The 144,179-nt window shown below is 40.4% G+C and overlaps 6 protein-coding genes across 9 annotated transcripts; 4 read left to right on the forward strand and 2 right to left on the reverse strand.

The window, feature by feature from the left end:
* On the forward strand, positions 31,905–39,699 carry LOC8060394 (protein phosphatase 2C and cyclic nucleotide-binding/kinase domain-containing protein). Its single transcript, XM_002451911.2, has 15 exons — positions 31,905–32,136; positions 32,737–34,003; positions 34,434–34,565; positions 34,663–34,884; positions 34,982–35,107; positions 35,202–35,264; positions 35,704–35,786; positions 36,410–36,641; positions 36,753–37,063; positions 37,152–37,230; positions 37,329–37,395; positions 37,521–37,798; positions 37,940–38,127; positions 38,683–38,839; positions 38,944–39,699. The coding sequence occupies exons 2-15, from the start codon at positions 32,939–32,941 to the stop codon at positions 39,187–39,189; spliced, it is 3,249 nt and encodes a 1,082-aa protein (XP_002451956.1). The 5' UTR covers positions 31,905–32,136; positions 32,737–32,938; the 3' UTR covers positions 39,190–39,699.
* LOC8080408 (F-box protein At3g58530) lies at positions 49,599–53,688 on the forward strand. 2 transcript variants are annotated; one of them, XM_002451912.2, is made up of 12 exons: positions 49,599–49,838; positions 50,968–51,027; positions 51,170–51,253; positions 51,341–51,471; positions 51,546–51,621; positions 52,293–52,363; positions 52,516–52,602; positions 52,694–52,766; positions 52,839–52,906; positions 52,989–53,057; positions 53,134–53,239; positions 53,399–53,688. In XM_002451912.2, exons 1-12 carry the CDS (start codon positions 49,680–49,682, stop codon positions 53,462–53,464), a joined length of 1,050 nt encoding a protein of 349 aa, XP_002451957.1. In that variant the 5' UTR covers positions 49,599–49,679; the 3' UTR covers positions 53,465–53,688. The 2 variants fall into 2 exon arrangements, with proteins under 2 accessions (XP_002451957.1, XP_021316255.1); XM_021460580.1 differs by having other exon boundaries at positions 49,599–49,742.
* On the reverse strand, positions 59,650–63,351 carry LOC8080409. Its single transcript, XM_002453662.2, has 2 exons — positions 62,807–63,351; positions 59,650–59,960 (listed from the first exon to the last, which is right to left on the reverse strand). The coding sequence occupies exons 1-2, from the start codon at positions 63,200–63,202 to the stop codon at positions 59,928–59,930; spliced, it is 429 nt and encodes a 142-aa protein (XP_002453707.1). The 5' UTR covers positions 63,203–63,351; the 3' UTR covers positions 59,650–59,927.
* On the forward strand, positions 63,201–66,550 carry LOC110434757 (serine/arginine repetitive matrix protein 1-like). Its single transcript, XM_021459479.1, has 3 exons — positions 63,201–63,310; positions 64,156–64,649; positions 64,876–66,550. Exons 1-3 carry the CDS (start codon positions 63,201–63,203, stop codon positions 65,031–65,033), a joined length of 762 nt encoding a protein of 253 aa, XP_021315154.1. The 3' UTR covers positions 65,034–66,550.
* LOC8060395 (ABC transporter E family member 2) lies at positions 66,949–73,297 on the reverse strand. 2 transcript variants are annotated; one of them, XM_021460400.1, is made up of 15 exons: positions 72,894–73,297; positions 71,321–71,406; positions 71,122–71,219; positions 70,856–70,973; positions 70,655–70,744; positions 69,872–70,176; positions 69,584–69,779; positions 69,318–69,500; positions 68,946–69,221; positions 68,413–68,658; positions 68,046–68,166; positions 67,827–67,944; positions 67,655–67,720; positions 67,480–67,538; positions 66,949–67,365 (listed from the first exon to the last, which is right to left on the reverse strand). In XM_021460400.1, the coding sequence occupies exons 1-11, from the start codon at positions 72,994–72,996 to the stop codon at positions 68,047–68,049; spliced, it is 1,821 nt and encodes a 606-aa protein (XP_021316075.1). In that variant the 5' UTR covers positions 72,997–73,297; the 3' UTR covers positions 66,949–67,365; positions 67,480–67,538; positions 67,655–67,720; positions 67,827–67,944; position 68,046. The 2 variants fall into 2 exon arrangements, with proteins under 2 accessions (XP_021316075.1, XP_021316076.1); XM_021460401.1 differs by having other exon boundaries at positions 71,122–71,230; positions 72,894–73,019.
* On the forward strand, positions 83,793–97,872 carry LOC8060396 (probable LRR receptor-like serine/threonine-protein kinase At5g10290). 2 transcript variants are annotated; one of them, XR_002452661.1, is made up of 12 exons: positions 83,793–84,151; positions 85,101–85,233; positions 85,361–85,432; positions 85,984–86,127; positions 86,249–86,320; positions 86,416–86,481; positions 86,576–86,646; positions 87,055–87,195; positions 87,518–87,859; positions 88,353–88,747; positions 88,884–89,324; positions 97,718–97,872. XR_002452661.1 is itself a non-coding variant. In XM_002451913.2 (11 exons), exons 1-11 carry the CDS (start codon positions 84,031–84,033, stop codon positions 89,196–89,198), a joined length of 1,872 nt encoding a protein of 623 aa, XP_002451958.1. In that variant the 5' UTR covers positions 83,793–84,030; the 3' UTR covers positions 89,199–89,374. The 2 variants fall into 2 exon arrangements, 1 of the variants encoding a protein (XP_002451958.1); XM_002451913.2 differs by lacking the exon at positions 97,718–97,872 and having other exon boundaries at positions 88,884–89,374.

Here is a 144,179-nt window from a genome sequence, read left to right on the forward strand (position 1 = left end):
GATTGTTGTGGTAGCCCTAGGGTAGTGACAGCCCTAACGGTCGACGTATTCCACCTCGTTCGGATCGGTGTTTGTAGGACCGTAGTCAGAGCTTCCCAGCCCCCTTCTCATCTCTTTCTATGGTTGGTGTTCTGATGTCCCAAAGTGCTAATATGTGATTGCTATATCAATTCATTCTTTGTTATCATAGAAGTGAAGTAATAGAGAAGTATACAGGAACCCAGGTCTCTCCCGTTGTGCTCCTGCTATGGCTATCTACGCATTTATCATAGAATTCTCACCTTTATATTATTACCTATCATATATCATTTACACCTACTTTAGTCTTGTTGGTTTATTAAATTAGTAGATGCATGATAGTAAGTTATCAGATTCTTTGACCTTAGCTTCCCAGTGGTAAAATATAAATAACGATACCTGGAATACTCCCAGTAAAATGCTACGATGATGTTCTGTGCGCTTGTGGAATTTTTCTTATTCTTATTGCACTTAACGAATGTCAACACTTGCTTGTTTAGAATCTTTTCAAGGTGCTAGAGAACTTAGATAGAGGGGTGTAGTCTTGGCTAGACCGATAGTTTTAAATCCGCATTTGTTTCGGTTAGCCGGCGCAATAGTTTTTAGAAAGGACTATTCACCCCCCTCTAGTCCGCCATCTCGACCCTTCATGATCCCTAACAAAGAATCCAAGTGCATTACGCCACTTAGGTAAGGCCTCTGGAGGAGCTAGGGGTTGTCCTATCGCGCTCACATATGTAATTCTAAACGTTACTTTTGGAAACTGATTCAATCCTCTTTCACCTTGTTTCCTTTTCCTATCGTCAGTCTTCTGGTGGTTGTCTCCGTCGTCGGCTCGGGTGCACCTTCATGTGTGAATTCTTCCTAGGATAGGATCTCTTTCAATTCATTAAACCGAGATAACACCTCCTGTTCATGTTAAAAGTTAAACACATAAATCATTCTTGTACAAATACTGAGGGACATAAAAATTAGAAAGATTTAATTATGGATGAGTAATTCACCTCATCTCCTTCTGGAATGTAATCAGAGTCACGTTCTAATTCACGACGAGCATTCCTCCCTATGCGAGGATCTGGAATGTCGCTAGGGGAGGTCTCGTATGAAGGACTTGATTCACGTTCTTCTACATGCTCCGTGTGGTCCGACCCTTGTGCTTGCTCAGTGTTGTGTAACCCTTGCACCTTCTCTGTGTGGTCCGAACCTTTTTCCAGTGCTTGATCGATGCGGTCGGACCCTGACGCTTGGTTTGGGGTTGGAGAAGTCATCTTGATAATCTATACAAATAATTACTTAGCATATGCATCATGCATTGTAAATAGTTGCATTATAAAGAAAGAAATAATAATTACTTACCATTGTAAATTATTAAATATTAATTGTTTATTATTTTTATACATACATATATATATAATTGCATTGTAAATAATTACATTATAAATAATTGCATTATGAAAAAGAAATAATAACTACTTAGCATATGCATAATGTATATACATAGACACTTAAACTAAAAGCAAATATTAATTATTTATTATTTTTATACATATATCTATAATTGCATGTAAATAGTTGCATTATAAAGAAAGAAATAATAATTACTTAGCATATGCATAATGTATATACATAGACACTTAAACTAAAAGCAAATATTAAATGTTTATTATTTTTATACATACATATATATATAATTGCATTGTAAATAATTACATTATAAATAATTGCACTACAAAAAAAATAATAACTACTTAGCATATGCATAATGTATATACATAGACACTTAAACCAAAAGTAAATATTAATTGTTTATTATTTTTATACATACATATATATATATATATATATTGCATTGTAAATAATTGCAATAAAAAAGAAATAATAACTACTTAGCATATGCATAATGTATATACATAGACACTTAAACTAAAATTAAATATTAATTGTTTATTATTTTTATACATATATATATATAATTGCATTGTAAATAATTGTATTATAAATAATTGTATTATAAAAAAGAAATAATAATTACTTAGCATATGCATAATGTATATACATAGACACTTAAACAATTGCATAATCTATACCTTCATATATATATATATATATATATATATATATATATATATATATATATATATATATATATATATATATATATAATTGCATAATCTATACATTCATATAAAAAAACAAAAAAAATCTCCAAGCCGGCTGGGCCGGCTGTCCAGCCCACCTCCCCCTCTCTCTGGCCACGCGTGGGCCAGCCTAGCTGGCCAGGGGGCCCACTTGCCTGCCAAACCCTGCCACTGCCCCTGACAACAGCCGCCGCCGCCGCTGCCGGTGAGCACCACCCGTGAGGCGGCCCCGACGCTGTTGCCCCGGCCGCCTCGCTCGACTCCCCCCGCCTCCCTGCGCCCTGCCTCGACCCCGCCTCCCTACGCCCGGCGGCACTGGCCGTCGCCACCGGCGAGCTGCAGCCGCCGCGCTCTCTGCCTCCCGCATTAGCCCCCCCACACGCGCAGCCGCACCCGCCCCACGCGCAACAGCAAAGAAGTGACGCCGGCAAGCTTACCTCGACTAGTGGCGGAGGAGAAGGGCGGCGGCAAGAAATTTTGGCAGCCTGTCGACGTCACTTTGAATAGAACTGGCGCCTTCGAGACTTAGAAATTTTCGGGACTGGCCGCGACCTATATAAGGGCGGCATTTCTACAGGCGGTTCGCATTGACCACCGCCTGTAGAAATACCTCTATACAGGCAGTGGTCAATACCACCCGCCTATACAAAGAATTTTGTAATTTTTTTATTATTATTGTTTTCTATATTTTTGGTAACTATTTTTTATTGCATATTGATATTATAATATAATAATATTTTAACATAATTATTTCTATATTCTATATTTGTAACATAATTATATTGTTTATATATTATTTGTATAATAATATTATAATATAATTATATTGTTTCACACCTATATATTATTTTTATATTATTTTAAATTTCAAATGCATATTGCATATTGTATGAAAGGTAGACCTTGATGAGCTCTAACTCCTCTGTATTCAAAATATTTTCATTTGAGGTCATTTAGTGCCTAGTTTGACCAAGTCAAATTTTGAAATTTCATATTTCCACAGCTACACACGTTTTCGAAACCCGAGACGTCTCCAACTCGAAAAGTCATGAATACAAAGTTTGTTCCACTCATCAAGATATACATTTCATACATAAGATATTTTTGCATTTGACAAAGCGTTTCAAAAGTGTAGTTCTAAATCCATAAGTCTCACATATAGTTTCATAAAGTTTGTGTGAGATTCAAGACTTTATGATTAGAGTTTACCAATCCTTTCCCAAAAGCCAAAATATCCTATGTATGGAATGTGTATCTTGAGGAGCTCTAACACCCATGTATTCGAAAGTTTTTCATTTGAGGCCATTTAGTGTCTAATTTGACCTAGTTTGACCAAGTCAAATATTGGATTTTTCTAAAACGTCACTTTGATCGGACCCTTGGTAGTCTCAGATACAAAAGTCATGAATACAAAGTTTGTCTAGCTCATCAAGATACACATTGTGTGTAATGGTCAACTTTTCATCTGAGAGAGTTTGGACCACTCAAATTTTGAAATTTAAAATTTCCACACCTACACACACGTTTTCGAAACCCGAGACGTCCCCAACTTGAAAAGTCATGAATACAAAGTTTGTTCCACTCATCAAGATATACATTTCATACATAGGACATTTTTGCATTTGACAAAGCGTTTTAAAAGTGTAGTTCTAAATCCACAAGTCTCACATATAGTTTCATAAAGTTTTTGTGAGATTTAAGACTTTGTGACTAGAGTTTACCAATCCTTTCCCAAATGCCAAAATATCCTATGTATGGAATGTGTATCTTGAGGAGCTCTACCACCCATGTATTCAAAAGTTTTTCATTTGAGGTCATTTAGTGCCTAGTTTGACCTAGTTTGACCAAGTCAAATCTTGGATTTTTCTAAAAAGTCACTTTGATAAAGCGTTACAAAAGTGTAGTTCTAAATCCACACATCTCACATATAGTTTCATAAAGTTTGTGTGAGATTCACATACATTTCATACATAGGACATTTGACCAGAGTTTACATGATGAATCACAGATACAATCTAGGCCGCTACTATTCTTCCTTGTCCATCAGGGCGCACCCATGGCAAAGAACTCTGTGGGATGCTTCGCTTAATATTTTTTATCTTCAGAGGATGGTCCACAAAGAGGGACATATCACTGAATTGGTTAAAATCCTCTAGATCCGATACACCGTCAACTCCAACTGCTTGTTGCTTTCCTGGAAAAACTACATGCTTCGGTTTGTCGGTACTTTTCTTCTCATTCTTAGAAAGGATCTGTTAAAACCTGTGCAGCACGATTAGCAAGGATCCACGGGTCATCTTTATATCCCACTTTACTTAGATCAAGAACTCTGACCCTATAATTATCCATTGTGACATGTTTTTATCTTCAACCCATTGACATCGAAACACAGGGATCTGAAATGTACCATAGTCTAGTTCCCATATGTCCTCGATGAAGCCAAAGTATGTAATAATATCACCAGTTTTGTCATCTATGGCCTCGCATCGAACACCACTTTTTTGTGTCATGCTCTTTTGGTCCTTGGACTTGGTATGAAATGTGAATCCACTTATGTCATAGGTTTGCCATGTTATGACTTGGCGTGATGGTCCATATGCCAAAGCCTTGATGGTTTGTTTCTCAATTGTTTCCCCATATGGAATGTCCTGCTCCCTTAGCCATCTGTACAATTGTTTCTTGTGTTCCTTCATTACCCAATCCTCTGTTTTCCTAGGATTATGTTCTCGAAGCTCATTCATGTGTTGTTCAATCAAATGCTCCATTATCGAGAGCTGATGTAAGATGTTGTGATGTGCCTCAAGTACTGTATTGTAGTCTTGTGGGATGAATGATTTTCGTCCAATCCTCCCACATCCATGTAGCCTACCGTCATGTCTTGACGGAGGCAAACCTATTGCAACCTGGTCTTTTAGGACATTATTGTAGAATGGTCCTCCGGACTCAATCGCCTCTTCGGTACAATACCCCTCTGTCATGGACGCCTCGGGACGAGCACGAGTTGATACATAGCCATTTAGTATTGACATAAAACGCTCGTACGTCCACATTTCATGCAGGTACATGGGACCCAGTGCCTGTATTTGTGGAACCAAGTGCACCACAAGGTGCACCATGATATCAAAGAATGATGGGGGGAAACACATCTCAAACTGTGACACTGTTTCCACTGCAAATTCCTAAAGGGATTCTAACTCATCACGGTCAATTACCTTTTGTGTGATCTTGTTGAAAAAGTAGCACAATCGTGTGACTGCCAACTTTAAGAATACTAGATTTATAGCCCTTATTGAAATAGGAAGGAAAGTAGTCAGCATGACATGACAATCATGTGAGTTGTAGTTGGTGAGTGCAAGGTCTTTCATTGACACAAAACTCCGTATGCTAGAGCAGAATCCAGATGGGACTTTCAATTTCTTCAACCACTCACACATCACATGTTTCTCATCTATGTTGAGGTTGTAGCTTGCTGCTGGGAGATGGTACTTCCCATTTTCTTGAAGAACAGGATGAAACTCTTTTTTATGCCTAACTGCACTGTTGACGGTCCTTAAGTATCAAATTTAATTATCAAATAAATAAAGAAAAGGATCCAAATGAAATAAAGATCTAGACTTAGGGTTTTATCTGACAGAATTCCACGAGTTTTGGTGTTTGTCTATTTCTGTAGGGGGTTATCAGGAAATATGGAAGAAAGGCCCACATGTTAGGATTACGTAAAGATATTAACGTGCTGCGCAATTATCTTACATCTAGAAGACTCCAGAAGCCACGAGACCGAAGCGGAGGCGAAACGGGGCCAGAGGCAGGGCGCCCGCCCTGTCCTACTGGGCGCCCGCCCCCTGTCCAAGTCCAATCAGGACTCTGCTTTGCGGGAAGTCTCCACCGACCTAAAGGATGAATCTAAACCATACAATCTATGTCGGTTTGATCCAAGGGCCCATATTCACTTGAAGGGACTATAAAACCAGACCCCCTGGCCCCTAGAGGAGAGAGCCTCTCAACCCTAATTCATTGTTCCATCAAGGGAGAAGAAGCCTCTGATCAAGATTAGAGCCACCACATCAATTAGATATCTAGATTAGCATAGCTACATAGGATTAGAACTAGAAGGAGTCAATCTTCGATTGGTTTCCGGATCTGTCAGGAGGATTCTTGGTAATTCTCTAATTGTGCTTCTAATTGCTTTCTAATTATCTTTGTTCTTCAATATTATGAATATGACTTTGTTCTACTTCAATATATTGCTTATGACTTTGCTCTATTTGCTTATATTCAAGATTATATTGTTCTTAGTTTATCATAGTTATGTACTTGGCTTAGTTAGATACGATCTATATACATGCTTAGGATCGTATAGCGTTTATCCATCGGATCCATGGGTAAATGATAGATATTGTGTAGGCGTGGTGCTTATACCGTATTTATCTACGATTGTACCCAATATGCCAGATCGTGGGGTAGTTTGTGATAGTGACAGCTTCATTGATTCTTATATAGTCCCCCTCTCGTGTATTGGGCTGGCAGAGCAACATTATTACAGGGGAGTGATTGCTATGTTTCTCATATTCCTTGCTAATATCACTATGCATGGGCGTAGTCTTGTCTCGCAATGATTGCTAAGTATGCTTGCACTAACTATGATATGCTAGACTATATAGTTAAGAATAACTTAGGGAATATTCTTGTAGTTCGTTCTAATACCATGCTAATGACTTTCTAGAGTATCTAATTGAGGTGCTTATCATATTTATTATGTGGCTAGATCAGATTAGTTATCCTTGTCACTATTATCATTTCATATATCTATTATGTGACACTTATCCCTGTATGAAGAGTTAGATATAATGTTCTCAATTATACATGCAATGATAGATGCTCAATCTCATATTCTATTCTGTAATCAATAGTGATGATTGATTAATCCCTTCCCAGTGGTAAAAATATAAATAACGATACCTGGAATACTTCCCGGTTAAAATGCTACATCGGTATTAATCTGTGCGCTTGCAGATCCCATTCATTATTTATTTAGAAGAGCAATTGCATATTTCAATACCGCGTCTCTCATGTCATGCTAGGGATGACAACTTGGCTTAAGTGGTGTGAGGGATAGGTTTGGCATTTTTGGCACCGTTGCTAGATTTAGAACTTAGTCTACTTTTGGTAATGATGTTAAGAATACCCAACAAGCATTTTTGGCGCCGTTGCCGGGGAAGGTTGATTACCAATCAGGAATGGAATAAAAGATTTTGAGTTATCATTCGCATCACTAATATGATTGAGCTTATCTATTCTCTCATACAGTTTTACCCCGATATTTTTCTATTTTATCTTATGCAGGGGAATGTATGAATAGAAGACATCTTCCAGGAAATTTTGTTGACAATCCTGAAGCATTATTCAAGAAGACGAGGGCCAAGCTAAAGAAATCATCAACACTTCACGAAGAAGCTTCATCCAATCAAGAAGATCACCGGAACTTGTCTTCAGAGTTCGAAGCCATGGCGAACAAATCGATCCGCGAGTTCTCAGCTCCCACTACGGACAACATCCGCACTGGACCTGCTGCAGAGATCGATGGCAACTTTGAGCTCAAGCCTGGACTTATCAACATGGTGCAATCCAACCAGTTCTGTGGGAAGGCACACGAAGATGCTAGTGCTCATTTACAACACTTCCTGGAGATTTGCAACACATTCACCATAGCAGGAGTTTCCAAAGACGCTATACTACTTCGCCTCTTCCCATTCTCACTGTTAGGAAGAGCGAAGCAGTGGTTCTACGCTACAAAGGAGAAGAATACTACGTGGGCACTCTGCTCAACAAACTTCCTAGCAAAGTTCTTTCCCATGGGCAAGACCAATGCTCTCCGCGGGAAGATTACAAGTTTTCAGCAACAAAATGATGAATCTGTTCCAGAAGCATGGGAGCGCTTTCAAGACTACATCCTAGAATGTCCCCATCATGGAATGGAGAGTTGGCTATTGATGCAGACATTCTATCATGGGCTCAGCAACAGTGCCCGAGAGACCATGGATGCTGCAGCTGGAGGAGCATTCTTATCACTTACTATACCACAAGCCACAGCTCTTGTGGAGAAGATGGCGTCCAATCAAAGCTGGAATGAAGAGAGGACCCAGACACGCAAGAGAGGTGGAGGTATGCATCAGCTGAAGGAGGTAGACATGCTGTCTGCAAAGCTAGACCTGCTCATGAAGAAGCTCGATGATAAAGCTGGAGACAAGAAAGAAGTTATGCACATCTACGACTCTCACATGACTTGTGAGGAGTGTGGAGACACTGGACACTCAGGCAACCACTGCCCTGAGATACTTGAGGATGTGAACTACATCAACAACAACTACTACTACAACCGTCCTCAACAAAATCAAGGTTGGAATCAACAGAGGCCTAACTACTCAGGTAATTATCAAGGTAACAATTCTTACAACAATAATAATAATTTTCCACCTTTGAGAGAGTTAGTGTCTAATCAAGGAAAGCTAATGGATAACCTATCTAAGAAATTGGCATCTAATGATAAAATGCTAGAAAATATAAATAATAGAATGGATAATTTCTCTACTGCCATCAAGAATCAAATTAGCTTTAATAAAATGATTGAATCTCAGTTAAATCAGATAGCTGCTGCTGTTCCTACTACTAACCCCGGTATACCATCACAACCGGAAGGATTAGAATCTGCAAATCTTTTAGACGTGTTTGATGCAGGTAATTGGAGTAACCCCGTCAATGAATTTTCTACTGACCGTCTGCCGGTCAAGAGAGGCGATCCAGGACGCCCCGTCATCCGATCTCCATCGGCATGGTGGACTTCCCAGAAGCACTCTGCGACTTTGGCTCCAGTGTCAACATTATACCCAGGGTACTCTATGAGAAATTCTTTACATATCCTTTATTAGAGACAACCATGTGTTTGCAGTTTGCAGATCAGACAATAACTTTTCTAAAAGGAATAGTGAGGAACCTTTGTGTCCGAGTTGGTACCTTGTATGCACCAGCAGACTTCGTAGTGGTAGAGACCGGAAATGATGAGAGAGCACCTATCATCCTAGGGAGGCCATTCTTGAACACCACGGGAGCTATCATCTTCGCCAGTGCTGCTAAGATCAGTTTCTACATCAAAGGGAAGAAGGAGACATTTTTCTTCAAGAACAAGACTACACAAATTCCAAATCAATCCAGACGTGAATCAAGGAAGAGGACCAACAGGAGAAACACGAACAAGCAAGTGTGGACCGAGTCAGCTAAGATGGTCACTGTAGTCCATGATGGAGGCCAAGATCACCAACTTAAGTCACCGTGCTTGACCAAGAAGGACGACCCAGGAATGCCAAGCATTTACTGCTCCATAAATGGATACAACTTCTACAAGACAATTTGTGACACCGGATCGGGCGTCAACATAATGGCCGCAGTCACCTATTGGCTCTTGTTCGGGACCATGCCACTAAGACCAACATACATTCAGCTCCAGATGGCAGATCAGACATTTCGAGAAGTTCAAGGAATAGTATCTGATGTCCCAGTCAAAATAGACGATCATTTTGTCTACACAGACTTTCAAGTTGTTGACATGGGAGAAGACGAGTATGATCCACCCATCATCCTTGGAAGACCGTTCCTCAGCACCATTAAAGCCATTATCTACATTGGAACCGGAGAAGTCCATATGCACTTCCCCTCAGAGAAGGTACGCTGTTATTTTACTGACCCTAACTATATCATTGAAGAATCTAAGCAGGTAAGAAAACGACGCAACCGCAACCAGAGGAGGCAGATCATTAAGGACGGATGGGCAGACTATGAAGGAGAAGTTGTAAGGTCAGAAGACATAGAGTTTAAACAGAATTATCCAGAGGAGATTGAAGCACCGAATCAGGTGTGGAAAATGAAGATAACTATACAAGAAGAGGAGGCGCTGCCGGAAGTACCGACTACGCCACCCAACGAACCTCAGGACGATTAAGAAATTGGAGAGTCCCGTTCGGAGGACTTAAAAACACCGAACGCCTTGCCAAGAGGTAAACTTGGTAGTTACCCTTTCCCTTTCAGTTATTTTAAATAGTTTACTTAGTTAAACATGCTCATAATGTCTTAAAAAGAAAATAAAAATGTGAAAAATAGTAAGCCCCATGTGAATAGACGAGTGGCATAAAACCCATACGTACATTCACTGTGGTGGCATAAAAATAAAATAAATATTTTTTCTGCTTTATAAAATAAAAATATGAAAACAGGAAGTAATAATTATTAAGGAGTCTCAAGATGATAAAGGCTAGATATTTATGCTAACACTTAATCAGTTCCACAAGCTTTGTTGTCTATTTGAGCTCCACAGAATTTAAGAATCAAGAAGACTAGCAGACGGAGGACATTCTAATCGCTGTCAGAATGCTGCTTTCAAATACACCTCTGCCACCTGCTAGCTACATCAAGAGAAATTACGTCAAAATTCAGCTTGGGGGAGAGCACCCCCATTTATCTCGATAAGTATTTCTATCTATCTATCTTTATATTTATATTATTTTAGAATATTAATACACATAAACTATGGGAAAACCAAATAAAGATTTTATGCTTATATATATATATATATTACTTAGTGTGTTTAATTAATAAATAAAGTGGCTATGCTAATCTGTATCTAATAAAACTTAAGCATGGATATGATGAATAGTTCCTCTGCCTAATTTGCACATTTTAAGTTCTCTCTCAAGTTTAGACATAACTGTTATAATTTAAAGCTTGCCCTAGACCTAAACTTGTGGGATGAAAACTTGATCTGAAGTCTAAGTTGTTAACGGATACGATATAGGAAGGTTGAGCTGCTGTTTATCTGTTCCTAGAGATGCTGGAATTCTGGAGAATTTATCTTTGAAAATCTTTAAAATGTTGCATGATGAGTTCCTGTATGATGAGAGCTTAAATTCCTACCACAACCATATATACATGCTTGCTAGACTTTGAGCCACACATTTACTATTTACTGCTTATGAGCATTGAGTATGGTCAAGCTGTGTAGACCCTTAGGAGCTTGTCATGTGGTTAAATCAAGATTTCACTTGCACGTTCACTCATATATGCTACTTCTACTCCGGAAGTACCATCCACATACATCCACTCATTTCCATCTCCAGAACCACCTAAAAATATTCTACTCCTAATCCGGGAGAGAATAACCAAAAATATTTCTGTTTTCCCCTTGTGAAATAAATGCTCAAGTTATCTTGTTACTACCACTTGCTATATTATCTCAAGAGATGAGTGCTCTAAAAAAAAGAGAGAGAGAAGAATAATACGAGGAAATAAAAAGGAGCAAGTGCTCGGAACCTCGAAAGAAAAGAAAAAGTGAGACGAGAGGTAAAAATGGACAAGTGTCCGACAGTAGAATTAGGGGTGCAAGATACCCACCAGAGAGAAAAGAAAAAGAAGAGCATCTCATTCTCCTCATAAAGTTTCAAAAGCAAGGAAGGTATGTATCCCCTCAGAAGAGCAAAGTAGAATTAGACTTTCACCACCATTGTTTTCACCATTGTTTTCACCATTGTTATCACCATCATCACCATATACCATTCATTCGCCACACATGCACATCTTGATTAAACTTATTGACTTGTTACTTTGGATCCATGGTTTGACTATGCAATACATGTCTTGTAAGTATGTATACTTTATCTCCCACCTATGAGCTCCAGATATTAAAGCCTTATTAGAGTAGGATGAGAGAGAAGGCAATGTTACTATGCCTCATACCACAAATACCACATATCTTGAGAGAAGGCATATACCATCAATGCCTTGGTAAGGATCCAAAAATACCACAAAAGAGAGACCTGAGAGAATCATACAAGGAATTCTGAGTTTTATTTGAAAATCTGCAAAAACCCCAGAGCTATAGCTGATCAAGAATAAGAGACATGGCACTTGGCTAGACTGTTCTATCTTTTAACCACTCAAGACAGAAGTGACAGTTACAAGTCCCATAGTGAAGGTAAAGTAAGTAAGTTTTAAGTCTTGACAGTTTACTCTAACTCAGAGATGAGATCTTATTTAAGAGCATGTGTACCGTCAAATTTTTAAAGATATTGCAGCAACTTCTGATCCATAGCTGAGTCTATCCTTGCTCAGGGACGAGCAAGAGGTAAGCTTGGGGGAGTTTGTTGACGGTCCTTAAGTATCAAATTTAATTATCAAATAAATAAAGAAAAGGATCCAAATGAAATAAAGATCTAGACTTAGGGTTTTATCTGACAGAATTCCACGAGTTTTGGTGTTTTTCTATTTCTGCAGGGGGTTATCAGGAAATATGGAAGAAAGGCCCACATGTCAGGATTACGTAAAGATATTAACGTGCTGCGCAATTATCTTACATCTAGAAGACTCCAGAAGCCACGAGACCGAAGCGGAGGCGAAACGGGGCCAGAGGCAGGGCGCCCGCCCTGTCCTACTAGGCGCCCGCCCCCTGTCCAAGTCCAATCAGGACTCTGCTTTGCGGGAAGTCTCCACCGACCTAAAGGATGAATCTAAACCATACAATCTATGTCGGTTTGATCCAAGGGCCCATATTCACTTGAAGGGACTATAAAACCAGACCCCCTGGCCCCTGGAGGAGAGAGCCTCTCAACCCTAATTCATTGTTCCATCAAGGGAGAAGAAGCCTCTGATCAAGATTAGAGCCACCACATCAATTAGATATCTAGATTAGCATAGCTACATAGGATTAGAACTAGAAGGAGTCAATCTTTGATTGGTTTCCGGATCTGTCAGGAGGATTCTTGGTAATTCTCTAATTGTGCTTCTAATTGCTTTCTAATTATCTTTGTTCTTCAATATTATGAATATGACTTTGTTCTACTTCAATATATTGCTTATGACTTTGCTCTATTTGCTTATATTCAAGATTATATTGTTCTTAGTTTATCATAGTTATGTACTTGGCTTAGTTAGATACGATCTATATACATGCTTAGGATCGTATAGCGTTTATCCATCGGATCCATGGGTAAATGATAGATATTGTGTAGGCGTGGTGCTTATACCGTATTTATCTGCGATTGTACCCAATATGCCAGATCGTGGGGTAGTTCGTGATAGTGACAGCTTCATTGATTCTTATATAGTCCCCCTCTCGTGTATTGGGCTGGCAGAGCAACATTATTACAGGGGAGTGATTGCTATGTTTCTCATATTCCTTGCTAATATCACTATGCATGGGCGTAGTCTTGTCTCGCAATGATTGCTAAGTATGCTTGCACTAACTATGATATGCTAGACTATATTGTTAAGAATAACTTAGGGAATATTCTTGTAGTTCGTTCTAATACCATGCTAATGACTTTCTAGAGTATCTAATTGAGGTGCTTATCATATTTATTATGTGGCTAGATCAGATTAGTTATCCTTGTCACTATTATCATTTCATATATCTATTATGTGACACTTATCCCTGTATGAAGAGTTAGATATAATGTTCTCAATTATACATGCAATGATAGATGCTCAATCTCATATTCTATTCTGTAATCAATAGTGATGATTGATTAATCCCTTCCCAGTGGTAAAAATATAAATAACGATACCTGGAATACTTCCCGGTTAAAATGCTACATCGGTATTAATCTGTGCGCTTGCAGATCCCATTCATTATTTATTTAGAAGAGCAATTGCATATTTCAATACCGCGTCTCTCATGTCATGCTGGGGATGACAACTTGGCTTAAGTGGTGTGAGGGATAGGTTTGGCATTTTTGGCTCCGTTGCTAGATTTAGAACTTAGTCTACTTTTGGTAATGATGTTAAGAATACCCAACATGCACCATGTCAAAGCGTGAATTGAGTCCTTCCTTTGTCTTGATCTTGATGTCTAGCAATGTGCCAATTAGACTTTTGAACACATTCTTGTGGACATGCATACCATCGATCGCGTGTCGTACATCCAAGTCTTTCCAGTTTGGCAAATACTCGAAGAAAATGGACTTCTTCTTGAATGTTGCCCCTGGAGTTGATTTGACATCCTTTCTTGTTTTTCCATCCTTTGTCTTCTTTCCAAACACAAATTTAATGTTGCTCACTATTTTGAAAACTCTATAGCCTTTGCTATTACCTAATGGTGCATCTAAGTTCCTTTCATCATTATAGTCGAAGTACTTATCTATCTTTTTCAGGCGGTACTTGTTGTTGACGGACCTTAAGTACCAAATATAATCATCAAATAAATAAATAAAAGGATCCAAATACAACCAACACCCAAACTTAGGGTTTTATGTGACAGAATTCCACGAGTTTTGGTGTTTGTCTATTTCTGCAGGGGGTTATCAGGAAATACGGAAGAAAGGCCCACACGTCGGGTTTACATAGAGATATTAACGTGTCGCATAATTTTCTGTCATCTAGAAGACTCTAGAAGCCACGGGAACGAACGGAAAGGCGAGCGGGCCCGGGGGCAGGGCGCCCGCCCTCCCCCCTAGGACGCCCACCCTGTCCCAGAGTCCAATCAGGACTCTCTTCAGGGATTACGCTCCACCGACCAAAAGGATCAAGGATAACCGTTCAATCAATGTTGGTTTGATCCGATGGCCCATATTCACCTGAGGCGACTATAAAACCAGACCCCCTGGCCCCTGGAGGAGACAAGTTCATCATAGAGTTGAGAGGTGCCCTCGAAGGATAACCTCTCCTCTAAATAAATATTTTTTAGGGCTTAGCATCCAATGTGAGTAGAATTAGATCTTCTAGTTTCTACTAGATTGAGAGAGATAGAGTGGAGGTGTAGATCAGAGGAAGCCCGACCTGTCGGTGTCTACTCCGAGGTTGTACCTGCGGGATCAAGTCTCCTAACTCGAGGCTTGCTCCTAGGATTCTTCAGTAATTCGACTTCTAAATTCTAGTAAGTTCTTGTTTTATTATTATTTGGTTTATGAGTTTACTTTAATCTCTTCCGGTTGAGTTTAGAGTAATCATTGCTAGCGTAAACGTGGTGTTTGGGCTAGGGTACTCATAGATATCCCCTGACTAGCTGGACCGTGGTAGCAGCGAGGAACGTGACATTTCCGAGTTACCTTTGAAGCCCATATCTCGTTAGCAGGAAAGATAGGGTTTATAGGTGCGGGTCGAACATCCTTTGTGGTGTCTAGATTCCGTAAGCTTCCCCAATAGAACAGTAGATCATCCTTACCAAGGTTAGAACGAGACTACGGTTGCAGTCTTCTCTATACATCGCTCACATCAAGAAACATTCTTTGTAGCCTAAAGGGTAGTAGCAATAGATTTGGTTAGTCAGATGCACGCTTTCTCCCAGTGCTAAAAATATAAATACGATACTCTCGATAACCTCCCGGGTGAAGTGCTCACCAATATCCGTGCACTTGCGGATCATTTCCTGATGGCGGTACCAAATATCAACAAGCATTTCTAGCGCCGTTGCCGGGGAGAAAGACGGTTTGCTGAGATAACTTTAAGTCTTACTATTATCTTGTATTATACTTTTATACTTTTATTCTTTTATCTTTTTATTTTTTCCATCTTTATGGATAACTCAAATTCCATACCTATTATTGAATTCTCTGCACATTCAGAGACCAGCCATAGACCATGGGAGTCAACAAGTCCTGCCCCTAATTATGATCTGTGTCTGGAGTTGATTGCAATAGGTCAAAACCAACCCTTTTCTATAGCTAAGGTCCTATCTTTTAATCAAGGAGATAATGAACTTTTAGCTACACCTAGGGAATCTTTTAATTTTCTATAAATTCTGGTTTAAACCTAGCCCTACAAGACCATGTTTTTTCTCGATATTTTCACATTGGTCTTAATCATATAACCTTTGGTAGAGTCTTTCTTTCTTTATCTATTAGTAAAGGAAGGTATGTCTTCATTTGTGGACATCCTTTTTGCACTAGTCTTCATAAAAAATTTCTAGAGATAGAGAAGGAATCATCTCCCAGACAAGGAAAGGAAGTTTCAATAGCCGATTTCCAAACATTCCAATCCCATGATTCGGCTATCCAACCCATCCTTGAGCCTAATAATTTCTCCTATGCTCTTTCTCTTGAACCTCCCGATGATCCTTGAATCTCTCTAGACATCCCATGCATAAGAGTCACCAAGACCACAACGAGGATCGAGAAGAGCAACATCGATGGCTAGAGGGCATTAAAAATCCATGTGCTATCGCCATTGAATGGATGGATAAAACAAACTTGAGAGACAATCCTAGAGGAATTTTAAGCATTCATAAAGAATCATCCTTGGAGTTTAAGAATGAGAGAAACAACAGTGAGCATGGAAGTTATTTCATAAATACCTCACCAAGTCCTTGCTCATATAAAACATCTCCCCAATCAATTGGTCTCCCCAACATCACCACATTTAAGATCTCCAACCCCCTCTTTCTTTCTATTTATAAAAACTTTAAAAGAGCGGTTGTCGATGCATATGCCTATAATAAATATTGCAGATCTCGTTGAGTTGATTGATGGTTCCCCAAGGACAAGCTTAGTGTCCTAAAACAAGCACTTATCAGATCATAACATGAACTTCTAATTATTTGCAACATTGCCTTGTGTATTGAGCATATAAAGATAATTGTAGAAATATTCCTTCGGGTATTCTTGCCACTAACCTTTCCAGGATTAGAGCAAGAAGATCGGATGAATGACAAGCACAAGGTATGTCCAACCAACCATCACACAACATTGAATTAAATTCATCCAAACTTGAATTTTTGCAAAATTCATGCTTGGGGGAGTACTTTACATAAAAACATCCTTTGCCATGTTGCTATGTTGGTTGTCCCTACCTTTGAGACATGCTCAATTTGTTAAATACTAATCACACTACTTCATCTCCACTTGAGTAGATCTCTATAAATGCTCTCATGCTACCTTTGTTTGCTTTAGTATATGTCTAGGTTTGGAGTAGTTTCATTTATCCCTTAATTAAGCATGGTGCTTAGTTTAGGAATAATGATCTTAATTCCAAAGGTTTTTAAATGAAGCATGGTGCTTAGGTTAAAACGCCCTCCTAAATCAAATTAGACATGGTGTCTAGGTTGATTTTTGAGTCGATAATATGCTATAGTAGATATTGGATATTTTGTTGGAAAACTTTCAATATCGACCTGGGAAGTCCTGAGATAAACTCACATTGGAGACAAAGGAGACACATGAAGTTTAATGAGTTGCACAAGACATAGCTCATCCATCATAGAAAGATGATCCATGAAACGAGACAGAATGCCACAAACACGGTGCACAACCGCTAAGATAGGAAAGCTTGCACAAGGTGATACTGTACCATCACTCTTCAAGTAACGTAACATCTTAAGGTACTTGACTATCACTTTTATAAGCTTCTCCTCGGTTCTGGCATATACATGAATAAAAGAGACAAACATGTATGATTTGTAGCTCCAAATTAACCAACCCAATTAATTCAACATGTTTAGTCCTTTAATCTTTGTTCTTAGTACTACCTTCGTGATCCCACACTCCTAATCATATAAGCTAATATGTTGCACATTCAATCTTTAGAAGATATAAACAAAATATAAATATAGATAGATTATTTTTCCATTAGGTTGAGCCATCTGATCTGACAAATGCTACACTCATGATCCATCAACTTTGTCTTGCTTAAGGTTAGAGAAGAACAAATACACTTTTGGTTCTGTTGGTTTTTTCTACCAACAGGGCCCATGCACTTGATCCCTGCCTTGTCTCTATGAACAGGTACACTTCAAGCAAAACATGGAGGAGTTTTACAACTCCCAGACTCCACCAAGTGAAGGACCTGGATCTACGAGCACAAACACACTGAGCAGGATGCTGCCAATGCCGCACCTCGAACTGCTGGACAAACGAAGAACATGGGTGACACCGTATCAAGAGATGCAGATGTCAATGTCCACACCTAATCAAATGATGCACCTAAAGGATGAACATGGTGAGAAGTCTTGTCCAGAAGACTTAAAACATTGGATCCTTGCTGGAAGAGGTCAAGATCGTCGACTCAAGTCGCCTTTCCTGATTAAGAAGGACGACCCTGGTGTTCCAAGCATCGAGTGCACAATCAACGGATACTCTTTTTAGAAGACACTCTACGACACCGGATCTGACGTCAACATAATGGCCGCAGTCACTTATCAGCTCCTGCATGGAACCATGCCCCTACAACCAACATACATTCAACTCCAGATGATTTTCAGGTCATTGATATGGGAGAAGACGAGTACGGTCCACCCATCATCCTTGGAAGACCGTTCCTCAACACTATCAAAGTTATCATCTATATTGAAACCAGAGAAGTCCACATGCACTTTCCCTCTAAGAAGGTACGCCGCTATTTTACTGACCCTAACTATATAGTTGAAGATTCTAAGCAGATCAGGATGAGAAGAAGGCGACGCAACCGAAACCAGAGGAGGCAAATCATCAAGGACGGATGAGCAGACTACGAAGGAGAAGTGGTAAGGTCTGAAGACATACAGCTTGAACAGAACTGTCCTGAGGAGACCGTAGCACCGAGTCAGGAAAAGAAGATAGTTATACACGAAGAGGAGGCGCCGCCGGAACCACCGACTACGCCATCCAGCAAATCCCAGGACGACTAAGAAAACGGAGAGTCCCATTCGGAGGACTTAAAAACATCGAACGCCTTGCCAAGAGGTAAACTTGGTAGTTATCCTTTTTCCTTTCAACCATTTAAAATAGTTTGCTTAGTTAATCAGGTTCATGCTATCTTGAAAAGAAAATAAAAATGTTAAAAAAAGTAAGCCCCATGTGAGTATGCTCATGGCATAAAACCCATAAGTACATTTACCGTGGTGGCATAAAGATAAAATAAATATATTCATGTCCTATAAAAATGAGAATATAAAAATAAATTTATGATCCTACCAAGTAATATTTATTAGGAGGAATCTCAATATGATAAAGGCTAAGAGATTTTATGCTAACACTTAACCAGTTCCACAAAGCTTTGTTGTCTATTTGAGCTCCACAGAATTCAAGGATCAAAGAAGACTAGCAGACGGAGGACATAGTAATCGCTGTCAGGGTGCCGCCAACATTCAAATACACCTCTGTCACCTGCTAGCTATATCAGAAGAAATTACGTCAAAATCCAGCTTGGGGGAGAGCACCCCTATTTATCCAGCTAAGTGTTCTACTCACGTTTATACTTTACTCAAATAATAAAAAGATGCATAATCATAAAAACCCAAATAAAGATTTTGTGTTGTTTGCTTAGTTTGCTAAATAAATAAATAAATTAAGTCTGCTATCAACCCTCATGATAAGCTCTCACATGGAAATGATAAATAGTTGCTTTGCCATGTACCTAGTTTTCAAGTTTGAGCTCTCTCTCAAGTTTAGGCATAACTGTTATAATTTAAAGTTTGCTCTAAACCTAAACTTGTGGGAAGAGTACCTGATCAAAAGTCTAAGTCGTTAACGGATATGATATGGGAAGGTTGAGCTGCTATTTATCTGTTCCTAGAGATGCTAGAATTCTGGAGAATTTTATCTTTGAAAATCTTTAAAATAACACATGATGAGTTCCTGTATGATGAGAGTTTAAATTCCTACCACAGCCATACATACATACTTATTAGACTTTGAGCCACATATTTACTTGTCAAGCTATGTAGACCCTTAGGAGTTAGAAGCTTGTCATGCGGTTAAAATCAAGATTCACTTGCACGTTCACTCATACATACTGCTTCTACTTCGGAAGTACGCATCCACATACATACACTCAATTCCATCTCTAGATTCACCTAAAAGTATTCTACTCCTAATCCGGGAGAGAATAGCCAAAAACATTTCTATTTTTTCCTATAAAATAAATGCTCGAGTTATCTTGGTTACTATCACTTGCTATATTATTTCAGGAGATGAGTGCTCTAAAAAAAAGAGAAAAGAAAAAAATAAATACGAGGAAATAAAAAGAGGCAAGTGCCCGGAACCTCGAAGAAAAGAAAAGTGAAGCGAGAGGTAAAAATAGACAAGTGTCTGACAGTAGAATTAGGGGTACAAGATACCCACCTAAGAGAAAACAAATATAGAGCATCTCATTCTCCTCAAAAAGCTTCAAAGTGCAAAAAAGGTATGTATCCCCTTAAAAAGAGCAAAAGTAGAATTAGACTTTCACCATTGTTATCACCATCATCACCATACACCATTCACTCGCCACACATGCACATCTTGATTTGACTTATTGACTTGTTCTTCTGGATCCATGGTTTGACTATGCAATAAATATCTTGTAAGTATGTATTATCTGTCTCCCACCTATGAGCTCCAGATATCAAAACCTTATTAGAGTAGGGTGAGAGAGAAGGCAATATCACTAACTCAGAGATGAGATCTTACTTTTAAGGCATGAAACCACTACAGAAACTCTTAAGTCCAACCTTGCTCAGGGAGGAGCAAGAGGTAAGCTTGGGGGAGTTGTTAACGGTCCTTAAGTACCAAATATAATCATCAAATAAATAAATAAATAAATAAATAAAAGGATCCAAATACAACCAACACCCAGACTTAGGGTTTTATCTGACAGAATTCCACGAGTTTTGGTGTTTGTCTATTTCTGCAGGGGGTTATCAGGAAATACGGAAAAAAGGCCCACACGTCGGGTTTACATAGAGATATTAACGTGCCGCGCAATTTTCTGTCATCTAGAAGACTCCAGAAGCCACAGGAACGAACGGGAAGGCGAGCGGGCCCGGGGGCAGGGCACCCGCCCTCCCCCCTAGGGCGCCCGCCCTGTCCCAGAGTCCAATCAGGACTCTCTTCGGGGATTATGCTCCACTGACCTAAAGGATCAAGGATAACCATTCAATCAATGTCGGTTTGATCCGACGGCCCATATTCACTTGAGGCGACTATAAAACCAGACCCCGTGGCCCCTGGAGGAGACAAGTTCATCATAGAGTTGAGAGGTGCCCTCGAAGGATAACCTCTCCTCTAAATAAATATTTTTTAGGGCTTAGCATCCAATGTGAGTAGAATTAGATCTTCTAGTTTCTACTAGATTGAGAGAGATAGAGTGGAGGTGTAGATCGGAGGACGCCTGGCCTGTCGGTGTCTACTCCGAGGTTGTACCTGCGGGATCAAGTCTCCTAACCCGAGGCTTGCTCCTAGGATTCTTCAGTAATTCGACTTCTAAATTCTAGTAAGTTCTTGTTTTATTGTTCTTTGGTTTACGAGTTTACTTTAATCTCTTCCGGTTTAGTTTAGAGTAATCATTGCTAGCGTAAACGTGGTGTTTGGGCTAGGGTACTCATAGATATCTCCTGACTAGCTGGACCGTGGTAGTAGCGAGGAACGTGACATTTCCGAGTTACCTTTGAAGCCCATATCTCGTTAGCAGGAAGGATAGGGTTTATAGGTGCGGGTCGAACATCCTTTGTAGTGTCTAGATTCCGTAAGCTTCCCCAATAGGACAGTAGATCATCCTTACCAAGGTTAGAACGAGACTACGGTTGCAGTCTTCTCTATACATCGCTCACATCGAGAAACATTCTTTGTAGCCTAAAGGGTAGTAGCAATAGATTTGGTTAGTCAGATGCACGCTTTCTCCCAATGGTAAAAATATAAATACGATACTCCGGATAACCTCCCGGGTGAAGTGCTCACCGATATCCGTGCGCTTGTGGATCATTTCCTGATGGCGTTACCAAATATAAACACTTGTGTCCTTTCGATAAGAAGCGTTTGTGCCTCATGTACACTATCTTCTTAGATGCACTAATTGACATGTAATGGGTTCCATCTATGCACACCACGCAACCAACCTTTCCCTTGAATTGCCCTGATAAAATAAAGAGAGCGGGGTAATCGTTGATCGTAACAAAAATAATTGCTCTTAGCGTGAATGAATCTTTGCGATACTCGTCTAACATTTGAACACCTTTTTCCCATAACATTTTCATCTCCTCTATCAATGGCTCCAAGAAAACATTCATGTCAACTCTAGGTTGGACTGGTCCAGAGATAAGTATGGTTAGCAAAAGTTATTTTCACTTCTGCATCAACCATAGAGGGAGGTTGTAGATGGTGAGAATCACTGGCCATGTGCTATGCTTGCTGCTCCTCTCAGCAAATGGATTCATTCCATCTGTACACAGTGTGAACCTAACATTCCTTGGTTCGCTGGCAAAGTCTCAGTGATTGTCATTGAAATCTTGCCACTGCTTTCCATCGGCTGGATGGTGAAGCTTGCCATCATTTTTGTGCTCATCAGAAGCATGCCAACTCATAAGTTTTGCATCCTCAGGGTTAGCAAACAAACTCCTCAGTCGATCTACCACTGGAAGGTACCATACCACTAAAGCAGGAATCTTTTTCTGTGCATAATAGTCAACCTCTTCTTTATCTTTGCTCATGGGTTTTGAACTCTGATGGGAGTTCTTTTGGGCCTTCTTTAGCTTCTTCCCTGCTTTACACACGGAGGCAGCACAATCCTCTCGATAGTCTTTGTTTGTCTTATACCGACTTGCACCACAATTTGGACAACTATCCATGTCCTTGTAATCATCACCTCGGTACAGGATACAATGATTTCTACACGCATGGATCTTCTCGACACCCATAGTCAGCGGACTAATCAACTTCTTTGCATAGTACATGTTAGCAGGCACTTTGTTCTCCTTTGGAAGCATATCGCCGATAATACTTAAGAACGCATCGAATCCAGCATTAGACAAACCATACCTGGCTTTTGCCATCAACAGTTTTAGCACAGCTCGCAACGTTGTGTACTCTTTGGTACAACCTTTAGACTCATCATACAAAGGCTCTTCTGCTGCCTTCTTTAAGGCCTCCATCCCTTTTATTAATAACATTGATGGTTCAGTATGACGACGCAACATTGCCTCCAAGAATTCTGCATCTTCCGCAGCCGTATCATTTGGTAAGACATGAGTTCTTGCACCATCATTTCCCCCGGCAAATCCACCAGCGGTAACATTTGGCACAACATGTTCACTCTGGGGTGTGTCGTGGAAAACCTGATCAGGAGGCAGGCCTGGACCATTGGTGTCGATGTGTGCTGGGTCCCCAACTGTATAAGGCGCCGAGCTACCCTCTCCATGCTTTGTCCAAATCAAGTAATCCTTCATAAATCCTCGGCAGACTAGATGAGAAATGATTACTTCAGTATCTTCAAATAGAAGAATATTTCTACAGTCGTAGAATGGACAATATATATGCTTCGTCTTTGTTCTCAAAGCATGGTTCTTAGCGGCATCAACAAACCTATGCACCTCGGGTATATATGATGGATCTAGTCTTGATAAGTTATACATCTATAAGGACCTCTCCATCATGACCTGTTGAAAAATTAGTAAATTAATTGAAATATTATCTAGGAATATTTGTTATTAAAAATAAAAGAACACCTAACAATTAAATCAAATTAAAAAAGTAAAACAAGTATCAAAAATAAAGACAAAACCCTAAGTAATAATTCAAAAAAGAACACCTAACAACAAAATCAAATTGACAAGGTACAAAAACACTGTTGATGGAAACTAAATATATATCTTTATATCACTAAAATAAATTTGAGAAGGAAACATGGAAATGGTGAGAGGAGAGGCAACATCTTAAGCAACCTCATACATGAAAAACGCTTATTGCATAATTAAATCTAATTTACATAAAAATAACATCCTAAACAATATAATTTAAAAAACTAAAAAGAAAACTTATCTTTCTCTCTCTTCCCAAGCATGGAAACACCATTCATGGGAACTACTACATATATATTTCTTGGATTCACTAATTAGAGAAGGAAACATAAAAAAAATTTACAGGAAGATAAAGCACAGACGGTTCACATAACTGAACCGTCTGTGTAAATGAACCATTTACATAGGCGGTTTTCTTACGATAATCGCGTGTACTAAGCCTTTTATACAGGCAGTTTTCAATTCTGGTCGTACAAATTTACAACACAGGCGCATTATAATTAAAACCGTCTGTGCAAATGTTTTACCCCCGCCGGTTTAGAGCATCTGTGTACTAGTGAAACCTTGTCCAAAACGACTTTCTTTATGGGTATGGAGAAAGTATACATGAAATATTAAATACAAATTATTTATAAAACTAACGACACAAATTGAGACTAATTTTTTAGATGATTTTTAAGCCTACTTAGTCTATAATTAATGAGAAATTAATCCCTAATTACTATAGTACAAAATATGCTAATAACAGATTAATTAGATTTAATAAATTCATCTTGCGGTTTACTGACAAAATTTGTAATTTATTTTTTTATTGGTATGAAAAACCCTATGAGCCACCTAACATAACATGCGATGTAACACCTATTAAACAAGTGTCCTTCTATCCAAACAACAAGTATGGTACATATTGATGTTGTTTTTACTTGATATCCCAAGAAATATTTCTTACCGACATTATCGGCACGTGACTTCCGTATTCGACACATGTATTCACTACGGGACATCCATGCTTTGTCGAGTGGCCTAAAAACACTCAACATAGCCTTTACCGAGTGCCACACTCGGTAAAGACCACATGGCAAAATTTCAGCCGGCAAAGCGGTCTTTGCCGAGTGCTATTTTTCGGACACTCGGCAAAGGCTTTGCCGAGTGTCGACACTCGGCAAAGATAAAAACGAAAAAATCCAAAAAAAAATCCAAAAAAAATCCGAAATAAAAGAGAAAAACTTTCCTTCAAACCAAACAACAAGTATGTACATATTGATGTTGTTTTTACTTGATATCCCAAGAAATATTTCTTACCGATATTATCGGCACGTGACTTCCGTATTCGACACATGTATTCACTACGGGACATCCATGCTTTGTCGAGTGTCTATGGCACTCGGCAAAGCCTTTGCCGAGTGCCACACTCGGTAAAGACCACACGGCAAAATTTCAGCCGGCAAAGCGGTCTTTGCCGAGTGCTATTTTTCGGGCACTCGGCAAAGGCTTTGTCGAGTGTCGACACTCGGCAAAGATAAAAACGAAAAAATCCAAAAAAAATCCAAAAAAATCCGAAACAAAAGAGAAAAAAATCTTTTTTTAGAGGCCAACGCCCACCAGCCTCTTCTTGTCTTAGCCCCAACATCGGTTTTTTTTGCGTCTTTGCGGTCTATGGGATTCGAACTCGTGACCTATCGCTCGCGTGTCCCCACTCTTAACCACTGCACCACACTATGACTTGTGCTTATATTGCATTTCCTCAAATATTATACCAAATTATATGTAAAATGATTATTTAAGGTCCTAAATGATTTCAAATCAAAAAGTTGTCAACTACAAAGTTTCATAACTTTTTAGGATATACAATTTTTATTTAGGGAGTTTCTCCATCCGAGGTCGTTTACAAATTTTAAATTTTAAATTTAAGAAATTCAAACGTAGTTTTTGCATGATAAGATGATTCCAAAACAAAAGGTTGTCAACTATAAAGTTTCATAACTTTTTGAGATCTACAAAGTTTATTTAGAGATCTTTTCCATCCGAGGTTGTTTAAAAATTCAAAATTTAAAATTTTCAATTAAAAACGCGGTTTTGCATGACAAGATGAACTCAAATGAAAAAGTTGTCAAATACAAAATTTCATAACTTCTCAAGATCTACAGAGTTTATTTTGATTATTTTGTCATATATTTATCCGACATGGTGATTCTAATATTTTTCTAAAATCTTATATATCTCTCTTGTAATTTCATAAACTATAAGAGAGATGTAAAATTTGTAAATAAATTTATTTTTGCTTTGTCAAATGAAGAAATGATCAAAATAAATGTTGTAGATCTTGAGAAGTTATACAACTTTGTAGTTAAAAACTTTTTGATTTAAATTCGTTTAGAGCTTCAAAATTCGATTTAAAATTTTTTTTGCCGAGTGTTTATTTTTTGACACTCGGCAAAGAAGCTCTTTGCCGAGTATCAAAAGAATACACTCGGCAAAGAGTCTTCTTTGCCGAGTGTAAAAAAAACACTCGGCAAAGAAGGTCTTTGCCGAGTGTTTTTTTTGACACTCGGTAAAGAAGTCTTTGCCGAGTGTTTTTCTTTGACACTCGGCAAAGAGCTTCTTTGCCGAGTGCCCGAAAATAAACACTCGACAAAGTATTTAACACTCGGCAAAGATACGGGTTCCGGTAGTGATTTGTGTTCGCAGTTGAGACAACCTGTGTTCGTATCTGTATTTGACAGGTATCCGTGGCTGACATTAAAATCAAAGGAAAATATGATATCAGTTATATTTGTCTATATCTGATCTAATTATATCCCTACTTTCAACTATTCTCTTCTTACAACAAATCTATGAAAAATGGATCATGGAAGTAATAACTATTTCATCTGTGCAATTTGGGTCCGGCTACTGTAGCATTTTCGTTTATATTTGATAATTATTGTCTAATTGTAGACTAATTATGCATTTAATACTCCATGCATGCTTCTAAAGATTCAATGTAATGGAGAATCTTGAAAAAAATTTGGAACTAAACAAGGCCTGGAAAAAAGGCTTTGTGCCCTGTAGGTAGGGTTTGCTACTGAATTTATCCGGTGGCCCTAGCTACAAAACACCGGAGAATGCAATCCTCAGTTGTACGCATGGTGTGTTCCTGTGTAGCGCATGAAAATTCAAATTGCATAGGGCTCTCTGGTGGGTGGTCACCGGACTTTTCTATGACGTGGAGCTCTCGGGTGGCGACCTGTAAGGTTTCGGTGATCACCGGAATTCAAATCAGCCAAGAAAACCCTAACTTCTGGTGCCACCGGAGAGGTAAAGCACCAGAGGTTAGTTTTAAGAGGTCTTGGCGTGAGGGAAATTCAAAAAGGACACGGGTGAAAAGTCCTAAATAGATAGAAGGAGAGTAAATAGCCTAATTAAAAATTCTATACAACATAGAGCAAATGGTTACACAACTAAAAGGCGATAAGTAATTTTACTCTAACTCTATTAAATAGGCAAGCCACCTACCAAATATGCTAGTTGCTATAATTTCTATATCCTCATGACGAAACACTGACTAGGTGGCTCACATGCTAATAGGTATTGTACGCCTAGCCCTACACACAAGAACGCTATAAGACTATCTCCAACAGAGGACGCAAAGGCCTACCCAAACGCAAAATCCGTCACCTACCAGGTTTTGCGTCCTAAAATCACGCTCCAACAGAGGACGCAGAGACAACACCCATTTTGCGTACGAGACGAAGCAGAACGCAAATATGCGTCACCTCTGTGCACGACGCAAATCTCTGGAGCTAGGTTCTCTTCCCTCTCCTTCCTCTTCTCCCACCTCCACTTCGGCAGCAAGAGTGCGCGGAGCTCTGGCAGGTGCCTCGGCGCTCGGCGGGGAGGAGCGGGCCGGCGTGGAGCTCGGTGCTCGGTGGGGAGGAGCGGGCCGACGTGGAGCTCGGTGCTCGGCGGTGGAGCTCGACAGGGAGGGGGCAGGCCGGCGCTCGCGAGGGGAGGTCCGCGGCGGAGCTTGACGGGGAGGGTGCAGACCGGCGCTCGAGGGGGCGGGAGCTTGGCGTGGAGCTCGACGAGGAGGGAGCGGGCCGACGCTCGGTGGGAAGCTCGCGGCGGAGCTCGGCAGGGAGGGGGCAGGCCGACGCTCCGTGGGGAGCTTGCGACGGAGCTCGGTGGGGAGGGGCAGGGGCCTCTGTTTTTGCCTTCGCTGTTGGAGTTTGTTAGTTTTGCGTCGTTCGATTCTTCACTGTGCGTGCCCCAAATGGTGAAATAGGTTTCATGTTTGGGTTAGCTCTGTTGGAGATAGTCTAAGATCTGCACAAGCCACGAGCAAGCAGAGTTGCTTTTGGTGTTCTGTTAGGAATAAACACAAGACACCCTCACAAATCACACCAGGTATGGCCACGAACAATCGCCAACTCATGCCAACACTCCTCCATTAATATTGCTCCAAGCTGTCTAGACGGCTGCAACCACCAAGAGTAGTAAGAAAATTACTACAATAATGATCTCCATGTGCCACTAGATTCAATCACTCAAGCAAATGAACTTTAGATCATTCCTAACTCACTTGGAATGCACAATCAAGCAAGGAGGTGAGTGGGAGAGGTTTGGTTCAGCTCAAAGGATGCTATCACATGTAAAAATGTCTAAGAGAGAGAGTCAAAGCTGGCCAACAACTATTTATAGAGCCCCAAGACTCTACTAGCCGTTACCTCCACAAACAGCCGCCAGACCAAGCTCCGGACCTGGATGCTCGGGGCCTCCGGACCATGCTCCACGGGTCCAATGCCTCCTCGCTCTGAATGTTATCACAACACATGTCCACTTGACCGTTGGCGCTAACAACGGCTAACTACACACACTCTGGACTAGGGCTCTGGACCCACATTGGGCACTAGCCGGACCAAGCACCTCTAGGGTCCGACACTATCTAGAGAGGTCTAGAAAGCCCTAAATGGTTTCAGACCTAGTCCGGCCATACCCTCCGGACTTCCACTGAGTTTGATGTGTTTTGGCTCCTCTATATCTTGGGCATAATTATTTGCGAACCATTGGACCTAGAGGCCATGGGTCGACGCCCCTCTTGCTTGAGTCTGACGCTCACCTGTTGTATAGTTGTGCCCAACCATGGTCCAGCGTTCACGTCCACTAGGTCCGACGCCTCCACAGCATCTCTACATTATTAGGGTTTGCTACTGGACCCATAAGCCATGGTCCAGTGCTTAGCCAAACTAGGGTTTGCCCTTTCTTCCTCTCTTAAGCGCAAATTTAACACCCTTGCTTCCATATGCTAACATCAGTGTGTTCCACCACTTGTGTATGTGTGTTAGTATTTTCCAAAGCATTTTCAAGGGTTAAGTTAGTCCACACTAGGCCCTAATGTATATGCATGAATGAAATTATGTGATAACCACTTTTACCATGATTTTTCTCTCTTCACAATACGGCTATCTATCCTAAACCCGATCACACTCTCTATAGTGTTTTGACCGGCAAAACAAATTGACCCTATTGAATATGCAGGGAGCAGTCATTTTACATGAGACAATTCATGATTTACACTCCAAAAAAACAAGATGGTATTATTTTCAAGATTGATTTTGAAAAAACATACAATAAAGTAAAATGGGATTTCCTTCAGCAAACACTTAGAATGAAAGGTTCCTCCGAGACTTGGTGTAAATGGATCCAACACTTTACACAAGGGGGTAATGTAGGCATTAAAGTAAATAGCCAACAAGGTGCATACTTCCAAACAAGGAAGGGCTCACGGCAAGATGATCCACTGGCTCCCTTACTGTTTAATTAATATAGTGGTAGACATGCTGGCTTTACTCATTGCCAGGGCTAAAGATGATGGTCCGGTTCAAGGGGTGATTCCACATTTGATAGAAAATGGATTGTCAATACTACAATATGCGGATAATACAGTCATTTTCATGAGTCGTGATATTGCAAAAGCAATAAACATGAAGTTCTTAATTTGTGTTTTTGAAAAATTATCAGGATTAAAAATTTAAATTTTCACAAAAGTAAAATCTTTGCTTTGGTAAAGCAAAAGAATAAGAAGTGGCTTATTTACAGCTGTTTGGTTGCAAGACTGGTGATTTCCCCTTCAGATACTTGGGCATCCCTATGCACTTTAGAAAACTGTCCAATAGAGATTGGAAGGTCATAGAAGAGAGATTTGAGAAGAAATTGAGTGCATGGAAGGTAAAGTTGTTGACAGTAGAAGGTCGTCAAGTGCTTATAAATTTGATGCTTTCGAGTTTACCGATGTTTGTGATGTCTTTTTTAACTACCAAAAGGAGTGTCCAAAAAGTTGAATTATTATTGATCAAGATTTTTTCGCAAAATGATCAACACAAGAAAAAAATATAGACATCTCAGATGATATATTATATGTCAACCTAAACAACAAGGGGCCTAGGTATACAAAACTTGGATTTACAAAATAAATGCCTACACAACAAATGGTTGTTTAAGCTATATAATGAGGATGAGATTTTGGCAATCACTATGTAGGAACAAATACTTGAAGAAACAAAACTTTAGGCGAGGTAGCAAAAAAAACTACTGACTCGCACTTTTCGAAAGGGCTCACGAATGTGAATGACCAATTTTTAAACCTTGGATCTTTCAAAGTAGGGAATGGCTCTCAAATAAGATTTTGGGAAGAAAAATGGTTAGGCAACCAGCCACTAAAACTTAAGTACCCTTCTTTGTTTAATATAGTTCGTAGGAAGCAAGACACTATAGCTAATATTCTTCCGACAATGCCTCTCAATATCTCATTTAGGAGAGGTTTGGTGGGGGCAAAACTTGAGGAATTGGAACATATTTGTGTCTTCTTTAACAGACTTGAATCTTCAAGATAGCCCAGATGTTTTTAGTTGGTGTCTACATTCAACATGAATGCTGCTCTAGTTAATAATGGTGTGAGACTTTCACAAGAATTTTGGCGTGCAAAGACGCCAATTAAGATCAAGATCTTTATGTGGTACGTATTTAAAAAGAGGTGTAGTTTTAACTAAAGATAATTTGGTTAGATAGAATTGGAATGGAGAAAAAGTTGTTCGTTCTGTCAAAGACTTGAATCTATTCAACACCTATTTTCGATTGTGTATATGCTAATTTCTTGTGGAGAGTTGTTCATTTATTGTTTGGTATTCCAAGACCAATTAACATATATGATTTATTTAATTGTTGGTGTAAATTGAGGGGACAAACATAGTCTACTCTTACTGATTGTGCTGGATTATTTGGGTTACAAGAAATGAAATAGTGTTTGACGATTAAAAACATTCTTACAGGTACTATTCAGGAAACGCATTGGCTCTAGCAATAAGCACAATTACAAATGCCAAGAGGGGCTTAGCCTCTACTAGAGGAGGCTGAGTTGCATTTCTTTGCATCATTTGGATGGTTATCTACTTGTTGGATTGGTCTTTATTAGTTACACGGATATCTTTTAATTTAAAAGTCTTGAAGTGTTTGGGCTTAGACCTTAGGTCCAAGTAGTTTGTACTACGAATGATTCTACCCTATGTAGACGAAACCGGATGTTTATCTATTATTAAAAAAGCAAGAAAATTTAAATTATACTATTTATTCTCGGGCTATCCAAAGATCATTTTACCCTCCTCCGCTCCACTTTTGAGCTTTTCCTGTTGTGCCATACACCTAAGGTTTTGTTTAGTTCCAAAAATTTTCAAGATTTTCCATTACATCGAATCTTTGGACGCATGCATAGAGCATTAAATATATACGAGAAAAAACTAATTACGTAATTTACTTATAATTTGCGAGACGAATCTTTTGAGCCTAGTTAGTCTATAATTAAATAATAATTGTTGAATACAAACAAAAGTACTACAGTGTCTAAAGCTAAAAAATTTCGCGAATTGAAAAGCCTAAGGGGGTGTTTGAGACTGCTTTGCTCTATGTTTTTTTTAAGCTCCACTCCACGTTTTTTAGCTAAACGATTTAAGCTCTATGCACTCAGTTCGAGAAAAAAAAGGTGAAGTTATAAGACCACCTAAAGAGGTACTCTACAAACTCTGATTTTTTGTAAAGCTGTTCCATAGTGGAGTTTGTGGAGCAGAATTTGTATAGCCGTAGCAAACACTCTAAGTTTAGAAAAACAGGACCGTACCCAAGAGGAGCGAAGGGTTGGCAATTGGCATCAGCGTCACCACGCTTGCGTCTTTGCTTCGCTCGCTTTCCTCTGTATTAATGCTCATCACCGATTCCGTCCCCTCACCTTGCAGCCTAGCTAGCGGCTACTCTGCTGCCACCACCCACCTCCTCCTCTCTTCATCTCCCTTTCTCTTTCTCCGCCACTGCTTGCTTTGCTTGGTCTACCGACCTCATAAATTCCCCCACTTGTTCCTCCGTTTCTATCCATTCTTCTCCCAGGCTGTCGCCGCTGGCACCCGCATATGCTGCTGCTGGTGCTCTGCTACTCCTTTGTCAATCTCTGCTGCCGTAAGTTACTTGGCTGATACTCCCTTTTATTTTGCTCCCTTCTTCGTCTTTTATACGATTCTTGAACTTAAGTACAGAGCTGTCAGGAATATAGAAATTGGGATGTTCCATGCCAGATTTTTCTTTTGTTTTTACATTCCAGGCTCATGCCGTTGAACATTTACTTCTTCCTCTTTTGGTAGTGATTGATCGACATTTCTGGCTTGTACGCAGCTGTGCAAAGATCTTACACAACAGTGAACTACAGTGCCCTTTTCCGTTTGTCCAAATCTTAGCAGAACTATATGAAAAAAAAATGGTTTTACTGTTGTAGGTGTAGCAATGATCATCCTTTTGCTTTTGTGTAGCATTCTTGTTCATATAATTCAGAGCTACAAGAATTATGCTTATTAAGATGTCAACTAAGTTTGTTGCATGACAGAAAGCTTCCTGTGTTCAATATGCATATGTTCTACATATCTTGTCTCAATAACTGGTTTGCATAAGTTCTCTCAGGGGCCTAGGCATACTCGCCACATATCGGCATATGTATGTTAATTTTAGTTCTGACGGACTTCGTCCGGTCATAGTTGACAAGGTAGGAGTTTTGTTTTATTTTAGGTTGGCATTAGACGGATTCCAGTCAACTCCATCCTTTTTTATGGTTGAACTATCAAAGATAGTGTTCTGATATTCAACCAAAACAAGTGCCGGGGCTCTTGGTTCATGCCCTTGGACGATTCATTATACAGTGGAGGATTTTTATGGCTGATGTTGCCTCATGATATTGTGGTCTGAGGAAAGCTGCTTTTACATCTGATTCATGGGCTGTTCAGCTTCCAAGTGTTGTTCACAATTGAAGTGCTCTTTGTGCTCAAATGGGTGCCTGGGGCAAGCACCTGACTCCCCGAGAGAATCAAGGGGAAAGTCAAGTCGTGGGAGAGGGAAGGCAGATTATACTGATTCAGATGATTCTTCTGATGACCTCGGGGAAGATGATGATGCTTTTAACCATATGAATGCTACTAGGGAATCAACTGTTGGCATCAGCCGACTATCCAGGGTCTCTTCACAGTTTCTTCCTCCTGATGGATCACGCAAGATTCAGGTCCCTTTGGGTAACTATGACATGACATACTCCTTCCTGTCTCAAAGAGGTTACTACCCAGAATCACTGGACAAGGCAAATCAAGATAGCTACTGCATACATACCCCATTTGGACCAAGTCCTGATGACCACTTCTTTGGTGTGTTTGATGGCCATGGGGAATATGGAGCTCAATGTTCACAATTTGTGAAGCGAAGATTATGTGAGAACCTGCTCAGAGATAACCGGTTTCGTACAGATGCTGTGCTGGCTCTTCATTCTGCTTTCATCACAACGAATTCACAGCTGCATGCTGACAATTTGGATGACTCAATGAGTGGTACTACTGCAGTCACTATATTGGTCAGGGGTAAAACTATTTATGTTGCAAATACTGGTGATTCACGTGCCGTTATTGCCGAAAAACGAGGGGATGATATTGTCGCTGTTGACCTCTCCATAGATCAAACCCCGTACCGATTTGATGAGCTTGAAAGGGTCAAGGAATGTGGTGCTAGGGTTCTAACGTTGGACCAAATAGAGGGCCTAAAGAACCCAGATGTGCAGTGTTGGGGTACTGAAGAAAGTGATGATGGCGATCCTCCAAGGTTATGGGTGCAAAACGGCATGTACCCAGGAACTGCTTTTACACGTAGCATTGGAGATTCTGTTGCTGAGTCAATTGGTGTCATCGCAGATCCTGAGATTTTTGTCCTGGATCTCAATTCCAACAATCCATTTTTCGTTCTTGCTAGTGATGGCGTTTTTGAGTTCCTTTCCAGTCAAACAGTTGTAGACATGGTAAGTTATATCCATCACCTTAACAATATCATTGTTTGCATAATTCACAATTTGGGTGACTAGGCACACTCTATATCCCAAGTGATACGCTGCAGTCACAGAGCATAAAGTTACATTAGATATGAAATCCTTCCTATTCAATTAGAATAGTTTCTAGCATGAAGTTACTAGTCAGCATCTAGGAAATGTCTTGCTTTTCTATGGAATTGTCTGTATCCCACATTTTAGGAGTTTCAGTAAAGTATACTGTTATTGGTTTAAAGTAAAGAATTAAATCTTTTCACCCTAAAGAAATCAATAATAAAGTGTTAAATTACATAAGGACTAAAGTGAATTTGCAGATTAATGGGTTAACTCAAGGATTCAATTCTAATGAGTGTTAAGTCAGTATTTTATTGTGAGGTTTCTACTCTAATATGGTGAATTGCAGATTTCTAAATACAAGGATCCTCGAGATGCATGTGCAGAAATTGTTGCAGAGTCCTATCGTCTTTGGCTACAGTATGAAACTCGTACAGATGACATTACAATCATAGTTGTGCATATTAATGGGTTAACTGATGTATGGAATTATTTTTTTCTTTTGCATTGTTTCGATATCAATTAATCAAATTCCCTGAAGAAACCTCACATGTCTACTCTCACTGTCTTACTTGAAGGAATCTACCCAGACTGTTACGAAGGTGACTTTACAACCTTCACAGCAAGTAGTAGGACTGGCAGGCTCTGAATCACCACTAATAGTAAGTTCCAACACCAATAATCAGCGCTCGAGGCATGATTTATCACGGGCACGATTGAGGGCTCTTGAAAGTTCTCTGGAGAATGGTCAGTTATGGGTCCCTCCATCTCCATCGCATAGGAAGACATGGGAAGAGCAAGTAAGGTCTACCAATTTTGTCACTACTGAACTTTCTCTTTACTTCAGAAGTTTCTTGATGTCTTATAACTGAAAAACCTAAACAACTTGATATGAAGGCACATATTGAGCGGGTACTACATGATCATTTCCTGTTTAGGAAGCTTACTGACTCACAATGTCATGTTCTACTTGATTGTATGCAACGAGTTGAGGTGAAACCTGGGGATATAGTAGTACAACAGGTTATCTTCTTTCTATGTTTGTGAGCTCAAATGTGATTGCTTTTTTTGGTTGCTTATAAATTGATAAGTTTTGAAAGGATATTGTGTGACGCAGGGCGGTGAAGGTGACTGCTTCTATGTAGTTGGTAGTGGTGAGTATGAAGTTCTGGCTATTCAGGTATATATTTCAAATCAAATATATGCCACGTGTACATTTGATTTCGGATTGAGTTTTCATGCTATTAAAACTCAGCTGTTAGGAATTAGAGACCAATAGGTTGAACCACAGGTTCTTGTGCAGACAGATCTTATCTAAGATAAGCAGCACTAAAAGAGGAGCACCTTTATGGTTGAAATGGATTTAGTAACTTTCTCATGTATCCATCGATTCAAAGAGTCATGTGGTATTGAGGTTATACAAAGTTGTTTGTCTATAGTTGATGTGCGAAACACACTCAAAGGGAAAGCATCAGAGCTTTGGTCACTGCCTTACATTGAATGCATTTCAAACTTATTCTGATCATGTGTTTTAACAAAGCCAAGAGTTCATGAAATCCATCTTTTTGCTTATCTTTACTGCACAAATGTCAAAGACTAAGCTGATTTACATGGAACAGGAAGAAAATGGAAAGGAAATAACCAAGGTTCTGCATCGATATACATCTGACAAGTTATCTTCCTTTGGGGAGCTAGCACTGATGTGAGATTTGTATTTGTTACGCTTGTTCATTACTGTTTATCTTTTTTTTTTTAAAAAAAGTACACAGTATAAATCAGGCATTTGCATTATTTCCTCGTATAAACTTATGAGGGGATCAGCCCTGCTTTCTGCATTCACCATACCAAAAATCAAGAAATAAATATTCCAAAAAAGAAAATATCCGACCCCTGGGGATAAGACCTTCCCTGAGGCATCGATGGAAAGGTAGAAGCTCCCCATGCACAGGGTAGAGAAAAGGCTATGAACCCTGGCTATCCAGGACATGCCTCTAGTGGCAAGGATGCGCCGACAGCCACATTTCATGCTGCAACCATCAGTGGACGGTGCATTTCACTGAAGAGACCACAGCATCTGTAGAAATTTGGGAAATAATTATGTGTGTTCCTCTGGAGTTCACAACATTAACATAGTGTCTAAATATTGCAAGCTTCCCTCATAAAAACTCTTATTTGACTCTGATACTATTGTTTGTCTAGAATCTGAGTTCTGAAACCTATCATGCCATGACTTGATATAATGGAATAAATTGATTAAGTTCAGATGGATAAACATGCCACTCACTGTTTGATTCATTTAACCATCATTTACACTTGGCATAACAGGCATAATAAGCCACTTCAGGCTTCAGTTCGTGCTGTGACCAGTGGAACATTATGGGCTCTAAAGCGGGAGGACTTCCGGGGCATTTTGATGTCAGAATTTTCGAACATACCATCATTGAAGTTGCTCCGATCTGTAGAGCTGTTTACAAGATTTACAGTGCTTCAACTAAGTCAACTTGCCGAGTCACTTGTTGAAGTATCTTTTGCAGATGGGCAAAAAATAGTAGATAAGGTACTTGGAGTTCGAAAACAGTTGCTTGATATCTCCTTTTTCATATGCATGCCTTTTTTTTGTTATCAGCCTGCTAATAACAAGTTTTCACTCATCTCTACCATTTTTCAGAATGATGACGTCTCTTCGCTATATGTTATTCAAAGAGGTCGCGTGAGACTTTTCTTGGCTACTGGTGAAATGACTTCAGATACCTGGGATCTCATCAGTGCTCAAACAAAGCAGGCACAAAGTAGTCGGGAAAATGGTAATTATGTGGTTGAGATAGATGAGGGAGGGCACTTCGGAGAGTGGTCTCTCATTGGTGAGACTATTGCTTTCACTGCTATTGCTGTTGGTGATGTTACTTGTTCTACTATCACGAAGGAGAAATTTGATTCAATTGTTGGGCCTTTGCCTAAACTTCCACAAGTTGATTCCAAGTAATATGTCTGAAACATCTTTTTTTTGTGTTGGTAACCACCAGATGCTTGTCAATCATCAAACTTATCTTGGTTGGCTTATTTTCAGGATTAAAGAATCTCTGGTAACCGAGGAGAATCTTGCAGATGGTGATTTTCCTTTTAGGAGGGTGAAGCTCTCAGATTTGGTAGGGGGTTAGTACCCCTTTCTTCTCATCTAGCATGCTTTAGGAGATCTTGTTGGGATTCTTTTATACTGATACTCAGTTGTATATATGTTTCTCAGGAATGGAAAATGTGCATATATGCTGCTGATTGCAGTGAGATTGGTCTCGTCCAAGTTAGGGGCTCTGGTATGTTAATGGATTCTGCCTGATTATATTGATTTTTATTAACATATAATTAATTTCCCTCATAGCACACCTATGTTTTAATTAATCATGTTTTGATTTTGTTTCCTGTTTTAACCATGGACCAGACAAGATCAGAAGTTTAAAAAGGTTTTACATCAAGAGAGTACAAGATCTCCATAAGGAAGTACAAGTCTTTGAGGAAAAGGACCTTATGAAAAGCTTGAGCAAATCAACTTGTGTGCCAGAAGTTCTGTCTACTTGCGCTGATCAGTCATACCTTGGAATAGTGCTGAATTGTTGCCTTTGTTGCTCATTGGCTTCAATACTTCATACACCACTAAATGAGTCATCTGCAAAATTCTTTGCGGCCTCCGTTGTTGTTGCTCTAGAAGAACTTCATCAGGTGATTACTGTTTTGCTTTTCTTTATTGAGTAATTGGCACATGAAACATTATATATTCGGATTCTTTTGTTGAGTTATTCCGCAATGTGTTATAGATGTTTCCCTTGACATGCATGTTGATATGTATTTATGCATTTTCAGAAGTCCATTATTTATAGAGGTGTTTCGGCAGACATTCTTATGCTTGATAGATCAGGACATCTGCAGCTGGTAGATTTTAGGTTTGCAAAGAAGTTGGAAGGTCAAAGGACCTACACAATATGTGGGATTGCTGACTCTCTGGCACCAGAGATTGTTCTTGGTAGGGGCCATGGATTTGCTGCTGACTGGTAAGTGGTTATTGACCCCTTTCGTCTATAAGCATTCCACATCACTGTATCACGTATTTGTCTGAGTTCTTATTAAAGACAAAGTTATGGTTACCACTGATCTTTCTAATGTGGCTCTAGGAATTTCAACGCAGTGTGCAGTATTTCCTACCAGTTTGGTATGCAAACGATGAAAATGCCATTTTCCTTGCGATGGAACAATTTTTTTTATATATATGGAACAATACTGTCTATGCAATGAGTAGCATTTTTTACAGATGCGCAAACATTGAAATACTGTTTGTTCTACAGATATTGTCATTTCTTTTACAAGTTGCATGTCCAAATCTTGGCATATTTCATCTACCTGACATTCTCAGAACAGACTCAAACATGCAAACTGCAGTAGAAACCTTCTCAACAAAAATAAATGTTGAGGTACCCACTCCAAAAATAAAAAAACAAATAATATAATTTGAGCTGACAGAGTGACAGTACAATACTCGAGTTTTCTTTTTCGGACACGGAAGACGTGAGTGGAAATTATGACAGGTCCCTTTGATTTTGTATGATCAGGTGGGCACTTGGAGTTTTGATCTATTTCATGCTTCAGTCAGACATGCCATTCGGGTCCTGGAGGGAGAGCGAGCTGGAACCTATTACAAAAATTGCCAAAGGCCGCCTTGTTATGCCAGTGTCATTCAGTGCTGAAGTTGTTGACCTTATAACCAAGGTAATATCCTGACTGGAAATTGTAATTCACCTATCCATTTATTTTCAGCTTATTCGGACTTCTTACAGCAGCTCTACTTATTTTCATTTATTCCATGTTAACAGCTACTTGTGGTAGACGAAAATGCACGCCTTGGAACCAGTGGTGCTGAAGCTGTAAAAAAGCACGCCTGGTTTGATGGCATTGATTGGGAGCAAATAGCATCTGGGACTTGTGCAGTACCTGAAGAAATCACTGAGCGCATCAACAGCTGTATAGAAACTCTTAACGAGGACTTATCAGCATCTACTTCTGTGCCGATTGAAGATCCAGATGTTCTTACTGCCCCAGAGTGGATCCAGGATTGGTGATCTCAATAGTTGCATGATTGTCCAAAGATGAATTGATCTAGTTGAGGAAAACGTCTTCTAGTTTTTCACCGAGCATTCTCATTATCAAATGAAAGAAGGTATACATGTGAGTTGATCGAACTGACAAGTTGTACATAACAAAGATTCCTTCTGTGATCATAGATCAGCTTGCAAACATCTAATCAGAATTTGCGATACGCCAAAATGTTGCTAAGTAGGTGTTCTGTCAGCTGGGCAACGGAGACTTTCGTCTATGTTTTGCCTGAGTTCGGCTTGTTCTGTTGAGATGAGCTTGCGAATTGAATTTTGCCAGAGTTCAGCTTGTTCTTTTGCGTTGAGCTTGCGAATTGTGATGTGTGGATCAAGGATCTTTTCAAAGCTCAAGCAGTTGTGTATTCCCTTAGTTCCTGGTAAGAAGGATCTTCTGTAATTATCCAATTTGTGTACTGAAGGTTACTCCCTTGCTGTTTCGAAAACGGATACTGGTCGTGAATACAGACATTCCTTTCATCTGTCACTGTCAGTCGATTTGTACTTTATCAAGTTTTCCAAATACGAGGTTACCAAAAAACAAGAACTCGTTATCTCATATACGCGGTGCAAAGACATTTGGCAATCGTACACTACACCTAGACCTAGGAATGTGTGGAAATCCATGTTCAAATCAATGGTGTCCAAAGAACAGCTAAAATATAGAAGTTCACGTCCTGTCCGTACAACTTAGGGCGTGTTTGGATTGAGCCTTTAAACTTTAACTTGGTAAAAGTGGGTCCCTTTGTGCCACTTGTCCAAATATGAGGAGGTAAAGTTTACCAAAACCAAACACATTGGGTAAGTTTAACAAGTGTTGTTCACGTTTGGACACTCTGCATGCCCTTCGATTATTGCGCCCCCCCCCCCCCCTTTCCCCCACTGCTCGGTCACGGACCGCACACCCTGCACTCCAGCGCACTCGCCATATCCACTCTTCGTCTCCACACAGCTCCACCCCCGCTCGCCCTCTCCACCGCACATCTCGGCTGCCTCTCGTCGGATCTTGCCTCATTGCTCAGTCGACCTCAGCGCAGCAACCATGGACCCCAGCTGAGCTGAGCCGAGTCGCCCGTCGGGGTTCTCCCCTCTCCGCTCCGGTGTTGTAGATCCAAGGGGCTCAGGTTCTTCCATGCCGCCGCACGCCAGCAACTACGACGCCTACCCCAGATCTTCATCGTATGGTACGTCGTACGTTGGCGGATCTTCCATGGCTCCGGATCTGCATGGCAATGCGAAGGGCTCCCCCACCTTCCGTTCTACCAGCAGTACCTGCAGTCTTCGGGCTTCCCAAGCGGATTCCACGACGGCTTCCCGGCGGTCCCCCCCTTTTGTTGGGGGTCAGTACGTCCCTCCTGCCATGCCTAGAGTAGACAAGGGTCCTCCATAGGACCCTGCCAGCCAAGGTTTGGCACGCTGTGGCAGGAGGAGCCGTGGTGGTGGTCGGTGCAACCGCGCAGTAGCTGATGTTGCAGACTCGAACTCCGTGGTTGCCAACGAAGTTGAAGAAGTATGCTTCTTGGAAAACTTTTCACGTGTATCAGTTAGCCTTGTATGCTTTGCAATGTTGTGGATCTGCACATTTGTGTATGCCATGCATTGGATCTGTACCTTACAGTTGTACTACTTCCTATGTTTGCCATGGTTTGGATCTGTGTGCATTTGTGTCAACTGATTATGCTCAATTCATTGTTCAACTAAAGGACAAGGCACATTGGAACGATGACAACACACATTAGTTCTGTATTCTTGTTGTCGGTCACAAGCAAAAAGGGTTCTGCTCTAATGGATCAATGACAAAGAGGGGGTTTCTTAGCATGGCACCACTATATGACGCAAAAACTGGCCTTAGGCACACTCCGGATCAACTGAGGAATAGATGGAATCAGCTTAACAGAATGTACTCATGGTACAAACGGGCATGCAAACAAACTGGTGTAGCAGTAGCAGGTGATGGAACATTATCTGCTGAGCACTGGTGATGGGAACAAAACACAAAGGTATGTTCATATGCATATGTAGGTTTCAATTGTAACAAGTACATTTTTTGTATTTACCTTACTGATGCATGTGTTTCAATCATGTTTGCAGACTAGGCCAGAATGCAAGAGGTTTTGCTACAGACTACCAAGCTTCTTCCCAATCATGCATGAGCTTTTCTTCCAAATAGCTATGGATGGTTTAACCTCAACCATTCCTAGCTTTGATGGTGAACCACATGAAGAACATGTCAACCTGGAACCTGTAGGGCAGGTAGATGTTCGCATAGAAAATGATTCCATTAGGACCCCTAAAAGCACCAGTAGCCTTGGCAAAAGATCTATCAGTACTTGTGACACAGCTAGAAGCCCAAGCAAGGCTAAAAGATCAGTTTCTTCTGTGTGTGCTATCATGCAGGGTTTGGTTGACACCTATAGATTGTGTATGGCAAGGACAAGAATAGTTTGGAAATCATTGCTGAAAACTTATTAGATGTGGTGAAGAACAATCCCTGCTGGAAAGGCACAAGGATGACAAGATAAATGAAGCACTGAAGTGTGTAGAGAAGGTGGAGGAACTGGGAATAGTGAAGGGCACAAAAGAGTACAATGCTGCAACAAGGGTGTTCAAGAGTAGGTACAACAAGGACATGTTCATGAGATGTGTAACCACTGAATAAAAGAGGGAGTACCTACAGGGTTTCTTCTCCCTTTGATGGATGCTCCCTAGGACCCTGCATCACTAGTTGACCTTGATCTGAAGGAGGTCTTCTTATGGACTTTAGTTGATGATGGTCTTTTGATGGTCAACTAAAGATGCTAGTTGGCTTTACCTACCTTAATGTCGTTTTAATTTCATGTTGAACAATCTAATTTGTATTATTGATGGACCTTGTGTAATATTTGGTGAACCTATTGTGTACTCTGTGTGATGAATTGGTGTATTCTGTGATGTATGTGATCTATGTTCTGTGTTTGATATTTTGCAAGTGCTCAAATATTTGGCACTTCAATGTTACTAATGAGCTTGATTTGGTGGTATAGGTTGATGCTATGCAAGAGGAATCTCATGTTGCAGATGGTGCTACAAATGGGACTGCAGGCATTGAAGGTCTCTGTTTTGATGGGAGTTCTTCTAGTGATGACAGTTCAAGAGCTCAGTCTCCACTGATGAAGAAGAAGAATTCCTAAATGATATATTGCTTGAAGGAGTAAAGGCCATCCAAATGCATGTATTGTAAAGTTTGCAGAGGAGAAGGGAGATAGTAACAAAAGTGTGAAAGTTAGGTATGTCTTACTATGCCAAGTACATAAACAAAGCAAGTTATAGAGTTTCCTGCTCTTAGTGGGTATGATTGGACAATTAGGGCACTAGGCAGCAAGACTCAGTGTTATAGGATGTTTAGGATGCATATGAATGTTTTTGATAACCTGCATAACCTACTGCTAGAGAGATATGGGTTGTCAGCCACTAGGAAGATGACATCCACAGAGGCCCTTGCTATTTTCCTATGGATCTGTGGTGGACAACAGTCCATGAGGCAAGCTGACAATAGGTTTGAAAGGTCACTTGGAACTATTAGCATAAAATTTGACAAAGTCCTCGAATGTGTGGTTAGGTTAGCTATAGACATCATTAGACCTAAGGACCTTGAATTTAGAACTGTGCATCAAAGGCTGAGATCATCTAGGTTTGCTCCATATTTTGACAATTGCATTGGAGCAATAGATGGTACACATGTCCCTGTCACAATTCCGACAAACAAGGTGGTTCAGTACACAGGAAGAAAGGGATACACAACCCAGAATGTGTTAGCAATGTGTGACTTTGATATGAGGTTCACCTTTGTGGTTGCTGGTTGGCCTGGGTCTGTCCATGACATGAGGGTTTTCAGAGATGTAATTGAGAAGTTCAAGGACAAATTCCCATTTCCACCTCAAGGTATCCATCTCTTCCATCTGCACAACTTTTGTTTGGCTTTGGTACGTTCATGATGTTATGTAGGTTAGCATGTCATTGATACATTTATCATGTTGTGTAGGTAAATCTTATCTTGTTGATTCTGGGTATCCAAATTGTCCTGGATATCTTGCACCTTACAAGTCGATCAAGTACCATGTTCCTAAATGAAGGGAAGGACCTAGGCCTAAGGTAAACATGAGGTCTTCAACTTTAATCATTCTTCTCTTAGGAATGTTATTGAGAGATCTTTTGGGGTCCTGAAAATAAAGTGGCGAATACTACTAGATTTGGATAGTTTTCCAGTGCACAAACAAAGCAAAATTATTATGGCTTGCATGGCATTGCATAATTTCATTGGCAGAGTGGGTTGATGGATGAGCTGTTTTTTTTCTCGAACGGATGGATGAGCTGTTTGAAAGATGTGATGAAGATGAAGGCTTTGATCCTAATGATGAAGAAACATCAGGCACATTGTTGAGGCATAATAGTATGGCTGTTGATGAAGATAAAGAAATGAATGCATTTCGAGATTGGATTGCAAATGGTTTGATGAATAGGTCATAGTTTTGAGGACTTGTTTGGTTTATAATTGTAATGAACAATTTTGTCTGATTCATTGAATCTGTAATTGTATTGAACAATTTTGTGACATATTGTAATGTGTAATAAAGATTATTTTTGTGTGGTATGCTGCACTTTGTCATCTGTGTGGGCTGTGTAAACAAGCAGCAGGCAGCTAGCGTGAAAATAAACTGCAGGGGCACTCAGGGGTAGTTGCAGGGGCAATTTCGTAATCAGCACTGCTAGGTGTCAGATTCAGGAACAGTGTTTACTGAAAACCAAACACCCCATGTTAAAGTTTACCATAAACTTTACCATGTTAAAGTTTACCACCTCAATCCAAACATGCTCTTAAGGGCATACCCAACGGTGCTCAAAACGCTAGCCCTGCTGAAACCCTATTGGCTGCTGAAGAGGGAGAGCAAAGAGCTATCATGTTCAAAACGCTAGCTCTACTAAAATCCTATTGACCGCTGAGCTAGCGCAGTCTTAAAGCATCTTCAACGGTACTACCTAAAACAGACTACTTAAATGTCTGGTTAGGTAGCCACATATTTTTGTACTACCTGTATTTTACCTTTAACTCCAACAGTACTACCTAAAACATAGTGCCTAAATTTATTTTAGCAGTCTATGACATTAAGGACCCGCATGTCATCTTCTTCCTTGTTGCCATCGAAGAACTCGACCATGGATAGCTTCCCACGGGAAGCGGAGTTGGCGGATGGGGGCGGGAGTTGCCAAAGTCCGGGCACCATCGGAAAGGGATGGAGGGGAGTCGAGACCGCGGCCATCGGAGCAGGTGCTGCCCGGCGGGATCCGAGGCTAGAGATGGGCGTTGTCGGGAGCATTGGAGATGGCGTGGCCGGAGTAGGGGTAACAAGGAGGTGGTCGACACTGGATAGAGAAAGGGTGGAGCCACCGGGAAGGACCGTTGTGCCCACGTTGTGAGGTCTTCCGTGGCCACGGCGGGTCTGCGACCACGCCGAGAGGACCGGCGAGGAGGGAATCCACTGGCATTTGAGGGCCGCCGTGGCCATGCTAGGAGGGTGGACGAGCAGGAGGAGGAGCACGACCGGTGGGGAGGAGGTGTGCGAGCGGCCGGTGTCGGGGCATGACGTGCAGGTGGCGGCGGCAGCGAGCAGTTGCGAGTGCGTGCGGGAAGAGAGGGATGAAGGAAAAAAATAGGTAGCCAGCTTTGTTGGGCCAACAGATGTAGGTAGTGAGAGGGACAATCTGTTGGGCCAACAAAATTAGTAGTTATAGATAGTGGGTTTAGGTAGCTTGCTAGAGATGCTCTTAGTCACTAGTCTCGCACTTTGAGAAAGTTTCCTCTCTCCACTGCATTGCTCTGCATGTCTATGCTCACCGCTTCTTCTTCTTCTTCTTCTTCTTCTTCTTTTACCATTTTTAGGTTTCAAAACGACTGGCTATTTGCTCATCCCGTTGGGGACGTCCTAAGCCATAGTAATCAATTTAATCCCATTTGGTCTGTTAAAATGTGATATCTCCAGTTATACATAGTAGAACTTAATACGGATGTTGTAATGTTATTTTTTTTAGCAAATTGACTAATCCAATTTTTAGTAAGGGTGACAAATAGGTGAACTCAAAGGTTAAAGATTTCAAATCTGTCTGCGGTGGGTCTATGCCACGTTGTACTAGAAGCATACCTAGTCACATTATTGCGCGACTTTTTTTAATAAAAAATGTATATATGAATTAGAAATTTATATTTTTTATCTATTTTATTAAAATTGAAAATGAATTCAATAAAAAAATTAAAAGAATTAGACTAATTTATAAGGTGATGGATGATAAAACAAATAACAATATATGCATGTCTTGTATATTTCGTTGTTACGGGTTTTTAAATCTACATACTCAACGTTTCTTCATTGTTATTTCATTCTTTCTGTCCATATTCTTTCTTTTTTATTTCTTTTCAGTTTTCATTTTTTTATTTTATTTTATTTTCTGTCCTTTCGTTATTCTTTTCTTGTTTTAATTTTACCTTCTATTTTCTTTTTCTTTTGGTTTTTATTTTTATTGTTCTTCCTTGCTTCTATTTATTTTTCTTTTTTCTTTTCAGATTTTCTATATTTCTTCATTCTTACTTTATATTTTATTTCCTTTTAATCTTCTTTTTATCCTTATTTAAATTATTTATTTATTTTATTTGCTCTATGCACTTTTTTATCATTTGTTAATCATGTTTGTTTTTATATTTTCTTCTTAGTAATTTTATTTTTTATTTTTATTATATATATATGTCATATTTATGTAGTATAGATTTAGTGTTCTATGTTGTGTTATGTCATATTTACTTAGTATATATGTGATGTTTTATGATGTTTCTTATGGTGTTCACTTACTATACATGTAATCTACAATAGATGTAATGTTCTATAATATATTTAATGATGTTCTATGATGTATTTAGTGATGTTAATGTTCTATAAATATATTTACGATATTTGAAAAGTAACCCTTTGACATTATTTGAAATTTTTCTCCATTTTGTGTTTTTTTTTTCTTATGCTTTTTACTCTAGATTTTATTATTATTTTTATCTATGTCATGTATTTATGTATTTTTATGTATATCGTAATATCAGTTTCATAAACCTAAAACTAAAATACTATTTTTCTAAATCGATAACATTTCTTTACAAAGACAGAACATTGTTTGTTGAACCTAGAATATTGTCTCTACTTAATAAAAGAAAATATTTTATTTTTATAAGATAAATATTCATTAATAAAATTTTATCTGAATATATCCATGTGTGATCTTGTTTTGAAGAATTTGTTATAAGAAATTTAATGGTGCAATCAGAATTTAATTTATATATCTGGTTTAGGAGTTATGACTTTTTTAATTCGTTTAAACAATTTTGCATGCATAGGTGAGTGGGGCCTAGGTTGATGGGATAGCATGTCATCGCGCAGTAAAAAGGACCACCAAAGGGATAGGAGTTGTTGACGGGTCTTTTCCATACTTTTTAGTTGTAGAAATAAAAATTCATTAATAAAATTTTATTTAAATATATCCGTGTGTGATCTTGTTTCGAAGGATTTGTTATAATAAATTTAATGGTGCAATCAGAATTTAATTTATATCTTCGATTTAAGAGTTAGGACTTTTTTTAATTCGCTAAAACAATTTTACATGCATGGTGTGAGTGGGGGTTGATGGGATGGCCTATCATGGAGTTGTGGCTTCACCATGGTATGGTAGATGGGTCCTCTTCACAATTTTTGCTGTAGAGATTGAAAATAGTCATTGCACTTAGCCTTTCTTTAGATGTTGTAGGATTTAGCTCAATCCACATCTGTTGGATTGAATTGGAGGATGGACGAATGCGACTACATCTAAATAAGATTTTAGTGGAGGTAATGTGGATGACTTTTATAGATTAAGGGCGTATTTGGTCCCCTTTGCTAAATTTTAGGTAGCTAAAATTATTTTAGCTACTCTTAGGTGACTAATGGAACTAAACTATTTTAGTTCTCAATGTGTTTGGAACTTTAACTACTAAAATAACTAAAGTTTAGCTAGTTAAAATTTAGCAAAGGAAACCAAATAAAGCCTAAAAGTTAGTGGGCTATTGACACAAAAAATACAGTGAATGAATTTTAAAATATACTCTCTCCGTACCTCAATTTGTTGACAGACCCGGTTGCCCTTGAGTACTCGATGGACTTGCATGTATGGCTTCATTTTCCGGAAGAAAATTCAGTGGGCGATGGGTTCATGCCAAAGCCCGTGCACCCCCAGCCTCGATGCCTGACACGTGTCTCGCGAGAAAATCAGACGTCCAGGAGAACGGCTCGGGTCCTCGTGTACACACACCTCGGCTGCATCGGCTCCGCCTTCCTCTCCCGAGCCGAGCCACAAAGTCAGGCTCCTAATTCCCTCTACCGCTTACGATTCGTTCCAGGCGCCGCTCAAGCCGTCACACCTGCAGGGCTCCATCGTCATTGCCGTGGTGGCCAGCAGTGTCAGGCTTTGGATAGGGATGATACGAGCATAGACTAGGGCCTTGTTTAGTTAAATTTTTTTTATAAAAAACATTAGATTTTTAGTCACATCAAATCTTGATTGAGTATTAAATATAGCTAGATAAAAATAATAACTAATTGCATAGTTTACTTGTAATTTGGGACATGAATCTTTTGAGTCTAGTTAGTCTATGATTGGACAATATTTGTCAAATACAAACAAAAGTGCTACATTATTCATTTTTAAAAAATTTTGAAACTAAATAAGGCCCGTCACATCAAGATTTACGGCACATGAAGCATTAAATATAGATAAACAAATAATTAATTACACAATTTATCTGTAATTTATTAGACAAATCTTTTAAGCCTAGTTAGTCCATGATTAAACAATATTTGTCAAATACACACCAAAGTGTTATAATACCAAAAACTTTTCACGGCAGCAACTAAGGCCTTGTTTAGTTCCCTTTGAAAACTTTTTAGGTTACTGTAGCATATTCGTTTGTGACATTTATTGTCTAATTATGAATTAACTAGGCTTGTTTAGTTCACCCTAAAACCAAAAACTTTTCAAAATTCTTCGTCACATCGAATCTTGTGGCACATGCATAGAACATTAAATATAGATAAAAAATAACTAATTGTACGGTTTGACTATAATTTACGTGACAAATATTTTGAACCTAGTTAATTCATGGTTGAATAATAATTATCAAATAAAACGAACGTACTTAAATACCAATTTTTTTTATCTTCTCAATTAAACAAGGCATTAGCCTAGGAACTCGTGAGGAGAGAAACGGAGCCGACTCAGCCAAGCCACAGGTGTAGTCGAACAAGCTGTGTGCGTAAGCGAGGATCTGGCGCGGAGCCGCTATCCCGTCGGACGTCTGATTTTTTGGTAAGACACGTGTCACGTATCAGGGCTAGGGGTGCACGGGCTTTGACGTGAGCCCATCGTCCACTGAATTTTCTTCCCCTTTTCCGGCCGCATTACGCGTATCACAGTAATGCTCTGGCACGCGCTCCTCTCTCGACTCACTCGCATGCAGCATGCCCCATTAATATCCTTTGCAGCTCGCTCGTTCATCCTCGCAGCTCTCCGCACACACGCTGCTGCCGCATTCTGGTTAGGGTTTAGGGTATGCCATAGAGTCCTGCAGCTTCAAGCTCGGTCGCGCCATGGAGGACTTGCTGATCGCGGCGTACTCCGAGGTCACGTCGGACTCTGAGATCACACCGGACTCTGAGATTAAGGTGTCGGACTCTGTCGTCGCGCCGGACTTCGAGATCATGCTGCCGGACTCCGTCGTCACGCTGGACTCCATCGTTGCGCCAGATACCAGATACCGTCGTTGCGCGCAACAAAAAAAAAAACGAAAACCACGCACGTCCACACGTAAAACTAGCACCAACACGCGCCATGCAAAATCAAATCACATGGACTGGGAAAGAAAATGTCAATGAAGAGATTTGAACTCTGCCCACCAAGCTAAAAGTACATCCACAGCATTGCCTCAGTTGTTGTATATAGGATATCCGCAACATTATTTAATAAAGGTAAATATGGAAGAATAGCCTTTAATTAATGACTTTTTGGTAACCACAATTATGTCGTAAACGTCAACTAAGGCTTTGTTTAGATGCGAAAAGATTTTGGATTTTGCTACCGCAGCACTTTCGTTTGTTTGTGGCAAATATTGTCCAATTATGGATTAACTAGGATCAAAAGATTCATCTCGTAATTTACAGTTGTACAATTCGTTTTTATTTTCGTCTACATGTAATGTTTTATGTATATGTCGAAAGATTTGATGTGACGGAAAATCTTGAAATAGGGTCAACGGCCTAAACAGGCATTCGTGGGGACATCATTGTCACGGCCTCAGGGGCGAAACAAAATTTCCCACGGCTTCCCATCGAGAGCGAGGGTGCCCTCCCGACTCCGAGATGGCGGCGCCGGCGGCGGACGAGACATGGTGCCGGGAGACGGTGCCACGGGTGATGGAACTGGTGAGTCCACGCCTTCCGCAGCGGGACGCTTGCGCTCTGCTCGCGGTCAGCCCTTGGTGCTACCGTGCCCTCGTCGCCAACCCCAGGCTCTGGGAGGTGCGCATCGCCTGACAATCCCTAACTTCCGGTTTAGCTGGTTTAGATTGGAATCGTTGCTCTGAATGTTTAAGCCCTCACTCCCCTTAGCTTTGGCCGAAGTTTTTTTTCCCCCCTCTTTTAAAACTTCCATTAAGAAAAAACGGGGATTCAGAAACATTCAGGTTTAGAGACAGAAAACAGAAGTAAGCCATACAGACTATCCAATCTGCCCACTAACTTTCAGAAACATTCAGGTTTAGAGACAGAAAACAGAAGTAAGCAGCTAGAAATCTGCCTCAGACAACTAGCTACACAAGAAGAAAGCCTGCAACAAGAGAGAAAAGTTTGCTTAACCGACCGCTGCACCTGAACAACAAAACACCCAACTGCATTACCTGACTTGCTTGACTTGACTCCATCAATAGCAATGCCCAACATCGTGCCCACACCTTCCATCATCAGCTTGCGTCCTTCTTGAGGATACAAACCTGTCCAACAGCGGATTAGTGGCAAGTATGACAAATGATTTCAGAGGAATGCTTCATCAGTTTATTCTCAAAGCATGCTCTGTTTCTTGTTTTCTAAATCGTCCAACAGATTACTATCCTCTTTGGGGTGCGGAACTGGGCGATGTTGTGTGTTTTGTCAATTGTCACCACCTGCTGTTATAGTTTGTTTTTTTTCTCTCGAACACATAGGTGTAGTTTGTTTGATTGCTGTATGATGCGATGTTTCCGGCGAGCAATGGTGCTGGCAGGCATTTTCTTGTTATGTTGCACGCATGAGTTTGTGATAGTGGGCTCTAATTTCTTGGCCTAATTAGTTTTCAAGCTGGAACTCTTGTTATTATGTTATAATTCAGCAGCCACGGGAACTTCATGTTATTTTTGGCCTGCTAGAGTCAGAATTCAACTTGTGGAGTTCACACTAACCTCTAACCAGGTCCAGTACTATGTAATAACACAAGTAGGTGCTAATTCAGTGCTACTTGCTCATCATCCAACTGACTTGATGCATTAGTATGACCACTTTTAATGTGATGCTTGCTGCCTAATATTGATTTGTGCTCTGTATGCATTTACTAGTGTCCTAATATTGATTTTTGTTATATTATCGATTACTCTTCAGTCTTCACTGTTAAATACAGGTACTTGATCTACGTGAGATGAAGAATGCTGGAGACCGACTTATTTCAGCACTTTCACTGGTAACCATAATTCTTCCTTTTTGTCTTCTGTTCGTTTGGGGGCAAATGCCTGTTGCTATGTTTTGTCTTGCACATGTTATGCTTTCAAATTTTTGCTCTGTTTTGGGTACTTTTGATGACATATTGTTCCATTCTTATTTAGGCAAGGTATCGTCATCTCAAAGTACTAAACCTCGAATTTGCTCAAGATATTGAGGACCGACATTTTGTTCATCTAAAAGAAATGGCAAGCTTTGCTCCCATTTTGTGCTTTTAAATAAATCTGAATATGATGTTCCAACTCTAATGTTCATTAATTATGCAATGATTACAGAGTGGCATCTCACTGGAAAATTTGGAATTCCTGAACTTAAATGCATGTCAGAAGATCTCTGATAAAGGAATTGAAGCTGTTACCAGTCTTTGTCCTAATCTTCAGCGCCTTGCTATCTATTGGATTGTAGGGTATATTTCTTACTGAATGTTTACTTTGGTGAATATGAATTTGTTTCTCATTGTTGGACATTTTGCTGCCTTAGACTGACAGACTTAAGCATTGGGCACATTACAAAGAACTGTAAGCAGATAGTGGACCTCAACTTGAGTGGTTGTAAGGTAGCATGCGTTTTTTATTTTATAGCATTTTGTTGTTTCCCATGTTCTTTTCTTGAATATTGAAGCAAGCAATTGTGGACATACTATTCCAGAAGTTTATTTTAAATGTATATGATGATCAGGCAATGTCTATCTCCAAAGAACATTGTGCCTACGATCATTTTCTTCTCTTGTTTAATAATTGGTATCATGAATGTTATGTTTGAGGCATGTACTGATGTACTAACATATATATATGTACCTTCATTCATTACTTACCTTATAAAGTATGCAATAAGGATTTTGTTTTACTTAGTTCAAGTGGACGAGGAAATTATCCTTGTTTGGTTGTGGGCTATATTTGGAACCATACAATCTTTCTTGAACATTGTTCTGAAAAAGAACCATGGTACAGAGAAAGAAGAAAACATATTTTTACGCAATACAGTCTTGCATGAGTCACTAGCTAGATGCAGCGAAGAATAGATTATTACATTGAAGTTCTCATGTAAAAGTAGAGCACAACATGGTTATAATGGAATATTAATTGTAGACTTCAATATTTAATTTTCATGTCAATCTCTCACTACCAATTTTTCCTTGTCTTTTTGCTCCATCAACCAATATATTGCACATTCATATATCTGCTCTAACAATGATTTAAGTTATAAGTTTGGTTGTTGCAATTGCAGAATATCTCAGATAAAGGAATGCAGTTGATTGCTAATAATTACCAAGAACTAAAGAAATTGAACATAACCAGGTATGGTTAGATTTCTGGAATACACCCATCACAAAACAAGTAATTCTTAACATGTGTCTTAGTGCTTGCCCATCTTTTTGTTCTCACAAATTTTGTGTGTTTGGGTAGAAGCAGAATGATACCTAAACGTTCCTGTGTGCTAAATTGTCCAGGTGTGTTAAGTTGACAGATGATGGTCTTAAACAAGTCCTTCTGAAATGTTCTTCACTTGAAAGCCTAAACCTTTATGCCCTTTCGAGGTAAATTTGAGAAAAAATGATATTATAGGCTTATAGCAGATGTGTGTAGCTGTGAATAGGGTATCTAACAACTTGCCTCATTTTCATGCAGTTTTACTGACAGGGTTTATAAGGAGATAGGATCATTGAGTAATCTTACATTTCTAGACCTATGTGGTGCTCAGGTAACTGTTATCTTATTTACTTTGAACTATCAAGCCTTTTTCTTTAATAATCTACTGATATGGGATTTCTAGAATCTAACGGACGATGGTCTTGCATGCATATCAAGATGCGGATGTCTAACATACCTCAATTTGACTTGGTACATGAAAAGCAAACTTCTCCTGTTTTCCCTCAGTCAAATAAGATTCTGTGTATCAGACTCTGCAATCACTATCTGACAGGTGTGTACGTGTTACTGACGCTGGCATTGTAGCTATTGCGCAAGGTTGTCGGTCCCTCGAACTGTTAAGGTAACATTAGTATTGTCCTAAAGAAGATAGGGCATTCATCGTATTTAAATGCATGCTCTGTTTTGCATCCATGTAGTTTGTTTGGAATAGTTGGGGTGACTGATGCATGCCTCGAGGCTTTGTCAAAATCTTGCTCGTCCAGCCTCACAACTCTCGACGTAAATGGCTGCATAGGTATTAAGGTGAGGATTTCGGAAGTCACTATAACTACATTTTTTACCATTGATCACAAGTCGCAACCCTTTGCTTCCCATGATGCTATTTGATGATGTGTATATCTGTAGTTTTAGTCTGAAGGTTTTTTTATGCTGTCATTTTTTTTACTTGGACATGTTTGACAGAGGAGGAGCCGGGATGACCTGCTGAAGCTGTTCCCATCACTGAGTTGCTTCAAAGTGCACAGCTAGCAGCCACCATGGTTTTCGGCGGCTTTGCATTCTACATCTAGGAAGGGGAAGGGAGGTATTCCGGTGTGTGTTTTGACGTCAAGTTCATGTGTTCACCCTTTTTTACACGACTATGTATGTATTTATTTTATTAAGAGCAAGAGGAGTTCTACAGCAGTCCAATCTATGGAAGCGGCTAACCGTCCTGAGTTGGCAATCTGAAGCATATCTCTGGTGCCTTGAAATCTTGAGAGCTTGTTCTTTCAACAGCCTGCATTCATCATTCTCTATCCTCTATAACATGCAGATCCTATCCAGAGGCTTTAGGGCATCTCAAGCAATCCCCTGACTGAGCCCTCAATACTAAATTTGAGGTCTCGAGCCAAAAAAAAAAGGCTTAACCCCTACTAGGGCCCTCAAATTTTAGAGTCCTTAAAATACTTTACTGAACCCTCGTTCCAAATTTCTGTTGGGGTTATTTCTGCTGGAGCATGGATTTGTCGTCGGACCTCCTCGTTCCAAAGTTCATGATGCAGGGTGGGGAGAGTAAATCAAAATATAAGAGCTTTAGTTATACATAATCTTGGAGCCGTAAGCAACGATCATGTAGCTAAAGCTGAATTTAGCCAAAAAAAAAGAAAAGAAAAGAAAAGAAAAGAAAAGAAAAGAAAAGAAAAGAACATTTGAATAGTCTCACTGTGACTGTGAGATGACCTTCGTTGAGATCTCCAGAGCACAATGAGATTGAAGTGCATGAAGCTCTACGTCCTCACACCAGTATCAAATCTGTGGACCTATTGGGCTATCCAGGTAGGAAGCGTTTGTGCCATTTTCCAAGCTGGCTTCATCATTCGAAGCTACCTATAGGTAGCATTCGTGCCATTTTCAAAAGTTGTCAGACCTGGGACGATTTCTACAACCGACTCATGTCCTGCCGTTAGAAAACTTACTCCGTCCTAAAATATTAAGGGTCCAAATTTGTTCTAAATGCCAAGTTAGACAAAAATTTTAAAGTACAATATTATGAAAATATATTTCGTAACTTGTCCAATGGTGCTAATTTGATGTGTAAATTATCTCCTTTTCTATAAATTTTATCAATCTTAGCACAGATTGATTTAGAACAAACTTAGATCTTTTATATTTGAGGATGGGTGGTGTAATCGCAGAGTAATCTCTCCGTTCCAAAGCATAAGTCATTCCAAATTTCTCCCAATACAAAGCGGGGAGAAGAGAGGGACGCGAAAATGAGGATTGGGAGGATCCTGCGGACTTCTGTGTGACGTGCAGCTAATCCCCTTCTCTTCCAAGCAAGCATCAAGTACCTAGATGGTTGGATTGAGTAAAGCAAGGGTGAGATGAAACATCTCAACAAGCAAACTTATTTTGACTAGCCATTTAAATCACAAGTTGAATTAAACATCAATAACCTAGAGTTTTCACTTGACATGATATCAAAATAAAATGTGAGATTTCCAATTTAGAACATAGCCAGATGATAGAATTTCATAACAACATGGATAGATCACTTCAATAACATACTCCATGAATGCATATGAATGTGATGCAAAATGACTCCTACCTGCACACCCAACAAGGTGTGGAGCTACATGCCATGCGATGTTGTACCGGTACGGTCATAACTATAGGTCAACAACATAACTTCAATACAAATGAATGATACAATACACTTCGCATGCTACAATAAAATTAACATAAATCTCCAATGATACTTCAACTTTATCTCTAGAGTTGTGTGCTAACCACATATAGCACTATGGAATAATAATATCACCATGAATAAATAAATAAGACCACAATTAAATAAGGTTGAATAAACCAAGATCATAAGGTTTGGTTATTAGTGGCATGACATTATTATAGATATTAATCTGTAGGTGAGAAAAATAACAAGTCAAAATGGTAGCAAAACACCACTACATTCACTTGCCTCTTTATCGACTGAGATCAAAAACACTAGCAATGTTCCGAAGTGATACCACCTCAGTACAAGAACAAACATACAAGCAAGTACAACAACACCCAAACCCGATATGTAAGCATCTATTGTTTAGCCTACTCTTTATGACAACAACATTAACTCTTCTTTTTTTCGTACACTTTAGATCACACATCCAAAAAAATCCCAAAATTTACCAAATGATGTAAAACTCCATTATATACAACTTTTGTATTGTAAGGTTTCGCATAAATGGTCTCCAAGATGGAGTAATTAACCATGGAACATAACTGGATGTTTTGACATCCCAAACAGAACATCAAACTTCAAAACCAGAGATAAATTGATTCAAACATTATAAGCTTTACCAATCTAGGAAGATTAACAAAACTTCTACAACTTTTTGTTAATATCAAAAGATTTTCTTCCATTACAATGTCTAAAAACTGCTTAGATCCATTACAATGTCCTCTACAACTTTTTCTATACGCCCAAAAATTATTAAAGCCTCTAAGATGCCCAAACATAATTGTGGACAGGGAGATATTGAAGTCCTCTACAACTTTGGCTACAGTACTTTCTCCTTTTTCATTTACTTTGTTTTCTCTGACATTACAGTATTAGTATTAGTATTAGTATTAGTATTAGTATTAGTATTAGTATTAGTATTAGTATTAGTATTAGTATTAGTATTAGTATTAGTATTAGGCTTTGTGACTTACTATCGCTGCCTACTAAGAGTTTATTTGGATGCACTCGTATTCACCTCAATCGATACGTTAGAATAAAAGTTAGTTATTTCTATCTCAATCAACTCCAATACATGAGGTCGATATAAGTGCATCCAAACAAGGCCCAAAAGATTTGAGAGTTTTGTTTCCTAAAGGATATGACTGTTGAAAGATGTCCATGCCTCACCAACCAAAGTGGAATGATGCTACGGAGATCCCTTCAAAAGCTTAGAGAGTTATGGTGTTGTGGGGATTTCTCTGCCTTGATTCCTTGCTACTTGGAGAACCTCGCTCCTCGAACCACTGTGTGTTCATGCCATGGTGTAGTGCCCATTCTAGGTGGTAAGAGGGCCTGGTTCTCTTTTTCTCCTACTCTTCCTTCCTTTCTCTGGTTCCTGCATTCTTAGGTAAGCTATAAAGCTTGCCTCCTGTACATGTTTTGTTAAGAGGAAACGGGAGCTTTGCCGATGGCCCAGCTTTGCCGAGAGCCAGCCCTCGGCAAAGACTGCCTTTGCCGACAGCCAAAAAGGACCCTCAGCAAAGAGCCTTTACCGACGGCTCAGCTCTCGGCAAAGCCAGGCCCTCGGCAAAGGCTAGCTTTGCCGAGATGCTGGCGCTCGGCAAAGGAGCCGCACCGGGAACGGCATCCGTTATCGTCACTTTTGCCGAGAGCCACACCATTCGGCTCTCGGCAAAGAGGATGTCTTTGCTGAGCGCCTTGTCAAGCTCTCGGCAAAGAGCCCCTTTGCCGAGAGCTAGAAATGGTCCTCGGCAAAGAAGAAAGATTTTTTTTAGTTTTGGACCCAAACTTTTTCTGTAACCCTTGCATATTGTATACAAGCACATGTTTAAATTTGGGAGCTTTTTATAACATTTTGCTATATTTTATCAATTAAATTATTTTTTTGTATTTTTCTCGAAAAAGTAAATTTGAACTGTAGGAGCATGAAGTAATAAAATATAGTCATTCAAAAAATGATATTCATTTTCAAGAGTGCATTTTGATATTGTATCCATAAACTCACCCAAAAGTTTGAATTTTTTGTATACAAAACATGACCGCATGTGTCGTAGAAGTGACTTTTAATTATATAAATTCTAAATGAAGTCCAAAAATCACGAAACTTGACGACGTGTCATGTTATCGCATATGGAGGCTGTGGTAAAAAATTCATAAGGTTTTGAGTAAGTTGCGAAACTGGATGTCTAAAATCCAGACATCTCCGCATGTGATCAAATGTGAGATCGCTTCTATATTATGCAGCATCAGTCGTGGGGTTCGAACCCGACCCCTTCTCCAGGCAGCGGGTGGCAGGTTAGTCCTTATGGCCACCCGAGTATGCAGCACACGTGGCCTGGTGCCCATCCGCAGCACGGTCACCCTGGGTTGTCCGGCAGCCCTCCTCCGCGCCCCGGATACTCGTACCCGTCCCAGTCGGCGCCAGGGCAGGCCATGTGGGCGTCGTGGGCAGGTGGGAGCTCTCCACACCCTAGGGAGCACTCACCCTGGTCGGCGTGGCCAGATGGGGGCTCGGGACACGACGGAGGCCACGGCGACGACGGGTCAGAGTCACAGCACTAGGGGTGAGGCGCTAGCGACTTCAAGTAGTGATATTGATGTGGACTTGTGGCGACTTTATGTTAGATTTGTCATATCTATGTGGATTTTTGATATGTGTGGACTTCAATATGTTTCATCTGTGATTTATATGTGGATTTGTGATATGTGGTTGTGCATGTAAAAAATAGGGAAAAAAACAAAAAAAATTCCCAGCTTTGCCGAGAGTCAGAACACCAGCACTCGGCAAAGATGGAAAGCTGATCACCAGAATACCAGCTTTGCCGAGAGCCTGCCAGGCTGGCTCTCGGCAAAGGAGGGCTTTGCCGAGACCCAGCCTGGCAGGATCTCGGTAAAGATTTTTTTTTAAAAAAAATAAAAAGTCTTTGCCGAGAGCCGTCTAGCCCGGCTCTCGGCAAAGACAACGTCAATTTTGACGTTTCTCGACGGCGCTGTGGGCTTTGCCGAGGGCGCTTCTGGCCTTCGGCAAAGTCTTTGCCGAGGGCTTTTAGGCTTTTGCCGAGGACTCTCGGCTCTTGGCAAAGAAGGTGGATCCAGTAGTGTAACGAAAAACATGCTTAGATATGGCCAAGAAAAAAAATGAATTGCCCAGAACTATATAAATAGGACCCAATGCAATTGCAACCATGGTTATCTACGCAAAGTCGAAGGAACTAGAGCAACCCTTACAAGAGGTAGATTGGTATATACAAATTATGAACAAAAAGGTATATTGGGACCATTTTTTTATTGCACCCATGTAAACCCTGTTTTCATGTGTATCTTTTACCGGTTTTGTTATACTTGACCTGCTAATTCTTTTTCAATGTATTTTATCTACATTAGTTAGCTTTCATTTTACCCATCGTGTTCTCTTCACTTGATGTTAGATTGAATGATAGGTGAGACGGAGGAAATAGTTGTAAGCTTGAAGACAGCCACATTGAGGACAGACAACCCATACATACGGAAGACACAAGTGCTAGCTCAGTATCACGGTGGATCTGTCTCTTACGGTAGAATCTCGCAATAGAAAGAATCATTGGTACCACAAGATGTTTGGTAGGGATTTTCTCACTTCTCACGGTTAGACAGCCACAGATCCAATTAAAATCAGAAACAAACACGCCCATAGCTTCACCTTGATTGTTTTACATTTTATTTGTTTAACACAGGAACATATGTGTTTTACACGCTCCCTTCAACATTTTTTTGGTGCTCTCAAGAACATAAGTGTTTTACACGCTCCCTTAAAACATTTTTAAGGTGTGCATCTGAAATCTTCACACTGATTCAACTGTTTCGAATTTATTCAAAGGCATAGGTGATCAATGTCATGCTAGTTATTATTCTCATAAAAGTAGCCCTACATGCGTCGCCTTTTATTCAATTCTCTGCCAATTGATGAGCGTATTTTTATTTATTTGCCACTCTTAAGTGTGCCAACCCTGTGTGTGTCAATGACATGTGGAACCATATGAGTCACTGACATGTGGGCCAGAAATGGCAAATCTGTGGTGGCAAATAACTAAAAAACCCTTGGTAAATATATCTTGGCCTCTGGTTGCTGCCCGGCATTCAGTAGAAGCAGGTAGCATCAGCTGAACAAATACTACCTACTTCTTGTAAACAAAAATTGTACTATATAATGAAACATATATATCATCACTACTTTTCAGAATAGTGTTTTTCTGTCAGAACAAATCAGTATTAGCACCAGCCAAAAAATCAGCCAAAGATGTCCAACATTATGAGTCAGTAAGAATACACACCGCAGTAAATTCCATACTGTTACACCTGAATACCTGATTTGAACTTTCAGCCCAGGATGGCCTTTGGGTGAACTGGCAATCATGCAGATTTATTTTTTCTCCTGTGCGGCTGTCCCAAATCGGCCCCCACTAACATAACTCTTAACAGCTCAACAGCAACTGCTGAGAAATCAACTGTGCAGCAGTGACTTTAAGACCACAATATTATGGAAGTTGCTTATTCTGAGTCAATTTGTTCACAGCATATTGTGCTGACAAGAGCCAAAATGATATACGAGTACAGAGCACCAACTGAAAGCATACCTCAATGTGGGAAAACAAAAATTGAACCAGACCTGGTCTTCAAGCAACAGGTAACGCACATTCTAAGTGGCAGTGGTCAGAGAATTTTTTATCCCACATTCGTGGGTGTACAAATGTCCATAGTTAACCATGCATCAAATAGAAAACTCTGACTTGGTCACTAGGCCTGGGGCTTGTCCTCGGCTTTCTTTGGCTGTCAACAAAAAGAAAAGAGAATAATCCAGTCAATAACCGAGAAAATAGAGGCACGTGCAAAAAATCTCGTTGAGTAGTGATGAAAACGGATCGAATACGAACACATATCACTAATATCATATTTGTTTTCATATTTTTGGTCGGATTCGGATTCGAATACGGATAATGTCAACAATATCGGATAAGATACGATTGGATGTCGATATCATAAATATACGATTTAAGTATTCGAATACGGATACGGTATCGGATATTAAACATTCGGACTCGGATACGGACAGACTTCAAACCCATCTAAACGAATTCGGTCTCGAATACGGTCGAAAATATCCATACCATTTTCATCCCTATCGTTGAGGATGTCGTCCACAGCACACATGACAGACCTTGATATAAAAGTCCTGTGGTAACTATGTAGAATGTTCACCTGAAGTTGTCTTAATTTGACCTTAGTAAGATTCCAAGAAAATATTGGGAAAGAAAGTCACATACTCACCAGTGGCTCAACCTACTAGTGGCATGCAAAAGGTTGTTATGGACTGACTTTTGGGGAGGTTAAATACAGTAAGAATTGGAAAAATGGAGCACATCTGTTTCAGTTGGGAGCAGCACAAATTAGCAGTATAACAGATAAGGCAGCAGTTGTAGGCAGCGAGTTGGCAGCAACTCACCTGTGCTCACAGGAGAGCAAGCAGTAAGAAAAGCAGTAAGAAGTTTCTTAGGCCAGTCTCAGTGGCTCGTTTCAATGCACTATTTCCAAAACAAATCTGATGACAGAGCATCAATGAAACGAATAATGAAACAACCTCCACAATGCATGAGTTTCACCTTGACGTTTCCTAGGCTGAGCAAAGCATTTAATTACTGCAAAATGATTGGATCACATGCAAGATGGTGAAACAATTTAGTCCTCAGTGGGGATTTCATCCCGTTTCACCGCGTGGGAAACAACGCCCGCGGAGTTTCACCATGGTGAAACTACTTCCTTCTCTCTCCTCTTCGTTTCATGCAAAAAGTGCAGTTTTGCTGACATGACGCTGTAATAAATGTGCATGACATCCTGATGAAACCCCCACTGAGACTGGCCTTAGCTGCAAGTATAATATGGTTCATGGAGTGCACATATCCTGCTTGGTTGCTTGGGAGCACAGGACAATATGCATTGTACGCCCTCCATCCCTTTTTAATTGTCACCTAGATTTTTGTGCTAGTAAAACTTTCATAAGTTTAAGATTTATAGAAAATATCGGTAACATTTGTATCTCCAAATAAGTGTATTATAAAAATATATTTAATGATTAATCTAATGAAGCTTATTACACACCATAAATATTAGTAATCTCTTGTATATATTTGGTCAAAGTTGAGTATGTTTGACTCCTTGATAAGTGAGAACGACACTTAAAAAAGGGACAGAGGGAGTATGCTCCAAATCAGTAAATAAGAATACTGAAACAAGTTACATGTAATGACAATTCCAAACAACAAGGAAGGTCATTTCTAGTACCAGGTTGATCAAATAACCTAGCCCTACGCTCACAACCCTTGACTGTTGAGCACCAAGAGGCTGCTAGGACACATGGCTGATGCAGCTCATGAGCAGTGCACTACAATTGACTTTATCATCCCAAAGTAAGGTGGGCACCACCATCGTTATGGTTCCATAAGACTCCATTCCACTCCATCGCTGGCCACTTATGCCTATCTGTCTCCGGTGATAGTTAGCTATAGCAACCCATCTTGCTCATACCTCATCATGGGCTAACAATGCCACGTTAGCACTTTAGGCCATGTAAGATTTGCCCATCTCAGCAAATGCACATAGAAATCAAGAGCATTTACATGTTCCTTGTCCTATTTGCGCCCAAACTGTGAAAATTGCTGTACATCCAATACAATTTACTTCATTTATTTAATGATTATGCTACATACAAAAAGTTATCTTAATCAATTTCAAATATAAATGAAAACATTATAAAGAATGCATATTGCATAATTATCCACTAAATGTAGATTAATTGGCCACGTAGAGACTAATCAAATAGCGGTATCCGGTAATCAGACAAGAAAATATTCTTTTTCTCATCTCTGTTATGCAATTCCCACATGTATATGGAGCACATTATAACTATATTTTGTGCATAGCTTCATACAACTTGCATGTCAGAGTTAGATTTTGGGTCAAATTAATTATAGTAGGGTTGAAAAATCCTGAATATGCCCTGGACAACTGTTGAGCAACCTTATCATATGCCAGCAAATTGGACATATATATGGAGTGTGAACAACTAAAGGTCCTACGGGCGCTGCTGTGTAACTTATTAATTATACTTGATACCTTTCCTGTAATCCTTTCGGTTTTAACTTGACCTTCAAACTAGCTAGACCAAATTCTACAATTTATGAATATGGAGCACACTATAACTATATTTTGTGCATAGCTGCATACAACTTGCATGTCAGAGTTTGATTTTGGGTCAAATTAATTTATATATATAACTTTTGTTATGCACTTAGATATACTCTATGCCTAAAGACTATGTGTCTAAAAAAGCCAAAACGATCTGTAATTAGGAACGGAGGAAACATTAACAAATTCTGGTGACAAGCAAATCGTGCATTCTTGTTGGACAATAGGATGAGCAGTGTAACAAACTACATGTCTACATCACCGGGATGTCGCAACAAACATAATGGTAAAACACACAAGGTGCCCAATGGATACCTTAACAGGCACACAGCAAATCCAAGAAAAGATCTAGAGCGTGTTCAATGCAGTGTACCACGCACGCATGGCGTTCGACGAAATGAAAAGATAGGCACAACGGGGGACATATGCCGTACCTTGATGCCAGGGAACGACATGCCGAGCTCCTCCTCGGGGATGACGACGGGCCACTTCTCCCCGCCGTCGCGGAACATCTGCTCCGTGTCGATGAGCCGGCCCCGTGCGAGGATCTGGTCACGGATGCCCTGCGCCGTAGCGCCCTCAGCGGCCATGATGGCCTCCTCGGCTCCGTTGAGGTAGGTCACGAGGACCCGCGGAGGCGGGAGAGTCGGCTGCGACTTGGGGTCCGTGGACAGAGGCGGGGAGGGGAGGCGGCGGAGCTCGACGGAGCAGGCCGGGTTGGAGTCCTTGGCCTTGCGGCCGTTGCACTGCGCGAGGAGCTCCACTGCCGCCGCCTTCCGCGGGTCCAGAGGGCAGTACTCCACCACCACCTTGGACAGGAACTTAAGCATGCCTCCTCCTCTGGCCGCTGGCCTTGCCGCCTTCGTCGTCCTTGACGGCTTGTCGCGCACTCGCTGCAGCCGCCTCTTCGCTCCCCGGAGATTTGGTGGCGGCGCGAGGTTTCGTGCCGGTGCCTCGTTGGATGCCGAGCAATTTGGGTTGGGCCAAGCCCAAACTTGGTTATGGGTCGGACCACAAGTAGACGCCTCTTCAAAAAAGGTCCACTCTGCATCCCAAAATAGTCTTATTTTCCTCCATGTGAGCAGAAGTTTCCAAAATCTCCACTCCTAATCTAGATTTTTTAGCAAGATTAGAAAAACTGACTCTCTAATAACACACAATCTCAATTCTCTATCTTTTCTCACTTGGACCTAATCACGCAGATATGTAAGCTCGAGTATCCATCGATCAATCTAAAGGTGGAACGAAGTAGGGAAGAATAAGGAGTTAGTGGTTCCTAATGCAAATGTACAAGTGAAAGAAAAAAAAAATAGAATCATGGTGTTTTTACTAACATATCAATAGGCTGTCTCTTGACTAGAACCGAGATTGTGTTGGATTAATTTGGAGTGATTTGTTAAATGTGAAAAATAATTAAATTATTTAGCTTTTGCAACCATTCACCCTCTCTGATTGTTGAATCGGTCCTACACTTGCACTCAGTTTTGATCTAGTCTCAATGGAGGATTCCATGTCCCAATTTCTAACGTATTCTATTTTGGACATAGTGTCGCATATTTAATGTCCATAAAACTTCGATAAAATCCTATTAAGACTGACTTAAGTATATCTAGGTTATTGATTGGAGACTGTTCAAACCAATTGTATCCACGCGACAGCAAGGACCTCCTAAATGAATTTTACTTTTAATATACCACCATCAATGCGCTGAAGAGAATTTGAGTGCGCCTACAAAGCTATGGATAGCAGTTTTCATTTCGGTGTTGAATAGATAGCATAGCAGTGATATCTCTGCAACTAAAAAGAGCCAAATCATATCGTCATATCGGCCTGCCTCCGTGATCCGCTGGGCTCTTCCCAGCTTCGCAAAACCGCCGCAGCTCTCGCACGCGCGTTCCCTTCCACCGCAGCTCCCCCACTACTCGCGCGCTTCCCCTAAACCGCCGTCCGCTCGCCGCGGCCGCACGCCAGGCGCTCGGGTGAGCCCGCTGACCGCGCACCCTACTGCTGGGGATCGACCGCGGCACACTCCACTGCCGCCGCCGCTGCCGCAGTTCGCTCGACGGGCTCCAAGAAACCGCCACCGCCGCTGCCACAGTTCGCTCGTCGGGCTCGAAGGAACCGTCACCAGACCACCACGCCCACGCCAAGCCGTCATCGCCGTGCCACCGCTGCCAGACGCGACGCGACCCCTGCGCCCGCGACCGCGACGCCGCCTCGCCGCCGGACGCACGGAAGAAAATGGACTAGAGGAGGTCCTGCATCTTCGGGCGCACAGTGAGTTCTGAACAGAGTCTGAATGTCCGTTCTAAATTATTTCTTCGTTAGCCAAATTGCAATCAGTTTACAATGCCCATTCATATATCTGGTTATAATCTACATCTCCTCATCCATTTGTTTTAGTGAAAATCTTGCTTTCAAGCTAGATCTATTATCAGGCAATGCAACTCGAGATAGCAATTCTACATACTGTATGCCCCTGAAGTTTTGGTTGTTCGTCCAGACAGACAGGTGATGGAAAAAAATGTCAATGCCCTTGGTTCCAGTGGCAGATACTTACTAAGAAAGATGTATGTCTCAAACAAAATAAACTATAGACATGATTTTAATGTGCGCCTGTGCCACAGTTATTTGTCATCCAGTCCCCATCCAGTCCACTGAAAAATCAAATTACTACTCTACATGACTTCATAGTATGGCCACCTTGGGGAGCAAAGCATTGGAGGTCTTCATTCTGGACATCTTCACCAAGAATGGATAGAAACAATAATATACTTTGCATATGATTCTGGAGGTCTTTCATTCTTGATGGAATGGCCTCATCAATATATACTGAGAAGAGTTCCCCATTGAATGTTGGCAATCAGCATCCGTTTCCTTCATGATACCCAATAATAGATAGAGTTTTTTATATCATATCTCCTGTTATTTGGTACTTTGTGTTGTGCAGAACATGAGGATTTGGAGATGATCCTAATCTGAGTTTACTGAACAACAATATATTTAGTTCCTTGTATTTTTTTTCTTTTATAGGCACGATGTTGTAATTTAGTTTTGAGCAACAATTTAGATAGCAAGTGACCATGCAGTAGTATGGTTGCAGATTAACTAATCTTTGTTCTTTCAGATTAACTTGAGTGCTTTGGGAAAAGAAAACCTAACAAAGCTATACTAACCTTTAGAATGCAAAATATAAATTCTATAAGAAGTGCTCTTGCACCGTATCTATCTTATAGTAAGCATATACAGTGGGCTAAAGTTTCTGCTTATTCTTTATTGTCCAGTTCAATACCCATAAATGGTGACTGAAATTATTATCAAAGCACTGAAAATTTCTAGACAGGGAGGTATCATTAACAAAGGCTAGGGTGGGCTTGTGAAAATTCCTCAAAGCATTGTCTTCTTTATAGTAGTTTGTTTCTAGCATATTTCTCTTTTTTGTTAGGTTTTATGAATTGACTGTTGTCATCTTATATACCATTAGATGATGCCATTTTCAGGAATGGCTCTTTCTACCATATTTCTCTCTTTTTCTTAGTTGATGTGAAATGCCTGGAGTCATCTTAATTTTATACCATTAGATGTCGCCAATTTTAGGAATGGTTGTTTATATCTTATTTCTCTTCTTTTCTTAGTTGTTGTGAAATGCCTCAAGTCATCTTTTATACCATTAGATATTTTTTGTTGTGTTTAACTTTATCTATCCGTTCACCTCTCATGACGGGAGCATTAGTCCTCAGGATTTTGACTTGTTTTTTCTCATGGTCTACTAGCAAGTTCAAGACCCATAAAAGGTGACTGAAATTATTGTCAGAGCACTGAAAATTACTGGGTACTCTTAACGAGCAGAGAGTACTTAGGCATACCTTGAACCTCAATGGTGTCATTTCGGCGACAATGAGGTTAGTTGACATGGGTTCTCTATATTTTTCAGATGATCCCTATAGAGTAATAATCAATGGGTGTTAATACTCAGCACAAAAGATCTCTTGTAGTTGTTCATTTACAAGAGCTGAGTGTCTAAATAGGCTAGGTGGGCTGCAGATGATTATGTTTTGTGGTTTCTATATTCTGGTTGGCAAAATCTGAATATTTTTGTCCTTTTATCTTTATTTGTTTTAGAAAGCAATGGAATATTGTGATTTATATAGTTGATCCATGAGAATTTGTTTGTTTTATTGGTTTGTTTTTAAAAATTTGTGTTGGATGTTCTGTACCCAGTAGTTGGGTTCCTCTTGGTTGAGAAAACTTTGATGCCACAATCCATGATTCGAGCATGTCCAAGCCATAGGACACTTAGGCGCTGCATATAATGTGGGCTCTTCATATATAGTTGTTGATTTTACTGATTTATTCTTCAGTGAACTGTACATTTCGATCGTGGGCTCTGCATATAATGCTTTGTTCAGTGAACTTTACATTTTGTCGTGGCTTGGTAATAAAAGTTCTTTAAAAAATGACTTAAATTTGACTATATTTGTATAAATTTTTTGAATAAGACGAGTGATCAAACTTAGGGTAAAAAAGTCAAACGTCTTATAATTTGTGATAGAGGAAATACTTACAAGGAAGGGCATTAATCAGAGAATACACCACCATAAGGACCACCAGAAATTTTAATGAAGCGTTTTTAATATTGTACGAGTATCCCGTTGCAACGCACGGGCACTCACCTAGTAATAGTAAAATGCTTGATAGAAACGAAAACACTGTTCTGATCAGTCCACGACTCAACCCCGAAAATCAAAACCCAAGGTTTCAAAGAGAACACACAAAGCTATAACTGAATATGAAACCGGCCATGGAACAGTGGCCTGAAACTAATAAGAAATTCACTCAAACTTCCATATTATAACTTAAGGACAGAAGCCCCCAGAAGCAGATGTATATTATTTTGAGTCTTCAACAATGCAGTCGATCTTCAATTGTTCAAACTATCATTCAGGTACTAGCTTCGTGCCAGTATGTCTACCTTTAAGTGCTATTCAATGACCTGCAAAGAACAGGAGTTATTGGATCAAAACCTTCCAGATCAACAATTTTTTTTTAAAAAAAAGAATTTAGTGACAAGCTAAACTAAAACTATCTAAAAATCACAAGAAATTACCTCCGAAGCTATAATACTTTGCCAAGGTTTCAGTTTCCAATCCTTAGAATTCATCATGCCTGCAAGCGCGTAGAGCCGTGTTGCCAAAGCAGCAATACAAGGTGACAAAGTGTTTTGACAGAATGGGGAGAATAAACGTTCATAGTTTTTAAAAAGAAGCATCACAAACACATACCGAAAGCACTGGCAGACGCAAAGAGATGACTTGACGATTCAGTGTTTGCAAGCTCCAAAACATGCCCTGTGACAAAGCAGCCGATCAAAGTGAGACCGGCAGTTAGTGTTTTGATGGACACAAAAGGAATGCAATGCGGATCATTAAACGTGGAAAATCAATGCAAGCATACCAAAACCACCGGGAGGTGCAAATGTGCTTGCATCTATGAACGCAATAGCACGAGCATGGAGCTGTTCGGTCCCAATGGAGCTTTCGCAAAACGTAGATGTGCCCTTAGCGAAAGCTTTCTGTGGAGGCGTAGATACATCAAAGACTTGCATTTCTTTTAAAAGAAGACTTCTGATCGTGAAACTATGAATGATGAAATCAAAAGTCTGAAATTTCTTACGTTAATAATCAAGGTAGTAGTGACACCCTGAAGCCTTCTGCTCAGTGTCCTTTGTGGATCCTAGCTTGTTAATCCGAGGCCTGTGCGTTGTTGGATCTGTCCTAAAAGTGACATCTAGATGCTGTGGCACAGAGTAAGATTACAAGTTTCAAAAACATCTCATCAAGATCCTAATGAAATAAACTAGAATATTTTATACCTATAAATTCAACCTACATTTGTAAACTGTTAGTTGTCTAATTATTTCTAGGCTATTCAAATATCCAAGAATCTTTTGTGTATGCTAGCAAATGCTGGTAAGAAAGTTAAAGCTATCCTATATTTTTTTGTTACTAAGATGCTAGGCGTAAGGCAAACAGAACTTAACTGAAAGAAAGCGGTTCATCCCAGACACCAGCGGTTCAGGCACATTTGCAGTACAGTCAACAGAAGGTTTTCCCTCGAAAACAACAACCTTGTCGGCAAGGTATGTCGCCATGATAAAATCATGCTCAACAATAAAAGCTGTTTTCTTCTGATGAAGGATAAACCTTTTGATGACCTTTGCTGCAAGAAGGCGCTGCTCTGAATCAAGATGGGCACTTGGTTCATCGATGAGGTAAATATCAGCAGCCTGCAGATACCAACAAAAAAAAAACAGAGGAGCTTAAAAAACATCCATTGAATGGCTGATATGTTTATGCTGATTTATGTATTTTTTAGGAATATTAAGAACACTGACGTTATCGCAAGTATGATATATTAATATCTATATCTATTTTTCCACATGAATATGATTCAAAATTTGAAATTCAAGTTGTTCTGCAAAAGGAAAAAGTTTGCGATGTAATACTAAGGAACTTCTGTACCAACAATATGATCTGAGGAAAGAACATAAGGGGCAATGCATTGTGTTTTTACCTTTCCGAGACAAAGACAAAGTGCAACCCTTTGTAGCTCCCCACCAGAAAAGTTTTTAACCTTCCTGTCCATGAGTTCTTCAATTTTCAGTGGTTTCATGACATCAGATCTGAACTGTGCATCGCTGCAAGATCCAGGTATTTTCCTGTGTAGAAGCTCTCTCACGGTAGCGCTAATTTTGGGTATCAATATCAGTTCCTGAGGCTTGTATGAGACAACATATGCAGGCATATCAACTTCTTCATCACCCACTCTGTCTGGCTTCACTTGTCCTGCCTGATACACTCAGATGAAAATAATAATAAGAGCTGCATTACTAAAAATATGTTTTCAGTAGCTGGAGAAACATATATGAAGAACAAGGAGATATACCAGCATACGGATAAATGTTGTCTTCCCAGTACCATTTTCTCCGAGCAGTACAATTATTTGGGAATCATTAAAGCTTCCTTTCATGACCGATAGCTTGAAGCCAGAACTTGTTTTTATCATGGTAGGATATTTGTAGCTTTGGTAAGTCTCACCCTCCGTTGTCTCTTCAGCAGACTCAGTAACCTGATAAGCCATCAGGTTTAGACCATTGAGCAAGTAAATAAGTTAGTTTTCAGAAGTGTCTAACCACAATTAATAGTACTTACTCTAAATGTAAGTTTCTCCTCACGGAAGCGCATATTTTCTGTTGGGATAAAGCCATTCAGGAAAATATTGATTCCTTCCCTAACTGAAAAGGGTAAAGTGACAACACCATATGCTCCTGGACTCCCATAAAGACAACATATGTAGTCTGACAAGTAGTCAAGAATGCTAAGATCATGCTCCACAACAATTACATAGCTGCAAAATTGGAGGAAAACGATTTATCAGATGCAGACTGAGTTAAATGTTTCAATTGACTTATGGTTCTTTCATGTAATTTTTTTCATTACTTCTTGGGCTGAAGTAATGAACGAATAACTTGTGCAGCTTTCAGCCTTTGTTTGACATCAAGATAGCAGGATGGCTCATCGAACATATAAACATCTACATCTTCCATAGCCCGAGCAGCTATTGCAAATCTCTGGAGCTCTCCACCAGATAGATCTGATATATTTCGGTCCATTATTTGATTCAGGTCAAGAAAATCACACAAAGTATCTTGGGCTTGTCTCTTGTCTATCTTATTAAGCTGGTTACCGACTGTCCCTTGAACAGATTTTGCAATATGCTCGACGAACTGAGGTTTAATAGTTGTCTGCCATTGAAACGCATTAGAGAGAACAAATATATCTATTCCTTATTACTACATGCAGCCATAAGCCCATAAGCCATGAGAAATACCAGAATGGTAGTGAATTTCAAAACATGATAACATGTGATAGCATTCTCTATAGCTATGCCAAATAAACATTGTACTATCATGTGGGCTAAGAATAAATCATGGTTGACAGACCAGCAAAAAACAGATACAGTAGAAAATTTAATGGAATTAAGAGAAAAATATTAAAAACACATATTACATTAACATCTTCCAAATTTTCTTGAGAACATCTACTGCAAAGTTTTAACAGATTCGGAACTGACTAAACAAACTTTTGATGTTAAGCCCATATCTGCTTAATTTAAAAGTACAAACAGTACACACTAGACAATAAAACGGAACAGCAGCTATCACTTATTTGGTAGGTCCTAACTGATGAGATATATATTAAAAAAAATTATAGTAGAAGTACCTTCATTTTGTCTTCCAAAAAACAGGTAAAGTATTTCTGAAGTTCTTTTCCATGGAAGTGCTTCAGTATGTCATCCCAATTTGGCGGATCCTGTATAGGTGGGAAGAGTCTTATAGCCTAAAATGACTTTTTTTGCAGGGATATAGCCTAAAATGAATTCTACTGAAATGAATAAAAAAAATTGTTCTCTGTTTTCCTTACCATGAATTTACCCAAGTTAGGCTTCAACATTCCAGCCAGAATATTAAGTGCAGTTGACTTCCCAATACCGTTTGTCCCTACTAAGCCCAAAACTTTCCCAGGCCTTGGAACCGGCAGCCTACAGGAGATTAGGAAAGCTAAGACAAAATGTTTTGTATTTGAAAGGCATAGTGGCATTAAATATTCAAACACTATATCAAATTATAAATTTGGAAAAGGAAAAGGCCAGTGTGAGTTTGAAAGAAGGATATGGGGATGATGTTTACCTGTGAAGTTTGAAGGAATTTGGTCCATAGCGATGTGTGGTCTCCTTGTCAAGTTCCTTTGGCAAGTTTATAATTTGAATAGCATTAAATGGACACACCTGAAAATATACTAACACAAAGGGAGTTATATTATTAAGAAGATTACATATAAGCTTGGGTCAATACCTTAAAGATAATCAGAAAAGGAAAATGATCTAACCTTCACACAAATACCACATCCAACGCACAGATCCTCGGAAATTAAGGAGACTTTCGATGACTGCGTAACTTCTATGCATTGACGCCCTATTAAGTATCAACGTAGATAACAAATCTCATATTAAGTTTTAATATATAAACAAGAGCAATATGAAATTCCTAATTATCACTCAGTAAATTAAATAGATGTCAGAGTAAAGCTAAACTATAACATATTAAAAAGAATATTGTTGTCAAAATTTAACTACATTGAAACCTATGATAGGTTTACATTGTTAGATTTCTATATTGTTCTCAAAGTTTTTCCCTTTCTCTTATATTACTCCCACCATTCCAAATTGTAGGAAGTTTTGGATTTTCTAGGTGCATAAGTTTGTATGCATTTAAATATACACTATGTCTAGATACATAGTAAAATATATGTATCTAAAAAACTTGAAATGTCTTACAATTTAGAATAGAGGGAGCAGATTATAACTAATTACATATTGCATAATCGTGTTATTATGTGTTGGCATGCCACTAATATCAGGGCTACGTGTCTGATATTTAGAGGATTTCTATACCCCTCATTTACGAGAACTACATGGTGAATCTAGATATAAAATTTAACAAAACCATATGCAACCAGTGAGTGGCAAAGGTGCATTTGACCCATATCTCTCATATATAGGCAGGCTCACGTGGATTCTAGCTAATATCATCTCTGGTTTATTAAGAAATCTCCAGTTCACCATAAAGCTAAGGTTTGTTCAGCTGTTCAAGATATTGGTCCTTTTTATACTGGTCCCTAGATGCATGAATGGTAATGGTTGTTTCAACTATCAGAAAAATAATCATTTCGCAATGCCACAGACAATTTTCAATAAAAATTGCATTGCACATAAGCTATTTGATAAACAATGGTAATTGATGAACAGTAGACAGTGTCTTGATCAAAAAGAATATAGTCAAAATTTAACTACATGTAGCTATGAGGATCGTGCGAGAAACACAATAGATCAAATACACTCCATTTGACGTGTGTTGGCCTGTTGGGAGATGAGATTAACTGTCACACCTGTGGCTGGAGATGTGATTATAACTCTCTGACGTGAGCTAGAGCAGAATGGACACAACGATTTTGATCTCAGTTTTAAGGAGGAAGGATTGTTCCTAGCCTCGATATGTTTAATTGGATAAAAATGTGTCTTAGCATGTCAATACAGGATCTAGCACTTGTATGCCCACACACACAGACTCACACACACACGACACCCAGCTGTGACTTTCTACGTCTTACACGAAATCGTTGGATCATCCATCAGACGGTGTGACAAAAACTCATCTATCATCAGAAGGTGTGACAAAAACTCATATGGATCACAGTCCAATATTGGGATAGATAGATCGAGTGAATAACTTATATGGATTGGGATAGATTACAATCCAAACAAACAAGTCTTATTAACATGGATGAGCACCCAGATTTCTGCCTCCAAAAATTCTGTCCTGCGATGCTTACCACGCTCGGAACCAGACACACACAGTCAATGGAATCAAATCGAGCATGCTTTGAGGACCGTCAAACGTACCGGTGGCGTTGACGGGGCAGCGCCTGCGGCACTCCTGGCCGCACTTGCTGGGGCGGCAGCGGTCCTCCACCACCACCGCGATCCGGCTCGACCTGCCCGACATCCTTCTCCCTGTGACGACACAACACGACCTCTGTTCTTGCCCCGGATTCGCGGGCCTGGGTCTGCTGGCTGCTTATCAATTCGATGATGGGAGCCGGAGATCGAGTTTGTTTGCAGAATAATGGCGGCCGGGAGGTGGGGGGGCGTGGTGGCCTGGGATGGAACTCGATCGGGAACCCTAGCTATTTGTGCAGTTAATTTAGCCCGCGTGCGAGCCCCGGCGTCGAAACGGAAGTGGGGCGCGGAGTTGGAATTGGCTTGGTCGCTGGTGCTGCCTTGGGGATCAAGTCGTGAGCGAAACTAGGTTTCCACAGCAATGGCGTCAGCAATTATGCAAGTGGCTTCTTGTCCGGATCCATCCAACGGGGAGTAGTTCCTAAACATGAAAACGGTCCGAAACGGTTAAAAACAGAATTACAATAGAAAACGAACGCGATCGGTATATATTTTAGCAATTAAAGAGTACAAAAAAGAATAAAAATAGTTGTGAAACCAACTAAAACTGACAAATTTTTATGTTTGATAAAATTCGAAAACGGTTTTATAATATAGAAAACGATATCATAATATAGAAAACGAAGTCGGTTGTTCCGTTTACATCCTAGTTCCTCTGCTGTACGCCGACAATGAGCCAGCGTAAGTGAGTCTAATTCAGGTATCGAAGTCGGGTAGTGTGGCCTGTCTAGTTATCTGAGCCAGGCAACACCATTCATTCCTAGGTCAACAAAAATGAATACAGTACTTCAGATTGTTGTTTGACCCAAACAGTTTACCTTCAGAGTGTCTTTACCTTAAGAGTGCTTGAGTGAATAAAAAAAAAGATTGCTTGAGTAGTACTTTTCTGGTTTGGATATCTCGAGTCGTGACATCCATGCGATTTTACTTATGGGGTACAAAGAAAAAGCAAGAACCAACACCAACAATGAACGGAGGAAAATTAGACAGGAGAAAAATAGTCTTTTACTTTCTACCTAATGTTTTTTTTTTCGAACGACTTTCTACCTAATGTTGTTAGAGCTACAAACCAATAGAAGTGTAGGAAAAAGGTAGTGCCAGCGAAATATAGTCGCGTATGTCCAAGGTAGTAAGCATCAAGCTAGATGGTGACGCAAAACGAACACAAGAGTTTTTATCCAGTTTCGGCCGCCATAAGGGCGTAATGCCTACATCCTACGTCTAGTTTTGTATTGCTATATGATATGAGATATGAATTGGAGGGGTCCCTGCTCGCCGTATATTGTTTGAGGGGCAGGGTTAGAAATCTAGAAACTAATCCTAGTCGATTACAATTGTCATATCAGCTGAGGATAAAAGCTTTCTATTCTAACTGATCAAGATCTTCCTTAATCAATAAGTAAAATCTATTGCCTTAGACAAGACACCGACCAACATGGTGGGTCACACATGATTTTTTGGTGAGTTGGTCCATCCGGTCTGGGCTGGCCTATGTCGAGCCATGAGGGTATAGAGGTTTATACCTTCACTGACATCCATGTATTGTGATGCGACACGCCGTTTTAAGCTTCTTCGATCAGAGAGGCTTGAATTTTTATTGTTTCCGATCAGGAGGAACATTGCCTGAGCAATTGCAACAGTATTCCGACTAGCGCGGACAATAGTCGACCACCATCGACGCCAAAGAAGCAGGCTGTCCAAAGAATGCATGGTGCTCTTGAGAAAAAAAGAAAAAGATTTTTTTCCCTAGTGAAATGTGCTCACTTTGTTTTCTGGGAAGAAAAAATCATGGTAACTTGTACATGTGCAATTTTAATAATCAGAAGCGTAGGGGTCGAGAAAGCAAGCACATTCACCACAAGGTGAAGTGTGTTCGCTTAATCCCCAAGCCTGGTAGTAGGTGTTGTAGATACGTGGTGTCAGGGTCTAAAAAGAAAGAATCCTCAACATGGTTGAAAATTTTGATCGTCATACGAGCGATACGACGGTAGGTGCATCGTATCAATGTAGTCCCAAAGCTTGCTGGAAGTTGAGGTATGAGCCATGTAGCAAGGTCAAAAAAAATGTCTTGAATCCTTGGAAAAATAGGTCGGGAGTTGACATGCCATGCCTTTTCTCAACTTGGTCCCTACATATAAGTTGAGTCAACATCCAGTCAATATCTTGTATGGGACTAAAAATATTGCACATAATATTTAATATGAGCCTTAGAATTATTTGATTTAATTATATAATATATGGGCCTGGCCCACTTTAAATTTTCCAATCTCCAAATTCTAGGGCACATGTAAATATTTTCAAGTCCATATTTCTTTGATATACCAGAGTTTAAGCGGAGGCTATTAAGTTGAACATTCATCTAGAACACAGGTTACACTCAATCTCAACTGAACAATAGACTATGCCTTGAATTGACAATTTTGTACGAATTGAGTATCACCAAAGTTCTTTTATGGTACTAGGATGCTACAAGCATCCCCTCTGTTTTGAAGGATATAAGTTACACTTCCATGCCTTTTATGAGTATCTAGAGATTACCCATATCTCATAGACTATGACTAGCAGTCAAACTCGGCGTTTTACTTCTAGGTCATTCTATAAGACAACATTCCTATTTAAATAAGCTACTTAGAATACATTAAGGAATTAACCATCCTGCCATACAACATAGGAGAAACAGTGAATCTTATAATGATTTGGACCTTAAAATAAGAGGTTTCTCTGTCAGTCAACCACTAGCTTGTTTTGTCATCCTACTTCATAGGATCTTTGATCACATAGGACAAGTTATCATAATGGAATGACCTCAAGAGGGTCTCAAGCCTATCTCCCTTGATGCACCATCTATCACACTGCATGATAGCCCCTTTGTAAATTGATCTATGTTGACGGTAGTTAACAATCACCCTGGGCATTCGGTACTTCAGTTCTCATGGAAATTCGGTTCCTTGAAAAATAGGTACCAGTTGGTTCCTTCCAAAAATTGGTATCGACAAAATTCGATTTCAGTACTTTCTGTTCGGTTTCGATATTCACCAAAAAATACCAAACTGATCCCATGGACATGTAATAGCAGGATCAAAAGCTAATTTTAACATAATTTGAAAATGATTTCATAGAGAATAATAGTGCCAAATACATACATATACAAGTCCACAAAATTATATGAGTAGAGTACCATATATACAAAATATAATAGACTAAAATAGTGCTATTAATAATATAACTATATTCAAATTCATCACATTTTGGTAAATTAGGTTCCTGAGGTATAGTACCAAATTTACCTTAGTAAATTCAGTTCTGAAAATCAGGAACCAAACAAGGTATCGAAAAATTCGGTTTTGGTACTTTCAGTTCGGTTTTCGGTATTTTTGGTTCGGTTCTCGCTATTTCGTGCCCAGGGTGAGTTAACAACCATATTTAGTAGTCAATAAAACATGTATAAGGGCATAATTGTGATTATCAATAAAGGCTTGGGGTTTAAACTAACAAATTTCATAAGTTTTGGTGAATCTGTTATTTCTACAGGTATATCCAAAAAACCATCAAGGAGTACCTATTCATCAAAAGAAATCATGGAATTATACTGTGCCATATACATGGGAAGGTTCTAGAGCCGAAGCGGGAGGCAAAAGGCCACCATGTGGGGCCAACCGACCCTACATGCAGGCCGACCAGCCTGTGGGGCACTCCATCAGCCTCTCACTTGTTAAGGCTGTTCCCCACCAACTCCTAGATTATATCTATGTTGTTTCTTAAGTCCATTTGATCCAAGGGTTCATATTGCAAGCTTTGGGATATATAAGTAGACCTCAGCTCCCCCTGAGGGCATCATCATACCATCAAGTCATTTGAGAAGACAAACCCTAATCATCCTTAGAGCTCCTCCATATTTTAGGGCATAGCTAGTTACGTTAGGTCTAGAGTGAGGCAAGCAAGCTTCGCTTATCCTGACATTGTCAGGAGCATGGTTTGGTATATTTTTTGTATATCCATTATTTTTATATGCTTGATACAATTGTTATGACAATGTTAGTATTCATATTATTCATGTTCTTGTTTGCAATGTTCATTGTCTACTTTGATTTTATATTTAGTATAGCTAGTTTATCATTATGTTTTTGCATAAGTTCATATATCATTTACTCCAAAGTACATGGGATGGGTGGTTGGCATTATGTGAGCATGGTGCTTATATACTGTTTATCTGCAAATGCACTATATATTTTGGGTCATGTCACACCCGGCCCAATTTAGAATTTAGCATGTGGTGGCCCATGTGCATGTTATGAGATAATTGTGGAGGATTTAGTCCCACCTTGGCTATTAAGGGTGGGTTAGACCAATATATAAGGCTTTTAGAATTCATCCCCACCATCCCTAGTTTAATCCTTTTATGTGAAGCGAGGATGAAAGTATAAGTGGGATGGTGGTAGATGTGGTTCACTCTGCGTGCAGAGTGGATCTGAGCCATTTGGACTCCGGGGCATTACAGGTCATGTGATAGATTGTGGGTGTGACACTACTGTTGAGTCCTTTGTATACGAAGGAAGAGTGAACTTTGTTCTTAATCTTTCTGATGAAGTAATGCCCCTTATGCATGGATGTAAAGGTGATCTTAGCAATAATTACTAGGTGTAATGGCACTAATTAATGTATGCTTTGACTTGTAATTAAAGAATGACTTAGGAATTATTCCTCTAATATTCTATCTAAGCATGCTAATGCTATAGATGGGAGTGCTCTGAGTGATTTATCATTATATATATATAATCCTATGACTTCTCCCTATTATGAGTACATTGCGTTTATTTCTCCATCAATACTATGAGTTATCAATACATGTCCAATGCAACACCTTTTCTATGATAAAATATAAATAACGATACCTAAAATGCTATCAGGTAAAGTGCTACAATAGTATAATTATCTGTGCGCTTGCAAATCCTTTTTATTTATATCTTTATATTCTTTATAGTCATATAAAATGATAAAAGAACTAATTAGTATTACTCTTATAGTAATGCTAAGTAGTGCCAACAAATATCTCTAGCTCCATCACTAAGGATGACAACCTAGTACAATACTAGAGGTGTGGGTAATTGATAGGTGGCTACTAAAACAAGTGACAAGTTAACTAATACCATCAACATTTCTGACACCATTGCTAAGGGTAGAACTAAAACCCTATTCTTAGTAACGATGCTAAGAAATACCAACAAGCATTTTTGGCATTTTTCTCTCAACAATCCCATTGGATTATGATGAGTATGTGAAAGGTCCTAATATGGCTAGAGGGGGGGTGAATAGCCTATTTAAAAATTCTACAAACTCACTAGAGCAAGGCGTTAGTAAATAACAAAGGGAAGCCTTTTGCTCTAGTTCTAATTGAGGGTTTGCAAGCCACTTATCCAACAATTTTAGTTTATAAGATCACTAGACACACAAGAGCTATGTCACTACAAGCTAAACTAGTAAACTAAGCTAATTACACTAATTTGTGTGAATGTAAATAAAGAGGATGTGAAGCTTTATATCATCGTGTAGGGGATGAACTAATCACCAAAACATGAACAATCAATTGCCGGGAGAATACCAATCAATCACAATTGAGACACTGATTTTTCTCCCGAGGTTCATGTGCTTGCTGGCACGCTAGTCCCCGTTATGTCGACCAACACTTGGTGGTCTGATGGCTAAGAGGTGTAACACAAACCTCGTTCTCACTAGGACACCGCAGGACCTACCCACAAGTGAGGTAGCTCAATGACACGTGCAATCCACTAGAGTTGTCTTTGGTGCTCCGCCAGGGAAGACACAAGAACCCCTCACAATCATCAAAGGTGGCCAAGAACAATCGTCAACTCTTGCCACAAATCCACCGCTGCTCCAAGTTGTCTAGGTGGTAGCAACCACCAAGATATCAAGATTGTCAAAGTGCCAAGAGAGACACCCAAGAGACGACCACCAAGTATTTATAAGGTCCCCCTACAAATAGAGTCATTACCCTATGGAAAAGACCTCTGTCGGGGGCATCGGACGCGCTGATGCTAAGCGTCAAACGCAGCCCCAATGTTTGACGGCCCCCTAACAACACCGCTAGATCGTTGCCATGTGTCCTTAGTTAAAACATGACCTGTTGATTTTCAACGGTCACTTAAATGTTGAAGTTCACAGTTGAGGAGCGTTGGACACATCAGATGCTACGCACTGGACGCGCCACCTAGGCACTGGGCGCTACTTAAGGTGCATCAGACGCATCCGATGGTAGTCCACCGGACGCTCCTCAGTGTCCAACGAGCACTGTCGGACTGACTGCTCGTTACTCTGCTGATGTCACAAAGCACCGGACGCTAAAACAGTGTTCGCGCTACGTCCTATGCGAACCCATCAGATGCTCCAACACTCGGCACAGAAGAGCGACACTTAGCCACAACACACTATATGCTAGGCTAGTGTTTGACACCTCCGCGGCTAGCATCCGGTGAGGAACACTCCCATGACTTCTCTAAACTTTTCACCGACGCAATATAAAATATGAATTTCATTTTCTTAAAAGCACCGAATCGATAGACTGCTTAGCTAAGAATTCCCCTCTTTATAGTATGGCTATCTATCTTAAATATGATCACACCCTCTATGGTGTCTTGATCACCAAAACTAAAACCCTAAGCAATATCTTTGCCTTGATCTTCATAGGGTTTTATTTTTCTCTTCTAAGTTGAACATTTAATGACCTTGTGGTCATTACCACCATCACTATGATCATTTGTTGCTCCACCACTTGGCATGCACCAACCTCATCTAAAACATACACTTAGCATAGAGGTTAGTACTTTAGGTTTCATCAATTATCTAAAACCAAACTAGGGCTTTCAGTATAACGATGTCCTCTCATAAATAATACCATGCTTCGTACAATACTCAGAAAACTCATTTGAGAAATATTCTCCCCAATGAACTGATCGCAAACATATAATTTTATTCTCAAGTTGGTTTTCTACTTTAGCTTTATAGATCAAAAGTAATCAATGCTTTATCTTTTGATTTTAATAAATACACGTAGCAAAATCTAGTGCAATCATTTATAAAAGCCATGAAATACCATTTTTCACCTTTGGCCAACTCACCATTCATTTCGCACAGATTTGAATGAATTAGCTCTAATGTTGCCAAGTCTCTCACCGCATCAGCCTTGTAAGGCTTGTGATGTTGTTTCGATTCAACACATACATTTAGAACCTTTGACAAAATCAAATTTTAGGATTAAATGTAAACCAGCTAAGCGAGATATGACATAATCACGAATGACAAATATTCATATCATTATCATGGCTCACATGGTTTATAGAATTAAAACAAATATCAGTCAAAGATAAGCGGAATAAGCCTACGCTCTTATAGCCTTTGCCAATAAAATCCGTACTTAGGAATTACACACTTATTTGACTCGAACATAAGTTTATAACCATTATGACATAGTAAAGAACCACTAATCAAATTCTTCCTTACTGAGGGGATATGGTACACGTTCTTTAGTTGCACAACCTCTTGCACAACATCTTCCGAAGGAAGCTTCAGATAGACTATATCAACACCACGTATAGCCGCATGCACCCCGTTTCCCATCGACAAGGAGGAAGTCCGTCCGACTTGATAAGAAGAAAATAAAGAAATATTAATACACACATGAATATTAGCACGTATGTCAAGCCACCAATCATGTGAATGATAAACTAAAAGAACTATAGGTAACAAATTACCATACCCTGATATTCCTCCATCAACTTCAATCATGTTTGCAGATTTCTTATTGGGCTTCCACTTGCCATTTAGGAAATCCTTAGCATAATGCCATGGCTTGCCACAAGTGAAACAATTTCCCTTTTCCTTTTTCTTCTTCTTCTCCTTCTTAAAAGGTGTAGTGCTCTTTTGTTTTAGATCTTGCTAGAATTTTTTCTTGTGGGAGTGTTGAGGATTTTTCTGTACCACATGAGCACTAGAACTTTCTTCAACAGTTTTCTTGTCACAAACGTCCTTTGCTCTTGCCTTCTCTTCAACATCAAAAGAGATAATAAGGTCGGCAATGCCAAACTCCTGTCTCTTATATTTTAGAGAAGTAGCAAAATATGTTCAAGTTTGTGGCAGCTTAACAACGATATAGCCTGCCACAAACTTGTCAAGCAGCACAAATTTAAATTTTTCGAGTTCTTTTGCCAGTGTTTGTACCTCATGAGCTTATTCCATTATATAACGCCCATCAACCATCTGGTAGTCATGAAACTGTTCTATGACATACAACTCAGAACCAACGTCAGACACTATATCTGGCCTCAAGTGCATCCCACATCTCTTTACCAGTCTGTAGCGGCATATATGCATCCACTATAGAATCTCCTAGCACGCTAAGAATTACAACCTTAAACATAGTATCAACGCATGCTCCTCCTCAAGAGTATGCATCCCAACAGTCTTAGGTTCAGTAATAAAATAATAGTGCATAGCAGTCAATTATAGAATGCACCTCTACCACCACCTCTTGTAATAAGTGCCCTAAAAAATATTCGGTTTTAGCATACTCACAAAGCCATCTGCCGAGAATTGCTTATTAAGTTTTTAGATTGTTAGAAATTTAGGCAGTATTAGCTTAATTCAGAAAAAGATTAGGAACAAGTTTGTGGCCTCATAAATGTGCACGTGTGATCTAAGTGATATGGACACTACCCAGCGATACCAGAGTCGGTTGCACCAGTCAACATAGCGCCTGTTGGTGTAGTCGTAGTGTAGAGAAGTTGTAGTGCTGAACTTCCGTTGTCGTCATGGACGCTAGAAGAAGATGAAGTCGTGGGTCATGGATCGATCGACCAGTCATATGATCGCTCCACAAAAATCTGATGGTTACCCTTCACCTGAGGAGATAAACTCGTAGATGACTCGGTTTCAGAGTCCTGCTCTCCTTATTCCCGTGCTCACAGAAACTGGGATAGGGAAACCTTAAATGCAACAAAAGTGTAGAAACCAATGGGATAGGAAAACCTTAAATACAACAGAAGTGTAGAAACCAGCGTATGAGAGACTAGAGAGAGTGAATATTGAAGCTGGTCTTGCTTTTATCTTATAGCCAGCAAGCCAAGTAGAGCCAGCCAAAGAGTGGAGGGGACGCTAGGAGCAGAGGAGAGAAGACAGATGCTACGAAAGAAAACTCCCATAACCTTCAACTCATAATTTTTCAATCGTTTCTAACACAAGCTACCCCTGAGACGAAGACGAAGGAGTACACTTGCAATTAAAAAATGTAACAATAATCATTCAACCTTTGATCATTTTACTTTGAATTAGGATATGTAAGAGTTGCTATTACTTTTTTTTGACTTAGAGTTGCTATTACTTGCAACGTGAAACTTAAACTGCTGTAAGTGGTAGGTGGTACTCTTACCACCACATAGAATACCACCACATAGAAGAGGTAATCAAACCTTAATATACGCAACTAACCAAAATTAACTAATGTTGCATTTGCATTTATTCATATACGTCTATACCATATCCGCATCAAATACTTAAATTATCTGACATAGCATTAACACCTGTATTCGAATCTAAATATGAGAAACACTATAGGATGAACCATATGTATTCTATATCTATATCTATAAAGAGACAATTTCAGTTTGCCCACCTATTTCCGTTGGCCACCTGAATCCAGCGTCATCTCGGAATCGGCCGTAGCTTCAACCCGATAGAAGAGAAAAAAAAGAATATAAGTTTTTCTAGAGTTTCCAATGCAAAATCTCCTCACGATATATATCAGAGTATATTAAGAATAACGAAAGTATAGGGGCCTAAATGGAAATTGTTTATCCTATTAATTTACTTTTCTTTTATTCTTTAAATCGGCTGAAAATGATAAATACATAGTAATTCATAGAAAAATCTAAAAATTACAAAACAAATTCTGTTCTGCTCCACATATGTAGATTCATGTAGTAAACAAAAAATATCTCAAATTTTAGTACATTTTTTTTCTAGAGATGCTTGCCTATGCTTTTTAGTGCAACATTGAAATTGTATTTATCTTGCTCCAATTATTATAAAAATTTTATGGTTCCCTATTTAATGTGATGCTTGATTTGTGATAAAAGTTTTAGCACCATTCGTGCATATTTCACTGATTTACTAATTTACCTAGATTTATGCTTGCTAAATAGTTTACAATCAATTTAAGTATGTAAAAATAAAAAAAAAGATGCTTCCACTATCTTTGCATGATGTGTTGTTATGTCATATGAACATTTCATAAGTCCATGTGTTTATAATCTACATATACATTTAACTGATATATCCTATTTCTTAGGAATCTTTTAAATAAAAAAATAAAGCTAGCAACAAACTTCTCATATTTTAACATAATATTAATGTATATTAAGAGGTAATATTAGAGTTAGAGTAAGATAAAGTTTGACTAATTATTATTATTATTATTAAATAAATATGTCTCCAAGCTACATATTTGTAAATATTAACTATCTAATACCATAGATGTCATGGTTATCAATAAAATAAACTATAAACTTTAAATTTTATAAAAAAGATAAATATAAATAGATATGTAACATTATGTCATTATTTTCTACGACTATTTAATGTTTTTACCTCGTTGCAACGCACATGTATATTTATTAGTAATAGTTAAAGTATCTGACATAGCTAACACTCGAAACTAAAACACTATAGCATGTGTATTCCTGCGGGGGTCGAACGGCCGAAGGAGCGTTCACGGGCTTCCCCATTCGGCCTCGAATCTGAATAATCCCCCATCTCAAAAAGAAAATAAGGAAATAGATAGATAGAAAACAAAAAAGAAAGAACAAGTGCTCGAGGTTCTTGCTCCGCTCTCACACTTTCTTTCTGCCTGCTCATCCCAACCCGTCCACCGTAACTCACGAATCCGCGGCCGCCCCCTCCGCAATCCCGACCTCCACCCGCCTTGCCCGAACTCGACGCTCTCTTCTCCTGAACGCGGTGCCTAGCCCCCGGGGGCGCGGCCACCGGGGGCCCATCTACTGCGGCTGGGCTGATGGGGTGGAGTGTAATGGAGGTCCGGCCGGAGTGGGATCTAGGCAAGATGAGGGAGCTGCGCTTCGTTGTGTTGGTTCTGGTGATATCCTTGCCGTGCTTCTCTGCATCCGATCGCCAAGGTACTACCGAACTCCCCTATCGTTCCTGCAAGGTGACGCTCTCATCAGCCGTCAGCTCTTGCCTCTGCATCGGCATGAGTGTGTTTTGGGTGCCTGTTAGCTGAACAAATGGAAATTTAGTTTGTATTATTAAATTGTTGCTGTATTGTGACCAGCGTTTTAGAAATCAGTAGGTAGTAGTTGGGCACCTTGCTTCATGTAGCAGGCTAGCAGTTGGACAGGCTATGCAGCTGCTGGGCAGGCAATTTGGCGCTTTGCTTCACAGGAGAGTGTTGCCTAGCGCAAAGGCGCCGCCTTGATAGGCCAGCTGTCTGATTATCGAAATGACAGTTGAAATATTTATGTATTGACATTGTTAGTGGTATCTGGGAAACATAGATTAGCTTGAACTTACTTGATAATAATGATACCACATGTTTCTGCCACTGTAATCAGCTCATCATAGCATTTAATATGGGTGTACCAGCATGATCATTAATGTTACCTGAGCAAACATGCCAATTAAGTCATGTAACTGTGGTGGTCTATATATATGGCAATGTTCACACTAAAACATTGTATCTGGGAGAAACCTTGAGTATGGGTATAACTGTCGTCATGACTCTCTTGGTACACCAAACTACCAATGTCATCCATTGTTCTTACGGTGTAAAGGCGAGGCACGGCGATAGGGGGGGGGGGAGGGGGGGGGGGGCCTGGACACCTAAGCGCCCATTCTGCAAGGCGATGGGGGGGAGGGGCGCCTGGACACGAACTATGATGCCATCTTTTTTTGTCTCAATGTTTAAGGTTTGGTTGACATGGAGAAACAAAGTTACTTTATGTTCTTCAGGGATAATGTAGGCATTTAAAGAAAAGAGGAAAATGTAATTCTCAATGTCCGATTGGATCTCTTGTTTACAAAAATCAAGTACCTTATGAAGACTAAATAATTGACTATGTTTTGCAGGAGATGCTTTATATGATATGAAACAAAAACTGAACGTTACTGGCGGTCAGCTTTCAGATTGGAACCAAAATCAAGTTAACCCTTGCACATGGAATTCTGTTATTTGTGACAACAACAACAATGTTGTTCAAGTGTAAGTGGGAGCCCTTGTACCTTCTTTCTTTGTTTGCTTTCATATGTTCTAATGTTGTTGGAGTGCTTATGTTCCCCTCTGTTCTGATCTTGTGTGTTTTTTGACTAATCTTTATGCTCTCTTGTAGAACTTTGGCTGCACGAGGATTCACGGGTGTTCTGTCACCAAGAATTGGAGAACTCCAATATTTGAGTGTCCTGTGAGTATGATGTCTTATTCTTTAGATTATATATACCTTTGACATAATCACTTCTATAAACATCAAAAGGTATGGTGTACATTTGTTACACTATAGCAATAGTTATTCATTTTCCCAGAGAATCGCATCATGTTATTCAAAGTAAGAAATTTATAGAATGAGTAAATGCAATAATATTATAATAAATCCAGTACAGAAACCTTGGCATGTCTGAGAAATTAGGAATCATTTTCTGTATTGAATCTTACTGTTCTATGATTCTGTTGCTTCTGTGGATAGACATGTCTGCTTCTCTTCATGTTTTGGGGCAAACTGATATGTTACTGAAACAAGAACATAGTGGGCTAGCCATCTATGCAAGTAAACTAGGATGATATGGATTGTACCAGTGTCACATATGCTAACATATTCTGTTCCAGAGGAATTGGTACTAGTTCTGGTTATTACCTTTAGATATGTGTCATACATGAACTATTGTTCAAGCTTGGTGCAATTTAATTTCATGATACTTCTCGGACTACTATGAAACTGTATAGCATATGATCTTGCAGGTCATTGGCTGGTAACAGGATTACCGGTACTGTACCAGAGGAGTTTGGTAATCTATCTAGCTTGACAAGCTTAGATTTAGAGGACAATCTTTTAGTTGGAGAAGTACCAGCTTCTCTTGGCAACCTTTCTAAGCTAACGCTGTTGTAAGTATTTTAAAATCAGAGTTCCCTTCTCATAAATAGAGTTATATGTCCTACGTATTCAAGAAAAGAAATATAGTTATATGTGACCTTTTCATGTAATCTTTCTGTCTCTCATAACCAGGATACTGAGTAAAAATAATTTCAATGGGTCAATTCCTGATAGCATAGCGAACATTTCAAGCTTGACAGACATGTAAGACTGAGTATGATACCCTTTTCAGTTTCTTATAACTCAAGTTCATTTAAATGTGCTTGCCATGTGTTGACAAAATAATACTTTGATTACAGCCGCCTGGCATATAATAATTTGTCCGGTCAGATACCTGGTTCGCTGTTTCAAGTAGCACGTTACAAGTATATGAAGCTTGCTCTTAATTTTTTTTCTTTTATTCTATGATTTTTTTCCTAATCCTGAGTGAATGATGAAATTCTCTTTTTTCACGACCAGCTTTTCTGGTAATCACTTAAACTGTGGACCCAACTTCCCGCATTCTTGTGCATCCAGCATGTCCTATCAGAGTAAGTTGCATTCTGACTACTGTATTTATTATTTTACCAATGCATATTACTCCCTCCATCTCAAATTAACTGTCGTTATTGGTTTTCGTACATGTTTGACTCGATTTGTAGAAAATACGTGCAATATTTGTACCTCCAAATAAATTTGTTAAAAAACTAGATTCAAGACCTTTCCAACGATACTAATTATGTACCATCCTACAGTGGGGGTCTCCCCTGCTGTAATTTTGGGTCAAAAAAACTAATTATGTACCATAAACATTAATATTTTCTAATATATATTTAGTCAAAGTTGTTTATCGGGAAGCACAAACAACAGTTATTTTGGGACGGAGGGAGTAGTTTGTTAGTATAGATGGTTTCCTTGTATTTTATGAGATTGCTAATTTCATAATTATCATCTTACAGGTGGATCCCATAGCTCAAAAATTGGCTTAATACTTGGAACAGTTGGTGGAATTTTAGGGCTTCTTATCGTGGGAGCTCTGTTTCTAATCTGTAATGCAAGGAGGAAAAGCCACCTGCGGGAAGTTTTTGTGGATGTAGCAGGTTCCATGCCCATGTAGTCGATGCCTTGCTTTTGGTCTTTCATAGTAGTGAAGTAATAGTCTTAATAATGGCTTAAGAAAACTGTTATATCTCTTAAAATTCATAAAGTTTAGAGCTCCCAAAGACCAAGACAGTAAACACACCGTTCATACTTGATTATTAATATACATCAGGCTCGTGTTTCAGTCATTGAAAATAATAATTTCCTAATCAGAATACATGACCCTACACCTTCATCAATCAGGCACTGTGTTAATCATAAGAATTTCAAGTTTGCATAGTTTATGCAATCACCTAAGGTATAATAATTTATGTTCTACAGGCGAGGACGATCGACGAATTGCGTTTGGCCAGATCAAAAGATTTGCATGGCGAGAACTGCAGATTGCGACTGATAATTTCAATGAAAGAAATGTTCTTGGACAGGGAGGTTTTGGTAAAGTATACAAGGGAGTTCTTCCTGATGCAACTAAGATCGCTGTAAAACGATTGACTGACTATGACAGTCCTGGTGGGGAGGCTGCCTTCTTGCGGGAGGTTGAGCTTATTAGTGTTGCAGTTCATCGCAATCTCTTAAGATTAATTGGCTTCTGCACGACACAAACAGAGCGCTTGCTGGTCTATCCATTTATGCAGAATTTGAGTGTTGCCTGCCGCTTAAGAGGTATTTTTTTAAATTGTTCATGCACCTCTCTATGTACAGGATTGTGTTTGTTTGTAATCTTTGTCATAGGTGTGCATACTTACTAAATAATTGTGTGTGTGTGAGTGCGTATCCAGGGATGTACCCTTTCTTCTGTAAGTAATATAATGAACAGCTCTCCTGTGTGTTCGAGAGAAAAAAAAATGCACCCCTCTATGTATTTTGCTAAGATGTTTCACTATTACTACCTATAAAAGGAATTTCTCTATTATTTCTCTTCCTTTTATGTACAGACAGAACTTTACCACTGATAATTTGCATATGGTAGACCTTGGACCTCCCACATAACATTTTCTCAACCTTTTGCTAACAGGCTTGATTTGTTACGTCTATATACAATAAGCTTTCCCACTGGTCAAAAAATTTATTAACTTATTTGGCATCTTTCTTTTATCGTAATTGATGCTGGTCTCGTATCATGTGTCCTGTGTTCTAACTTCTAAATGCTATCCAGATTTTAAGCCTGGAGAACCCATCCTAGACTGGCCTTCAAGGAAACGGGTGGCTATAGGTACAGCTCGTGGACTGGAGTATCTGCATGAACACTGCAACCCCAAGATCATACACCGTGATGTTAAAGCTGCAAATGTATTACTTGACGAGGATTTCGAGCCTGTTGTTGGTGATTTTGGCCTAGCAAAGCTCGTAGATGTGCAGAAGACATCTGTGACAACACAAGTCCGTGGAACCATGGGTCACATAGCACCTGAGTACCTGTCCACAGGGAAGTCGTCCGAGAGGACTGATGTTTTTGGCTATGGGATCATGCTTCTTGAACTTGTGACGGGTCAGCGGGCTATTGACTTCTCACGGTTGGAAGAGGAAGAAGATGTGCTATTGCTTGATCATGCAAGTCTTTTTTCACTTCCAAATATTGGATAGTTTTGCTCTTTGCCTCTTTGGTTACAAAATTTTTTATGCTGGCTCCATCCTTAATACAACCTAATTCCTGTGTATGTTATGATGTACCTGTAACTGAATACAGGTAAAGAAGCTACAGAGAGAAGGGGAGCTAGACTCCATTGTGGACAAGAACCTTAATCAGAATTATGATAGTGAGGATCTTGAGATGATAATACAGATAGCACTGCTCTGCACGCAGGCATCACCTGAGGACCGACCATCAATGTCTGAAGTGGTTAGGATGCTGGAAGGTGAGGGTTTGGCGGAGCGGTGGGAGGAGTGGCAGCATGTGGAGGTGACAAGGAGGCAGGAGTATGAGCGGATGCAGCGGAGGTTCGACTGGGGAGAGGATTCTGTCTACAATCAGGAAGCGATGGAGTTGTCTGCAGGTAGATGACAATCAGTGGAAACGGATGGGTGTAAATGCAATGATGCGGTGCCTGCTGTGCTGTATGTAACTGTTATTTGTAGAGTAGCCTATTAGATACTTGTTGAGCAATTGCATGAACGTGGATGGAATTATGTAACACCCTAAAGTTTGCAAGTATTTAAAAATAGGAGAAATTAATTTAATTTGTATTTTTGTGCTCATGAAATATAGGAAAATAATATTTTTTATTAAAATAAATTTATCATAGAGCTTAGCAACTTGTTTGTGCATTCATGCAGGAGAATTAATTTTATTGTGCTGCGTGATTTGACTAAAGTTCAAAAGTATTTTAAAGTGATTTTAAAATGGATTTGAAAATGGTTTGGAAATAAAAGGAAAGAATTAAAAAAAAAACCCCTCCCTCTCTCTGTTTGGCGCCACCCTTCTCCCCTCTCTTTTCGGCCCACTCAGCTTGGCCCAGCGCGCGCGCAACCAACCCAGCAGCCGGCCCACATCTTTCCCTTCCCCTCTTCTCTCACTGCCACCCTGGGCCCGCACGTCAGCGTCACCAGCTCCCTTTCTTCTTCTTCCTGGGACGTGACCGAGCAGGACTCCAGCCATCGCCGCCCAAAATCACTTGATTTCCTTCCTATCTTGCTAATCCAGCGCCTATAAAGCCTCAGGCTCTTCTCTGCGCCCCCTTTTCCCCCTGCACACGATGCAAAGCCTTTTATAACGCTTGTGTTCTTGATCTGGATCTCGCCGTCGGACTCAACTCAACCGTGGCTGGGGAAATCGCGTTTTGCAGCCGTGCGGGCGAGTCCGAGCCCTTGCCGAGCTTCGTTCAAGGTCTGCGAAGCCGAAGGACCACTCCCTACGTTTTCTAGTGCTTCCAGTGTCTCTCTAATCAACGCCGAAATCTGTACAGGAAGGGCCGTCCGCGGTTTGCGTCGCGCCCCTCTCCCGAGACCTCCCCGGGCTTCGATAACCCTCCAGGTGAGTTCGCGAGGGTCTTCTCTTGCTCCTGGAACTTTTCCCATCGAAAACCGAGCTTCCTAATGTTTTGTTTCCGAACTCCGGCGAGTCTCTCCTCTTTCCGGCAATGGAGCCACCGTGTCTGGCTTCTGTGCACCACCGGCAGCACCTGTTTATTCCAGTTTGAGTCTCAGTCGTCCGATTCAAGATCAACGATCTAGATTAGAACGTACCCCTTCATTCGCACTTTTGTTAAAGAGCCCCTGAGCTTTTGCCAAATAAACCCGCAGTCCAAAGCGCCCCTGAGGAATACGTCAACGGATTTTGAAAACGTATTTCACCTCGGTATGATTTCAAGTACGCTTTCTGGTATTTACAAAATTGCCACTGAGTTTGTTTTGCTCATAAAATATTCGTTTTAACTCCGTTTTGACCCATTCAAATCGCGTTGGATTCGTATTAATGATCTCTACATGTTAGTAAAATTATTTACTCAGTTTGAAACTTTCTAATTTCGTGATACTATTTAATTAATTGTTTTTCTATATAAAATCTTAGAAAATTCATATCTCCTCCGTTTTAGCTCCGATTTTCGTGATCTTTACGTCTGTGAGATCGTAGCGATGCGTAGAATCTTTTTATAAACTTTTCATACTGTTTTCATATGATTGGTGTACTGTTCTAATTGTAGTTTTGTTTGCTCGTGTATGTTTTCTCCGATTGTTGGTGTGATCGATGATCGAGTTTAGACGGAGAGCAGTTTCGGTTATCAAGATCAAAGCTTTGACAACAAGTGAGACCAGCAGAACCAAAAGGATTAGCAAGATCTTTGGATCGAGGCAAGTATAGCATTTGGATTTTATATTCTGTGACTATGATCCTGTGACTAGATTAATGTTAAGTAATAAACGATAAAAATGACTTTTTAGCAACTTGATGATTTATCTGTACGTGATCACCCGGGACAACAGTGCAACCATGAGGGCTATAATGGCTCTGGCTTTAGTTAAGTATGAGTAACTTTTCTAGCTCGTTAGCGGTTACCCGTTGTGGCGCAATTGGGGAGTAGCAGACCGTGGATTCCTGCGGGTGAATCACACGGACTGACTAATGAAACCAAGCGGCCCTAACTTGTTAGACGAACCTTTGAAAGACTTCATAGTGATCCCTGCCGACCTCCCTAGGAAGGGGGTTAAGAGATTAGCTACCTCGGGCGAAAGGGTAAATCATGACTCATGGGTAAAGATGTGCAACCTCTGCAGAGGGTTAAAAACTAGTATACTAGCCGAGCTCACGGTCAGGAGCGGCCTTGGGGACATCTACATTAAGGGTGATGATTCCTGTGTGTTAAATATGCTCATTATTATTGTTTAATGCTTTACATTATTTATGTCACATTGATCATGAGATTGTGGGAGCTATACAATCTAGTTGCTATACTTGTGGAGTTCGACATGGACTCACTCTTGCCATTTCCCCCAAACCTCAGGAGAAGTTTAGGCTTGTGATCAACCAGTCAGTTGGATCCTGTAGAGTGAAGTTAATACCCGAAGTTGGAGTTGCGTATCCGCTGTTTGATACTAAAGGTTATCTCTCTTATACTATGCACGTTATATAATTTATGCATTGTCTTTTGATATTACCCCTTATTTGTAGCTATATATGAGAATTGACTTCTAAAACTCATATATAGTGTATATCTGGTTTTGTCCTTAAAATCGGGTATTACAAAGTGGTATCAAAGCAATGCTGACTGTAGGACGCAAGCCTAGTTAGAACTGGACGTTTTGGCATGCTTCTATCTTTGCTTACTTCTTGCTTTTCGCCTTGACCTTGATAGTTGCTAAAAGTTATGCTTACCTCTTGCCTAGTTCTTTTATAAAATCTTGTCTCGATTCTAAATTCTCTCTCTCTGTCTCTTTAGATGGATCATAACGAGGAGACCTTTGACAAGAAGGAACGAAAGCACCCAGATTTTCCAACCGTAAAAGCATTCGACATGGAGAAGCTTCTAGCCATGCAAACACAAGTAGTGGAAGGAATAACTCAGAATAAGAACTCTCAACAACGTATCTCAGGACCCGTGAGGAGACAAGTAGCAGAAGCTTGGAAAAATATGAGAAATCATGGAAGCGTTGGGAGTAATACATCAGGATATCAGGATCAATGCCACTGTTGTGAGCATTATGGTCTTCCTTGTCTTCGGAATATGTCATCTAAGAAGGAAGTTAAGACAAAACCAACCTGTGTGACTAATGAGGATAAGAAGAGGAAGGCAAAAGCACTAGAGCCGAGATTGGGAAGTGATCAACACCCAAATCCCAAGATGTCACATGTAGCTTCAAATTCTCGTCAGGAAAACTCAAACCTTGGAGATGAACAAATTCCCCAAGCTAATCCCACTGCTCATGAGGTATGCATAGATGGGTGGACAATTACTTATAGAGAGTTTCAACCTCGGAGGATCAAGCAATGTAGAAAGAAATCTAACCAGGCAAAGATAAACCATCAGAGCATGCAAGTTGATAACACACCGAACAACACTTCAGTGGAAAATAACATCACAAAGGAACCAGCTAAGAGAAGGTGTTATCACTGCCAACAAGAAGGACATTATATAAGCTCTTGTCCACAAAAGAAGCAACAGATGCATCGTGAAGATAACCACACTAAGTCTAAGATATAGGTGTCCGTGTCCCCTGGTGTAATAAAAACGCTAGTAGCGAAAGTTGAGTTTGTGTGCCTTGTGAACCTTTAATGCTTAATTGCTTGTTATTATGTTTATGTTTGATTTGGATCTTTGTAATGAGTGTAATGATTTTGTGAAGTTCTTCACAATTTCATTTAGTTTATAGAACTAAGGCATAAGGAGTAATGACATAAGTAGTTGGGTTTGGTTATATCCTGTTTCTGTCTTTTGCTAATTTCTGGAGCAGTCTGCAATAATCACAGTGTATATCAAGATCTGGTCGTGCAAAGTTTACTAAACTTTTCTGGAAACAACTAGACTCCAAGATCTTTCTCTGACCACAAGAATCACCCTCATAGCTGTTATGGTTTGGAAGTTACAAAAATCACAACAGGATACAACTGTGCTGTCAAGAACCTGGACCAGTTTCGGTTGCTTACTGTTTTAGACATATATAACTATAGAATTTGGAAGAGTATTCTATAGAAAAGTTGTAGACAATTTTCTATTCTTTCCAACGGTATAAGCTGGAACTTATTTGGATAAGTAGAACCTGAGATATGATATTTACAATTGGATGTTTCTGTTCTGTTTCAAAATCTGGATAGATCTGGCAATTCCTATTCTCAGCCAAGCTTAAAGACAGAATCTGGGGAAAAGTTGTATACAAAAGTTGTAAAGGATTTCATAAGCTTTTCAACAATATAAAGATCATCTCCATATGAGTTACGTAGCTCGAGGTATAATTTCTGGAATTTACTGCATCTTTGCTGAGATATTATCAGGAAGGATATTATGTTTGGCTGTTTTACCTGAGCTTAAAGACAGAACCTAAGGACGTCTTCTACAGGAAAGTTGTAGGGAATTTCATAATCTTTCTAACGGTATAAGCTACAACTCTATTGGATTAACTGAATGGGAGTTATACCTGTTTTTCTATGCTGGTGTTTTTCATATCGCGGAAAAATTTCAGGATACATGTTTGTTCTCTTGCACAGAAGCTCTTTGGGATGTCATAAGTTCTCAATGTTAGTTAACTTGTCTGGAAAACATGCTAGCTACCTTTCTTGTGTCCCCTAGATGACCTTTATTAAGGGGGGTAGCCTAAATAAAGGGGTTACATGGAGAAGAATTGGATAATGTTGGAACAAGAGACTCAGTACAGCGAATTTTAAAAGACTATATGATGTGTAGCGTCTAAAAAGGATAGGAGAAGTAGTCCCTAGTGTTCCCCAATCAATCTCATTTTAAGAGGGGTAGTACCTTGATATCACGAGTGATGCATTTTAAGACTAGCTTGGAGTGATAATTGTCTTCTAAGATATTCTATGGTTATGATCATCTATCCTTGCCGTGTTACTGACGTTGGTCACTTGATGACAGGGAGTGTAGTGTCCCATGAATCCGGAGCACAATATGACACCTCTCATGGATAGGTGGGAAGAATATGATCATCTTGATTTTGAAGAAAGATGCTATGAGTATGACAAAGCTGAGTGTTATCAAAATAATAATAGGGAAGAGCAAGTTGACAACGAATCAAATCAAAATCCACAACGACGGAAGCGTAAAAGGAAAGCTCGTAAGAAGCCCGCTCCTGGAAATAAAGTACAGCCAAATTATATCAATGGAAGACTGAACAATGTGGATAGGCATAACATTCAAGGAGCCACCAAAGTGGTGGGAGGCTATATTCAAGTGGACTCAGTACTAGTTTTTGCTCTGTTTGACCGAAGTGCTTCGCATTCTTTTATTTCCGCTGACTTGGTAAAGACAATCGAACGGGTGAAGTGTCCGACAAGAAAGCCTTTGTTAGTTCAAACCCCAATGGAAGAAATACAGGCAGATCAGGTTTGCTCAAATATCAATCTTGTCATAAAGAAGGAAAACTTCACTGTAAACCTCATTGTGCTAGAGTCACTCAATATTCCTTTGGTTCTTGGCAATGGATGGTTATGTGCACACAAGGCAGTGATCTATGCTACCCAGTGGAAAATTTTCTTAACCGCACCATCAGGGAAAAGAATTGAGTATCAAGGTGGTCCACTCCTACCTGAGGAGGCATACCCATGCTAAGTTATCATGCCTTCGAGTTGTATAAGCTGAAAAGTTGGTAGTCAAGATGGACAGTGAGCAATTACAAATAATAGACATCTTATGGGAGTTTGGTTCACAAGTTGTAATCCCGAAACATAGTGCTTGCATCTGGAATACAAGTTGTGAAGTTGAAATAGATATCCAGATCTTGTTCTTGTTTCTCTTTTGGAATCTGTGCCTCTTCCGAATCTCGAGGACGAGATTCTTTTTAAGGGGGGTAGATTTGTAACACCCTAAAGTTTGCAAGTATTTAAAAATAGGAGAAATTAATTTAATTTGTATTTTTGTGCTCATGAAATATAGGAAAATAATATTTTTTATTAAAATAAATTTATCATAGAGCTTAGCAACTTGTTTGTGCATTCATGCAGGAGAATTAATTTTATTGTGCTGAGTGATTTGACTAAAGTTCAAAAGTATTTTAAAGTGATTTTAAAATGGATTTGAAAATGGTTTGGAAATAAAAGGAAAGAATTAAAAAAAAACCCCTCCCTCTCTCTGTTTGGCGCCACCCTTCTCCCCTCTCTTTTCGGCCCACTCAGCTTGGCCCAGCGCGCGCGCAACCAACCCAGCAGCCGGCCCACATCTTTCCCTTCCCCTCTTCTCTCACTGCCACCCTGGGCCCGCACGTCAGCGTCACCAGCTCCCTTTCTTCTTCTTCTTCCTGGGACGTGACCGAGCAGGACTCCAGCCATCGCCGCCCAAAATCACTTGATTTCCTTCCTATCTTGCTAATCCAGCGCCTATAAAGCCTCAGGCTCTTCTCTGCGCCCCCTTTTTCCCCTGCACACGATGCAAAGCCTTTTATAACGCTTGTGTTCTTGATCTGGATCTCGCCGTCGGACTCAACTCAACCGTGGCTGGGGAAATCGCGTTTTGCAGCCGTGCGGGCGAGTCCGAGCCCTTGCCGAGCTTCGTTCAAGGTCTGCGAAGCCGAAGGACCACTCCCTACGTTTTCTAGTGCTTCCAGTGTCTCTCTAATCAACGCCGAAATCTGTACAGGAAGGGCCGTCCGCGGTTTGCGTCGCGCCCCTCTCCCGAGACCTCCCCGGGCTTCGATAACCCTCCAGGTGAGTTCGCGAGGGTCTTCTCTTGCTCCTGGAACTTTTCCCATCGAAAACCGAGCTTCCTAATGTTTTGTTTCCGAACTCCGGCGAGTCTCTCCTCTTTCCGGCAATGGAGCCACCGTGTCTGGCTTCTGTGCACCACCGGCAGCACCTGTTTATTCCAGTTTGAGTCTCAGTCGTCCGATTCAAGATCAACGATCTAGATTAGAACGTACCCCTTCATTCGCACTTTTGTTAAAGAGCCCCTGAGCTTTTGCCAAATAAACCCGCAGTCCAAAGCGCCCCTGAGGAATACGTCAACGGATTTTGAAAACGTATTTCACCTCGGTATGATTTCAAGTACGCTTTCTGATATTTACAAAATTGCCACTGAGTTTGTTTTGCTCATAAAATATTCGTTTTAACTCCGTTTTGACCCATTCAAATCGCGTTGGATTCGTATTAATGATCTCTACATGTTAGTAAAATTATTTACTCAGTTTGAAACTTTCTAATTTCGTGATACTATTTAATTAATTGTTTTTCTATATAAAATCTTAGAAAATTCATATCTCCTCCGTTTTAGCTCCGATTTTCGTGATCTTTACGTCTGTGAGATCGTAGCGATGCGTAGAATCTTTTTATAAACTTTTCATACTGTTTTCATATGATTGGTGTACTGTTCTAATTGTAGTTTTGTTTGCTCGTGTATGTTTTCTCCGATTGTTGGTGTGATCGATGATCGAGTTTAGACGGAGAGCAGTTTCGGTTATCAAGATCAAAGCTTTGACAACAAGTGAGACCAGCAGAACCAAAAGGATTAGCAAGATCTTTGGATCGAGGCAAGTATAGCATTTGGATTTTATATTCTGTGACTATGATCCTGTGACTAGATTAATGTTAAGTAATAAACGATAAAAATGACTTTTTAGCAACTTGATGATTTATCTGTACGTGATCACCCGGGACAACAGTGCAACCATGAGGGCTATAATGGCTCTGGCTTTAGTTAAGTATGAGTAACTTTTCTAGCTCGTTAGCGGTTACCCGTTGTGGCGCAATTGGGGAGTAGCAGACCGTGGATTCCTGCGGGTGAATCACACGGACTGACTAATGTAACCAAGCGGCCCTAACTTGTTAGACGAACCTTTGAAAGACTTCATAGTGATCCCTGCCGACCTCCCTAGGAAGGGGGTTAAGAGATTAGCTACCTCGGGCGAAAGGGTAAATCATGACTCATGGGTAAAGATGTGCAACCTCTGCAGAGGGTTAAAAACTAGTATACTAGCCGAGCTCACGGTCAGGAGCGGCCTTGGGGACATCTACATTAAGGGTGATGATTCCTGTGTGTTAAATATGCTCATTATTATTGTTTAATGCTTTACATTATTTATGTCACATTGATCATGAGATTGTGGGAGCTATACAATCTAGTTGCTATACTTGTGGAGTTCGACATGGACTCACTCTTGCCATTTCCCCCAAACCTCAGGAGAAGTTTAGGCTTGTGATCAACCAGTCAGTTGGATCCTGTAGAGTGAAGTTAATACCCGAAGTTGGAGTTGCGTATCCGCTGTTTGATACTAAAGGTTATCTCTCTTATACTATGCACGTTATATAATTTATGCATTGTCTTTTGATATTACCCCTTATTTGTAGCTATATATGAGAATTGACTTCTAAAACTCATATATAGTGTATATCTGGTTTTGTCCTTAAAATCGGGTATTACAAATTAGATGGATAAATGGCAGTACATAGATTGAGGTAACTGTACTTAATTTGATTATTTGTAGTGTAGCTATTAGATAGATATGTTCATAAGATTATTCAAACGAACTTGTTGAACAATAGCATGAACGTGAATGGAATTAGATGGATAAATGGCAGTACATAGATTGAGGTAACTGTACTTAATTTGATGGACATATAGCAGCCGAGTTAGGTTGTTTCTGCACAACATGCATTAACATTCATCTCTAGTTGTCAACTGTTAATAAGTCAGCATATGGTTCCCTCCTTTTGGATTAGTGCACTTCTTAGTAGTACAATTTGTTGCTATTGTCCTGCATTCAGTGATCCATCGATCTAGAGCAGAAATAAGATAGAAGTCCTCTTTAGCATGTTAAACCTGCCATTGTATGGTTATTACAGTGCAGTCAAGCCAATTCCTTGTGCTCTTTAGTCTATATTACCATGGTAATCTTTGTGTAACAGAAACACATGGCAAGTGGAACAAAATTGAGAGAATTCATGTAAGCCACTATAAAAGACCGCAATTCCTTGTGAGACACTGAAAAAGTTCAATGGACTTCAGCGCCATTGCGTCAAATTTTTTTTTGCCCTCCAGGCCACTGCCATTAGATTAGGCTCTAATGGTGTCAAACCACGGGTGTGAAAAGTCAAAAATACCGTTAGGTGCAAATATGTTGTTATTTTTTTGAGCATCTTAATGACTTCAAATGGAAAAAAACTCAAAGCTAAAATAGTAGATCTCGTCGAGATCTACAATTTTCACATAAAAATTATCTTCATTCAGTATCGCAAAAAAGATACAATTTTTCTAAGACATATATTAACCATATCAAAACATATCTTTTTTGCGAAATTAAATGAAAATAAAATTTATATGAAAATTGTAGATCTAAACTAGATCTACAACTTTCTAGTTTTGAGTTTTTTCATTTGAAGTTGTTAAGATACTCAAAAACATTAATGGCATATTTAGACCTAAGAGTATTTTTGTTTTTTCACAACTACGGTTTAACACCATTAGAGCCCAATCTGATGACAGTGTAATGGAGAGCAAAAATAATTTAGAGTAGTGGCACTGAAGTCCATTGAACTTTTTCGGTGGCTCACAGGAATCGTGAGCTTTTATAGTGGCTCAGAAGGAATTTTCTCAACAAAATTACTGGAGCCATGTATTCAGTATCTTATCATAGCATCGCTTATCTCATTTTATGTTTTTTTTCCTTACATATCCTTACTCTATAATTTGTTCAACACTATAATCTCTTGTCCTATGCTGCAAGGAAGATAGCCAATTCCCTCACTGCCATAAAAAATCTTACCTCTTTCATGAACATGTCATCTTCTAGTTCCATTTTAATCCAGTACTCTTGGTCTCAATGAACGTTTATGAACTCTACAAATACTTCAACAGATTGGTCGTTCAGAACCAGTCGATTACAAATGTATCTTGCCACACGGTGGTATAGCAAACTCATTCTGCATACCGTGCAATGTCGATGCGGTTTTCCATAGGTGCAATATTTTTTCCAGAAACAATTGTTGTTTGAGCTACTTCTCGAAATAAAATTAGACGGGTCCACCTAAAGGACCCCCTCTCAAATCTATTTAGTAGTTCATAACACCAAAAATGACTTTCTTTTCTAGGGGCGGTCTGTGGTACAGACCATCCCGATAAATGGATTTCCAGGGCGATTAATAATATTGACCTGTGATCTCGAGATAGAACTATAGCCTTATGAGGAAAAAAGTGCTTCCTGGAGCAATCCTACGAATGCAGAACTAAAGCGAAAGCATCTTGATTTGTTTGGAGGAGTTGGCAATAAAAGGTAATAATATGCTAATCTGGTATTATTTTTACAGTTTAGAAAATGATTTTTTGATTAATTTGGTTTATGGTTTGCAGTTTTTTTCTCTGTCCATGTATAATATGGTTGTCATACGCCTAATACGGGCTATGACCAACAACCGCAAGAGCGGGCCAAAAGAGGCCCACAGAGAGGGCGCCACCACCCTTGATGGCGCGGTTGGGGGGCCTAGCGGCTTGCCCTAGTGCAGATGCGCCTGGGGAGGGTGCCACCGCCGCCACACCGCTCTTTCCTTCCATGCCGTCTTTGATTACCCTATCTAGTTTTAGTTGGTTTTGAAAATAGTTTGTTAAGATAGAAAGTAGAGGAGTTGATTGATGCAAAAGATAATCCGTGTTTGATAAGGATCTCCCTGTTTTGCTTGTGATACAAGTTCAATAGGGACTATAAAAATAAGAGATATGTAACCGCATCAATTAAGTAATAGACGGACGAAAGCTCTTCTCTCTCTTGCCTCCGCCGCCCCTGCACCCCTGCGCCGCCGCCCCTAGCCTCGCCGCCAGTGGCCACCCTCACAATGGTCATTAGACATGAAATCAGCTCAAATCATTAGACCAACTTTTTGGATGTAGGTCTAGATATCAACATGAATAGAGGGAGAGTGTGTGAGTAAAAAATTTTCAGTTGGAATGAATATGAATTATTGGCACGTTTTTCTTGCAAATTATTTTTTCTTAATTGTAAATATCAATTACATTTATGGCTTAATTTAGGGTTTATTTGTATCTAGATTGAGAGAGGTTTATACGATGGTTTATTTGGACATATATCTTCAAATTAACTGGACCAAGAGCTTTAGCCCAACTTACTTTATAAATACTTTCATTAATTGAAATATTTTAAAAAAAATTAGTTAAGTTTCAGTGGCGTCCATTTTTATAGGGATTGATGTTAATGTAACTCACTGTTAGTGTTTTGAATATGTTAACATATTTAATCTTTTAATTTTTGGTTAACATGTTTGTATGATTTAATTGATATCCAATATTATCCATTGAGGTTGGAGTGGACAAGGCATGGATACACTATACAAGAAGGTGGAAGTCAACTTTTTGTGCAGAAGTGAATGGATTTATTGAAGCTGCCAAAAAGCATTCATTGATAGAGAAATCAACGAAAATATACTGTCCTTGCGTTGGTTGCAAGAACGAGCTAGTACTTATAAAAACATGTAGATACTGTCCTTGCGTTGGTTGCAAGAACAAGCGAGTACATATGAAAAACATGCAGATACTGTCCTTGCATTGGTTGCAAGAACAAGCGAGTACATATGAAAAACATGCAGATACTGTCAAATTCAAATCGCACTTTATCAAAAGGAATCAAGACGAATGATAATTAAAGATAAAAAGATCAAAGTGAAGTGATCCACTCTTTCCAAATATATCCAATCCAACGGCGAGGACTTCACTTGGGCCTTGTAGTCGCCTTTTTGTTTCTTCCACTTGCATTGCACAGTATCTATAATTTTTTTATTTCAATTGTTGTTTTTTCTAAAATCATTTCATCTATTCAAACAGTGGCGTAGCCAGCATTTTAATCTAGCGGTCTGGTTTATATTTTCTTTTTATCAATATACTCCCTCTATCTCTGAATAAATAGATTCCTAGAGTTGTTTTAAGTCGTTCTTTTTAAACTTGACCTCTTTCAAAGATTTGTATAAATCAGGACTTTCTACTTGAATGGTCAAGATAGTTCCTCACCAAGATTCACATTCACATAAAGCTTCCCTTCACATAAAGCCAAATTTATATCTGATATAGGACCATAGTCACAAAGTCCCTATGAGCTTGTGAAAATGAGATTTATATTTTCCGGTCAATGGGCTTAAGATGAGTAGAGATGCTTCAGTTTTTTCTTAAAAAACAAAAATAAAAATGCATCTTTGACACACCACATAGACTTGAGGTAACGAGAAGAGGGCACTATCATGAGGAAAAAATTACCACCCAATTTTGAAGATTTTGAGTTGTTCTTAGTGCATTAATTATTTTTTTAATAAAGAGCAACATGGAAGAGCTTTGATTTTTCACGTTTATCTAGCTTGTTTGAATGCATGCTCTGCTATTTAATTAGGAGAAAAAGATTAGTTTTATCACTTTATCTTGATCAGGAACCGTCAAAAGCTAAGTAGGGAATCTGTTAAGGCCAATTATTCTTACCATTTGCTCCTATTTTGTAACATCCTCAGTGTTTATCATATGCACTTCATGAGCATCATCATCTATCATGTTGCGTACATAAATGTGTTATGTGTTCATCATCCCTTGTGTTGATAACCTTTTCTTTAAAATCACTTGGGACAATTTCCCTAATAAGCTACACACATGAAATGCAATGTAACCTTGGTCTAATTCACCAACTGAACCTAAAAATGTCATTAAGCGACTCTACTATATGTTAATTATGTAGATTCTTGAGAACATAAGGGTTAAAAGAGTCATGTTCACCTATGGGATGATCCATACCTCTTCAGAATTTGCTCAGACGGGCTACTTAGAAGACATGTACCAACTGAAGAAGGAATCAAAATTATTGAAAGATGTCATTCATCACCCTATGGAGGACACTATGGAGCAGTCCGTACACACTCGAAGATCTGGCAGAGTGGATTTTTGTAGCCAACCATGTATGAAGACACCAAAGAATTCATTTGGAGATGTAGAGCATGTCAGTAACATGGCAACATCAATTCTAGAGATGCCATGCCACTGACTAACAATATCTAGATTGAGCTTTTTGACTGTTGGGGAATTGATTATATGGGACCGTTTCCAAAATCTGAGAATTATGAGTTCATCCTAGTGGCAGTCGACTACGTTTCTAAATGGGTCAAAGCTATGCCATGCAAAAACTTTGATTCCAAGAACTCCAACAAGGTGTTTGAAGAAATAATATTCTCAAGATTTGGAGTTCCAAGGATGGTGATTAGTGATGGAGGCACTTACTTTATTGATAGGAGCTTTTGCAAGTACCTGTTGAAACATGGGATCCGTCACAACGTCGCTACTCCTTACCATTCTCAGACAAGTGGCCAAGCAGAAACATCAAACAAGCAAATCAAGATTATTCTACAGAAGAAAGTCAATGAGATGGGAACCAAGTGGAAGGACAAGCTACTCGATGCATTGTGGGCCTATCGAACGGCTTACAAAACACAGCTAGGAATGTCTCCATATCAACTCATCTATGGGAAGACATGTCACTTGCCTGTCGAGCTAGAATTCAAAGCTCATTGGGCAATTAAGAGATGGAATATGGATCTTGCAGTAGCTGGAATCAAGCGACAGATGCAACTCTCAGAACTTGACGAATGGCGTGAAAAAGCTTATCACAACGCCAAGATGTACAAGGAGAAGACCAAAACATGGTATGACAAGAGGATCAAGATGAAGAACTTCACTCCTGGAGATAAGGTATTACTTTTTAATTCCAGGGTCAAGCTATTCAGACATGGAAAACTATAGAGCAAGTGGGAAGGACCATTTATGGTGATTAGCTCTTCATCACATAGAGCGGTAACTCTTCAAAATGATGAAGGTACATTATTCAAGGTAAATGGACAACACCTTAAGATCTTTCTAGAACCTAATAAGATTCTTGCTAAGTTGGACGTAGTCCAGTTTATTCTTTTCTACTAACTTGATCCTCCTACGTCTTCAAATCGTTTCGCGTTCGAACTAGTGGAGATCTAGGTTTAGAATCAATTTTGACGGAGATACAAAAAAATTGATCGTGTACTACCAACAATTGGGGCCAGTTGGCCGCACATGCTAGACCGGCCAGCCTGTTAGAGGGACTGGTCGTGTCTCACCACCTCTCACGTCCCTTCCAGAATATTCTAGTCACAATTCCGTACCTTTTCCGTGCAAATTGATTTTCTCCCGTTACGGCCCCTTAGAGCCTAGATCTGAGCCCTCCTGCAAGTTGATCTGAGGTATAAAACTAGGCTCCCTGCCTGCCTTAGAGCCACACTTGCAAATCTTTTCTAGCAGTAGCCAAAGCTCTCCTTGCCTAAGCTCCAATGACCGGCTACATTGAGATCGACGTCGATGAGCTTTTCCCTTCCGATGACTCGATGACCATTGTCGTCACCCAACCAAAGCCTCTCACCATCGTCCCACCGAAGGAGCTTGCTGTTGTTCTGCCCAAGACTCTCGTCATCATGCCATTGAAGGAGATCATGCCAAACCATCCTCAATCCTTCTACGCCCAAGCCACACCAATGCTTCATCTCTCGCCATCGCCATCGCGTCTCTCCATTGAATGACCTCACCACCAACAAGAGATGTCGAAGTTCCACGTCTCCAAGGAGCTCAATCTTCTTCCTCACAAGCCCAATGAGGTGCTCACAGGGTTTAATACGAACAAGTTTAGCGATGTCACCTGCATGAAGTACAAATCTACTACACCATGTACGTCCTTTGAAGGAGTTCAGGCCATGCCAGAGCAAATTCAAGTCAAGCCTCTTAGGACTAGATCTCCATCTTCATAATCCTCACCTAGCTCTAGTGGATAGAAATGCAAGAGGACATCCAACGCATAGCTTGAGAAGCAGATTGAAGCCCTAGTTGATTCCAATGAGATTCTTACTCAGGTAGATATTAGGAACAAGCAGGGCTTGGCAGCCCAAGCTGTCATCATTGAGAGGTTGACTAGACGTGTAGACATACTAGAAGTTAAGCATATGGGCTTAAAGTCTGAGGTCCACATTGCATGTCGCACCATAGGCAACCATCTTGAGGAGACAGAAGAAGGAGAATAAAAAGTGAGAGAGAGAAAGTAGAGTCAATTGATAAGGCACTAGTGTTAGAGTTTTGAGTCTTAGAGTTTTGAGAGTCTTAAATTAGTTTGTTTAAATTAGTTCGCTCGATCGCTTGAATTGTGTAATAAAGGTGCCTTAAATGATATCAATAAAGTAGTCTTAGAGTCATATATTCTCTCTCTATTATTATTTTGGATATGTGTCTTGTCTCTACATGTTTGTTCAGAGATAACAAGAAACAAGTGTTGGGAGGACCCTGTTGACAAATAAGAAGTTGATTGCAAATTTGTGAGAAAACAGAAGTATTTGATGACAGGACCGCACCCGATGAAGTAGGCTTGGATTCCCGGTCGACCAACCCTCCATCTTCTCCATCCTCGTCATCATTAAACCATGGTCTCATACGTACCTCTGTGCTGCACTAAATTGATGACCTATTGAAAAGCAAGCTCTATACTTGTCTAGATTAAAGTTAAGATTGCTTTTCCATGACTTACAGATAGATTTGCACAACACTTTTCTTGGAAGTACATGTTATGGTTGGGAACATTTTTAGGGACCCCATGCACTTAGGCCCTTGTGGAATGTGAGAGAAGAATAATGAAAACTTGATTCTTGATGTTTTGTCATTTGGAGAATTTCTTTTCATAAATTTTAAAGTTAATAGCTAGCCCTCCTCTATGGTAAGATACAGTGCCTACCAAAGCCTTACATGTTTACAAAACTAGCTCATAAGTTGCTTGCTGTGTGTTGAGTTGAGTTGAGTCAAACCATGCAAGACCCTTGTCGAGAGGTGGGTCATGCTCCCAAGATCAAGGAGCAAAGTAGAATTAGGTTAGTCACCAAATATTTCCACACACATGTACAATCTTGATCTAAGGGTATGACACTCCCCTTCGAGGATCTCGGCTTTGACTTGGCAACACATGCGAGGTAAGTATGCTACATCCTTGAATTACCTGAAACTCTAGATACAAGCCTTTTTAGAGGTAGGATGTTTCCAAGGCATCAATCATCAATGCCTGAGCGAGATCCACAAATACTATATATATGAGTGATCTGAGTGCACCACAAGAAGGAGAAGGTAAGCTATGATTCTTTTGAAAAATATCTATAAAAACTCAAAGTGACAGGATTGACGGATGAAAGGGGATGTTTCACGCTGTTCCATCTTTAACCGCCCAAAGTTGTATGGTAGATACATTGAATCCTGCAGTACATGTATGACTAAGGTATGTTATTACGATTTTTCTTACCATGTTCTATCCACCAAACAGAAGTAAAATTGGTAAACTCACTAGTAGCAGCCCTAACAAATGTATCCTTAGAAAATTTGTGAAATACAAACTTCTGGTCAACAACAATCTCCCAAGTAACATCAAGGTTATATTTACCATCAAAAAGAGGTATTTTAAATTTAATCTTACTGAAAGCATTATTATTGTGTACCTCGCACCGCGCGGTGGCCACCCATACCTCTACGATTGTGACATAGGCGATGTCGATCACGACTCTGTCTCAATTATCGTGTTCTATATCAGTAGTGTAATCATCTTCATAGTTATCATCCACACGATCTTTCTCTATGTTTTCTTTTTTATGCTTCTCTTTATTGTTGGTGTGGAAGTCATCAAAATGTTTTAGAAGAGTAACAAGACTTTTATCCATACTAGCAACAGATGCCTCCAAACTTGTGAGCTTGTTGTTTATGGCAATCTACATGGCCTCTAACTATCCAAGCTTGTAATTCGTCACCTACAAGTTGTTATCAACGGTGCCTTTGGTTGAGCTGTGGCTTTTGAAAAAAGCTGCTATGGGCTGTGAGCTGTGGAAAAGCAGTTGTCAGAAAGCAGCTGTGGGAAAAGCAGAAGGCCGTTTGGTTGGAGGTGCTGTCAAATTGTAGATTGTCTGTGAAATACCTGTGTTTGCCCCTAACTGTCTAGGACATGTTTATATGGAAATTGCTTGAAACGTAGTAATTTGTTCTTTAATTTACATGAAAATGAGTATTTAAGCAAAGGTAAAATAATTCAACATAATAGAAAAATATCCATCAATGTTTGGATACAACAATGCCATCTCTCAACATAACTAGCCTCATCTCGCACTAACCAAAGCATCAGCTATCCTATCACGTATGATATTCATGGATTCATCGCTCTCCCCTTCGTCGGTACCATCTTCTTGTGTTTGTGTTCTGCGTCTTGCACATCGAGGTATGTAATCCTCATCAGCATCACACCTGTCGAACTCCTTGCCACGCATTTTGCTATCACGGATGAAGTTATGCAAAGCAAGACAAGCAGTAATGATATGCGCCTGAGTAGTAGCATCAAAACTTGGCATGTCCTTCAAAATACGCCACTTTTGCTTCAAGACTCCAAAACACCTTTCAATGACATTACGAAGGGATGAATGTAAGAAATTGAAAACTTCATACTTTCCTTGAGGAGGCTCTGAACGATTCCGGAATTCTGGTATATGGTAGGTGCTTCCTTTGAAAGGTGCAAGATACCCATTTCAGTTTGAATAATCCAAATCCACAAGATAATATTTTCCTAAATAAAACAAGTTAGTAAGGTACATAATAATACAATCAGCTAACATAATACAAGAAACCATTATTACCTTTAGGAGCTACAGGAAATGATGGAAAATTTGCCAATGCATGATTGAGGATGCGTGAGTCATGGGCAGATCCTGGCCAACCGGTGACCGCAAATGTAAACCTCATATCAAAGTCACAAATAGCTGGCACATTTTGAGAAGTATACCCACGACTGAAAGATCTATTCAAACACTAATGGAACCCACTAATGCACTATCAAGCTCCATCTCCTTTTACTAAAGCAAATATTGATGTTTTTTTAGGCTTCAAACATCATAGCTAAACAGGGTAGAGGGGATTGGACATCACAATCCAAAAGGGCAGAGGAAATTGGACATACCTTGCAGGTTCTTCGCTGGCAGCGCCCTTGGCTTGGGTTGGCGACCTGGAGCCCTTGGGGAGGCGGTCATCGTCGGGCATAAATGCGGCATGCGAGTCGGAGCAGCTTCGGTCGCGGCCAGAGGATCTCAGGTGGGGAGGCGGCCTTCATTGAGCAGCTTCGGTCACAGGTGGGGAGGCGGCCTTCGTCGAGCCTCAGGCAACGGTGGCGGCGGAGGAACCCTAGCCACCAGTCGCGGCCATGCGCGTGGTCGGGTGGGTATGGAGGTGTCGGGCGGATGCGGAAGAGGGGAATAGAAGCCACCAAAACGTTTTTTTCCTTTTCATAACCGGTGGTAGTGGGTAATTTTCTCCAACTTGGTCATTCAAAAGCTGATGAAAGCAAGGGGGGAGGTGCTTTTGAAATTGTACTGTAGTAAAAGTTGCTTTTGGGTAAAAGTATATGTGGCTTTTGGACCCTTTGGTTGGCTTTTGGCTTTTGCAGAAGCAAAAGCAGGTTGAAAAGTCCAACCAAAGGGACCCCAAGTCCCTCTGTGTGCAGCTTCACTTTCCTTTCAAAATGTTGTATGATGCCCTTAGTGTGAGGTGATTGTGGAATTTGGTTAACCTCCTCTGTTCCTGACATGGTTTAAGAAAAAGTGGAAACAAGTAAATAATTGAAGGAGGGATCGACAAGTCCTCACTCTCAACCTTTTTCAACATAACTATTAGGACATGGCTACAACAAGACGCTCACTCTCAACCTATTCGACAAGTCCTTACCAATTCTTACCTTGCTCAACAGGAGGGATCGACTACCGACAAGTCCACAACAATGGAATGAAGTGTATCGGTGTCGTAGCAAGACTTGTGAGATAAAAGAACGGTACCTAGACCGTGCTAGAGACGCGAGCCTGATCACAAAGGAAACCACAACACCCCATCAAAAACAAAATGAGCAGCCCTACCGGAAACAATATGAACAACCTTTTTTTTCTTTTTTGTTTTCTTTGTTTTCTTTTGCTCTTTTTTCAGGAAAACCTCAATAACTGATTATATGAACAAAAGAGTATAAATGAGCAATTCACCACACAAACGTTTTCTAGCAAGAGTAGGGGTATACTCTCTCTCTAGAGTAAAACTAAACCTCAAAATTTAGTATGTCGAGTACAAGTATTAACCACAGCTGATATAACTTCACCACGAATAGAATAGAAACGGTATATGGTGATGCACGGTTGTGACTAGATGGTGTCAAAAATTCAAAACTCTAAAAACTAGAACTAAAAACCAGCACTCGACACGATCGAAGCAACCGAAAACTAAACAAGCCATAACTAAGCAGTATTAGCAACGACTCAAAGGTTTTATAGGATTGCAGGAAATAAATCTACTAAATTTATTGGCATTTCTAGACTACAGGAAAAAATAAAACAACAAAGGATTGGAAATCTCTCACCGATAAACCTTGATCTGATTACCAACTAGACCCTGTTAGGGTTTTTGCACGATCTTTGGATGAGAGGCATGGGATAACTCGATTGGTGAATGGAGATGACGTTCTCAGCTCGACTACAGCCTTCTAAGACCATATTTTAGCAACCGATACACCATCCTCAATGACTATCATGATCTTGTAGAGCGCGACACCCAGCCACTAGGGCCACTCATCCTGTAAGCAATCAAAGAACCAGCAAGAACAAGTACTAAATTACTAGATATAAATTAAGGTTTCAATCTCAATCTCTAATGAAGTGGGGTTCTCAAGACGGGAAGATGGGCGGGTTTCAATCTCAATCTTTAATGAAGTGGGGTCCTCAAGACTGGAAGATGGGCGGCTGATCCAGCATACGCACTTACAAGCAAGTAGTGAAAGCTAAACTTGATCTAAACAAAACTCAAACTATTCATGGTGGCTCTAGAGGCAAATAAATAGAGGGGAGGATGACCAAAGTGGTGCTGAAGTCATCCTCCAACCCTAGTACACATCCTATACATGGGCCATTGGCCCAAAATAGGGTGACACAGCACCGTAAGCAGAAAAGGTTTCGACAATAAAACAAGGACTGTACCCGACTCAGATGAGATATAGACATGTGGTTTGACCCATTTGAAAGTAGACTTCATAAGCTTTCCATCAAGTATAAGAACGTCCCGATTGGCGTCCGTATGAAGCCATGGTGACCCATACAAGTTGTGGTTATTCTGCAGTCCGAATCCAACTCCCAAAACGTGTTGGGTTTGGACTCTTGTTTTCCTTGCTCTAGGAACGACGTGGTAGCCTGATGGAGGACGTTGTGAAAACTTGGACTTGATCCTCAACTACCTTTGTTAAGGTACCATGCTTCCCATATGCAAGCAGCCCTTGTAGTGTTGCCTCACATTCTAAATGCAATTGAACCTTCCCTTGTTGATCCTCTCCATCATTTTCGAGCAACATCAAAGTGCACATGTCCCTATTGTCTAAATATTATGGACGAGAGTTTAAGAATGAACTTACTTGATGGTTGAGTTGATGGGCACGAGCACGAGTAAGAGGGCCAAGTGGTGTCGGTGGTGATATAGGTGTGGATGTATGGATGATGTTGATGTCCTCATCACTCTATCAGTATAAAAGATAATCATAAATAATCTTGTAATATTTTTTTATAAATTATTAGTACTACATGATAATAAATTGCATAAATTGTATTTTAAATAATTTTATACATTTTGATTGAAATATTATATCAAATGAATATTGGTAATTCAACATGTTGAATGAAACATGCAATATGTGAATATAGTCGAGTGCTTACATAATTGTAAGAAATAAGAGGACATGATTGAAGCCTTAGCTAGCTATCCTCTCCATGGACCACAAGCAGAGTGACGGTTCTGTCATCTATGGACCGATCGCCATTCAGGAATGTAAGGAACATGATATGCACATGTATCTGTTCGTGTGTTTCACATGGATATAGACACAACAAATCAGGCCAACGTATATCTAATACTAGAATTATAAAAGCCAAATTTATTGGAGGGCATGGAGCCGTGTAATACTAAAATGAGAGCAGGTAATATGCATCTTTCGGGTGTTTGCAACACAGCGACTTAGTTTCATATACTAAGCCCTTGTTTAGTTCATCCAAAAAACAAAAACTGTTCAAGATTTTCCATCACATCGAATCTTGCGGCACATGCATGGAGCATTAAATATAGATGAAAGCAAAAACTAATTGCACAGTTTATCTGTAAATCGCGAGACAAATCTTTTAAACCTAGTTACTCCAGACAATGTTTGTCAAATAAAAACGAAAGTGCTACAGTGTCAGAATTCTAAAAATTTTTGGATCTAAACAAGGCCTAACTCTCGAGATGTGGCAAGAAATACGTGAAATAAATATCTTTAGAAACAGCCTTTAGGCCAAGTTCAGAAGAAACAAGGAGATTCAGAATAATTTTGGAGATGGCACCTATGAGATAAAAGAACAAATTGCTAAGTTAAAAAAAAAGAAATGCCTAAGAGAATTGGTTAATGGTATTTGAATTTCAATTTTGAACTACTAGTCCATAACCTGTGCTCTCGCACGTGTTGGAATCTTAAAAGACATGAGCTTGCTTGACTATGATAGATTACCAACCATTTTTTAGTCATGAAAGCTCTCCATGATGTACAATTCACTCTGATGCGTAGCATTTAAATACTACCACATGGTCAGCAAGAACATTAAGAACTGTCCCTGTAAAGATACCATTGGCTTCCTGAGATATTTCACTCTGACACCTCTTAAAGTGTGCACCAGAATATTTTTCGGATAATTTCTATATATATTAAAGCCAGATCATAAATTATGATAATCTTAGATACTAGTATGAGCATTGCTCGCATACTAGACAAAATAAATAGCAAGAACACAAATACTAGTATATGAACATTACTTGCATACAAATACTAGTGTATGAACATTGCTTCGTGAGGAAGTGGAGAGGACTTCCATATTTAAACATGGCTACCTCCACTTTTTCAAGTAAAGTGAGACTAAAAAGTTCTCATTTTCGTCTTTGCACGCATGAATGAGCCTGCAGAATTTCTGATTTGAGCCCATACCTCGCCCCCGTCAAATTCCCCACCCATGTCCTCTCCTCCCTCGGTGTCCAAATAAATCAATTTTTAGAGTTATACGCTAGTACCAAAAGCTCTATGCTGATGGTGATTCTTTTTATAGGTGATTTTAATTAAAGAATGTCTATGGCCGACTTAAGAACCAAAAGTGAAAACACATTCTCAGTGCAAATAGTACATTTTCACTGGCGGTTCTCTTAAGTGAACTGGCAGTGGAAATGTATTTGCACATGCGGTTTTCCTACCAAAACCACCACTAGAAATCATGTATTTCTACATATGGTTTTGTTAAAAAAAACGTCACTACAAATCAGATTTCTAGTGGCAGATTCTTAAGAAAACCGCCTGTAGAAATAATTTGAAATTGATTTTTTTGAGTTTTTTTAAATAACCTCGTATGAAAAACCCACCAAAATAAAAGTTGTACATCTCAAAAAGTTATAAAACTTTATAGTTGATAACTTTTCATTTGAAATCATCTTGTCACCAAAAACTATGTTCAAATTTATCAAATTTGAAATTTAAATTTTGTAAACGACATCATATGGAGAAACTACCAATATAAGAGTTGTAGATCTTGAAAAGTTATAAAACTTTATAGTTGACAACTTTTTCATTTGAATCCATTTAGGGTCTCAAACAATTAATGTATACTTGGTTTAAGATAATATGTGAGGAACCAAACTCTAATATAGACACGAGTGATGGGTGAGGTGATAGAGGAGACTACGCGCGAGGGGGAGGTCGCGGGTTCGAATCCTGCCGGCCGTGTAGCACGTGATTTTACGCAAAAAAAATATGTGACATTTTTTGGAAATCCATTTCCACTGGCGGTGGTCTTAACTGAACCGCTAGTGGTAGTGAACCCTACTGGCGGTTTTGAAAAGCGCCAGTAAAAATGTGTTTATAACCGCCACTACTGAGGTTCTGTATACTAGTGATATTAAGTCATAACTTTATATATGTAACTAGTTTTATTAAAAAAGCACAAAAAATTATAGAATACAACTATATATATTGGGAGTAGTTATTCATCTTTTATTGCATTTTATCTAAAGTCATGTTTGGATCCCTGTAGATAACAGCTATAGATAATAGCTATATGTTAATAGTTATCTTTTTTAGATCAAATAGGTGCAATTAATAAAATAATTATTTGTTATCTGGACCTCTAGATAATAACTATCTCTTGACCAAATCCCATAATAATAACGAATAGTTATCTTAGTAGCATCTTTATTAGATGGTAGTTAGCTAGCTATAATATTATGAATCAAATTGGGCCATTATCGGGTCCTTAGAAGCAACACTCACTAGAAGAATAAGTTCTGTACAAGCTGTTTCAAATCTATTTCTACAGGGGTTTTTTAGACCCGTCAGCGCTGGAGCCAGTAAAAATACACTATTTTCACTGGTGGTTAATTGAGAACCGCTTGTAGAAAGGTTGCCACAGGCGGTTCAGTTAAGATAACTGCCTGTGGAAATCTATTTCCACATGTGGTTGTGTTATGTCAACCGTATGTGGAAAGGTTTGTCCAAAAAATATAAACTAGGTTTTACAAATGGGTAAAAAAGATTTTAATCATGGGAAAGGCCCACAAAACAGCAGCCCGCCTGTAAAATCACCTAACTTCTCCCTCGCGCGGGCTATTTTACGCAAGTCGCAACCTCTCCCTAGCGCGGGCGGTATTTCGCGTAAAATCGTGCGCTAGACCGGTAGGATTCGAACCCGCAACCTCTCTCTCGCGCGTAACCTCTATTACCACTTCACCCATTACTCACCTGTGTCTATACTAGAGTTTGTTTCCCCACATATTATCCTAAACCCAGAAAATATTGATTGTTTGAGGTCCTAAACGAATTCAAATAAAAAAGTTATCAACTACAAAGTTATATAACTTTTCAAAATCTACAACTTTTATATCGGTGGTTTCTCCATCTGATGTAATTTATAAAATTTGAATTTCAAATTTGACAAATTCGAACGTAGTTTTTATGACAACATGATTTCAAATGAAAAAAATTATCAACTATAAAGTTTCATACATTTTCGAGATCTACAACTTTTATTTTGGTCGTTTTTCATATGAGGTCATTTGAAAAATAAAAAAAAATCAATTTCAAATTATTTCTACAGACGGTTTTCTTAACAAACCGCCTTTAGAAATACATGATTTATACATGCGGTTTTATTCGGAGAACCGCCAGTGAAAATGGATTTTTATAGGTGGTTTTCTTAAGGGAACCACCTGTAAAAATGCACCATTTTCACTGGCGGTTCTTTTAACAAAACTGCCAGTGAAAATAGTTTTCTACTGGCGATTTTTCAGTCGGGCCCACCAATTTCTTTTCACGGGCGTTTTTTAATTGAAACCGTCTAAAAAAATTCTACCACCAGCTTAGAGCTTTTTTGTATCAGTGAGTATAAACTAAGAATGGTCTTAGGTCTTGCTTGGCTACACTTCAATCTATCCTAATCGATGCATATTGAGATATTGGCTACACTATAAAATATGTTTTATCTACTAGTTTTCACCCGATCACTCCAGTACATATAGATTGATGCGAGAGTAGGTGCAACCAAACAAAAGCCTATAGGCGTTTGCAGTCTTATCCTGCTCATGTGTTTTCTGGGTCCTAGAGCCAAGATAAACTCGGCCATGCTTGAAAACTTCAGCGACTCCTCGTTCTAGCCACGCCAACACGCCATAGGAGTGCTAAGAGCCAGTGAAATCAATCGAGATTTACACTACTACATAAATTTTATTTGGTGGCTCGCAAAAACAGTTAGTGGAGGCGGGCATTGCAACTGGTCTCCAATCAATAGCCTCGCTTAATCGAGGCTTAATGGGGGTGGTTGCTTTGCCTGCCTCGGTAATTCGATTAAAAAATTAAAAAAAGATAAGCCCAGACGTGAGCCCATCCAAGGCTTGATGTCGAGCCCATCTAGGGCCGCCACGCTATGAGCTTGCCATCGTCGCGTCCGCTCCACCACCACCGTGCGTCCTGCTACTGCCTCTGGCCATCGTGGTGGAGCCCGTGCAGCCTGTCTAGCCGCACCGAGGTGAAGCTCGCCACTGCTAGATTCGTCGGGGCTAGATCCGCTCGTGCCATGGCCAGATCTACCATCGTTGGGGCTAGATCCGCCGTGGTTGTGCCTGCCACCACCAGATCCACCCGCTACAAGGCCAGATCTGCCCGCATCGGAGCCAGTTCCTCCACGGATCGAGGTCGTCGTCATCAGATTGCCACAGATTGAGCTCTTCATTGCAGGACCTGCCATGGATGGAGGTCGCTGCCATTCAATCCGCCTTGCCCCATCGCCCTCGCCACCACTGCTAGGGCACCAGCGCCGCCCACCATTGTATGAGTGCTGCTCGCCGTGACCCGACTCCGCTGTGAGTGTGGACCCTCCCTTCCTCACTCACCGTGAGGAGCACCGAGAGGGCACGGCCCTCTTCCCCGCACACATCGTGAGGAGTACTGCCATCGGCCCTGGTGAGGAGAAGAGGGAGATGGAGCAGACTTGGGAGGGAGAAGGAGGAGAAGGGGGCGCAGTGCCGCACAGGCATCATGAGGGGCGTCGTCGGCCAAGGGAGAGGGTGAGGAATAGAATGAGTGAAGGAACCCTAACTTTGTTTATATGCAAGATGGTTACCGAGCTCCGATTGGGCTTATTGGGCCTCGGCCTTTTTCGAGGCGGGCCTTATAGTGTGCCCGCCTCCTAAAATTGATTAATGAAAGCGAGCACCTTAAGATGACTGTCTCTATAAATAGCCTATTTTCGGAGGCGGTTTTCTTAATGTGTCATCTCCATTAATCGATTTTAGAAGACGGTTAGATTTTGAACGCTTTGGTAAATAAATGCAACCGCCTCCGTTAATAGCCCAGTATTTTAGGAGGCGGTTGTATTTTATGTCCACCTCCATTAATGTTTGGGTATCATCATCTAAAATCATTTGTGTAGTAGTGTTAGTAGTATATCTACCATCTATGCCAACGACAACCACTTGTGTGGAGTCATCCATATCCTAACTTTGGAGGTCTTGTTGACGCAACACTACAAAGTGTTAAGAGTGTACCTATACATCATAAATGAATTCATCTCTTTGAAAATCACGTATTGAGATTTAATCTTATGGTGCGGAATTTATCCGCGCAAGTACCGTGGCTTTTGCATCGGTCGTGGCCGGAAGTAGAAAGGACTCGTTTACGGTTTCATCCTTTGTTTTATTGATGCTGCGGGATGTGTAATTAGCTCGCTAGACATAAATGTGCTCCACTGATATTCAACGCAGTGTAAGGCCAGTTTAAATAGAGGTTTTATTAGAGTTTTATGTACATTAAATATGCTTATGTGGCACTATATTAATGAGGAGAGAGATGATAAGAGTTTCGTGGAAGTATAGAGTGTTTCATCCCTATGAAACTCTTATGCACTGTTTCTAAAATATTGATATATTGAAAACTAGATCATGAAACCCTCATTGAAGATAACCTAAGCTAACTGCTATAAAATAACTATTATATAGTTTTTTTTTCAAGTTACACACTCACAATGCGTGTATACTCACTCCTATGAACTACAGGCACAAACTGTACCACTATGAGCATTAGATATTCTTTCTATTCATTATGTTGAACTGAATTTAAAAAGAGTATTTGAGACTCTAAATGATTTTAAATTAAAAAGTTATCAACTATAAGTTGTATAACTTTTGAGATCTGCAACTTTTATTTTTGTTATTTATCCATTTGAGGGTCATTTGAAAAATTCAAATTTCAAAGGTAAGAATTTCAAACGTACTTTTCTCCTTGATAATATCATTTTAAATAAAAATGTTGTCAACAATAAAGTTATATAACTTTTTGGTATCTACAACTTTTGTTTTGGTTGTTTCTCCATCTGAGATTGTTTGAAAAAATTGAGTTTTAAATTTGAGAAATTCAAACATTTTTCTTGACAAAATGACTTCAAATAAAAAAGTTATCAACTACAAAGTTCTATAATTTTCAACATCTATAACTTTATTTTCTCCATCCATGATTGTTTGAAAAATTTACATTTATTACTTAATTTTTAATATTCGGCGTCTATTCGTAGGGGCGGCTCTAGATTCAATCACCCCTACAAATCTCATTTTTACTATTCAACATCGACCTGTGGCCTTGTGGATGCCTAGTGAGGCCTTGCAGTATTAATTTTCTTATCCAAATTTGAGAATATTTGGATTTATAGGGGTGGTTCTATATCTAGCCACCTCTACAAATCCTGAGCTGTCCCTATAAACCCGATTTATAGGGATAGCTTAGAAATCACACCTTTAAATCAGTGATTTGTAGAGGCATCTACACAGAGGCGGCTAAGGTCTTATTTAGTTCGCGAAATTTTTTGGGTTTGGCTACTGTAGCATTATGTTTTTACTTGACAATTATTGTTAAATCATGGACTAACTAGGCTCAAAAGATTCGTCTCGTAAATTACTGTAAACTGTGTAGTTAGTTATCTTTTTTTTATCTATATTTAATACTTTATGCATGTGCTGAAAGATTTGATGTTACGGGGAATCTTGAAAAATTTTAAGAACTAAACAAGGCCTAAGCAAACTACCCCTACAAATAGTCTGCAGCCACCCCTATAGTGTGGCTTTGTGTCTCAGTGTAGGAGCACCTTCTTAATTAATGTACCATGTGGTACTAAATCCATTAGTTAGCATTAATTGTAGGACTTTGGAATTTCAAAGCCCAATTAATCCAACCGGTAGTTGTGTCGCGACAACTGTCATGCTATAGTGATCTTTGTACCCTGGTACCCCATGGATCGTATGCATGGCTTGAAGGGAGATCTTTCGTATCTTTCGAGATCCACCCTACAATATGGGGCTAAAAAGCTAAAAAAAATTAGTGATTTGTTTTTAGCCCTTATAAAAAGAAAACAGATTCTTAAACCTTTTCCACGCTCATGTTGGTACTGCAAAAAAAAACTGCAAAATCCAATATTTTCGTAATCGATTAATGAGGCATTGCAGACGGGACAGCGGTGAGTAGCCAGGCAAGTCATGTCCTTTTGTTTGTCTTAATCCTTAATCACTGTGGAAGTGTTAGAGTACATGTCTACATCATAATGAACTCATCTCTTACGTATGACAATCATCCTGATCGGCTGTTGCTAGCTGCTGCGGCGGCTTGTTTATGCTGCTGCTGCTGCCGGAAATCTATACAACGCCTAAGGCCTTGTTTAGATTGAAGATGAAAAAATTTTGGCTGTCACATCAGATATGTCGGATGCATGTCGGGAGGGGTTTTTAGAGACTAATAAAAAAATAAATTACATAGCTCGTCTGGAAACTGCAAGACAAATCTATTAAGCATAATTAATATGTCATTAGCATATGTGGGTTACTGTAGCACTTAAGACTAATCATGGACTAACTAGGTTTAAAAGATTCGTCTCGTGATTCTCAACCAAACTGTGTAATTAGTTTATTTTTTTATTTACATTTAATGTTCCATGCATGTGTCCTAAGATTCGATGGGATGGATGAAATTTTTTTGTGGGGAACTAAACAGGGGCCTAAAGGGAGATAGCAAAGGGCATGCTTATAGCAATGATGAGCTTTTTTTTTTGCCAAGCCCGGTAGTTATTTATGGCAGCTAGCTTACTCAGCTCTGTGCACGTTTTTTTTGAAACTTCACATCACTTTATAAACCTCCAGCTCTAGGCAAATCGCCGGAGACTAAATCGTTTACAAAGCTTGGTGCCTGGCACCAGAACGCATGCCCTCCATCAGGAAAGGCAGCTACACCATAGTTGGCTATTGAGTCGGCCACCCTATTACATGATCTTGGACAGATAGAGATTGAAACAGAAACAAAGTTTCTATTCATAGCTAAACGAATCTGCCTAAATAAAGCTCCTTCTGGACCACCATCCATCAGCCTAGTTGTCAAAGCCTTATATAGATTTGATGCATCTGTCTCCACAATTATCCTTGTCATTCCCAGGTGTTCTGCTCTTTCCAAGCCATATAGAGCTGCCCTCTGTTGATATTGCCGGCTCCGGTATCCAACACATCCCCTGTGTTATTTCTCACTACACAGCCCCAGCCACCCCTTCTTGTTAGAGCTGAGAACGCTGCATCCACGTTCAACTTGTATTGCTCCCCTGCTGGCGGCTTCCATTTCTGAGACCGATCTCTCTGTTTTGCAGGTCTTTTCAGTTTTGCAAACTCCTCTAGGTGATAATGTTCTGAACTGCTGACCTCCCCAGCACTTTGCACTCTTTCCCCCGCGTTCGCCTTATTTCTCGCTGTCCACCATCTCCACATCCACACTACAATTTTTAACTGTTGATCAGCCTGCATTTTCCAGATTTTTTCGGCCATTTCCTTCCCTGACCTACATTGTACTAGGCAGCAGCGGGCATTCTCCATTTGGAGTTCTCGCCAACATTCTTGAGCTTTTTTGCATTTGAAGAACACGTGTCCACAGTCTTCATCCAATCTTCTACACATCGGGCATAAAGTTTCGGTCTTGACTTTCCTTCTTTTCAGATTATTCCGCACCGGTAGGCTGTTATGAATCAAACGCCATAGGAACATTTGTACCTTATTGGGTAGCCGCATCTGCCAAATTTTGCGCCATGGGAATTGGACATCAGCTGTCCCGCTCCCGGACGATGCCTCAGTAGTCCTTCCAGCCTTGCTATCCCTGTCCTGTACCTCAATTTTGTATGCTGATTTCACAGAAAACATCCCCTTTGAATCAAAATGCCAAGCTGGCCAATCCGGTGTTTCAATCCCAACTGGGATCGCCAAAATTGTTTCTGCATCTTCCTCCCAAAAAGTGTCTCGGACCAGCTGTTCATCCCAGCCCCCAATTATTGGATCCATCAATTCCTCCACCCTTGTTAGCAAGGAAGTCCCTCTTGGAGTTGCTGGGCGACGTGTTTCCCCACGGGGTATCCATGGGTCAGCCCAGATTTTGATGTTGCTTCCATCCCCGACTCACCAAATCAGCCCCTTCTTCATCAGCTCCACACCCTGTAGGATACTTCTCCAGGAATATGAGATGCCTTCCTTTGCTTGACACTATAAGATGCTGGTTCTAGGGAAGTATTTGGCTTTAAGCACCTTGCCACAGAGGCTATCTGGGTTGGTCAGTAGCCTCCACGCTTGTCTAGCCAGCATCGCTAGGTTGAACAGGTGCAAATCTCTAAATCCTAGACCCCCCTTCTTTTTTGATCTTGTCAGCTTTTCCCAACTAAGCCAGTGAATCTTATGTTTCTTGTCTTGTTGACTCCACCAGTACCTGCTCACCATCGCACTCAGCTCATCACATAGTGTTTTCGTTATGTCAAAACATGACATAGCATATGTGGGAATGGCTTGGGCCACCGCTTTCACCAAAATTTCCTTGTTGGCCTTCGAAAGCATCTTCTCTTGCCACCCTTGCACCCTACACCATATCTTCTGCTTTATGTATGCAAATGTCTTCTTTTTTGAAACCCCAATAGACACCGGTAGCCCTAGGTACCTCTCACCCCATCTCTCCTGTGAAATTGACAGGGCAGCTTTCATTTGATCCCTCACTGTTCTTGCTGTATTTGGGCTGAACAGGACTGAAGATTTGTCCTTGTTGATCATTTGTCCAGACGCCCTCTCGTATACATCCAACACTCTCTTTAGCTCCGTCGCTTCCACGTCTCTTGCACGCATCAGGATCAGTGAATCATCCGCAAAAAACAAGTGGTTAACACTTGGTGCAGCCCGACAAACCTTTATACCCACAATTTTCCAATCCCTTTCTGCTCTCTGAAGCATCGCTGACAGCCCTTCAGCACAAATGATGAAGAGGTAGGGAGACAAGGGATCTCCCTGGCGGAGTCCCCGCTGTGGTGTGATCATCTCCGTGCAGTCCCCATTGACTTTGATTCGGAAATTCACCGTTGACACACATCTCATAATCAAATCCACCCATTGCCTTGCAAAGCCCATCTTGATCATCATGCTATGCAGAAAACCCCACTCAACGTGGTCACAGGCCTTGCTCATATCGAGTTTTATTGCTGCTGCCCCTTTAGCCCCACTCCTCTTGTTTTTCAGGTAGTGCGTCAACTCATATGCTAGAAGGACATTGTCAGTTATCAGACGGCTAGGTACGAAGGCACTCTGTGATGGTGAGATCACCTTGGGCAGCACCAGTTTTAAACGGTTGGCAATCACTTTGGAAATCAGTTTGTACAGCACAGTACATAGACTTATTGGCCTAAAATCTTTTATCCTTTCTGGCTTGTCCTTCTTTGGGATGAGGACTATAAGTGTGTCATTCCATCCAACTGGCATTTCCCCTCCATTTAGCACCCCTAGGACTTCCAACTTCACTCGGTCCCCAATCAGTCCCCTAAAGCGCTTGTAAAAAACGGAAGGGATGCCATCAACACTAGGCGCTTTCAGGTCACCGATATTCTCCAATGCCTTCCACACCTCCTCTCCTGAGTAGGGGGCCTGTAGGATGTCGTTCATTTCCCTTGTTACACACTGTTGTACACACCTGGTTACTTCTTCAACATCTCCTTCTATTTGTGTAAGGAACAATTCTTGGTACTGCACAGCAATGTACGTTTTCAGCCTATCACCCTCCACCACCCTGCCCCCATCATCGACTAAACTCTTGATCCCGTTCTTCCGTCTCCTCTCTAAAGCAAAAGCATGAAAAAACTTGGTGTTTCGATCACCATTCAACAGCCATGAATTATGGGCTTGCTGCTCCCAGAAAATGTGTAGTTGATCCTCCAGCCTTTCTAGTTTGAAACGTAGGAGATGCTCGCGGTTCACAGCATCTTGGGAAATCCCCCACCTCATGCACCTCTCCAACTCCCTCTTAGCTTTTTTCACTCTCTTCTCCAGTTCCCCCAGAACCACCCGGTCCCACTCCCACAGCTCACCTAACACTCGACCTTGCAGCTCCAAAAGAGTGGCGGTGCGCTCATGCAGTGCCGCATCCCAGGCCTCCTCCACTTTAGCCGCACAACCCTCCTCCTCCAACCATCGGGCTTCAAAATTCCTCAGAACATCCCGAGAGCTCTCCCACCTCCGAATCTCCCTCTCCCCCATCTCCACAATCACCGGCCTATGATCTGAGTGTCTTGGATCACCGTTGATAACGCGGACTAGAGGGAATTTGCATCTCCATGCCGTGTTAGCAAGGGCCCGATCCAGGCGCTCTCTTGTATAGCTTCCCACATTGTGGTGGTTGTTTCGCCAAGTGAACACATCCCCCACAAATCCCAGATCATGGAGGTCACAGTCCTCCAGAGCCCTCCTAAACTTCTCCATTGCTGCCTCTGATTTTGGCAGCCCCTTCCTTTTCATTAGCAAAAAGGACTTCGTTGAAATCACCAGCACACACCCAAGGTAGGGATAGAGCAGCATGCAGTGATCTGAGCGTGTCTCATGTCTTCTCCTTCTCATCACTCTTCGATTCCCCATACACCCCAGAAAACCTCCACACAAAAAGATCCTCCTCCTTTATTACCATGTCTATATGGTATTTAGACATGCTCTTGACCGTGAGGTCAATATCCTTCCTCCGAAAAACAGCGAGACCCCCGCTCGCCCCTACACTATCCTTCACCACCATGTTTGTCAAACCCAGCCTCCACCTTAGCCAATCCAGCCACTTCCCATCATGCTTTGTTTCTGATAGGAACAAAATATCAGGGGCTTCCTCCTTCTGGAGATCCAGAAGGCCACGAATTGCCGGGCCATTCCCCAATCCCCGGCAATTCCAAGCTATAATCCTCATTTGGCTGGGTAGGGCTGATCCATCCTTTTCTTGCTCTCCCATCCCTACGTGCCCCACTCCCTTCCTTTTTTTGTGATCTAGGTCCCCCTCTACCTCCTCCGACCCTTGGTGCCTTTTTTCTCGGTCTCCATAAGCTTTAGTCCACCATGCTCACTTGGAGCCCGCTGCAAGCGGTGAAACGAACCAGGCTTCCTTCCCCCTCCGCCAACCTCATCTGCAGTCCAGCCCCCAACCTCAGCCACCGTCGGAATTTGCTCCCCCAACTCCTTCCCCTAGTCCCCAACTGCCTCCAGCGAACTCCCCTTAATAGCCTCCACCGCTCCAACCACCCCTTCATCCACCTCCATATCTTTTCCACCCTCCAAACACCCTCCTCCCGCCGCCACCACCACCACCTCAGCCCCATCGCCACCTTGTGTCTGCCCATGACCAGGGGACCGTTCCCCACCATTATCCACCAGCTGTGCAACACCAGCCCCATCTAGACTTCCTTCCTCTATTACCTGCCCCTTTTCTATGGTAGCTTCGAGATCAGCCCCGACCATCGTCTCTACAAAGGACAGGCACTTGGCTGTCCCTCGACTCCCCACAGGGACAAAAACTGCCCCTTTTACTGGACTGGTGCCATCATCTTTTAGCTTAGGATCGATATCTGCGCTCGTTTTAAGGGACGATGATTGCAGCCTGCCTTGGTCAAGGACTAAGCTAGTCTTGCTATTCTCCTTGCTCCTCCCCACCTTGCCGCTTCCTGAATTCCTCCCTTCGGACCATTTATTCCTCTGGTCACCTTGCCCCTTCCAGCGAGAAGGGGTTACCCTCATCCACTCCCCAAACTGCCTACAGCCAGCCTCTAACTCCACACACGAATCACACTCCTTCTCCACATGGCCAAGACACCCACAGCTGTAGCAAAAATTTGGGATGAATTCGTACTTGATTGGGCACCAACAGTCCTCCTCCCCATCTTCTCCCTCCACCAGAATGCCTCTCCTCAGCGGCTTACGGATATCAATTTTCACTTTTATCCTCAGAAAACCCGCTACTGCTGTACTCCTCTGTAACGATCTCCAGGGCTCTTCCAATTTGATTCCCCAATAGCAAGCCATTCGTGGAATCCATCAACCCAAGCGGGAGATCGAAGACCCTAACCCATACCGGGATGTAAGAGAATTCGATGTCCTTCAATCTCTTGCTCTTGTCAAACTCGGTCACCACTAGCAGATCCCCTCCGAACTCCCAGGGCCCCTCCATGATAGCTCTCCTCTTACCCCCTGCTTGCTGGAATGTGAAGAGGAAAAGATTTTGTCCCAGATCCTTGCAACGTATCCCATGCCCCGAGCACCAGATTTTCCCCAGAGTTTGCGTGAGCCCTTCCTCAAACCCCGCCTTGCTCGCGAACAACTTCCCCACAGCCTGCGATGCCTGCTCCCTCTCGCCCCCTCCGCGCGCCTAGCACCCTTCACCTTGCTGAGCTCCTCCTCCGAAAGCTTCAACCCCTTCAGAAAACCCTCCAAACTCTCACTTCCACCAGAGCTACGCTTCCCCTTCCCTCCCCAACTCCTCCCGCCACCATTGCTGCCACCAAGCTTGCTCATCCCCTCCACCAGGCTGGCTTGACGAGCACAGGAGCTACGATTGGAAGGCTACTGAGCCGATTTGAGGTGGAAACCCGAGGATTTTCCCCTCTGGAACGCTAGATCTAGTCTAGGTCTGGCACCTTCTCTAAGTCGCCACCGGGTCTCCGCGACCCATGGACTAGAGAAGTAACTGTGCTCTATGCACTTTTGAGTCCGCCTAGGAGAGGGGCGCGGGCATCGATGAGGAGAAAGAAGAGAGTAATAAGGATATTATAGATATTTTAGAGTTTTCATCTACCATGAGGAGCTTTTTAACAAATGGGTCATCAAAACGCCTCCAGTTCCATAGGTAGAGTTATTCGTAAAGCTGAAGTCAAAAAAATGAAAAAAAGAGAAAAGCTTCACTAGTGAAGTGCTAAACGGGGGTCTTAGTTAATTTATCTCTGGTCACGTTGTCACACCCATATTTTAAGAACAAAATAGGATGCATAAAAGACTCATATGTGCCCCAGAAATAGTCGCACACATAAGTAGACAAACCTGAAATGTACTAGACAAATCTGAAATGTACTATTGCAGTGTTTATTACATAACGGAATAATAATAAAGCATATAGTCTTGTAGAAAAAAATGATAATAAGATTAAACAACGCTCTCGACGGAAGCACCACACAGGGACACTGTTGACTGGTTGACTCCAAGCCTAATACTCATAGCGATAGTCCTCATTCCAATCATCATCATTAGCATAACCTGGTGTGTTGCAAAATTGCAAGAGTGAGCACATATCGTACTCAACAAGTATAACCAGGGGTTCATGATGCTCAAATAGCTGACACTGGTTTGACTGCATTTAGCTTTTAATAGTGGATAGCATGTTCACAATTAAATAGCAAATATCAAGGTAGCATAAATAATCCGATAATCACATGATCAAGTGTAAGCATAATTAACTCTTAGCATAAACGATAATCAAATGAACATAACAACTTAACAAGCTCATCATTGTTGGTGCAAGAACCCCCAAGGCCGCTCTTAACTGTGAGCACGGCTAGTATACCAGTTTTTAACACTCTGCAGAGGTTGTACATCTTTACCCATGAGTCATGATTTACCCTTTCGCCCGAGGTAGCTAATCTCTTAACCCCCTTCCAAGGGAGGTCGGCAGGGATCACTATGAAGCCATTCAAAAGTTCATCTAACATGTTAGGGCCGCAATGTTTCCTTCATGAGCAGATAAAGATACCCCCTTCCGAATAGCACAATGACGCGCAGCCTATACACATAGGGACAGGAGCTCGCACTGTACCCATGTCGGTTCAGCCCCTCTAGCGCCCTTTCAGGTAACCTCTAACAAGCTAGAAAATGTCTTCATATTGAGCTAAAGCCAGAGCCATTATAGCCCTCATGGTTGCACTGTTGTCCTGGTGATCACTTACAGACAAGATCTCATATAGTTATTTGTCATCCTTTTATGTTCGTTGCATAGCTATTAATCATCTTAAAAGATCATGGATTATATCAAGCACTAGCACATCTCCACCAAATGCATATCAAGTAGGTAGCAAGGAATCCAGGTAACAATCATCTATGATTTTGCTAAGGTCGACAAGGTGAAAGCATGCATATGATATATATGTGTATTTATAAGTGAATAGGTAACAAGGATGATCCCAAGTTATACTTGCCTTGATCAAAGCTCTCCTGAGCCTGTTGGTCTTCAAAGGCTTGGTCTTGATCACCAACATAAGGCTCACTGTCTATTCCCAAACATCAATCAACAACACGCAATCCAATGTAGACAATCATACACAAAGCAAACAAGCTATAATTAGAACATTACACCAACAGTGAGAAATTAAGGATAAAGTTTATAAAAAAATAATCTACGTAGCGCTACGATCACACAAACGTAAAGTTCATGAAAATCGGAATTAAAACGTAGAAGTTATGAATTTTCCAAGATTTCCTATAGATAAATAATTAATTAAATGCTACTGCAAAATTAAAAAGTTTCAAAACAGTGATTTAATACCTATATCATGTAGAGCTCGTAAATAGAAATCTAACGAAATTTGAATGGACTAAAACAGAGTTAAAACGAATATTTTATAAGCAAAACAAATTCAATCGCAAAACTGTAAATAGCAGAAAACGTATTTTGAACTCAGCCGGCTAGAATACGTTTTCTTCATTTGGAAAGCGTAAAAACCGTAAATGCGCCAAGGACCGCGGGTCGATTCTCAAATTTTCCAGGGTCTCTTAAAGAAAAATCCCCTCGAAGGGGTATCTTTGTTTCTGGGCCGTTGATCCTGATCTGGACGGTCACGAATCGCTCCTAGGAAGGCAACGGCGGCCCGGCCGGCCGGCTCCCTGCTCCGGCGCGGTGACGCCATTGATGCCGCCCTAGAGCTCACCGGCGACGGTCGATCTCGGGGTTCCAAGCCTGTCAAGACGAAAGAAATACATCAAGAGATGGAGGAGGACTTCGCGAACTCACCCCGACGTTTTTCTTGAGCCGGGAGGGTGCGAGGGTGGCTTGGTGCTCGGCGTGGCGGAGGATATCTCCGGCGAGATCCGAAACTCGCGGTATATGGGGCTAGGACTCGGTTTGGATGGCTTGGACGCAGAAAAGGGAGCTGCGGGGTGGGGAAGAGCTTTATAGGACTCGTTTTGACCCCTTTGGCATGGGAAATCCCGTCGATTCCGGGATTGATTCGGCCGGGGAAGAGTCCATCTCAGTGACGGCTGGAGGAAGGGGAAAGGGGCGCGGTTGACGAGTGAGCCCTAGCCGTCAGCGGCCAAGGAGAGGGAAAGGGGAGGGAGGCATGCGGCTGCGCCAGAGTTGGGCCGCGGCTGCCGACTGCGCGCAGGAGGACTGGGCCGCGGGGAAGGGGAGAAGGGACTGGGCCGAGCTGCCTACTGCTGCGCTGGCTGAGGCCTTTTCTTTTTTTTTTTCTTTTTGTCTTTCTTTCCTATTTTATTTTCCAAAGCCTTTTCCAAAAAGAATTTTGAACACAAGTAAAATAAAATAAAATCAGAAGTAACAGCATAAAATAGCTATGCTCCAGCTTGAATGCAAAAAATCAAGTTTACTAAACTTATGATGAATTTTAATTTCCAACAAAAAATTATTTATTTACTACATTTAAATGCTCACAAAAAAATACTTAATTAAATAAAATTAATTCCTATTAATTAAAAAGCAAATTTTTGGGTGTTACAAATTCTACCCCCTTAAAAGAATCTCGTCCTCGAGATTGAGCAGTCTATAAACAAACCACTATGGATACGACCCTCTCCAATCATCCTCTTTTCTCCAAGTTGCTTCTGCGTCTGAATACTGATTCCATTGCACTAGGAAATTCAATGTCTCTAGTCAAGTAGCATACCTGGTAGCTTTTCTGAAAAATCACCTGGAAATTTATTAACTACACAGTCGTGAAAATCAACATCATCATCCAGCTGGTTCACTGTAGGTGTCGGTGGAGCCTGCACTGCTACATCCACACTGATTCTCTCTCCCTTAGGTGTTGTCACAACTACTACTTTCTCTTTGCACTTAATCTCCATAGTATATTTCTTTATCCAATCCAAACCCAAGATCACATCTATACCTGAAGTTCTCATAACCATAGGACTGACAGGGAAATCTACCGCCCTTAAAGAAAGACTTGCTGAGGGGCAACAATAAGAAATTGGTATATTCCGTCCCGGTGAGTTTACTAGCATATGAGTTTTCATGGCAACTAGTGGAATGCTATGAACTCTAACAAATGCTTGTGAGATAAATGTATGCGAAGCTCCAGAATCAAATAAAACTGTACCGGGGATAGAGTTGATACTAAACGTACCCATCATGATTTCTGGTCCCTCTTGTACTGTCTCTGCAGCCACATGGTTCACCTTCGCTCCATGAGATTTAGACTTTTGATTGTTGTTCTGCTGGTTGAACCTCTCCGGACAATCATATGACATATGACCTTCTTTCCCACTGCGAAAACACCTAGTAGGGGTATTGGGAGCACTTCTCTTCATAGAGGTGGCATTTGAATTTCCCAAGCGGGGAGTCTGCTGACCACTCTGTTGTTGATTAGGATTACGCTGAGATTGTTGGTTGTGGTCCCACTGACCAACCGGTCCCTGGAACCTCTGTTGATCGCCCTGCTGGGGATTGAAACGTTGGCGGTTGTTGCCTCCAGAACCTTGTGCTAGCATCCTCCTCTTCTTGTCCTGACCTTTGCGCATGTTATCCAACACAATAGCACGATTCACCAGAGCCTGAAAGGTAGGATAAGTGTTTCCAGCCAGTTGCAACCTAAGTTCATAGTAAAGACCTTTCATGAATAGACGCTGCTTATCAGCATCTTCTCTGACTTCATTTGGGGCATAGCGGGCCAACTGCTCAAACATGTCATGATACTCAGCCACGGTCATAGAACCCATCCTGAGAGATCTGAATTATTCCTGCTTGAGCTCCATCATTCCTTTATTGATATGTCGTGCTCTAAAGTCTCTGCAAAACTCCAACCAAGTGACAGGAGGAGCATTGTTGGGACAAGCAGCTTGATATGACTCCCACCAGGTCTGAACTGCTCCTTGAAGTTGTCCAGAAGCATACAACACCTTCTCCAAGTCATTGCACTATGCTATGTTTAGTTGTCTCTCTACAGCACGAAGCCAATCATCTACCTCCATAGGATCAGCTGAGTGTGTAAATACTAGAGGTCTTCCCTTCATAAACTCGCCACGCTTATCTCTCACATGAACAGGTGGTGGTGGTGGTGGAGGTTGTTGCTGTAGGTGCTGCATGAAAACGTCCATCATCTTATTCTGAGTGTGCATGAGCTCTTCCACAGTAATTGGATCATTGGCACCCATGTGAAAGCCCAAGTTTGGTTTTGGTAATTAATGACACCAAGTTGCTAATGCCTTTTGTTTAAGTGACTTGAGTTAGGCATAGCAACACATGTGATGAAGGAGCATGGTGGCATGGAAAGGTGGCCACACGATCACAAAGGGATGAAGCATGAAGTGGAGATCATGGTGATAGACGAGGAGCAAAATTATCAAGGCAAAGGTATAAACATAGGGTTTTACTTTTGTCGGTCTAAGATGAGTAGAGAAGTGATTGACCGGGTTTAGGATAGATAGCCGACTATCAAGAGGGGAAATCACGGTCATCTCTCAAATCAAGTGCTACTAGGTCTACATCTTGAGCATATGCATTAGGATCTAGTAAAGTGCTAACTTAACTCCTTTGGTGAAAATGTTTGTGAAAAGCTAACACACATGCACTTTGGTGGTGGACACTTGTTAGTGTTAGCACATTTGCAAAGGAGGTGTTTTTCCTAGGGTTGAGAGGGGTGTGGGTTCCTCTCTCCCTCCCGCCGAGCTTGCGAGGCGGGGTTCGGCGCTTTTGAGAAAATTAAGTGTATATTTTCTATTGTGCCGGTGGGAATTTTGGAGAAGTCGCGGAAGTGTTTCTCAGTTGGAAACACTCACCGGACGCTCAGTGCGGAGGCACCGGACGCTGGCCCGAGCGTCCGGTGTGCTGTCAGAGCTTGACTCTGCTAGGGTTGAGCACCGGACGGACTCTGGTAGCGTCCGGTGGTTAGCGTCCGGTGTGAGGGGTTTTTGCAACCCTCTCTGCGCACGAGTCCGGTGAGCACCGGACAGTCCGGTGCCCAGCGTCCGGTGAGGTCGCGAGTCTGACAAACTCTCTGCGCATGAGTCCGGTGTGGACTTGCAGAGCATCCGGTGTGTTGCAGGTAGCCGTTAGAAACTGACGCGCGAGATTCAAGATCGACACGTGGCCAACTCCAGTGCACCGGACACAGGGGGTCGAGCGTCCGGTGCTCACTTAGTAGCGTCTGGTGCCCCCATTTTCAGCCCAGTGAAAACAGCCAACGGCTAGTTTCTTTGAGGGGCTTATAAATAGAAGGTGGCTGGCTTTGGGAGCCTCTCTCTTGCACATTTGATTACTTGAGGCATACATTGAGCTAGAGAACACTCCCTCCACTCATCTCCTTGCTTGATTGCTCATCCTAGTGAGATTGAGTGAGATTCAAGTGCATTGCTTTGAGAGTTGCATTTAGTGGCACTTGATTCTTGAGTTTGCTGCGGATTTCTTGTTACTCTTGGGTGTTTCCCGACGCCCTAGATGGCTTGGAGCAGCGGTGGTGTTGAGCTCATGATTGGAGATTGTTTCGAGCCTCACCAAGTGTTTTGTGAGGGGTTCTTGAGCCTTCCCCGCGGGAGATCGCAATTGGCTACTCTAGTGGATTGCTCGTGGCTTGGAGGATCCCCATCTTGTGAGTGGATGTGCGGCACCCGCTGAGGGTTTGGCTTTGGATCGCCAAATTAGCTCGTGATCCATCAAGTGGGTGTATCGCCACAACGAGGACTAGCTTGCCGGGAAGCAAGTGAACCTCGTTAAAAAATCTTGTGTCATCTCTTGCTGAGGATTCTCTTATTGTTGTGATTGATTGATTGGATATATTTCTACTCTACAACGTCGGTATAACAATCACTCACCTCTCCTTTACTTTTATGCATACCTTGCTAGTTGTGTAGCTTGTTTAGCTTAGTTATCTTGTTGTTGTGCTTTAGTGTTTAGCCTTGTACTAGTTTGTATAGGTGGCTTGCATAGCTTAGTTGAGCTAGTGCTAGAATTGCTTTGCCACTTGTTTTACTAACTCACTTGCTTAGTGAAGTTTGTAGAAATTTTAAATAGGCTATTCACCCCCCTCTAGCCATTTGGACCTTTCACCATGCCACGGCCTCTGCCTCTTCCTCTAGCTGCCATCTGCATTCCAAGGTATAGAATCATATCTTAGTAACATCCGACATGGCAATTACAAGAGGTAATGAAATCTGGATTTTTTCTAGGTAACATCCAACATCAGCAGATTAGAAAGTCAGTCATATCTCGAATTCCAAAATTCAAATGGATACATGCTATACACTGCTGGAAAGATAAAGGAATTATATACAACTTTCATTTGGACCATATTAACAGATTCTATCGTTGCCAAAACTGTTCCAGAATTCTTGACTGCGTAGAAACCTCAACTTTGAACAGCCATAACTCACAGCTCATAACAGATAATAATGTCATTTTTGAGGCATTGGAAAGATATGAAAGTCTACTTGTTCCGTGAAAAATTTGATGAACTTTGCACGAACAGATTTTGAGATGTACCAGATGTACTGCAGACTGCTCCAGAAATCAGCATAAGAGAGAAACAGGATTTTAACCAAACCCAACTATTTAGTTCATTAATCCTTATGCCTTAGGCCTATAAACTAAGCCTTAGGCCTATAAACTAAGTGAAATTGTAGAGGAAATCCACAAGATCATTACACTCATTACAAAGATCCAAATCAAGCATAAGCATAATAACAAACCAAAACAAGCATCAAAGGTTCACACTTTAAGCATTGACTCAACTTGCAGTACTATCGTCCTCTTCCTATTAAGGGCAAAGATGCTAAGATTCTCTTTCAACTATGTAAGCAGGTGGTAAGAGAAGATTCTAAAAGCATACCAAATCAAGGAGTGAAGATGAGAACAAGTACTTTTAAAATAAGCAACAAGGTGAAGATGAATAGCAATGAAAAGGATATAGTATAGGAGAAAATATCAAGGTTTATAGAACAAGGATTTTATAGCAATTTCAAAACCTTAAGATGGCCAATTTCTAACTAGGCTTGCGTCTGACAGTCAACAAAGCTCTGATACCAATTTGTCGCACCCATATTTTAAGAACAAAATAGGATGCATAAAAGACTCATATGTGCCCCAGAAATAGTCGCACACATAAGTAGACAAATTTCAAATGTACCATTGCAGTGTTTATTACATAACATAATAATAATAAAGCATATAGTCTTGTACTAAAAAATGATAACAAGACTGAACAACGCTCTCGACGGAAGCACCACACAGGGACACTGTTGACTGGTTGACTCCAAGCCTAATACTCATAGCGATAGTCCTCATTCCAATCATCATCATTAGCATAACCTGGGGTGTTGGGAAATTGCAAGAGTGAGCACATATCATACTCAACAAGTATAACCAGGGGTTCATGAGGCTCAAATAGCTGACACTGGTTTGACTGCATTGAGCTTTTAATAGTGGATAGCATGTTCATAATTAAATAGAAAATATCAAGGTAGCATAAATAATCCGATAATCACATGATCAAGTGTAAGCATAATTAACTATTTGCATAAACGATAATCAAATGAACATAACAACTTAACAAGCTCATCATCGTTGGGGCAAGAACCCCCAAGGCCGCTCTTAACCGTGAGCACGGCTAGTATACCAGTTTTTAACACTCTGCAGAGGTTGTACATCTTTACCCATGAGTCATGATTTACCCTTTCGCCCGATGTAGCTAATCTCTTAACCCCCTTCCTAGGGAGGTCGGCAGGGATCACTATGAAGCCTTTCAAAAGTTCGTCTAACATGTTAGGGCCGCAAGGTTTCCTTCGCGAGCAGATATAGATACCTCCTTCCGAATGGCACAATGACGCGCAACCTATACACATAGGGACAGGGGCTCGCACTATACCCGTGTCGGTTCAGCCCCTCTAGCGCCCTTTCGGGTAACCTCTAACAAGCTAGAAAAGGTCTTCATACTGAGCTAAAGCCAGAGCCATTATAGCCCTCATGGTTGCACTGTTGTCCCGGTGATCACTTACAGACAAGATCTCATATAGTTATTTATCATCCTTTTATGTTCGTTGCATAGCTATTAATCATCTTACAAGATCATGGATTATATCAAGAACTAGCACATCTACACCAAATGCATATCAAGTAGGTAGCAAGGAATCCAGGTAATAATCATCTACGATTTTACTAAGGTCGACAAGGTGAAAGCATGCATATGATATATATATATGTGTATTTATAAGTGAATAGGTAACAAGATGATCCCAAGTTATACTTGCCTTGATCAAAGCTCTCCTGAGCCTGCTGGTCTTGAAAGGCTTGGTCTTGATCACCAACGTACGGCTCACCGTCTATTCCCAAACATCAATCAACAACACGCAATCCAATGTAGACAATCATACACAAAGCAAACAAGCTATAATTAGAACATTACACCAACAGTGAGAAATCAAAGTTAAAAGTTTATAAAAAAAATAATCTACGCAGCGCTACGATCACACAAACGTAAAGTTCACAAAAATCGGAATTCCTTAATCGCACCTTAATCGCACGGTTTTCCTTGATCCTCAAAGGCGGTGGAGCATAATCCGTGAGACCTGCCCTGATTGGTCACTAGGGCAGGGCGGGCGCCCTAGGGGGGAGGGCGGGCGCCCTGCCCCCGGGCCCGCTCGGCCTCCCGTTCGTTCCCGTGGCTTCTGGAGTCTTCTAGATGATAGAAAATTGGCGCACACGTTAATATCTCTATGTAAACCCGACGTGTGGGCCTTTCCTCCATATTTCCTGATAACCCCCTGCAGAAATAGACAAACACCAAAACTTATGGAATTATGTCAAATGAAACCCTAATTTTGGATGTTGGTTGCATATAGGTCCTTTTCCATGATTAGTTGATGGTTAAATGTGAGCATTAAGGACCGTCAACAAGCTCCTCCAAGCTTAACCTTTGCTCATCCCCGAGCAAAGCTAAAACCAGCAAGAAAACAGGGGTTACTTTTATGCCTCTTCCTACAGGGTTTTTAAGTTATCACTAAGGTCTTAATTGATTGAAAAACAGAACGATCAAGTCAAGCACTATGTCTCAAGTTCTTCTGTCTTACCTTTGTTCTGGAGTTTTTTTTGTAAGTTTCCAAAATAAAACTGAGGATTTGCCTTCTTCTCGAAAGATATATAAGTAGAGCTTTAAAAGTTTGAGCATACTTACTTTGCATTTTGCTATGTCAATGCTCATAGCAAGGGAGAGGAATGTCATACTCCTAGATGACCTTTGACCTTTTTGAAAAGTTTGTCATCTCTTACTGGCATATTGCTTATTAGAGGGACCATGGGCTATCATTTTTTAAGTGGGCACCCAGTACCCCTAATTCTACTATCAGACACGTGTCCATTTTTTCCACTCAGGTGGGTATCTTTGTACCCCTAATTCTGCTTCGGACACTTGTCCATTTTTACCTCTCGTCTCACTCTTTTTTTTCGAATCAAATTTTTTTTCATAGTCCCATGCCTCTAACGCAATAATACTTTGGAAGAGTGAATCTTTTATATTTTAAAACAAAAAGATCTTGATCTTTGGAGCATGATAATTCTCTCAACCAAAACTACAAGAATTAACAATGGCTTGAACAAAGAAAGTGCCCACAATTTTAATTTTTATATCTTAGAAGACTCTAGGTATTATGTCAAACAGGATCTCTCTTTTTTTTGAAATTTTAGATTTTCAAAAGATAAAATCTCCAGAACTCTAGCGAAACTTAGAACAAGTTAAATAGTAGCTCAGACATTCTCATATCATGTTTGTCAATTACCTAGACTTGGATCAAACTTTCTTTTTATTTTATTTAAAACTTAGGATTACACAAAACTATTGTATATTACTCAAAAGAAAAACTTTGTTTGGTTTCATGGTTATGCATTTTTTTTATTTTTTTCCAAATACTAGTAAATAAAACCAAGAAAGAAAAAGTAATACTTATCTAGATACACGTGGGGGTGCCTCCCCCAAGCTGGATGTTGACATAGTCGTTCACTCTTGTGGCCTGCATGTTCAGTCTCACTCTTCTTTAGTCTCAAAATCCTGCACAACCCAAATAGACAACAAAACTCATGGAGCATATTAAGGGTTAGGTAATTGTCTAGAGCTTATGAGAGCTTAGTGTGAGAATTCTATGAACTCAATCACATCAAGTTCCTCTACCAGGTTGTTTTGTGCCTCGAGATAGATTTTCAAGCGTTGACCATTTACCTTAAAAGTGTTACCTATGTCGTTTTGGATGGTAATGGCTCCATGAGTTGAAGTGTCAATAACCTTGTATGGTCCATCCCACTTACTTCGTAGCTTACCATGCCCAAAGAGCTTAACTCTTGAATTAAATAGTAGAACCTTATCTCTAGGCTTAAACTCCTTGTGCTTGATTCTCTTATCATGTCATCGTTTTGTTCTCTCTTTATAGATCCTTGAATTGTGGTAGGCTTTCTCTCTCCATTCTTCTAGCTCAGATAGTTGCATTAGACGATTCTCGCTAGCAAGGTGGAGATCCATGTTCCATTTCTTGAGTGCCCAATGAGCCTTGAACTCTACCTCCACAGGCAAATGACAAGTTTTTCCATATACAAGTTGATACGGTGACATGCCTATGGGTGTTTTGAATGCAGTTCTATATGCCCAAAGTGCATGAGGAAGTTTGTCCTTCCACCCCTTACCCATCTCATCTACGATCTTTTGTAAAATATTTTTGATTTGTTTGTTAGATGTTTCGGCTTGACCGCTAGTCTGAGGATGGTATGGTGTTACGACGTTGTGTCAAACTCCATGATCGGCTATGTACTTCCGGAAGATTTTGTCGATGAAGTGGGAACCTCCATCGCTTATAACTATCCGGGGTATACCAAAGCGAGGAAAGATTACTTCATGGAACATTGGCATGTTTTGAATCAGCTAATCGGCAAGGTAGGGCTTCTACCCATTTGGACACGTAGTCCACAGCTACTAAGATATACTCGCAATTCCCAGACATACGGAATGGCCCCATGAAATCAATGCCCCATACATCGAAAAGTTCTACTTGAAGATTATTTGTGAGAGGCATTTCATTTCATGAGTTGATATTCCCATGTTTTTGACATCGGTGGCATCTCCTGACAAAGTCCTTTGTATCTTCATACATTGTTGGCCAAAAAAAGCCACTTTGCCAAATTTTAGCATGTGTCTGGAATGCTCCATAGTGTCCTCCATATGGCGAGGCATGGCATCTTTCCATAATTTGAGTAGCCTCAGCCATAGGAACACACCTTCTCAAGAGTCCATCAGCGTAGACTCAGAAAAGATATGGCTCATCCCAAAGGTGGAAACGACTATCGTGAAGCAACTTCCTTTTGTTTGTACCAGGTGGGATATAGCCTTCTACTATAAAGTTTACGATGTCTGCGTACCATGGATCTGCATGTGTTATCTTAAGCATGGTGTCATCCCTTAGGTAGTCATTTATGGGAAGCTCATCATGTGTTTCCTTATATTGAAGCCTAGACAAGTGGTCGGCTACGGAATTCTCTACTCCCTTCCTATCTCGGATTTCTATGTCAAAGTCTTGGAGTAGAAGAATCCATCGAATTAGACGAGGCTTAGCATCTTTCTTAGTGAGGAGGTACTTGAGAGCAGCATGGTCTGAATAGATGATTATCTTTGCCCCCACTAAGTAAGATCTAAACTTGTCTATAGCAAAGACAACAGCCAAAAGCTCTTTTTCAGTTGTAGTGTAATTGAGCTGTGGTCCAGACAAGGTTTTGCTAGCGTAAGATATGGCATAATGCTTTTTATCCTTGGTTTGTCCTAAAATGGCACCAACCGCAAAATCGCTAGCATCACACATGATCTCAAAAGGAAGATTCCAATGAGGTGGTTAGATAATCGGGGCTGAGATGAGTGCTCTTGAAAAGATTTATGACACTCATTACTAAAGATGAAAGGTGCATCCTTAGCTAGGAGACTAGTTAGGGGTCTAGCAATTTGAGAGAAGTTCTTGATAAAGCGTCTATAGAACCCTGCATGTCCCAAAAAGCTACGGATTCCTTTCACATTCGTGGGAGGTGGAAGTTTTTCAATAACTTCAATCTTTGCTTTGTCCACCTCTATACCACGTTCGGACACTTTATGTCCTAGCACTATGCCTTCCTGAACCATAAAATGGCATTTCTCCCAGTTCAGGATTAAGTGCTTTTCTTCACATCGCTGCAAGACTCTATCTAAATTATCCAAACAATGATCGAAGGTTTTGCCATAGATGGTAAAATCATCCATGAAAACCTCCATGATCTTCTCAATCATGTCCGAGAAAATAGACATCATGCACCGTTGGAAAGAAGCTGGAGCATTGCACAATCCGAACGACATTCGTCGGTATGCATAAGTTCCATATGGGCATGTAAAGGTAGTCTTTTCTTGGTCATCTGGGTGGATTGGGAGTTGGTGATATCCAGAATAACCATCAAGGAAACAAAAGAAAGAGTGGTTTGCAAGCCGTTCCAACATTTCATCAATGAAGGGTAGCGGAAAGTGATCTTTCTTTGTAGCCTTGTTGAGTTTTCGATAGTCAATACACATACGCCACCCAGTGACAATTCGTTGAGGGATGAGTTCATTCTTCTCATTCCTAACGACCGTCATTCCTCCTTTCTTTGGCACTACTTGGACAGGGCTAACCCACTCACTATGTGGCACAGGATAAATAATCCCAGCATTATAGAGTTTGAGGACCTCTTTCTTAACAACCTCTCGCATAGCATTGTTAAGTCTCCATTGTGGTTCCCTTGAAGGTGTAAAATTGGGATCAATAGGGATACAATGAGTGCAGAGAATGGGACTAATGCCTGTGAGATCTTTGAGAGAGTAGCCAAATGCTGATCTATGCCTTTCAAGAACAGTGACAAGTTGTTGTGTTTCATAATCGGAAAGCTTGTCATTGATAATTACTAGAGTTTTTGGGTTGTTGTGAAAAAAGACATATCTAAGGCCAGAAGGAAGAGGTTTTAACTCTATCGAAGGAGGTGAAGGTTGTTCATTCTTGTCTAGCTCAACGTGTTCTACCAACCCTTCTTCTTCTTGAACAAAGTGTTCATGATTAAAGAATGGTTGGGCCATCTCCTCTTGAGTCAGCATTAAGATCTCCTCAATAGGGTCTGGTTCAAGTTTGGGTTCCACTATCGTGTTAATTGATCTAGCAAGAGGAACAACAATAGTGGAATTCCCAACCTTGAAGTCTAAATGACCTTGTTGTGGTTGTTCTTGTAGAAGTTTCATGGTTGGTCTGCCAATCAAGGGAGGAATCTTTGGTATGTCAAAATTGTGAAAATCTAGACATATTTCAGAGTCCTTGATTCTAACAGGAACTGCCCTTAATACCCCATGGCTTTCTAGAATTAATCTAGATGGACTTTGTAAAAGTTTCTGAGATGGGGTTATGGACTCGTTGGGATAAAGAGTGTCAGCTAACTCCATGGAAATAACATTTATCCCAACATATGGATTGTAGTGGACCTTCCTAGCGGACCCTCTAAATTGGCACAGAAGAATGGTTGAAGGAGTGATGATTCGAGCTACCTCAGGAGACAGCTTAGCTTCTGTTAGCCATTCATAACTCAGAATAGCCGAAAGGCTTTTGATGTGTTCTATGTCAACAGATTCTACTCTTAGAACGGATTGAGTGTCCCTGCTAGAGGTCATGTTTGGATAGGAAAATTTGAGGTGTTTCCATAATCTTCAAAAGATCTTCCTCGAATTCAAAGGGATGCTCTAAAGGTGGTGGTTCATCATCCCTTAGTTGGTTTTGCATTCCCTTATCAGGAGGTTTCTCTACAACCAAATTAATGGATGGGTCAGGTGGAATTTCTAAGTTGGTTGCAAGTTCCTCATCTTTTGGTTTAGGATCAGGCTCGACTTCTTTTTCTTCTTCAGGAGACTCATCATAAATGCCTGTGTAAGGGGTATTTTCAAGAATTCTCTCTAGGATAGCTCTCCCCTCATCTGTGAGTTTGTGTGTGAATGAGCCTCCTAAAGCAATGTCGAGGTGAAGAGCAGCTTCCTTGTTTAGACCATGATAAAAGTGGTAGTACAGTACATGGTTAGGCAGGGAAAGGTTTGGACCGGAATTGGTAAGGCTTGTGAACCTAGCCCAAGCTGCTCCTAAAGTTTCCTTCTCTCTTTGTTTGAATGTAAGAATTTCGATTCTAAGGTCAGCGATTCGAAAAAGTGGGAAGAAAGCGAGACAAAAGTTGTCCCGAAGTTCATCCCAACTTCCATTAACGCCTCCTACAGAATGAGCATACCACTTTTTTGCTCTTCCCAAAAGGGAGAATGGAAATTATTTCCATCTAAGGATTTCTTGTGTCATGCCGGAAATAGATCGGCAAGAGCACAACTGCTCGAATTCTCTAAGGTGGGTGTATGGATCTTCATCTACTTGCCCAGAGAAGGGTTGCTCCAGACTCATGGCTATTAGATCAGGGCCGAGGTCGTAGCCATTGTTGACGGTCCTTAAGTATCAAATATAATCAGCAAATAAACAAAGAAAAGGATTTAAATGAAATCAACATCTAGACTTAGGGTTTTATCTGACAGAATTCCATGAGTTTTGGTGTTTGTCTATTTCTGCAGGGGTTATCAGGAAATACGGAAGAAAGGCCCACACATTGGGTTTACATAGAGATATTAACGTGCCGTGCAATTATCCTACATCTAGAAGAGTCCAGAATCCATGGGAACGAACGGGAGACTGGACGGGCTCAGGGGCAGGGCGCCCGCCCTCCCCCCTTGGGCGCCCGCCCTAGTCTAAGGACCAATCAGAGCCAATCTTGCGGATTATGCTCCACCGACCTAAAGGATCAAGGATAACTGTTCAATCAATGTCGGTTTGATCCAACGGCCCATATTCACTTGGAAGGACTATATAACCAGACCCCCTGGCCCCTAGAGGAGGAGAGCTCAGACCCCTAATTCATTATTCATCTTGGGAGAAGAAGCCTCTGATCAAGCCTTAGAGCCACCACATCAATTAGATCTCTAGATTAGCATAGCTACATTGGATTAGAACTAGAAGGAGTCAATCTTCGATTGGTTTCCGGATCTGTCAAGTGGATTCTTGGTAATTCTCTATTTTTCTTCAATTGTTCATCTTTGTTCTTCAATATTATGAATATGACTTTGTTCTACTTCAATATATTGATTATGACTTTGCTCTACTTGTTTATATTTGCAATTTATATTGTTCTTAATTTATCATAGTTATATGCTTGGCTTAGTTAGATTGGAATTATATACATGTTTAGGATCGTATAGCATTTATCCATGTGTACAGTGGGTAAATGATAAGTATTGTGTAGGCGTTACCGTATTTATCTGCGATTGTACCCTATATGCCGGATCGCGGGGTAGTTCATGGTAGTGACAGCTCCATTGATTCTTATATAGTCCCCCTCTCGTGTATAGGGCTGGTAGAGCAACATTATTACCAGGGAGTGATTGCTATGTTTCTCATATTCCTTGATAATATCACTATGCATGGGTGTAGTCCTGTCTCGCAATGATTGCCAAGTATACTTGCACTAACTATGATATGCTAGACAGTATAGTTAAGAATAACTTAGGAAATATTTTTGTAGTTCGTCCTAATTCCATGCTAATGACTTGCTAGAATATCTAATTGAGGTGCTTATCATATTTATATGTGGCTAAGTTATGCTGATCAGATTAATTATCTTTGTCACCATTCATACTTTATATATCTTTTATGTGACACTTATCCCTGTATGAAAGAGATAGATAAATGTTCTCAATTATACATGCAATGATAGATACTCAATCTTATATTCCATTCCATATTCAACATTGATGTTTACTAATCCCTTCCCAGTGGTAAAAATATAAATAACGATACCTGGAATACTTCCCGGTTAAAATGCTACATTGGTATTAATCTGTGCGCTTGCAGATCCCATTTACTATTTATTTAGAAGAGCAATTGCATATTTCAATACCGTGTCTCTTATGTCATGCTAGAGATGACAACTTGGCTTAAGTGGCATGATGGATAGGTTTGGCATTTTTGGCGTCGTTATCAGAATTAGAAAACTAAGTCTACTTTTGGAAGTGACGTTAAGAATGCCCAACAAGCATTTTTGGCGCCGTTGATGGGGAGGGTTGATTACTAAACAGGAATGAATATAGAATTTTGAGTCATCATTCGCATCACTAATATGATTGAGCTTATCAATTCTCTCATACAGTTTACCCCGATATTTTTCTATTTTATCTTATGCAGGGTAATGTATGAATAGAAGACATCTTCCAGGAAATTTTGTTGACAATCCTGAAGCGTTATTTAGAAAAATGAGAGCCAAGCTGAAGAAGAGATCATCAACACTTCAGCACGAAGCTTCATCCAATCAAGAAGATCACCGAAGTTTCACCCAGAAGTTGTCTTCAGAGTTCGAAGTCATGGCGAACAAATCGATCCGTGAGTTCTCAGCTCCCACTACGGACAACATCCACACTGGACCTGCTGCAGAGATCGATGGCAACTTTGAGCTCAAGCCTGGACTTATCAACATGGTGCAATCTAACCAGTTCTGTGGGAAGGCACACGAAGATGCTAGTGCTCATCTCCAACACTTTCTAGAGATATGCAACACATTCACCATATCAGGAATCCCTTGAGATGCTATACTACTTCACCTCTTCCCATTCTCACTGTTAGGGAGAGCGAAGCAGTGGTTCTACGCTACAAAGGAGAAGAATACTACGTGGGCACGTTGCTCAATGAACTTTCTGGCTAAGTTCTTTCCCATGGGCAAGACCAATTCTTTCCGTGGGAAAATTACAAGTTTTCAGCAATAACATGATGAATCCATTCCAGAAGCATGGGAGCGCTTCCAAGACTACATCCTAGAATGTCCCCATCATGGAATGGAGAGTTGGCTACTGATGCAGATATTTTATCATGGGCTCGGCAATAGTGCCCAAGAGACCACGGATGCTGCAGCTGGAGGAGCATTCCTATCACTCACCATACCACAAGCCACAGCTCTTGTGGAAAAGATGGCGTCCAACCAAGGCTGGAATGAAGAAAGGACCCAGACACGCAAGAGAGGTGGAGGTATGCATCAGCTCAAGGAGGTAGACATGCTGTCTGCTAAGCTAGACCTACTTATGAAAAAGCTCGATGATAGAGCTAGAGATAAGAAAGAAGTCATGCACATCTACGACTCTCACATGACTTGTGAGGAGTGTGGAGATACTGGACACTCAGGCAATCACTACCCTGAGATGCTTGAGGATGTGAACTACATCAACAATAACAACAACAACTACTACAACCTTCCTCAGCAAAATCAAGGGTGGAATCAACACAGGCCTAACTACTCAGGTAATTATCATGGTAACAATTCTTACAATAATAACAATAATAATTTTCCACCTCTAAGAGAGTTAGTGTCTAATCAAGGAAAGCTAATGGATAACCTATCTAAGAAATTGGCATCTAATGATAAAATGCTAGAAAATATAAATAATAGAATGGATAATTTTTCTACTGCCATCAAGAATCAAATTAGCTTTAATAAAATGATTGAATCTCAGTTAAATCAAATAGCTGCTGCTGTTCCTCCTACTAACCCCGGTATAGCATCACAACTGGAAGGATTAGAATATGCAAATATTGTAGACATGTTTTATGCAGGTAACTACTAGAGTAACCCCATCACTGAAGTAACTACTGACCTTCTGCCGGTCAAGAGAGGCGATCCAGGACGCCCCGTCATCCCGATCTCCATCGGCATGGTGGACTTCCCAAAAGCACTATGCGAGTTTGGCTCTAGTGTCAACATTATACCAGGGTACTCTATGAAAAATTCTTTACATATCCTTTATTAGAAACAACCATGTGTTTACAGTTTGTAGATCAGTCGTTAAGTTTCCCAAAGGGAACCTCTGTGTCCGAGTTGGTACCTTGTACGCCCCAGTAGACTTCGTGGTGATAGAGACTGGTAATGATGAGAGGGCACCCATCATCTTAGGGAGGCCATTCCTGAACACCTCGAGAGCTGTCGTCTACGCTCGTGCTGCTAAGATTAGTTTCTACATTAAAGGGAGGAAGGAGACATTTTTCTTCAAGAACAAGACTACACAAATCCCAGAGCAATCCCGACATGAACCAAGGAAGAGGACCAACAGGAGGAACAGGAACAAGCAAGTATGGACCGAGTCAGCTAAGATGCTCACTGCAGTTCACGGAGGTCAAGATCATCGACTTAAGTCACCATTTTTGACCAAGAAGGACGACCCAGGAATGCCAAGCATCCATTGCTCCATCAATGGATACAACTTCTACAAGACATTTTGCGACACCGGATCGGGCGTCAACATAATGGCCGCAGTCACCTATCGGCTCTTGTTCAGAACCATGCCCTTAAAACCAACATATATTCAGCTCCAGATGGCAGATCACACATTCCGAAAGGTTGAAGGTATAGTAACTGATGTCCCTGTCAAAATAGACGATCATTCTGTCATACAGACTTTCAGGTTATTGACATGGGAGAAGATGAGTACGATCCACCCATCATCCTTGGGAGACCATTCCTCAGCACTGTTAAAGCAATCATCTACATTGGAACCAGAGAAGTCCACATGCACTTCCCCTCAGAGAAGGTACGCCGCTATTTTACTGACCCTAACTATATCGTTGAAGACTTTAAGTAGGTTAGGACAAGAAGAAGACGACGCAACCGCAATTAGAAGAGGCAAATCTTCAAGGACGGATGGGCAAACTACAAAGGATAAGTGATAAAGTCTGAAGACATACAACTTGAACAGAATTATCCTGAGGAGACCGTAGCACCGAGTCAGGTGTGGAATGAGAAGATAACTATACACGAAGAGGAGGCGCTGCCGGAAGCACCGACTACGCCACCCAACGAATCACAGGACAACTGAGAAAACGGAGAGTCCCGTTCAGAGGACTTAAAAACACCGAATGCCTTGCTAAGAGGTAAACTTGGTAGTTATCTTTTCCTTTCAATTATTTAAAATATTTTACTTAGTTAATCATGTTTATACTATCCTAAGAAGAAAATAAAATGTTAAAAAATAGTAAGCCCCATGTGAGTATACGAGTGGTAAATCTATAAGTACATTCACTGTGGTGGCATAAAAATAAAATAAATATTTTTCTACTCTATAAAATGAAATATAAAAAATAAGAGAGTAACACTTATTAAGGAGGCTCAACATGATAAAGGCTAGATATTTATGCTAACACTTAATCAGTTCCACAAAGCTTTGTTTTCTATTTGAGCTCCACAGAATTTAAGGATCAAAGAAGACTAGCAGACAGAGGACATTCTAATCGCTGTCAGGGTGCTGCCGACTTTTAAATACTCCTCTGCCACCTGCTAGCTACATCAGAAGAAATTACGTCAAAATTCAGCTTGGGGGAGAGCACCCATATTTATTCTGCTAAGTATTTCTATCTATCTTTATACTTATACTATATTAAAATATAAATATACATAACCATGAAAAATCAAATAAAGATTTTGTGCCTATATATATCTTTTGCTTAGTGTGCTTAATAAGTAAATAAATAAAGTGGCTATGCTAAACTGAATCTTAATAATAAAACTCTAGCATGGATATGACGAATAGTTGCTGTGCCTGATTTTCAAA

The sequence above is a fragment of the Sorghum bicolor genome, chromosome 4 (assembly GCF_000003195.3).
Source record: "Sorghum bicolor cultivar BTx623 chromosome 4, Sorghum_bicolor_NCBIv3, whole genome shotgun sequence".
In the NCBI taxonomy this organism is placed as follows: domain Eukaryota; kingdom Viridiplantae; phylum Streptophyta; class Magnoliopsida; order Poales; family Poaceae; genus Sorghum; species Sorghum bicolor.

Bases quoted from the DNA above. Each gene is read 5' to 3' on its own strand.
- LOC8060394 (XM_002451911.2), top strand. From the start codon at position 32,939: ATGGGCTGTTCAGCTTCCAAGTGTTGTTCACAATTGAAGTGCTCTTTG. The intron at 35,265-35,703 runs GTATATATTTCA...TACATGGAACAG, and splicing joins ATGAAGTTCTGGCTATTCAG to GAAGAAAATGGAAAGGAAAT. The intron at 38,840-38,943 runs GTAATATCCTGA...CCATGTTAACAG, and splicing joins TTGTTGACCTTATAACCAAG to CTACTTGTGGTAGACGAAAA.
- LOC8060395 (XM_021460400.1), bottom strand. From the start codon at position 72,996: ATGTCGGGCAGGTCGAGCCGGATCGCGGTGGTGGTGGAGGACCGCTGC. The intron at 69,501-69,583 runs GTAAGTACTATT...ATGGCTTATCAG, and splicing joins AGGAGAAACTTACATTTAGA to GTTACTGAGTCTGCTGAAGA. The intron at 69,222-69,317 runs GTATATCTCCTT...TGAGTGTATCAG, and splicing joins CAACATTTATCCGTATGCTG to GCAGGACAAGTGAAGCCAGA.
- LOC8080409 (XM_002453662.2), bottom strand. From the start codon at position 63,202: ATGCTTAAGTTCCTGTCCAAGGTGGTGGTGGAGTACTGCCCTCTGGAC. The intron at 59,961-62,806 runs GTACGGCATATG...TTTTGTTGACAG, and splicing joins TGTCGTTCCCTGGCATCAAG to CCAAAGAAAGCCGAGGACAA.
- LOC8080408 (XM_002451912.2), top strand. From the start codon at position 49,680: ATGGCGGCGCCGGCGGCGGACGAGACATGGTGCCGGGAGACGGTGCCA. The intron at 51,254-51,340 runs GCAAGCTTTGCT...CAATGATTACAG, and splicing joins TTGTTCATCTAAAAGAAATG to AGTGGCATCTCACTGGAAAA. The intron at 52,364-52,515 runs GTATGGTTAGAT...TAAATTGTCCAG, and splicing joins AAGAAATTGAACATAACCAG to GTGTGTTAAGTTGACAGATG.
- LOC8060396 (XM_002451913.2), top strand. From the start codon at position 84,031: ATGGGGTGGAGTGTAATGGAGGTCCGGCCGGAGTGGGATCTAGGCAAG. The intron at 86,128-86,248 runs GTAAGTATTTTA...TCTCATAACCAG, and splicing joins CTTTCTAAGCTAACGCTGTT to GATACTGAGTAAAAATAATT. The intron at 87,196-87,517 runs GTTCCATGCCCA...TATGTTCTACAG, and splicing joins AGTTTTTGTGGATGTAGCAG to GCGAGGACGATCGACGAATT.
- LOC110434757 (XM_021459479.1), top strand. From the start codon at position 63,201: ATGCCTCCTCCTCTGGCCGCTGGCCTTGCCGCCTTCGTCGTCCTTGAC. The intron at 63,311-64,155 runs GTTTCGTGCCGG...ATAGCATAGCAG, and splicing joins AGATTTGGTGGCGGCGCGAG to TGATATCTCTGCAACTAAAA. The intron at 64,650-64,875 runs GTGAGTTCTGAA...TTGTTCGTCCAG, and splicing joins CCTGCATCTTCGGGCGCACA to ACAGACAGGTGATGGAAAAA.